This window comes from Hyla sarda, chromosome 2 (assembly GCF_029499605.1).
Source record: "Hyla sarda isolate aHylSar1 chromosome 2, aHylSar1.hap1, whole genome shotgun sequence".
Lineage (NCBI taxonomy): Eukaryota > Metazoa > Chordata > Amphibia > Anura > Hylidae > Hyla > Hyla sarda.
The window spans coordinates 180,282,492-180,426,670 of record NC_079190.1 but is presented as its reverse complement, the minus strand read 5'-3'; the positions used below and the strand labels follow the sequence as shown (position 1 = coordinate 180,426,670).

At 41.8% G+C, this 144,179-nt stretch overlaps 1 long non-coding RNA gene across 1 annotated transcript; it reads right to left on the bottom strand.

Moving 5' to 3' along the window:
- Positions 1–38,488: 38,488 nt before the first annotated feature.
- On the bottom strand, positions 38,489–84,703 carry LOC130357765 (uncharacterized). The gene is made up of 3 exons (XR_008889252.1): positions 84,653–84,703; positions 61,137–61,207; positions 38,489–38,541 (listed from the first exon to the last, which is right to left on the bottom strand). It is a non-coding gene; the product is annotated as an uncharacterized LOC130357765 (long non-coding RNA).
- Positions 84,704–144,179: the final 59,476 nt, after the last annotated feature.

Here is a 144,179-nt window from a genome sequence, read left to right as displayed (position 1 = left end):
TGTATACATTTTTCATCAAATTTAGGATTTTTTTTTACCAAGAAATGATGCAAGTATAGCCGAAAATTTACCACTAACATAAAGTAGAATATGTCATGAAAAAATGATCTCGGAATCAGAATGAAAAGTAAAAGCATCCCAGAGTCCGCTGCAGAACTTCCGCAGGTAATATACCCATGTGATTGAGCCCTAAAGATCCCCCCAAATGAATTAAAAAAGAGTCACATTTTTTATGGTCTAAAAAAAAAAAAAACGCTAAGGAAAAAAGTGTACACTTGAAGAAAGTCTTAGGCCTTCCACTTTTCTCATCAGTTTTCAAATTGAATGATGAATGACAATTTAATTATTTTTTTTCTGAAATTTTAAGCACTTCATGGCTTTTTAAATTTAATTTAAGTACAAAACTAGTGTTGGACTCCATGGTTAGCTGCACAGTTACAATTGATTCATGTTCTTCAGCTAAATGCAATAGTCTTTAATATACAGTACATCTAGTTAGAATATAATAAAATGTATCAGATGGAGCATTTGGTTTTGTAAGTGGTTTGTTACGTATATAGGCCACTTTTTCAGTCTAGTGCTTCAATTTGTGGTTGAGCTATGAGCAGATATTATGCAGTTTACTGGTGCTGTGTTATTATAACTTGTATAACATGCTCATATTTTTCAATTAAGTTAACATTAGACTCTAAAACATCTTTCCTGACAATTCCACCACAGGAAAAAAAAAAAAAAATCACACGACACAAAGCCATTTATATTTTAATCATACATTCCTTCTAAGGTAAAGTAGTGAATGAATATAGAGTACACAATCTTCTGGAATGGAATAAATGAGATCAAAAGTGGTTTCTCATTTAGAGTCTGTGTGGATTGCAATGACCTTCACTAAAGCATATCTGGGGAAATTGTAATGTGAATTAAACATAAAACTTTAAAGCATCGCTCTGATTTGCAGGATTAAAGGGGTATTCCGGCCATAGACAACTTATCCCCTATCCTTTGAATAGGGGATAAGATGTCTATGGCCGGAATACCCCTTTAAACCACCATACTCTTTTGTTAATCCATTTTATTTTTTGAGGGATTTGTTTTTAAAGGGATGTTCCATGACTTTGATATTGATGGCCTATCCAAAGGTGAACCTGTAAGATGGTAGGCAATAGCTCAGGCAGAGGAAGAGGAATGTTTCAAAATAGACACAGTCCACTGTGAGGCAAATGGCTTGGCATTTCCAATATTTATAAAACATAATGGATGTCACATAGAGGCACAGTACTTATAAATATTCTTTTAGACAATGTGTCATCAGAAAATGATCTTTTATTTAGATCAAGTTTTTATGTTAAGGTTTTTGATAATTTTTCTTCTAATTTCCCATTTTTACGATCTATATTGTAAAGTAGTTCTGAAATCTTGCAGTTTTCATTCTGGCCAATAGGTGTAATATTAAGCCAAGACTTCCTGTTCTGTAAAGATCACTTTCCAGCAGTCTTCCCATTTTGATAACAGACAGAATTACAGTGAAATATGATATCATTAGATACATAAGAAATCATTCACTATAGCTGAAGCTCAGAGCTCAGTCCCCTTTCCCTGTAGAATGATCTCCGCACAGGTCACAGAGCATGCCCAGAAATCTCTCTAATTCATGTCAATGGGTCATCTGCAGACTAAAAAAATTACACACACACAAAAAAAAAAAAAAATAACTAAAAAAGAACATGTTTCAGTATCTGGCTGTAATCAGTAAAATAAATTTAGGTGATACATCCCCACTGGTCATGGCTTGTAACTTGTCATGTAGGGAGGCTCTCCTCTACCATTCCAATCTGTTCCTGTCCACCACAGCAGTTATGGATGTGGCCCTCCTGATGTCTGTCAGCCCTTCTCTCTATTACAGAGGCAACAATTGCTGTGTGAAAACCCATTTCTTGGGATACATGCAGCACCCTTCCTCTACCCTCTACTTCCTCACAGTAGTCAAGATATATCAGCAACACTACAGAATCTCAACAACACATCAAGTCGCCAGCAACATGGCAAGAAGCTCACATGTTTTTTTACTCTCAATAGTTTCACTCCCTCATGGTGGCATGGTTGCTTTGCTCTTTGCCTACAGTCACCTACAAGGTTTTGTAATCCTAGCCCTGCATCCATCAACATGACAAAAGGGGGGAATAAATCCCTGCCTCTATGTTGTTAACTGTTTCATGGAAACCGGCAAACTATCACTCCAAACACGTTATAGGGGTACTCCGACCCTAGACATGTTATCCCGTATCCAAAGTATCTGATACAAGGGGTCCGGATGCTGGAGCCAACCATGATCTCCGGGCCGATGCTGCGGCGTTAATGGACATGTTCATGACGTCACACCATGCCCCCTTCATAAATTCCTATGGGAGGGGGTGTGATGGCTTTCCCCTATCCACAGAAAATGATTAGTAGTTGATTGCAGGGGGCTCCTAATGCTGGCCCCCATGGTCTCGAAAACTTAGCTCACAGTCTTCTCTTACAATGGAACAGCAAGTTGAACATGCACGCCGCTGGTCCATGCATTCCCCAATTGGGAAAAATTGTGGAAAGGGGATAACTTTATAGATAGGAAAACCCTGTTAACTAGGGCCAATATCCCCAAGATACAGTAGTAATATTCAATTAGTGAAGGGGCAGATTTTATGTATACACCCCCCTACTTGATAGTTACAGACCCTTTCAAAAGTGTTAAGGCAACAAGTTGGGTCATAGATAATCCTCCCTCTGTCTTCTGCTGAGCTGCTGGGATTGTTTTTCTTTCACTTTAGAAGCTGCAATCAACTTTGATCGCAGCGTCTAAAGGGTTAATGCCAGGCATCGGCCCAATTGGTGATGTCCGGCATTAACCCCGGGTCCTGGCTGCTCATAGCAATCAGGATCCACTGGGTTTGAAGCACACTCAGCCCGTGAGTGTGCTTTAAACACCGGTATTGGGACCAGGACATACAAGTACGCCCTTGGTCCTTAATAGGTTAATGAGGAGAGGCTTCTTTCAGGCCACTCTGTGATAAAGCCCAGATTATGGAGTGCTGCAGTGATGGTTGACCTTCTGGAAGTTTCTCTTATCTTTTGAGCTCAACCAGAGTGACCATTAGTCATTCTTGGTCCCCTCTCTTATCAAGGTCCTTCGCCCTTTTAGTTTGTTGGACTGGCTACCTCTAGGAAGAGTTCTGGTTGTTCCATTTTTTTTCTATTTAAGAGTTGTAGAGGCCACTATGCTCTTGGAAACTTTCAGTGTAGCCGAAATCTTTTTGTACCCTTCTTTAGGTCTGTACTTCCACACAATCTTGTCTCTGAGCTCTACAGCCAGTTCTTTCCTCCTAATGGCTTGGTTTTTGCTTTAATATGCATTGTCAGCTGTGAGACCTTATGTAGACAGGGGCGTGTCTTTCCAAATCCTGTCCAATCAACTACATTTACCACAGGTGACTCCAATCAAGGTATAGAAACATTTCCAAGATGATCAAGAGAAATGGGAGAACCATAGAACTAAGATTGCATGGGTCTAAATACTCATGTCCTTGTGAAATTAAAGTTTTGCTAATATATTAGCAAAATTGTCAACAATTCTATTTTCACATTCTCCTTATGCTGTATTGAGTTTAGAAGAATGGGAAACAAAGATATGTTTATCTCATTTTAGCACAAGGCCACAACATAACACAATGTTAAAGTGAATAGAAACTTTCTGAATGCATTGTATATTAAAACGTAGAGCTTCTTGAGTCATATAAGCGTAGCTATTTCTGGTGAAATTTAGACAGACACCTGTGTCCAAACTTTTGTTAAAAGAAAACTTTTTACATGGCAAAGTGTTCTGTGTTGCAGAAATACAATATATATTTCTCTATTGCTTTATCATCCAGGAATCTCTTTTTACTGCCTAATAATACTGTAAGTTAATAAGACAAATTAAAGATGTAAATTAAAGCATAGTCTTGGGCTGATTTCTCATGCTACAATTTAGTTATCTGAAAATATACTGTATACTGAAAACTAAATCAATATTACTATTTATAGATGTATCAGGGGATGATGAGAAAGCAAATGGGGCATAAGAAACACACAGCTGATATTTTACCTTCATTCTTTTGCATAATGACATGTTTTCTTAGTCTTCCTGGAATAAAAGTTACAGGATTTGCAGACATTTCCACGTTACTCTTTAGGCTTATGGTTGCCACTTGTTTGGGAAAATGAAAGTTGAGTTGAAATATGCTCTTTTTCCATTTTCATCTAATTGAATTCTCCAGTGACCCCCTGATTCCCCATGGCTGTATTTCAGGTTTTGATGATGAGAAATAGAATTTTGTATTTGGATAATACAATTTTCTCACTTGCCTTAAGCGACCTTCAGCTCAATTTTCTTTCCCTTGAGACGCCATATATTATAGAATTGAATCAAATTCCCTATTCATAGAAAAAAAGTTCCAATTTAATCTGAATATTCAACATTTTACATTGGTCAAGGTGATGGATGGCATATTGAAACACTTTTGGTTCAGGTAATAAAATGGTAGAATTTAGGGATTGTATTGAAAAAAAAATAATGAAGTCTTTTCAATATTCTCAAAAGCCTCAGCAGTGCACATTCCACAACAGGGCCTGGACTGCTTCTTATTACAGAACCAATAACATCTCCATTACAAAAAATCTCTAGTCAAAAATTAAGATTTCATGTAGGTTACAAGATGAAAAATGCAGTAGAAGTCAGAGGGGGTGAGGATGTGCAAACATTTCCATTTTAATGCATTGAGGTTAAGCATTTTAGACATCTAGGAAACTTTTGTTTATTATAGTTTTTATTCTCAGGAAGATAAGATAGATAGATAGATAGATAGATACTTCCTTGGACTTGTAGCATTGCCAATGATTGATAAGGCAAAAGTATGTGGACACCCTTATATCACATCCCAACACCCTAAGATTCCAAAACTAGGAGCATTTAATGGAACTCATCCAATATTGATTCAAAATCTTTTTTGAAGAGGCTTTGCTTTACATTTTATACATATTTCTATATAGTTCCATAGTCTGTAAGGGTAAAAAAGACAAAAGCTCATCAAGTCCATCCTATAACCCTACTGTGTAAGTGCAAAGGAAGGCAAAAAAACTATTATGAGGCAGATGGCCCCAGGATCACTTTCCCACCTGACTCAGAGGTCAAGTGTGGATTAAAGGAGAGGGAAAGTGATGCTATATTTGTACATACACATTAATCATATTTTTTTCTAAGAATTTTTCTAAGGCTGTTTGGCAGGCCTCAACTGGTTTTGCTGTAAACCGTTCCTGAGTCACACTATTCCATAAATTCATAGTTCTTATGTAAAGATGGCTTATTGCCTCTGGAGGCAGAGGGAGTTTTATACTTTGAGGGGGTCTTTACCTGAAACAGTTTTTCCCCATATCTTATTTATGGGCCATTTATATACTTTGAGAAAGTGATAATATCTCCTCTTGAACATCTCTTTTCAAGTGTGGTACTACTTTAGTAAATGGTGGCTTGGGTGGTCTACTCTGCAATACTTGATAGTCCTTTCTAAGTGAACCTGAAGGATTGGTTAAAAAAAAGGTGCTTTATGGCTTGTGTGTTTCTAATTGGCCCTGGAAATCCAAATCATGAGATTTCCAACATAATTTTTTTGCCTTTAAAGATAGTTTCAAACAAAGCAGTTGCAACTTGCAATAAAACAGAAAACATTTTTAGCCGCATGCTTCAGTAGATAACAACTTTCAGAGGCTGTGTGGCTTACTACATTTCAGCCAACTAAAATAAAACTAACAATCCATATAGAAGTGAAGAGACGGTACACTCACCATTCAGCGTAGAGTTCGTTCTTTATTCATACAAAATGCTTCATAAAAACAGCAGGGCAGTGTGAGGATGCTCTGGAGGAACGGTGGTCATAGGAGTATAGACGACCGTTTCGGTCCGGGGCGGACCTTCTTCTGGCCTCCTACAGGTGCACACTGTCCTAGGAAATTTATGACCAGGTACGTGGGGAAGGGAACCTTCTCCTAGTAACAAATCACCTTTGTGCAAGTAAAAACAGGGTTAAAACCAGGTTCGGAATGATCTACAGGAACGGGCCAAATTCAGCCCGGTCATTCATTCCTGCTGATCCCAAGGCTCCTGTCCTAAGAATCCAGTGTGTTTCCATCTGCATTATTATGTTTTCCCTATCTCCTCCATCTCTGAGAGGGGGGATACGCTGGATTCCAGAGAAGTGTAGCGCCTTGGGATCGTTATTGTGTACCTCCTTCATATGATTTAATAACCTTGGAACCCCTTTGCCAGACCTTTGCGAATATAGGTGTTCCCTGTATCTTGTGAACAATTATCTCTTCATTTTACCGATATCATATCGGCCGCAATCACATATTAAACCGTAAATGACATGTGTGCTCTTACATGTAATAATTTCTTTAATTACAATTTCTCTACCTCCCAGGTTGACAATGCTCTCATTCGTATTCCGCAAACAATAAGAGCATTGCCCACACACATAGTTTCCTGGGGGTAGAGATGTAGTGAGCCAGTCACTGCGGCTTTTAGAGGTGCTGTCTGCGTTTTTTCTCATGTTTTTAACTAAATCACCTATAGTTTTTTTTTTTTTTTTTAAAGGTAATTAGTGGTTTGTTATTAGCTATTTTTCTCAAGTCCTCATCCTGCTCTAAAAGACTCCAATTTTTAAACATAGCTTTTTTTTTATCACTTTATTAAGGGGAGTGTTGGAGAAGGAAAAGACAAAACGCCTATCTTCTTCTCGTCCACTCTCCTTTTTTCTGTGTTTTTTGTTTTTAAAAAATTATTTTCTCTCTATAGTTTCTGCTTTTATGTATGCTTGCTGAATAATGTCATCTGGATAGCCCCGTCTTATCAATCTATCCTTTAGTTTGTTCGCTTGTATTTGATAATTATTGTTGTTTGTGTTTATCCTTTTTAGCCTGATAAACTGGCTATATGGTAGCCCTTTCTTCACATGTGGTCGGGTGTGAACTTTGAAAATGTAACAGAGTGTTCCTTGCGATTGTTTTACGGTATCCTGTGATAGTCAGTTGTTCTTTTTCTATTGTAAGTAATGTGTCTAAAAACTCCAGTTTTTTGTCACCAAAAGCCACAGTGAAAAGCATATTCCATGTGTTATTTGTATTAAGATGACATACAAAATCATTGAATTTTTGTTCAGTACTGTCCCATATAATGATCACATCATCCACATATCGCTTGTAAAAGAGTACATGCGGAAGGTGTGGATTATTTTTGGAAAATATATACCTGTCTTCGAACACTGCAAGGAATAGGATGGCGAAGGTACAAGATACCGGTGTACCCATCGCGATACCGGCATGTTGCCGGTACCACTGGGAACCGCATTTGAATGTATTATTAGACAGCACAAATGCTAGCGTTTCGCAGACAAAATCTATAAATTGTTTCGTTTTGTTAATTTATTGTAGAAAGTATTGGATAGCCCGTATACCCGTGTCCATCGGGATACAGGTATATAGGCTCTCTACATCGATACTCGCGAGCTTGTCATTCGGTTTTAAATCAAAGAATTGGATGGATGTAATAAGGTGGGTGGTGTCTTTGAGATATGTCCTAGTGTTTTCTAACAGGGGGCGTAAGAGCCAATCTAGATATTGGGATACGTACTCTTTCACCGACCCTATTCCTGCCACCATAGGGCGGCCAGGTGGCTGATGTAGAGTTTTGTGGATTTTGGGTATTATATACCATTTTGCTGGTCTTGGATTTTGGAGAAGTAATTTTTTTTGCTGTTTTACTTCTTAGTATACCTGCATCCATTTGTTTTTTCAAAAAAGTTTTAAGGGTACCTAGAAATTTTTGAGTGGGATCTCCTCCTAATTTTTCACAAGTCTCTCTGTTGCCAAGTTGCCTTTCTGTTTCTTTTTGATAATCTTCTGTATACATCACCACCACTGAGCCGCCCTTGTCGGCTCTAGTGATGGTGATGTCCGGCCTTGATGCCAATTTTTCCAGAGCTTTACTGTTACGCCGAGCGCTCCGGGTCCCCGCTCCTCCCCGGAGCGCTCGCTTCACTCTCCCCGCGGCAGCGCTCCGGTCACGTCCTCTGACCCGGGGCGCTGCGATTCCGCTGCCAGCCGGGATGCGATTCGCGATGCGGGTAGCGCCCGCTCGCGATGCGCACCCCGGCTCCCCTACCTGACTCGCTCTCCGTCTGTTCTGTCCCGGCGCGCGCGGCCCCGCTCCCTAGGGCGCGCGCGCGCCGGGTCTCTGCGATTTAAAGGGCCACTGCGCCGCTGATTGGCGCAGTGGTTCCAATTAGTGGTTACACCTGTGCACTTCCCTATATCACCTCACTTCCCCTTCACTCCCTCGCCGGATCTTGTTGCCTTAGTGCCAGTGAAAGCGTTCCTTGTGTGTTCCTTGCCTGTGTTTCCAGACCTTCTGCCGTTGCCCCTGACTACGATCCTTGCTGCCTGCCCCGACCTTCTGCTACGTCCGACCTTGCTTTTGGCTACTCCCTTGTACCGCGCCTATCTTCAGCAGCCAGAGAGGTGAGCCGTTGCTAGTGGATACGACCTGGTCACTACCGCCGCAGCAAGACCATCCCGCTTTGCGGCGGGCTCTGGTGAAAACCAGTAGTGGCTTAGAACCGGTCCGCTAGCACGGTCCACGCCAATCCCTCTCTGGCACAGAGGATCAACTACCTGCCAGCCGGCATCGTGACAGTAGATCCGGCCATGGATCCCGCTGAAGTTCCTCTGCCAGTTGTCGCTGATCTCACCACGGTGGTCGCCCAGCAGTCACAACAGATAGCGCAACAAGGCCAACAGCTGTCTCAACTGACCGTTATGCTACAACAGTTACTACCACAGCTTCAGCAGTCATCTCCTCCGCCAGCTCCTGCACCTCCTCCGCAGCGAGTGGCCGCTCCTGGGATACGCTTATCCTTGCCGGATAAATTTGATGGGGACTCTAAGTTTTGCCGTGGCTTTCTTTCCCAATGTTCCCTGCATCTGGAGATGATGTCGGACCTGTTTCCCACTGAAAGGTCTAAGGTGGCTTTCGTAGTCAGCCTTCTGTCCGGAAAAGCCCTGTCATGGGCCACACCGCTCTGGGACCGCAATGACCCCGTCACTGCCTCTGTACACTCCTTCTTCTCGGAAATCCGAAGTGTCTTTGAGGAACCTGCCCGAGCCTCTTCTGCTGAGACTGCCCTGTTGAACCTGGTCCAGGGTAATTCTTCCGTTGGCGAGTATGCCGTACAATTCCGTACTCTTGCTTCAGAATTGTCCTGGAATAATGAGGCCCTCTGCGCGACCTTCAAAAAAGGCCTATCCAGCAACATTAAAGATGTTCTGGCCGCACGAGAAATTCCTGCTAATCTACATGAACTTATTCACCTAGCCACTCGCATTGACATGCGTTTTTCCGAAAGGCGTCAGGAACTCCGCCAAGATATGGACTCTGTTCGCACGAGGCGTTTCTTCTCCTCGGCTCCTCTCTCCTCTGGTCCCCTGCAATCTGTTCCTGTGCCTCCCGCCGTGGAGGCTATGCAGGTCGACCGGTCTCGCCTGACACCTCAAGAGAGGACACGACGCCGTATGGAGAACCTCTGCCTGTACTGTGCTAGTACCGAACACTTCCTGAGAGATTGTCCTATCCGTCCTCCCCGCCTGGAAAGACGTACGCTGACTCCGCACAAAGGTGAGACAGTCCTTGATGTCTACTCAGCTTCTCCACGTCTTACTGTGCCTGTGCGGATGTCTGCCTCTGCCTTCTCCTTCTCTACAGTGGCCTTCTTGGACTCTGGATCTGCAGGAAATTTTATTTTGGCCTCTCTCGTCAACAGGTTCAACATCCCGGTGACCAGTCTCGCCAGACCCCTCTACATCAATTGTGTAAATAATGAAAGATTGGACTGTACCATACGTTTCCGCACGGAGCCCCTTCTTATGAGCATCGGATCTCATCATGAGAGGATTGAACTTTTGGTCCTCCCCAATTGCACCTCGGAAATTCTCCTTGGACTTCCCTGGCTTCAACTTCATTCCCCTACCCTGGATTGGTCCACTGGGGAGATCAAGAGTTGGGGGTCCTCTTGTTCCAAGAACTGTCTAAAACCGGTTCCCAGTAACCCTTGCCGTAACTCTGTGGTTCCTCCAGTAACCGGTCTCCCTAAGGCCTATATGGACTTCGCGGATGTTTTCTGCAAAAAACAAGCTGAGACTCTACCTCCTCACAGGCCTTATGATTGCCCTATCGACCTCCTCCCGGGCACTACTCCACCCCGGGGCAGAATTTATCCTCTCTCTGCCCCAGAGACTCTTGCCATGTCCGAATACGTCCAGGAGAATCTACAAAAGGGCTTTATCCGTAAATCCTCCTCTCCTGCCGGAGCCGGATTTTTCTTTGTGTCCAAAAAGGATGGCTCCCTACGTCCTTGCATTGACTACCGCGGTCTTAATAAAATCACGGTTAAGAACCGCTACCCCTTACCCCTCATCTCTGAACTCTTTGATCGCCTCCAAGGTGCCCACATCTTCACTAAATTGGACTTAAGAGGCGCCTATAACCTCATCCGCATCAGAGAGGGGGACGAGTGGAAAACGGCATTTAACACCAGAGATGGACACTTTGAGTATCTGGTCATGCCCTTTGGACTGTGCAACGCCCCTGCCGTCTTCCAAGACTTTGTCAATTAAATTTTTCGTGATCTGTTATACTCCTGTGTTGTTGTATATCTGGACGATATCCTAATTTTTTCTGCCAATCTAGAAGAACACCGCCAGCATGTCCGCATGGTTCTTCAGAGACTTCGTGACAACCAACTCTATGCCAAAATTGAGAAATGTCTGTTTGAATGCCAATCTCTTCCTTTTCTAGGATATTTGGTCTCTGGCCAGGGACTACAGATGGATCCAGACAAACTCTCTGCCGTCTTAGATTGGCCACGCCCCTCCGGACTCCGTGCTATCCAACGCTTTTTGGGGTTCGCCAATTATTACAGGCAATTTATTCCACATTTTTCTACCATTGTGGCTCCTATCGTGGCTTTAACCAAAAAAAATGCTGATCCCAAGTCCTGGCCTCCTCAAGCAGAAGACGCCTTTAAACGACTCAAGTCTGCCTTTTCTTCGGCTCCCGTCCTCTCCAGACCTGACCCTTCCAAACCCTTCCTATTGGAGGTTGATGCCTCCTCAGTGGGAGCTGGAGCTGTTCTTCTACAAAAAAATTCTTCCGGGCATGCTGTCACTTGTGGTTTTTTCTCTAGGACCTTCTCTCCAGCGGAGAGGAACTACTCCATCGGGGATCGAGAGCTTCTAGCCATTAAATTAGCACTTGAGGAATGGAGGCATCTGCTGGAGGGATCAAGTTCTCCTGTTATTATCTACACCGACCACAAGAACCTCTCCTACCTCCAGTCTGCCCAACGGCTGAATCCTCGCCAGGCCCGGTGGTCTCTGTTCTTTGCCCGATTTAATTTTGAGATTCACTTTCGTCCTGCCGATAAGAACATTAGGGCCGATGCTCTCTCTCGTTCCTCGGATGCCTCAGAAGTTGAACTCTCTCCGCAACACATCATTCCACCTGACTGCCTGATCTCCACTTCTCCTGCCTCCATCAGGCAGACTCCTCCAGGAAAGACCTTTGTTTCTCCTCGCCAACGCCTCGGAATCCTCAAATGGGGTCACTCCTCCCATCTCGCAGGTCATGCGGGTATCAAGAAATCTGTGCAACTCATCTCCCGCTTCTATTGGTGGCCGACTCTGGAGACGGATGTTGTGGACTTTGTGCGAGCCTGCACTATCTGTGCCCGGGATAAGACTCCTCGCCAGAAGCCCGCTGGTTTTCTTCATCCTCTGCCTGTCCCCGAACAGCCTTGGTCTCTGATTGGTATGGATTTTATTACTGATTTACCCCCTTCCCGTGGCAACACTGTTATTTGGGTGGTCGTTGATCGATTCTCCAAAATGGCACATTTCATCCCTCTTCCTGGTCTTCCTTCTGCGCCTCAGTTGGCTAAACAATTTTTTGTACACATTTTTCGTCTTCACGGATTGCCTACGCAGATTGTCTCGGATAGAGGCGTCCAATTCGTGTCTAAATTCTGGAGGGCTCTCTGTAAACAACTCAAGATTAAATTAAATTTTTCTTCTGCATATCATCCCCAGTCCAATGGACAAGTAGAAAGGATTAACCAGATCTTGGGTGATTATTTGCGACATTTTGTTTCCTCCCGCCAGGATGACTGGGCAGATCTCCTCCCATGGGCCGAATTCTCGTATAACTTCAGGGTCTCTGAGTCTTCCTCCAAATCCCCATTTTTCGTGGTGTACGGCCGTCACCCTCTTCCCCCCCTCCCTACTCCCTTGCCCTCTGGTCTGCCCGCTGTGGATGAAATTTCTCGTGACCTTTCCATCATATGGAGAGAGACCCAAAATTCTCTCTTACAGGCTTCATCACGCATGAAGAAGTTCGCGGATAAGAAAAGAAGAGCTCCCCCCGTTTTTTCCCCTGGAGACAAGGTATGGCTCTCCGCTAAATATGTCCGCTTCCGTGTCCCTAGCTACAAGTTGGGACCACGCTATCTTGGTCCTTTCAAAATTTTGTGTCAAATTAATCCTGTCTCTTATAAACTTCTTCTTCCTCCCTCTCTTCGTATCCCTAATGCCTTTCACGTCTCTCTTCTCAAACCACTCATCCTCAACCGTTTTTCTCCCAAGTCTGTTCCTCCCACTCCTGTTTCCGGCTCCTCGGACATCTTCTCGGTCAAAGAAATTTTAGCTGCCAAAAAGGTCAGAGGGAGAAATTTTTTTTTAGTGGACTGGGAGGGTTGTGGTCCTGAAGAGAGATCCTGGGAACCTGAGGACAACATCCTAGACAAAAGTCTGCTCCTCAGGTTCTCAGGCTCTAAGAAGAGGGGGAGACCCAAGGGGGGGGGTACTGTTACGCCGAGCGCTCCGGGTCCCCGCTCCTCCCCGGAGCGCTCGCTTCACTCTCCCCGCGGCAGCGCTCCGGTCACGTCCTCTGACCCGGGGCGCTGCGATTCCGCTGCCAGCCGGGATGCGATTCGCGATGCGGGTAGCGCCCGCTCGCGATGCGCACCCCGGCTCCCCTACCTGACTCGCTCTCCGTCTGTTCTGTCCCGGCGCGCGCGGCCCCGCTCCCTAGGGCGCGCGCGCGCCGGGTCTCTGCGATTTAAAGGGCCACTGCGCCGCTGATTGGCGCAGTGGTTCCAATTAGTGGTTACACCTGTGCACTTCCCTATATCACCTCACTTCCCCTTCACTCCCTCGCCGGATCTTGTTGCCTTAGTGCCAGTGAAAGCGTTCCTTGTGTGTTCCTTGCCTGTGTTTCCAGACCTTCTGCCGTTGCCCCTGACTACGATCCTTGCTGCCTGCCCCGACCTTCTGCTACGTCCGACCTTGCTTTTGCCTACTCCCTTGTACTGCGCCTATCTTCAGCAGCCAGAGAGGTGAGCCGTTGCTAGTGGATACGACCTGGTCACTACCGCCGCAGCAAGACCATCCCGCTTTGCGGCGGGCTCTGGTGAAAACCAGTAGTGGCTTAGAACCGGTCCGCTAGCACGGTCCACGCCAATCCCTCTCTGGCACAGAGGATCCACTACCTGCCAGCCGGCATCGTGACATTTACGCTCTTTGTCTGGAATATTTTTGATGGCTTCAGGATAAATAAGGCTCTTAACATCTTGCAAAACTGCCTTTCTGAATAATTCTAGGGGGCTCCCTGGACTAATAGGTGGGTTAAAGTTGGATGAATTTCCTCCTAAAAATAGGTCGTCCTCATAATCTAAGTATGACGGACCTTCAGATGTTAACCCTGCTAAAAGTTGAATGTTATTAATGTCCCCCGTGGTGCATTGGGGGCTGGGAGTAAATCCCAGGGGACCCAAATAACATTGATCTTCTCACTCTTTTTTCCTTTCTACATCTTTTTCTATGTTTTTATTTGCTAAAAATTTGAAAAGGTTGATTTTCCCAATCCCTTTCTGGATATCTATCTCAAAGTCTTCCTCACGGAAATTTTCTGTAATTCCAAAATTTAGTCCTCTAGACAACACTTGTATCGTCTCTATGTCCAAGTTTTCCTTTGTTAAATTGACTACGTTATTTTCGTTCAGGTCTTGCGCCAGGTCACACTCTTGCGTTTTACTGCTGCAATGGTTTCTTTTCCTCCTTCTCCTTTTTGCTCGTCTCTGACTTTTCCTAAAGGGACAGTTGAATCTCTATTACTTGTTCTTCCACTTTCAGGATTCATACTTGCGGCTTGACCGTCCGAAGCTGAATAAGACTCGGATGTCCAAAAATCCGATCTTTTTTTTGTTTATACACGTTTTAGATTTTTGTTTTTTCATGTGATTTATATGCGGCTTCACAGTTTTCCAGGTGAAAATTTTATTGTTCTGCAAATCATCTTTGTCGCGTAAAAATTTGTCCCTTTTGCGTGTTTTGATATCAGCTTGTAAAGCTTGTATTATTCTATTTAGAGTTTTGAAAAAATAGTTTTGCTGTTCTTTTGTAGTTCTTGAGTGATATTCAGATTTAGCTTCTTCCAGTGCTGTTTTCACAGACTGATACTCCCGGTGGTTTTGTTCCAGGATTAATTGGATTAATCTCAATGAGTGTTGCACGTGGGCTTGCTCCCATGCTTGTGCGAACTCCTTGTTGTTTTGGAACTGGGATGGACTTTTATAGATGCGTAGACCTCTTTGTGATCGGCCGCTATCAATATATGCCTGTAGGGAATTTAGAGTCCAAAAAATTCTGGTTTCTCTGTCCGCGAAGGAACTGATTTTGAATCCGTCCCATTTCTATATCTGGCTCTAATTCCGGGTTAATTTCCATCTCCATGGTTATGCTTGTAGATTTCTTATAGGGATAACTCCGGTGTGCTCACAATGTGCTAATAGAGTTCAGCATACAAAATATACAATAAGTAGAAACGCACCAGGCACTACCTTCCAATTTATTAAACACAGTCTTCATATGCCAGATTACCAGATGTAACTGCACTATAGCTGCTAACTTCGCTGTGAGACGTAGAGACTCCCACAGCGAAGTTAGCAGCTATAGTGCAGTTACATCTGGTAATCCGGCAAATGAAGACTGTGTTTACTAAAAGGGAAGGTAGTGCCTGGTGCGTTTCTACTCATTGTATATTTTGTATGCTGAACTCTATTAGCACATTGTGAGCACACCGGAGTTATCCCTATAAGAAGTCAACAAGCATAACCATGGAGATGGAAATTAACCCAGAATCAGAGCCAGATATAGAAATGGGACGGAGGAACGCTGGGGCATTTTTCACGTCCTGTAACGTGCAGAATGATCCACAATTAATGAGTACCAAATCCTTGGAATTCAAAATCAGTTCCTTGGTGGACAGAGAAACCAGAATTTTTTGGACTCTAAATACCCTACAGGCATATATTGATAGCGGACGATCACCAAGAGGTCTACGTATCTATAAAAGTCCATCCCAGTTCCAAGAAAACAAGGAGTTCGCACAAGCATGGGAGCAAGCCCACATGCAAAACTCATTGAGATTAACCCAATTAATCCTGGAACAAAACCACCGGGAGTATCAGTCTGTGAAGTCTGTGATATCACTCAAGAACTACAAAAGAACAGCAAAACAGTTTTTTCAAAACTCTAAATAGAAAAATACAAGCTTTACAAGCTGATATCAAAACACGCAAAAGGAACAAATTTTTAGGTGACAAAGATGATTTGCAGAACAATAAAATTTTCACCTGGAAAACTGTGAAGCCGCACATAAATCACATGAAAAAACAAAAATATAAAACGGGTATAAACAAAAAAAGATCGGATTTCTGGACATCCGAGTCTGATTCAGCTTCGGACGATCAAGCTGCAAGTATGAATCCTGAAAGTGGAAGAACAAGTAATAGAGATTCAACTGTCCCTTTAGGAAAAGTCAGAGATGAGCAAAAAGGAGAAGGAGGAAAAGAAACCATCGCAGCAGTAAAACGCAAGAGTGTGACCTGGCGCAAGACCTGAACGAAAATAACGTCGTCAATTTAACAAAGGAAAACTTGGACATAGAGACGATACAAGTGTTGTCTAGAGGACTACATTTTGGAATTACAGAAAATGTCCGTGAGGAAGACTTCGAGATAGATATCCAGAAAGGGATTAGGAAAATCAAGTTGTTCAAATTTTTTGCAAATAAAAACATAAAAAAAAGATGTAGAAAGGAAAAAAGAGGGAGAAGTTCAATGTTATTTGGGTCCCCTGGGATTTACTCCCAGCCCCCAATGCACCACGGGGGACATTAATAACATTCAACTTTTAGCAGGGTTAACATCTGAAGGTCCTTCATACTTAGATTAGGAGGACGACCTATTTTTAGGAGGGAATTCATCCAAATTTAACCCACCTATTAGTCCAGGGAGCCCCCTAGAATTAATCAGAAAGGCAGTTTTGCAAGATGTTAAGAGCCTTATTTATCCTGAAGCCATCAAAAATATTCCAGACAAAGAGCGTAAAGCTCTGGAAAAATTGGCATCAAGGCAGGACATCACCATCATTAGAGCTGACAAGGGCGGCTCAGTGGTGGTGATGTATACAGAAGATTATCAAAAAGAAACAGAAAGGCAACTTGGCAACAGAGAGACTTATGAAAAATTAGGAGGAGATCCCACTCAAAAAATTCTAGGTACCCTTAAAACTTTTTTGAAAAAACAAATGGATGCAGGTATACTAAGTAGTAAAACAGCAGAAAAATTACTTCCCCAAAATCCAAGACCAGCAAAATGGTATATAATACTCCAAATCCAGAAAACTCTACATCAGCCACCTGGCTGCCCTATGGTGGCAGGAATAGGGTCGGTGACAGAGTACATATCCCAATATCTAGATTGGCTCTTACGCCCCCTGTTAGAGAACACTAGGACATATCTCAAAGACACCACCCACCTTATTAAATCCATCCAAGGTATATTGTACCTTCGCCATCCTATTCCTTGCAGCGTTCGAAGACAGGTATACATTTTCCGAAAATAATCCACACCTTCCGCATGTGCGCTTTTACAAGCGATATGTGGATGATGTGATCATTATATGGGACAGTACTGAACAAAACTTCAACGATTTTGTATGTCATCTTAATACAAATAACACATGGAATATGCTTTTCACTGCGGCTTTTGGTGACAAAAAATTGGAGTTTTTAGACACATTACTTACAATAGAAAAAAAACAACTGACTATCACAGGACACCGTAAAACAATCGCAAGGAACACTCTGTTACATTTTCAAAGTTCACACCCGACCACATGTGAAGAAAGGGCTACCATATAGCCAGTTTATCAGGTTAAAAAGGATAAACACAAACAACAATAATTATCAAACACAAGCGAACGAACTAAAAGATAGATTGAAAAGACGGGGCTATCCAGATGACATTATTCAGCAAGCATACATAAAAGCAGAAACTATGGAGAGAAAAGAATTGTTAAAAAACAGAAAACACAGAAAAAAGGAGAGTGGACGAGAAGAAGATAGGCGTTTTGTCTTTTTCTTCTCCAACACTCCCCTTAATGAAGTGATAAAAAAAAAGCTATGTTTAAAAATTGGAGTCTTTTAGAGCAGGATGAGGACTTGAGAAAAATAGCTAATAACAAACCACTAATTACCTTAAAAAAGAAAAAACTATAGGTGATTTAGTTAAAAACATGAGAAAAAACGCAGACAGCACCTCTAAAAGCCGCAGTGACTGGCTCACTACATCTCTACCCCCAGGAAACTATGTGTGTGGGCAATGCTCTTATTGTTCGCAGAATACAAAAGAGAGCATTGTCAACCTGGGAGGTAGAGAAATTGTAAATAAAGAAGTTATTACATGTAAGAGCACACATGTCATTTATGGTTTAATATGTGATTGCGGCCGATATGATATCGGTAAAACGAAGAGACAATTGTTCACAAGATACAGGGAACACCTATATTCGCTAAGGTCTGGCAAAGGGGTTCCAAGGTTATTAAATCATATGAAGGAGGTACACAATAACGATCCCAAGTCCCTACACTTCTTTGGAATCCAGCGTATCCCCCCTCTCAGAGATGGAGGAGATAGAGAAAACATAATAATGCAGATGGAAACACGCTGGATTCTTAGGGCAGGAGCCTTGGGATCTGCAGGAATGAATGACCGGGCTGAATTCGGCCCGTTCCTGTAGATCATTCCGAACCTGTTTTTAACCCTGTTTTTACTTGCACAAAGGTGATTTGTTACAGTGTGCAGTGTGGACAGTGTGCACCTGTAGGAGGCCAGAAGAAGGTCCGCCCCGGACTGAAACGGTCGTCTATACTCCTATGACAGCGTTCCTCCAGAGCGTCCCCACACTGCCCAGCTGTTTTTATGAAGCATTTTGTATGAATAAAGAACGAACTCAACGCTGAATGGTGAGTGTACAGTCTCTTCACTTCTATATGGATTGCTATCTATGAACTCTGTCATTTGTGGAGACTCCAACAGCGAAGTTAGCAGCTATAGTGCAGTTACATCTGGTAATCCGGCATATGAAGACTGTGTTTACTAAAAGGGAAGGTAGTGCCTGGTGTGTTTCTACTTATTGTATAAAATAAAACTAATATTGCATAAATTAAATGCATTGACTTTAAAGTGACACCAAATTGCCAGTGAGCTCTTCATTGCTACACACATCGGTAATAATATGTATCTTCAGAGATTGCATGGCTTTATTTGATACCTTTGTTGCCAATTAAAGGGGTTATCAAGGGAAAAACTTTTTTTTTATATATATATATTAACTGGCTCCAGAAAGTTAAACAGATTTGTAAATTACTTCTATTAAAAAATCTTAATCCTTTCAGTACTTATGAGCTTCTAAATTTAAGGTAGTTATTTTCTGTCTAAGTGCTCTCTGATGACATGTGTCTCAGGAACCACCTAGTTTAGAAGCAAATCCCCATAGCATACCTCTTCTAAACTGGGCTGTTCCCGAGACACATGTCATCAGAGAGCACTTAAACAGAAAAGAACAACCTTAACTTCAGAAGCTCATAAGTACTGAAAGGATTAAGAATTTTTAATAGAAGTAATTTACAAATTTGCTTAACTTTCTGGAGCCAGTTGTTATATAATTTTTTTTTTCCTGGATAACCCCTTTAATGTTGCTAATGTGTTCAAACCCCTGTTACGTAGTATATACTAAACATGACCATGAAATATGGAATAGTTCAGGCACTGAAGTTTCAAAGAAGCTAAAATGTTTGCAGCATCTAATTGTATTACTATAGTGTTGTGTTTTTCTATATTGTTAAAAATATATACCTGCCGTCAGATGTTTTCTCGGCATGCTGGGATGTGTAGTGCTGTTGACAATGTGCTCTATTTAGAATACCAAATTCCAAAAAAGTGAATCATTTTTAGCAGCCAGTAAGCTGATGTAGTTATTTGAAGTAAATTGTTCTGACAATGGAATTTAAGATTTGATGTTATTGTACAGTAACTCTACCATATTTGTTATTATTATTTTAATATTGTAGTTTTATGATGTCCTCTACTGTGAATATTAGTTTGTAATAAAACCATGCATATGTAGGACAACACATCATTTTTTACAGATATACATAGTTTATCATCTTTGTGAACTACTATAATTGCGAGCAGTAAATTGTATGACAACACTAAATGTGAGCTGTGCTTACAAGTACAACACTCAGAATTAATATCCATATGATAAGTATTCACATAAGCGATTACTTGATCTTTACTTGACTGGTTTTGCAATTCATTTTAGAATAGATGTCTTGATGGGAAACAATTGCATTTACAATTCAAATCAAATCAAACACATTCTGCTGAGTCTTCCAGTGTTGTCCTGTCAACCTGCCTCCTCCCTATGGGGACTTTTCTGTTCTTTTCTAGATCATTGTGGGTGCCAGAGCTTTCAAAGTGAGCTAAACACCTCTGATCTACAGCTAACATGTCTACCTCCATCACTGTGTTATCTCTGAAGTAAAACCGCAAAGACGATTACAAATAAATGAGACTCCTTCCTGACATCTTCTGTGCACACCATGCAAAATACAGTGGAATTACTATCGACGTTCACAAAACATGCTAAATTTCCTAAATATAATAAACCATTAGCCTTAACATCAACAAAGTAGGCCACTCTACCAATTGCTATTCCAAGAATAGTTAAAAAGACTCGTAAATGCATTTATTTTCCCTAAGCTCTTTTATGCAGTACATTTAAATTGTGTGTATATATGTATATATATATATATATATATATATATATATATAGTTATGCACCAGTCAACATTATAATTAATTCCATGTCCTCGTGAGGTCAGAGGTTTCAATGGCTCATATATGGCTCATCATTTGGGTCTTTAAACACTTGTGTTTTTCAGTGTTTGTCAGGAGTGTATATTTTGGGATAGGCACAAAGGTTCCAATTGTAAAAAAAAATGTATACCATGTAGTATACATTCCTTTACTGGATTGTTCTGAATGGAAAAGGGAAATATGGTAGTGTATTCTATGTAGTGAATTAGAAGCAAAAGGGCCACTCAATCGGCCTATGAATACATTTGACATATGCGCTGAAGGTGGACACTGAAAAATGCTTTGTGAAAGTATTGCTATGTGGTAGCTTGGGGGTGTAGGGTATATGGGGTGTAGCTGTGTGGTACTTTAATGGAGTCTGTTTAACCCTTTCTACTCGTGATGCCAGGGTGAGGGTTCCTCTGTAATGCTTGCCCTATCGCCACCCTTCCCAAGAGTGATAGGGAGGTATGAAATAATGCAATGTCCACAACCGGAGAGTTTGCTGAAAACAATTGGAACTTTATCTGGAGATTGTATGCAAGCTTTATAACCGGAACAGTCTCTGTACAAGCAAAGTCTCTTAGATATTGACAGTGGTTGGGACCTTGAGCGTTTTAGAGTCCGTAGACTGATATGCACTGTTCCGCTGGATTTAGGGGATTTAGTTGAGGTCCAGCAGTCATGCTAGCTTTAGTGGGGATTCAGTTTAACCCCTTAAGGACCCGGGGTTTTTCCATTTTTGTTTTTACCTCCTTAAAATCATAACTCTTTAAATTTTTCACCTAAAAATCCATATGATGGCTTATTTTTTGTGCCACCAATTCTACTTTGAAATGACATTAGTCATTTTACCCAAAAATCTACAGGGAAATGGAAAAAAAATCATTGTGAGACAACATAAAAAAAAATTTAACTTTTGGGGGCTTCCATTTCTACACAGTACATTTTTAGGTAAAAATGACACCTTATCTTTATTCTGTAGATCCATACGGTTAAAATGATACCCTACTTATGTAGGTTTGGAAAAAATCTAAACTACATGCAGGAAAATGTATACGTTTAAAATTGTCATCTTCTGACTCCTATAACTTTTTTATTTTTCCGCATATGGGGCCGTATGAGGGCTCATTCTTTGCGCTGTGATCTGAAGTTTTTAGCGGTACCATATTTTCATTGATAGGACTTATAAAAAGTAACCAAAAATGCACTATTTTGGACTTTTGAATTTTTTTGCGCGTACGCCATTGACCGTGTGGTTTAATTAACAATATATTTTTATAATTCGGACATTTCTGCACTCGGCGATACCACATATGTTTATTTTTATTTTTATTTACACAGTTTTTTTATGGGAAAAGTGGAGCGATTCACTTTTTTCACTTTTTTTTTGCAATGTTATAGCTTCCATAGGGACCTATAACACTGTACACACTGATCTTTTACATTGATCAGTGGTTTCTAATAAGAAACCACTGATCGATGATTCTGCTGCTTGACTGCTCATGCCTGGATCTCAGGCACTGAGCAGTCATTCGGCGATCGGACAGCGAGGAGGCAGGTAGGGATCCTCCAGCTGTCGTATAAGCTGTTCGGGATGCCGCGGCGATCCCAAACAGCTCCCTGAGCTAACCGGCATGGTTTCACTTTCATTTTAGACGTGGCGTTCAACTTTGAACGTCGCGTCTAAAGGGTTAATAGTGTGCGGCACCGCGATCAATGCCGTGCTCTATTAGCCATGGGTCCCGGCCATTGCTATGACGCGGTGCCACGCCGTGGCCCCCCATTATAGAACGGGAGCGGACTCAGGACTTACAGGTACACCCTGGGTCCTTAACAAGTTAATACTCACGTTTTGAGTTCACGATGAGGCCAGCAGGCTTCAGGCCTAGCGTTGTCTTTGCAAGTTGCAGGGATCTGTCCTCTCTGATAGTCCGGAACTCAAGAGAGGGATTATTGGCTGCAGCTCCCTTATATGGGCAGGGGCTGGCCTTAAGCTGATTGGTCCAATACTTCTGTCAATTATCTGTACAAAGAGTTATGGGTAATCATTTGACCCAAGGACCTCCAAAGGTCCTCGAACATACTATAGAGGAATTAACAAAGTCACATGACCGAAGGTCCTGCGACGCTACCAACGTAAGCATACTAATATACATTATATTAAATATATACATTTAAACATTACAAAATTAGAAAAGAAGGAGGTGACTAGGGGCTGTCCCACCTGGGGGACCCTACCTGAACGTAGTAACTCTGACTTTGGGGACCACCACACAAGGCACGGTATGCAATACGGTACCGGGACACCACACTTACATATATTTCTGGAGAGCTGGTCATGGTGAAGATAAGCATAAGTTCTTTACATGCAAGAATGTAATAAAAAATGTATTACTTGGTCTGATCCTAAACCAGTGGCTCAGGGGCCACATGTAGTTCTTGATCCCTCTACATGTGGCTAAGGGATATACTGAGTTGTCATTGACTCCTTCCAAATTACAAAAGCCATAATTACTTGATATAATAATAATAATAAAATACATTCTTGACATCCTTATTACTTGCACTTCTTTTTTCTTCTATGCAGACCCTGCTCATTTTAAAACATGTTATTAGGGGGTATTTGCCTCCTAGTCTTGATCTCTTGAGGACTACTATAATATTACCGCATTTTTCGCCGTATAAGACGCACTTTTTCTTCCCCAAAACTGGGGGGAAAAAGTCGGTGCGTCTTATACGGCGAATACACCCCTATCGCGGCGGTCCCTGCGGCCATCAACGGCCGAGACCCGTGGCTAATACAGGACATCACTGATCGCGGTGATGCCCTGTATTAACCCTTCAGACTCGGCGATCAAAGCTTACCGCCGCGTCTGAAGGGAAAGTGACACTAACCCGGCTGTTCAGTACGGCTGTTCGGGACCGCCGCGATTTCACCGCGGTGGTCCCGAACAGCCCGACTGAATAGCCGGGTTAGTGCTTACAGGACACCGGGGGGGACCTTACCTGCCTCCTCGGTGTCTTCTCCGTTCAGGGATCCCTTGTATGGCCGGCGCTCTCCTTCCTAGTCATCACGTCCCGGTCGGCAAGGATACAAGGATACCCGGCCGGCAGCAGAGATGTTCCCGGAGCGACGGGGACACGGCAACAGCGATGGAGCAACATCCAGGGCAGCGGTGACGGGTCCGGAGCGGCGGACACACGTGATCTTTACCTCCTATGCAGTGGTCTTCAATCTGCGGACCTCCAGATGTTGCAAAACTACAACTGCCAGCATGCCCGGACAGCCAACGGCTGTCCGGGCATGCTGGAAGTTGTAGTTTTGCAACATCTGGAGCTCCGCAGGTTGAAGACCACTATTGGGTTCAAAATCTTAATTTTTTTTAGATTTTGCACCTATAAATTGGGTGCCTCTTGGACAGGTTTTGATAAATCTCAACCTTTAGACCCCTACCGATCCAAATGTTTTATATGTCTCTGCAGCAATAATATTTTTAATGACAGTGTCCATTCAGCCATGCCATATATAGATACACATTTTGTATCTGTGGTTGGTAGTGAATTTTACGCTCTCACTGGTTCTGGGCTAAATGGGGGCTATTAAATAGGTGTGGGATTTAATACTCTGTGTGGTTCCAAACTCTGCTTAGTTTTATGTCTTAGAAATATCAGTAAAGATAAACAGTAAGTATTTTTTTCGGGGACATGTACCCTGTCAAATATATGATTACTGACTATTAGATGTCTGGAGTAGGATTGTTGGACTTCTGACTATGCATCTATTTTGGGCACACACATTACTTTTTAATTTATAAGTGCTCTTGGAAAATGTAATTTTTTTCATGAGCAAATATATGTTGCCTAAATTTCCATTTTTTTCCTGCTGGGATTTGATGTCATACAAGACATTAAAAAAATCAATACATGATAATGTAAACAGCCTATGTGAAAAACAACACAGTTATGATGCAGCATTTGATAAGAGAAAAAGCTTGCATTGAAAAAATAAGCAAATTAAAACTTTTGTATGTCCATTATTCCTGTAAAAAAAATATACAATTTGTGTTATGTGGTACATTTGTCAGAAGTAGCTAAGGCATTATATGAAAGGTTCTTTAACTGCCATAAAAGTAGGTGAAATATAACCTATTATAGCTTTTTAGCCAAAAGCAAGAATTATTTAAGCAGATGAAATGGCTGCTTATAAATAACTAGGCATTAAACTGAAACTTCAAAGCACGGAACAACAGAAAGAATAAAGTGCATAGAATGCAAAATTCCTATGTGTTTCATTTGAATATAACTTTAAATCTTACAATGCATTTGCATTTATGGCAGAAAAAGGTTTTATTGTCAGCTATTGCATTAACTGGTTCAAATGATATATGGCCACATAATATATGCAGCGCAGACGCTTATTCAACAATGCTTATAAGTAGGAATTTGTGCAAACGGACTGAGTAGAAAAATTGTATGTCTCCTCTAAATAAAATTTAAGTTATAATATGCTGAAATATTATTATTATTATTATTTTTTATAACTTGTTACAACATTTTCCTAACATTCCTAAACTGGGGCCTAAACACCATAAACTGCCCTGCTTGGGGACGAGGCACTTTCAAAAGTTTGCTCCAGGACTTAATCTTGGCATAAATCTTTGCTTCCTGTGCCTTACCTTTTATCAGTGCTGAACCTCAATTTCTACTTCTCAGCCCAAGCCTCTAACTTACTAAGACCCCCTTGTTACAATATACAGGTACTGTTTTGTGCTAACCACTTTATACAGCTTAGTATTATCTTCAGGAACTGATATTTTACTGTGCAATACCTTTTCAAGGTCATTGCTTACTGCACAAAAAATCCTAAATCTTGCCAGTCACTGATTACCTTTATTGATCATCATAATATCTAGAGGGTTAAATGACCGACAGTGGAACGATTTCAATGCCAGTCAGAGGTGGTGAGTGTTGGCTGCTGATAGAAGCTAGCACCGCTGTGTATGGAGTGGGCTCAGTTCCATACACCTGGAGCAAAGCAGGTGTTGTCAAGGGGGCTGTGAAACTGTCTATTTTGATATTTCAAAATAATGCACTAAAGAAGTCTTCTGAGAACTGAATTTTCTTCTCAACCATGCTAACTAATCCAAAATTGGAACAGATCATTTTGTACTGTGGATCACATGATTGTAGTGGTGGTATTTTTTCATGATTTGATTATAAGGCATATATTTATCACATGGGTTCAGTTTAGGTATAGGCTACTCCAGTATATGGAATGTCATCAATAAGGGAGCTGGATCAACAGCCAGCACTTATTAGGAATCACACTGAGCTGATCTTAGTCAATAAACCCTTTAAATGCCACCATCAATAGTGATTATGGCATTTAAAAGGCTAAATGACAGGTGTTACACAGGTCTGATTAAGTAGTTGCCCCAAAAGGTAGGTATTTTCCCCCATTAGGTAGATAATTCCTTCCTATTAGGTAGAAGCCCATGGTATTCCATAAAGATGAAAACATATTCTGAATTTTAAAGCCTCTTTATTAGATAGTAGTGCAGAACGAGGAATAGAATGTGTTGCTTTAGTAAGCCAATCGCCACTAAATTCCTGATGTCTTTTCTGTGTCCTAAAGGTCTAAAAAAAGAGTAAAACAGGTAATCTTTGCATGTAACTTTAGGGTGGGTGCCGATAGTTCTGGTGGGCTCTAGACATCTCAGTCCAATAATGATAAGGGTTGTTAAGATTATATAATCCGGTGCCTGAAAAGACTAAACAAATAATCTTCATCACAGGTTAACTAAAAAAAAAGCAGCTTGAAGATATACTTTTAGGGGGACATTTATCAATATTTGCTTATGTATTTCTTTTTTTTAGTTCTTTTTTTCTTACTATGTTTTTGCTTATGTGCGACTTATTTATCAACTGGTTTGAGCCTGTGGATAAATTTCTTTCATGTAAGACATTTTTTTTTGCTCCATGTCCGAGTTGGAGTAAATTTAGTAGGTTTTCTCATGCGATGCAACTTTTTTGCGACTTTCGCACTTGATAAATCTCTGACCACTGCAAGTCAAAAATCACTTTTTGCTTTGGCAGGCAAGTTTTTTTTTTGCTTAGTCGCACATGCAACTTTTTTGCGACAATTTTAAGCAAAAAAAAAAAAAACCTACTAAATGCTTTGATAAATGTCCCCCTTAGTAAAAATATTTGACATATATCCTGCTACAAGGAATCAATGGCTGAAGGTAACGGTTTTCACATTTTGACTTTGTTAAATTTTCTATAAGAAACATTAGGTCTAAAGGAGCTATATTTCCCATTAACAAAAAATATTGTTGTACTTCACCTGCTGCTGATGAGGATTGATAAATATTCATATCCACATTGGTAAAGGTATCAGTGGCCAGTTCTGTCAATGAGCCTCTATGTGCAGATTTACTCTAAAGGGTTAAGCAAAGTTTGCGCTTAACATACACTTTGTGCTGCTATTGATTCACCTGCCTACCATATGACAATATTGTGAAATTATGTGAAAAAAACTGCTGTATTTTTATAAAAGCTGTGTTTTTCTGTGTAGATCAAAATATAATTGGTAAAAATGGGAAAACAACTTCATTTGAGCAATCAAACTTAGGAGGCATAAGTGACCGTATTATTGATTGGTATCTCACTGTATAAGGCAGAACGGTGATTCTTCTGTGTTTCTATCTGTTACGATTAGGTAATTTAATATTCCTGCCTCTTACTTTGTATTGTTTTCACTTTATTACTCTATATTGCATTTTGCTCTTCAGAAATCAAATCATGTAATTGCTGTTGTTGAAATGAAATGTACTATGTCCTTTAATAGACAATAAGATCTGAAATAAACTGTTCTGTGGTTATTAAAACATTTTCTTTCTTCAAAAAATGAGTTTTTAAACTTTCCTTTTTTTTTTTTTTAGGACACATATGATAATTTTAACATTTTTTATATCAGTAGCTTAACCTATAGTGAGTATACTGCACATTATGTACAGGATAGGAATTGTCTGTTGACCTAGGAAATGATGCAAAGAAATCAACTACTCTTTTCAATGCAAATACTGTATAAATAGAACAAAAAACTTTTGGCTTTTTTTCTTTCTCCAAACTCGTCTCTAGGATTTCAGCTTGTTTTGTAAAAACGAAAATGTTATTTTTCAATGTGTGCCAAAGCTATTAGGCACAATCATATAGGTTACAATAGTGCTCAATTCTTACATAACCTTTGTCCATATCTGTCATATACTGGCTTCTTCTCTCAGATTTATACCTATACCCTTTAAGTGTGAGTTGTATTTACTTAAAGGGGCACTCCGCCCCTAGACATCTTATCCCCTGTCCAAAGGATAGGGGATAAGATGTCAGATCGCCGGGGTCCCACTGCTGGGGACCCCCAGGATCGCTGATGCGGCACCGCACTATCATTACTGCACAGAGCGAGTTTGCTATGTGCGTAATGACGGGCGACACAGGGGATGGAGCAGTTTGATGTCATGGCTCCGCCCCTCGTGACATCACAGCCTGCCCCCTTAATGCAAGTCTATGGCAGGGGCGTGACGATCGCCACACCCCCTCCCATAGACTTGTATTGAGGGGGCGGGGCGTGACGTCACGAGGGGCGGTAATGTGCGGTGCCGCATCGGCGATCCTGGGGGTCCCCAGCAGTGGGACCCCGGCGATCTGACATCTTATCCCCTATCCTTTGGATAGGGGATAAGATGTCTAGGGGCAGAGTGCCCCTTTAAGTAAATACAACTCACACTTAAAGGGTATAGGTATAAATCTGAGAGAAGAAGCCAGTATATGGCAGATATGGACAAAGGTTATGTAAGAATTGAGCACTATTGTGCAATCCCAGGGGTCCCCAGCAGCGGGACCCCGGCGATCTGACATCTTATCCCCTATCCTTTGGATAGGGGGATAAGATGTCTAGGGGCAGAGTACCCCTTTAAGGTTCATCTGTATCTATATATAACTGTCTTATAGGTTCAGTGCTATCCTCATACGTATAAAGGGGCTCCATGATTAACATTGCAGGCTAATGTCCATCTTGTGCAATGTATGCAGTTCTTGAATAACTGTTTGAGGGGACAAATTGGCAACTTGCAACATTTAGATCCATTGTGAATATGGAAGGGAATCTGCTGCTCACAGAGCAAGCACTTTCTGGGGTAGAGGAGGGGATGGTAGTATAGAAGTGCAGAACAGTAAGGCAGCTAGCTGGACAACAGAAGGTGTGGTAGGCTGAAAAGTGCCAAGGATCTGGCACACCCAACAAGTTTGCCAAGTTGGCAGATGAGGGGGATATAAATAAACTCAGGGGTAGCACTACTAGTACTATGTTCCAATTTTCACCAACTAAAGGGGAGATTTATTAAAACCTGTGCAAAGGAAAAGTTGCCAAGTTGCCCATAGCAACCAATCAGATTGCTTCTTTCATTTTGTAGAGGCCTTGTTAAAAATGAAAGAAGCGAACTGATTGCTTGCTATGGGCAACTTTTCCTCTGCACAGGTTTTGATAAATCTCCCCCTAAGAGGGCTTCTCAGTGACATAGATTGGGAGTGGACTTTTACCTGAGAAGCAAAGGTACACAAGCTAAATGGGACATTTCTAAGAGAATCCTAAATAGATCTTGTGAACGACATATTCCCTATGGGAATAAATGGTTAAGTAATTAGGAGAAAACCAATGGTTAAAGGGGTTATCCAGAAATAGAAAAACAGAGCTAATTTCTTTCAAAAACAGTTTCACGTCTGTCCTCAGGTTGTGTGTGGTATTACAACTTGGCTCCATTCACTTCAAGAGAAATGAGCTGCAGAACCACACTCAAACTGGAGACAGGGAGCAGTTTTAACCCCTTAAAGACGCCACCTGTTTTTACCTTAGAGGAAAACTGTCAGCCAGTTCACCCACACAAAACCCAATAAACTGGGTTATAGTGTGGGTGAACAGGAGTTCCAACAGGAGTCACTTACTTGTCTGCCTCCACTGGCCGCTGTTGGGGACCATGCTCCGGCCGTACAAGCTGGCCACGAGCGCTTTGTCCCTGCTGTCAGTGGGGTTGGGATACGCATCGCGGGACGTGCCCGCATACGAGTCCCAGCCCGTCATTTACCTGACTCCTCTGCTGCCTCTGTGTCTCAGCTCTGGCACGCGCATCCCCGTTCCCTAGGCGCACACACGCCGTAGCTCGGAAATTTAAAGGGTCCATAATTAGTGTTTGCACCGGACACCACGTTATAAGTCCCTGCACCTCCCACACTTCCCTGCTGGATATTCAGTGCCCCTAGCCTGAGATTAAGCAACCCTTATAGCCTGTTAGCCTACCCGTGTATCCAGACCTTCCGCTACGTTATTAGACTCCCCACCTTTGCCGCCTGCCTTGACCTTCTGCTACTTTTGACTATGCTACTGCCTTATCCTTCGGTACCTTGCCTTGCCCAGCTACCTTTGTGGTCGAGCCGTGTCAGGGGTAGTAACCTGTGTGTCGCCTGCCACAGCAAGCCCATCCTGCCGGCAGGCTCTGGTAAAGACCAGTGGCACCTTAGACTCTGCCCCCCAATAGTGGTCCAGCTTTTCCTACCCTCCAAAGAGATCATCTCCGTTTTTGCCTTTTTGGACTCTAGCTCAGGGGGAAATTTTATTGATGCTTCCCTAGTACATAGGCATCGTCTGCTGGTGTCCCGCCGGTTAAAGCCTCTGTACATCTCTACGGTCAATGGTGAAAGACTGGACTGTACTGTGCTATATCGCACAGAACCGTTGTCTGTGCAGGTTGGAGTCTCGCATAAGGAGAACTTGTCCTTCTATGTCTACCTAACGACTGTAGTTGCAACTCCATGCTCCGCAGCTGGATTGGAAAACTGGAGAAGTTCTTTGCTGGGGTCCGCATTGTAACAATCACTGTATCCACATACGTATCTCAAAATTGGAAAAAATCATCTCGTCCTATGCTGGCTTGCCTTCCTTTTTTCAGGACTATTCTGATGTCTTCAGTATAAAGCAAGCCGAAGTGTTACCACCTCATCATCCCTACGATTGTCCAATTGACTTGCTACCGGGCAATCACACCTCCCAGGGGCAGAATCTACCCTTTGTTGGTTGATGAAACTCTGGCCATTTCTACTTACATTCAGGAGAACCTTCAGAAGGGATTTATCAGAAAGTCCTCTTCCCCTGCCGGAGCCGGCTTCTTCTTCATGGAAAAAAAAGACAGGTCTTTGCGACCATGCATTGACTACCGAGGTTTGAATAAAATTACAGTAAAGAACCGCTACCCACTTCCTTTAATCTCTGAGTTATTTCATCATCTGCGAGGTGCCAAAATCTTCTCTAAACTAGACCTTCATGGGGGCCTATAATCTGATTTGTATACGTGAAGGGGATGAATGGAAGACTGCATTTAATACTTGAGATGGACATTTCGAATATCTAGTGATGCTATTCAGACTCTGTAATGCTCCAGCAGTCTTCCAGGAGTTCGTCAATGATATTTTCCGTTACTTCCTGTACTCGTGTCGTTGTTTATTTAGATGACATACTCATTTACTCGCCCAATGTCCAGTCTCATCGCTCTTACCTCTGCCAAGTGTTACAGCGTCTCCGTGAAAATCATCTCTACGCTAAATTGAAGAAATTTACTTGAAAAGACCTGCCTTCATTTTCTGGGCTTTATTGTTACCAGTCAAGGTTTTCAAATGGATCCCAACAAGTTATACGCAGTTCTGGACTGGCCACAACCTACTGGTCTTAAAGTGATTCAGCGCTTCCTCGGCTTTGCCAATTACTATCGGCAATTCATCCCTCACTACCCCACTCTGGTAGCTCCCATCGCTGCGCTCACCAAGAAGACTGCTAATCCAAAAGTCTGGACTCCTGAGGCTGAAGAAGCATTCAAACAGTTAAAGTCCGCCTTCTCATCTGCTCCTGTTCTATCTAGACCCAATCCTAGCAAACCATTAAAGGAGTAGTCCAGTGGTGACTCAGTGGTGAACAACTTATCCCCTATCTTAAGGATAGGGGATAAGTTTGAGATCGCGGGGGGGTCCGACTGCTGGGGCCCCCTGCGATCTCCTGTACGGAGCCCCGACAGCCCGCGGGAAGGGGGCATGTCGACCTCCACACACACCCTCAATACAACTCTATGGCAGAGCCGAAGCGCTGCCTTCGGCAATCTCCAGCTCTGCCATTGAGATGTATTGAGTGGGCATGTCGTCCGCCACTTCGTGCGGGGTCGACCCCCGCTATCAGGCCGGAGAGCCGGGGCCCTGTACAGAGAGATCGCAGGGGGCCCCAGCGGTCGGACCCCCCGCGATCTCAAACTTATTCCCTATCCTTAGGAAAGGGGATAAGTTTTTCACCACTGGACTACCCCTTTAATCTTGGAAGTGGATGCTTCTTCAGTTGGAGCAGGTGCAGTGTTAACACAAAAGTCTACTAAGGGGAAAACTTTAACATGCGGATTTTTCTCTAAAACCTTCTCCCCTGTGGAAAAAAACTATACCATCGGAGATCGTGTGCTCTTGGCCAATGAGTTGGCGTTAGAAGATTGGCGTCACCTCTTAGAAGGCTCTGTGCATCCTGTTACTATTTATTCAGACCACAAAAACTTGCTCAATCTTCAGACAGCCCATTGACTCAACCCACAGCAGGCCCGGTGGTCTCTATTTTTCTTCAGATTCGACTTCTACATCCACTTCCATCCTGCGGGAAAGAATTTACGAGCAGATGCTCTTTCCAGGTCTTGTGATGTGCATGACCATGAATCTCTTCCGCAGCATATTATTTCTCCTGAATGTCTCATCTCTGCAGCACCTGCAAGTCTTCAGCATCTGCCACCTGGAGAGACTTAGGTATCTCCCTGTATGAAGCTCTGAGTCTTGAAATGGGGACATTCCTCTCTTCTGGCCGGCCATCCCGGTATTCGTAAATCCCTACAGCTCATCTCCAGACAATACTGGTGGCCTACCTTAAAACAGGATGTCGTTGACTTTGTCCAGTGCTGCTCACTCTGTGCTTAGGACAAGACCCCTTGTTCCAAACCAACGGGACTTCTTCAGCCCTGGCCGGTTCCAGAGCTTCCCTGGACCAATATTGCCATGGACTTCATTAACGACCTTCCATCTTCCCGTGGCAATACAGTCATCTGGGTGGTAGTAGATCGGTTTTCTAAGATGGCTCATTTTGTACCATTACCCGGACTTCCTTCAGCACCACAGCTTGCTAAGCTTTTTCTTCAGCATATCTTTGGTTTAGGCTGGGTCCACACTACGTTTTGTCCCATACAGGAGCGCATACGGCAGGAGGGAGCTAAAAGCTTGCGCTCCCGTATGTAACCGTATGCGCTCCCGTATGTCATTCATTTCAATGAGCCGACCGGAGTGAAACGTTCGGTCCGGTCGGCTCATTTTTGCGCCGTATGCGCTTTTACAACCGGACCTAAAACCGTGGTTGACCACGGTTTTAGGTCCGGTTGTAAAAGCGCATACGGCGCAAAAATGAGCCGACCGGACCGAACGTTTCACTCCGGTCGGCTCATTGAAATGAATGACATACGGGAGCGCATACGGTTACATACGGGAGCGCGAGCTTTTAGCTCCCTCCTGCCGTATGCGCTCCCGTATGGGACAAAACGTAGTGTGGACCCAGCCTTACACGGACTCCCTTCCCATATAGTATCTGACCGTGGAGTCCAATTCGTCTCTAAGTTCTGGCAGGCCCTCTGCTCATGCCTTCAAGTTAAGCTGGATTTTCCCTCGGCTTACCACCCTCAATCTAATAGACAGGTTGAGAGGGTGAATCAGATCTTAGGAGACTATCTACGCCATTTCGTTTCTGCGCGTCAAGACGACTGGGTTGATCTGCTTCCCTGGGCAGAGTTTTCCTACAATCATAAAGATTCCGATTCCACTGGTAGTTCACCCTTCTATGTGGTCTATGGACTTCTCCCTCATCCTCCTCACCCCTTACCTTCTGCCTCTGGAGTTCCTGCTGTTGATGAACAAGTGCAGAATTTTTCTTCCATATGGCAGAAGACACGTCGCTCTCTTCTACATGCTATTTCTCGCATGAAATTCCAAGCAGACAAGAAAAGACGTCCTCCTCCTGAATTTTCTCCTGGTGAGAAAGTCTGGTTATCAACTAAATATATCTGTCTCAAGATACCCAGTTATAAATTAGGTCCTCACTATTTGGGTCCCTATAAAGTCAAGAAGAAACTTAATCCTGTGGCCTATTCCCTCCATCTGCCCTCCTCCCTCCAGATCCTGAATTCCTTCCATGTTTCCCTCTTGAAACCAGTCTTCTACAACCGTTTTTTTCAAAATCACATCTCTCCTTCTCCCATCTCTGGCACCTCAGATTTTTTTGTTGTTAAGGAGATCTTGGACTCCAAATTTGTCAGAGGAAAGCACTTTTTCCTTGTGGATTGGGAAGGATTCAGTCCGGAGGAGAGATCTTGGGAGCCGCAGGACAACATTCTGGACCAGGATCTTCTCAGGAAATTCCTGAACTGCAAGAGGAAGGGGAGACCAAAAGGGGGGGGGGGACTGTTAGGGACCACACTCTGCACATGCCGGCCATGAGCGCTTTGTCCCTGCTGCCGGCAGGGCTGGGATTCGCTGTCCTCCGCTGCCTCTGTGTCTCACCTCCGGCTCGGGCGCGTCCCCATCTCCTGGGGCGAGCGTACGCCGGAGCTCTGAAATTTAAAGGGCCAGTGCTCCCATAATTAGTGTTTGCACCTGACACCACATTATAAATCCCTGCACCTCCCACACTTCCCTGCCGGATATTCAGTGCCCCTAGCCTGAGATTAAGCGACCCTTATAGCCTGTTAGCCTACCAGTGTATCTAGACGTTCCGCTATGTTATTAGACTCTGCATCTTTGCCGCCTGCCTTGACCTTCTGCTACGTTTGACTATGCTACTGCATTATTCTTCAGTACCTCGCCTTGCCCAGCTACCTGTGGGGTCAAGCCGTGTCAGGGGTAGCGACCTGGGTGTCGCCTGCCGCAGCAAGCCCATCCTGCCTTGCGGCGGGCTCTGGTGAAGACCAGCGGCACCTTAGACTCCGCTCCCTGATACGGTCTGAGTCATCAGCCACACAGGTAAGAGGATCCACATCCAGCTCTGTTACAGCCGCTGAGTTATGCCCCGGTAATATTACACTGTTTGTCCCCAGGATCGCGCTTTCAAGGCGGGGCCCCCGCCAGCTGGGTGCCTCTGCCATGTCCTAAGCCCTGCCCCTTACTTAGCATAATCATTATCTTCAACACCACATCCTAGTGACATGGCTCACACACCCCTGAGCACAGCGCTCTGTCTGCAGAGCGCATGGGCTGAATTTTTTACCCTGCTCTCATGTCTTGATGACGTGAGAGCAGTGTGTCTGGAGAGCCTCTGTGCGCAGTGTAACTGCGCATGCGCCGGTTCCTCACTACACTCGACTTCCGGTGTAGCAGAGGACCATCTGGGTAAGAAATTCAGTGCATGCGCTCTGCAGACAGAGCATTGTGCTCAGGTGGCATGTGACTCCACGTCACTAGGACATGGAGTTGAAGATAATGATTATGCTAAGTAAGGGAGCGGGCTTAGGACACAGCAGAGGCACTGGCCGTCGGAGACCACGCCTTGAAAGCACGTTGCTGGTGGAGAAACAGCGGAACTTTACTGGGGCATAACTCAGCGGCCAGTGGAGGCAGACAAGTGACCCCTGCATGGACTCCTGTTCACCCACACTATAACCCAATGTATTGGGTTTAGTGTGGGTAAATTGGCTGACAGTTTTCCTTTAATGACCAAGCCCAATTTTTCTAATCTGTCCTTTGTCTCTTTAATTGGTAATACCTCTGACATGCTTTTACTTAGCGACACAATTCTCAAATAGTTTTTTCATGACATATTTCACTTTATATTAGTGGCAACTCTTTGTTGATTCATGCTGCATCTTTTGGGAAAAACTCAAAAATATTGTGAAAAATTTGAAGATTTCTGGCATTTTTTAAATTATGTTTTTTTATGGATATCACTGTATGGTAAAAATTATATTATTTTTATTCTGTAGGTCGGTACAATTATGGCAATACCCAATTTATATAGCTTTTTTATGTTCTTTTTCCCTTTTCTCAACAAAATCCTTTTTTCCCCTTTTTTGTGTTGTTATGTTCTGCCATAACTTTTTTTATTTTTCATCCAACTCCATTGTATGAGGGCTTATTTTTTGCGCGACAAGCTGTACTTTTTATTGGTACCAGTTTTGTGATTCAAGGTACCTTTTCATCTTTTTTGTACCACGTTTTGGACCAAAATTTGCATTTTTTTTTGCACGTTTTCTTTTACAACGTTCACCATGCAGGATAAATAAAATTATCAAATTATTGTACGAGTCATTACAGATTTGGCAATACCTATTATGTATAAGTTTGGAAGGTTTTTTTTTTTCTGGGTGACAATATAGGGTTTTATTGGGAAAGGGGTATTTATTATTATTTTTTTTTTACACTTTATAATTTATTTAAAACCTTTTTCATTTTTTTACTTTTCACTTTTTACCTGTTAAACTATGCTGCAGTACAGTGTACACTGACATTCGGCCTGTGTGATCCAGCCTATAGCTGGACCTCACAGGCTGCCGTACTAGGCAGACAGGAGGTCATCAGCTTGCCTTCTGCTGCCATGGCAACCAACGGGATCCCGCAATCGCATTGCAGGATTGCCATTGGTGGACAGGGGGAGCCCCCTCCCCCTTTTAACCCCATAGATTCCTGGACTGATCATGGCATCTATGGGGTTAATGCTGCTGAGACCAGCATGATCCCTGTCTCGGCATCTGTGGCTGGACCCCGGCTGTGGATAACCCCTTTAACTATATAAAAAATATATATAATAATTTTAAATAAAGAAAAAAACATTCAGGCTACTGAGACAAGAAAATGACAATGAGGTATTAAAAATTTTAAAGGAGAAGAATAAATTCTGTAAAAAAAAGACAACAACACAAAAACAAATAAAAATAGCAAAAACTGCAACAGAGAGAATGATTGTCCCAGAAATTAAGAAGAACCCAGAAATATTCTTCACCAATATAAAAAACTTAAAACTTAAAATGTTGCCTCCCGCTAAGAAAGAATCTGGGCATAATGATGAAGGAAGGTGAGGGAAAAGGCCAATCTACAAAATGCCTTCTTCCCTACTGTATTTACACAGGAAAAACAATGTCCCATGAGTAGGGATAATGTTAGTTATTTTGCAAATCTCATCTGCTGCCCAGATAGCATCTATCCCTTAGTTCTGCACAAACCATGTACTGTGCTATACAGACCATTATTCCTTATATGTTAAGATTCTATGAGGACAGGGATTGTTCCACAAGACTGGTGTGTCACAAATGTGTGTTAATATTCAAAAAGGGGTCAAAAAGGATCCTGGAAACTATAGGCCATGAAATTTAACGTTTTGGGGACACTATTTTAACGTTCTCTGAGAGATGATAATCTGGAGTATTTTTTAATAACAATAACTTTACAACACAACATTGGCTTGGGTTTATAATAGATCAACCCTGTAAAACCAATCTATCCAGCTTCTGTTAGAAGGTCAGTTATAGTTGTGGATATGGTGTACCTGAATTTTTCTAAGGCATTTAATACTGTACCACATACAGTGTTAGTACATAAACTTAGGATTCTGGGACAAGGAAAGAATATATGTAACGGTGAACAACTGACTCTGTGATAGGAAACAGAGTATGGTTATCAATGAAACATACTCCTACTGGGGGAAAGTTACAAGTAGAGTACCACAAAGGTCAGTATTGGGTCCACTTCTTTTCAATATGTTTATAACCCCTCTACAACAGGGGTACTCAACTATTTTTAGAGAGGGTCCGCTTATTCAGGTTGGACATCTGGTAAAGATCTGAGCTGAACGCTAAGGCCTGGTTCACACCTAACAGCCTCAGTGCCATGAAGGAAAGAGCAAATGAGCGACTGAAGTGTGGAGGATGTATGACCTGAATACTGCCACACACTGTACCTGTAACTGCTAGAGGTGGAGAAGTGGTTCCGCTGGGCCTATGTGGTTGATGGCGTGGGCCATAACGGGTAGCAGAGTCTAAGGTGCCGCTAGTATTCACCACAGTCCGCCGCAAAGCGGGATGGACTTGCTGCAGCAGGCTGCATCCAGGCCACTACCCTTGATAAGACTCGTCCACACAGGCTGCCGAGGTGTAACATGGCGCAGGAAGGATGAGACAACATGTAGTCAGGACAGGCAGGAGGTAAGGGCAGGGGCACTATAGCAAGGTCAGGTCACGTAGCAAGAGGTCAGAAGACAGGCAGCAAAGGAACAAGGTCAGGATACGTAGCAAAGGTCAGATACACGGCAAGGCAACACACAAATGAACGCTTTCTCTAAGGCAATGAAGGCACAAAGATCCGGCAAGGCAATAGAGGAAGTGCTGAACCAATTAAGAGCATACTGGCCCTTTAAATTTCTGAGAGCCGGCACGTGTGCACCCTAGGAAGTGGCCACGCGCACGACAGCAGACAGAGGGAGCAGGAGCAAGGCAAGGTAAGTTACAGGCCAGCGGACGCCTGTGATCACATCCCAACATGCGGAAAGCGGCGCCGCTGGCTCGGGGGGAAAGAGCAGGGGTGCGCTCAAGGCCAGCATGTCTGGTGGCAGCGTAACATCTAACAGTACCCCTGAATATAATACTGCCACACACTGTACCCCTGAATATAATACTGCCCCACAATGTACCCTCTGAATATAATAATGCTGCCACACACTGGGCCCCTGGTATATTACTGCAACACAATGTACCCCCTGAATATAATGCTGTCACACACTGGGCCCCTGAATATAATGCTGCCACACACTATACCATCTGAATATAATACTTCCACACTGGGCCCTAAATATAATCCTGTCACACACTGTATCCCTGAATATAATACTGCCGCAGGCAAATGCGTAGAACAAAAATAGCAGACTGCACTCACCATGCATGTGGTGGCTTTATTGGGGCAGATAAAGCACAACCATTTTCAGCAGGCAGATAGAGGACAGGGGCGCAGGACAGATCCGTTTCACGCGACTGGGCGCACTTGCTCGTGATGTCAGCAGACAGCTCTGTTTCAAACGGAAAAGAATTTCCACTGTAGTATTCAGCAGCTAATAAGTATAGGAAGGATTAAGATTTTTTAATATAAGTAATTTACAAATCTGTTTACATTTCTGGCACCAGTTGATTTAAAAAAAAATAATAATTCACCGCAGGGTTTTTCGTTTTTTGCACTTTTGTTTTTTCCTCCTCACCATTTAAAAATCGAAACCCTTTCAATTTTGCACCAAAAAATCCATATGATGGCTTATTTTTTGCGCACCCAATTCTACTTGCCTTGTTCTGGGGTGGATGTTTTTTAAGGGTGGGATGTTTTTAGGGGTGGGGTCCTCGTTTTTGTAGTTAATAACCAATATAGTTGTACAATTTTGGTACGTTATTGTTGCTGTCAGTTTTTGTAGGATATATATTGTAGAGTTGGCTGACTACTGAGTTGTAGGTTATAGTATTTTTATAGCGTTATATCGCGGGAGCCGGCCAAGGACGTAAATATACGTCCTTGGTCGTTAAGGGGTTAATGATGCTGCTGTGCTTCCAGAATTAATTATGCCACTGTCCCCCAGAATATATGATGCCGCTGTGCCCTCAGAATTAGTTATGCCACTATGCCCCCATAATTAATGATGCTGCTGTGCTTCCAGAATTAATTATGCCGCTGTGCCCCCAGAATTAAGGATTCCGCTGTGCCCCCATAATTAAGGATGCCACTGTGCCCCCATAATTAATGATGCTGCTGTGCCCCCAGAGTTAATTATACCACTGTGCCCCCAGAGTTAATTATACCACTGTGCCCCCAGAATTAAGGATGTCCCTGTGCCCCCACATGAACTTTGCCACTGTGACTCTCCAGCTGTTGCAAACTTATGCACAGACAGGAGATCATGAAGGGAGTTGCAGTTCTAAAACAACTGAAGAGTCACACGTGGGGGAACACAAATTGTTACCTGAGCTTTGGCTCCCTGTCTCAGATCCCACACTGCTCCGCTGCTAATCGGCAGCTAATCGGGCCACACAGGAGAATCGCCGGGCGGACGGGCAGGAAGAAGAGTGTTCACTAGCTCTGGGCTCTGGCTATTCATTTGTGTCTGTGTCTTAAGAGACACCGATACAAATGAATGAGGGGAGATCTGGCCGGCGGTCCGGATGACTGGCGGCTGCAGTCTGGATCTGGACCGCGGTCCGCCAGTTGTATACCCCTGCTCTACAAAGTCAATAATAGAGTAGAATTTCAATATTGGAAAAGATGACACTAAACTGGGTAAAATAATCACCACAGAGAATGATAAGATGATATTACAGAATGATCTGGGAAAACTTGATGCTTAGCAGAGAAAATGCTAATGAAATGTAATGGGGATAAATGTAAGATTTTATTACAATGTAGACATATATAAATAAAAGATCACTTTGGCTGATGTCTGTCTCAATTAACAAGTTCAAGGAGGACCTTGATGCTTTCTTAAAAATTATATTACAATTTATAGATACTAGATTTCCTTAAACAGGGCATTGATCCAGGGATTTATTTTGACTGCCATATTTAAAGTTGGGAAGGATTTGTTCACCCCTGGTATGTGGCAATTGGCATCTGCCTCATAAGGTTTTTTGCCTTTCTTTGGATCAACTCAGACTTTTGAATTTTTCAACCTTAAACTATGTAACTATGTAATAGGTTTTATCCAATAACTAAAGAATAGTTGTGTATTCATTTTTGTTTAACCCAACAGTGCAGATAGTGGGGTTCAATATAGTAATGTATTAATTGTAATTAGCAATATTTTGCAAATATATAAACATAAAATAAAGACTTTGGAATGAATGACTTAAAAGGGGTTATTCACCATGAGGTGATTTCAGTACTTTCCTGCCAGAAATTAATGGATATGTTGTGAGATTACCATAACGCTGTGGCTATCTTTTTGTGAAATGGTTATTTCCTGTTAGATTTAATTCTCAAACTACACATCCCATAGTTCCATGCTTGTAAGTGTGATGTCACTTTCCTTCTTCCCACACATCAGCCACCCCTCCCATTGAAACACAAATGAGTTGCATTCCATTCAAAAGGCCATTGTTTTCTAACCAGGGTGCCTACAGCTGTTGCAAAATGATCTCTGTCCCACTCAGCGGTCGCTCCAACCTGCTCCACATTACTAGTGATGTCATGTCTTGATGCACTGAACCCTGGGAAAACTGAGTAATTTTGTATGCTGTTAAAAATAAATATTGGGGTGAAAATCACAGAAGAATTGTGAGAAAACCGTCACACACAGGTACAGACACTATATTATGAACTACACTCACTTTACAGCCTTTGTAGCATAGTCAAATAAAAAGAATCCTGGACTACCCCTTTAATTGTTCAATAGCTAGCATTTGCCATAAAGAACCTCCTTACAAAATAACCTAGTAGCAAATAGGGCAGGGTAAAATACTAAATAATTTGGAATTCTAAATGAAATCACTATAAAATAAATGATCAGTAAAGAGTAAAAGACAAGTTCTCAAAATTTTAAAGTGATCCCGAAGCAGATTGGGGTACAGAAATAAAAGTAATACATTTAACCAATATATAAAAATAAAAGTACTTCTAATTAAAGAAATACAGTATAATAAGTAAAGGTTGAACTTATCACATTCACAATCTATTCAGAGTGCTCATATTTTAGACAATCCAAGTACAGCTTTGAGGTGGAAAATTGATATCACTGTAGTGCAGACAAAAGTACATGCTTGCATCCTAGAGTTGGCACTCCATGAAAAACAAAGAAATTAGGGCCCATTCTTGAGATTGCTGGGGATCCCAGAGGTTGGGCCCCCTGTAATCTTACACTTTGTGGCGCACACAACAGTGTAGTCAGTACGTACCACTATACAGCAGTGCAGTCAGTAAGGCTAAGTTTTTACTTGTTTTTTTGTCCTGTGTTTTTTGGGTTGAAAAAAATGCCTGAAAAAACGCCAGTGCAATTTCCTGCGTCTGGCGTTTTTTCTGGCGTTTTTTTTTTTATTTGTGTGGAAATTGCACCTTGGCAGTTTTTTTTGGTACCCAAAATTTGTTGGGTACCAGAAAAAAAAAAAAAGGATGCAGTAGTGATGGAAAAAAATTAATTTAATGAAATGTATATATTTTATAACAACATTTTTATGAAGTGTGTGTGTTTCACTTTTTTCTCTTTTTTTTTTTTTAGGTAGTACTACTACTCCCAGCATGGAACAAACTGTTCCATGATGGGAGTAGTAGTACCTGTGCTAATAGACATATCGCCCGGGGTGTCAGTCGTGACACCCGATGCGATTGTCCATAATATAGCAGAGATGTGAAGCGGCTCCATACAGTGCTCACATCTCTGCACTATACTCCGGCCAGTGATGTGAATAGAACATCACTCATTCATATTTTCCGCCCAGAGTGTTGATTGGCTGGATGGTTTCAGCCAATCACAGCTCTCAGGGGGAAATATGAATGAGTGATGTTCTATTCACATCACTGGCCAGAGTACAGAGCAGAGATGCAGAGCGCAGGAGAAAGCCGCTCCATCTCTGCTATAGACAGTACGATCGCATCGGGTGTCAGTAGTGATACCCACTGTGATCTGTTCTTACCTGCAGGTACTACTACTCCCAACATGGAGCACTCTCTGCTCCATGCTGGGAGCTGTAGTACCTGCATTAATAGACAGATAGCAGCAAGTGTAACTTCTGACACCCGCTGCGTTCTGTCTATTAGTAAAAGTCGACAACCTGTTTCGAGAGATCCAGCTCTCTTTCCCAAGTCGGGATACGACTTTAGAAAGAGAGCAGGAGCTCTCGAAACATTTTGTCGACTTTTATTAATAAAACAACTTTCTATTTTATTTTCAATACTGTGTCTGTTGTAAATCCTATACAATTGCGGTGTGTGTGCACCCAGTAACAAACCTGATATTTCTCTTCCCGTTGCATCCCCTCCAGCAATTGTAATGCATCTATTAAACCTTCCCCGTGCGGTCGGATGCAGGTCTGGACAGCCGCACAACTAATCTCTAATCCATCTATGCGCATAAAGGTGCTGAGCTCTTAGCCCAACACCATCAGGTACGTGGGCATTATTCTGAACCTACATACCTGTGTTACCTAAGGTAACGGCATAAGGTAGCACCACTATTGTCCGTTTTTTCTTTTCTGCATGGCCCAAGAAGTATAGCCTATTTACATTTTTGCTCCCACCTAGTGCCAAGTTGTGCAGGCTTGCTCTATCCTGTGGATAGGGGATAAGTTCTTTTAACTCAGAATACCCTTTAAGGATATGTACACACTTACAGGATCTGCTGCATATTTTTGCTGCATATTTTGTGCAGCTGATTTTGCTACCCATTAACTTAAATGGGTAGCAACTTCAATGGGTGGAAAAATCAGCTGCAGAAAAATAAGCAAAATTAGCTGCAGAAATGCAGCAAAAATATGCACAGATCCTGAACGTGTGAACACACCCTAAGGATGCGTTCACAGGTGCGTATTTGTGCTGCAGAATTTGCTTCCCATTGACTTCAATGGGATGTAAAATCTGTTAAAAGCACATCTGCGGCAGATCTGCAGCAGAAAATACGCACGTGTGAACACACCCTAAATACACACAGATCCTGGAAGTAAGAACGCACCCTAAGGATGCATTCACACGTGCATATTTTTGCTGCAGATTTGCTGTTGCAGATTTTGCTGCCTATTGACTTCACTGGGTAGCAAAATCTGCACAGACAAATCTGCAGCAGAAAATATGCATGTGCGAATGTATCCTGCACAGATTTGATGCGCACTACAGATTAGAAGCTGTGCTCAATCATTTAGTTTACATTGAAATCTGCAGCAGAAAATCATGTGCATCAAATCTGCGCAGTATACTGTACGTGTGAACACAGACATGTGTGTATTTTCTGTGTATTCACACTTACAGTATCCTGTACATATTTGATGCGCGGAATTTGAAGCTGCTAATTTGATGCTATGTTCAATAAATTAGTTTACATTGAAATCTGCAGCCTAAAATCTGCAGGTTTAAATCCTGAACAGGACACTATACATGTGAATACACCCTTACAATGAAAAGGATGAACAAAAAAGTTAATTGAAGGCGATCAATGTAACAAACAAAGAAATATTTATAGGTTTTATTTCCTACTACCTTCCCCAGAGGGAAATATTTGTCTAATTGATGGGTATATGGGACACTTAAGTACAAATAAAAACATTTCCAAGACACAGAAAAGCCCCTTCAGGCTGGAATTCCACTGAGGATTTTTTTTTTTGCAAAAATGCCGTAAAAAAACACCAATTGCCAGATCCACTTAGCGTTTTTCCGTTTGGAATTTTTTTTTATCCTTTTGGCGTTTTTCAGCAATTTTGGGCTCAGAGACTGGTTTTTCAAAACGTCCAACAAAACCTAGTTTGGCGTTTTTTTGCACAGAAATCATGGGGTTTTCCCCCCAAGAAAAACGTCATGTTGGTTTTAACTTTGGCGTTTTTGTCGGTGTTTTATATTCTTTTTTGGACTTTAGTGATTCAAAAAAGTGATGGAGATACCTTTTTTTTTTTATAAACATTTCGTAGGGTACCATTAAAAAAAATTATAAAAAAGATACAGTAGTGATGGAAAAAAATGTATGTAACAAAATGTATCTTTTTATATTTTGTTTTATATTTTTTAATTTTTATAAATTTTTACAGGGATCAATTTATGTGTGCGGGCAATAAACATGTAGCCGACAATAATAAAAATATAGTGTGTTTGTTTTTTGCCTTTTTTTTTATTTTTTATTTTTTAGGTGGTACTACTACTCCCAGCATGGAACACACTGTTCCATGATGGGAGTAGTAGTACCTGTACTAATTCACAGATCGCCTGTTGCGATCCTCCTGTATAATGTATGATGCGGCCGGCCGCTCTTCTATGGTCCCCTGCACTGCTGTATATATACACCTATTCATATTTCCCACAGAGAGCTGTGATTGGACAGATGGTTCCAGCCAATCACAGCTTTCTGCGGGAAATACGAATAGGTGTATATATAAGTCAGTGCAGGGGACCATACAAGAGCGGCTGGCCGCATCTATACATTATCGAGGAGGATCGGAGCGGGTGTAAGGAGTGACATTCGCTGCGATCTGTCTATTAATGCAGGTACTACAACTCCAAGCATGGAACAGAGTGTGCTCCATGTTGGGAGTAGTAGTACCTGCAGTTAAAGGACAGATCACAGTGGGTATCATTCCTGATGCCCGCTGTGATCATCCTTTCTATTGCAGAGATGTGGAGCGGCTTTCTCCTGCGCTCGCATCTCTGCACTATACTCTGGCCGGTGTGAGATGGAAATTTGTGCCCCGTGCAGACTTGCCTCCGCTCCTCCCCTCAGCTCTCCGAAACTCTGCCTTTAGAGGACGCAGGTCTGCACGGGTGAAAGAAGACAGAGCAGTGGAAAGAGGATGTACACGGCTCCTCATCTCCCCTCCCCCTGCACTGCCTGTGTTCTCTGAACGGAACAGGAGGATGACAAAGTGCACGGACTGGGGATTTATAGACGGCATTTTTCTCAGTGATTTTAATAGAACATCACTCAATCATATTTCCCGCTGAGAGTGGTGGTTGGCTGCAACCATCCGGCCAATCACCACTCTAGGAGGAAAATATGAATGAGTGATGTTCTCTTCACATCACTGGCCGGAGTACAGTGTAGAGATGTGAGTGATGTATAGAGCTATATTATGGACGATCGCAGCGAGTGTCAGGAGTAACACCAGGGGCGATCTGTCTAATAGTACAGATACTACTACTCCCATGATGGAACAGTCTGTTCCATGCTGGGAGTAGTAGTACTACCTAAAAAAATCTAAAAAATAGAGAAAAAAAGTTAAACACACACACACTTTATGAAAAGTTAATTAAAATTATGTTATAAAAATACAAATTATGTTAAATAAATTTATTCAATCCCTACTGCATCTTTTTTTTTTTTTTGGTACCCAACAAATTTGGAAAAAAAACGCCAAAAGGGCCAAAAAAGGCAAATTCCACACAAAGGTAAAAACGCTTGTCTGGCGTTTTTAAGCCTAAAAAAATGCAGGAGAAAAACCTCAGTGTAATTGTAGCCTCAGGGGGCTGTCCAAGATTAGAAAAGAGGGTTTGTTTTTTCTTATTACTCATTCAAGGGAAAGAAAGTAAGGACCAAGCAACATAGCCTGCTTACTTTATGCTTTTTAGTTATTTTAATTAAAAAGTAATGTTGCTAGATAATACATAATAACCATCCTAAAGATATTCTGAAGCACTTTGCAATACAGAATGTATATGTGCAGATGAAATTTGACACAACAAAGTAACAAACTAGTTAACAATTAAAAAATAAAACTGTGTGGTGTCCCAGTATGGGATGATGTGGCCCCATACTGTCCTCCTGCCCTGTCAGGCAGAGTCCCTGCATGTCCCCTGGATCCCCATTACAGTTCACCATGTTGTACATAATTTTTGTATATATAATGTACTGTTGCTTTAACTCCTTAAGGACCAAGGACGTACCGGTAAATCCTAAGTCCTCTCCCTTACTATAATGCAGGGAGTGGCCCCGTCATAGCGGGTCGGGCCTGGCACCTAGTAACGGCCGGGACCCGTGGCTAATAGCGCATGGCTCTGATCACGGTGCCGCGCACTATTAACCCTTTAGATGCAGCATTCAAAGTTGATCACCGCATCTAAAGTGAAACTAAACTGCTGCCGGTTAGCTCAGGAGGCTGCATAGGATCACAGGGTCCCCTTACCTGCCTCCTGGTGTCTGATCGCTGAATGACTGCTCAGTGCCTGAGATCCAGGCATGAGCAGTCAAGCGGCAGAATCATTGATGTTATCCTATGGGATAATAAAGATCAATGTAAAAGATCAGTGTGTGCAGTGTTATAGCCCCCTATGGGAGGTATAACACTGCAAAAAAAAGTGGAAAAAAAAAGTTAATAAAAATCATTTAACCCCTTCCCTAATAAAAGTTTGAATCACCCCCCTTTTCCCATTTAAAAAATACTGTGTAAATAAAAATATAAATAAACATATGTGATATCGCCATGTGCAGAAATGTCCGAATTATAAAAATATATCCTTAATTAAACCGCACGGTCATTGGCAAAAAAAATTCCAAAGTCCAAAATAGCGAATTTTGGGTCACTTTTTATATCATAAAAAAAATGAATAAAAATCGATCAAAAAGTCTGATCAATACAAAAACTACAGATCATGGTGCAAAAAATGAGCCCTCATAGTGCCCCGTACACGGAAAAATAATAACGTTATAGGGGTCTGCAAATGACAATTTTAAACGTATAAATTTTCCTGCATGTAGTTATGATTTTCTCCAGAAGTACGACAAAAAATAAGCCATCATATGGATTTTTAGGTGCAAAATTGAAAGGGTTATGATTTTTAAAAGGTAGGGAGGAAAAAAACGAAAGTGCAAAAACGGAAAAATGCTCGGTCCTTAAGGGTCCTTAAGGGGTTAATGTTTGGAGCACATGATTGTTACCCCAGAGGCTCCAGGTAACCCCGCAAGTGACCTATGGGCTCCTTGAACAGCCCACCTATATAACAAGGGGAGGGGCAGCAATCTCTCTCTTCTGCTGTATGCTGAGGTCCAGTGCAGTCATCTCAGTGTTTGTGTCCAGAGCATTGGAGGCCTCAAGCCTAAAGTCCTGCAGCCACAAATCTGTCATCAGTAAGTCAAGTCATCTTATTGTCAGTCACCATCCCTGTCAAGTCAAGTCCATCTGTAGTCACCGTGGCCTGCACTAAAGTCAGTCTAACTACTGCAAGTCTCAGCAAGCCTGCTAGGTCCCCCTGTGTCACTGGTCACCTCCCTGGGATATTTAGCTGTACGGCAAAGACTATATCACCTGTCTTGCCTCAGTAAAGCTGCCATTATCCTTAATCTGGCATTGGTGTCTTCATTGCCTCTGCCTAACACAGGATAGTGGTGATAAAAAAAAAGGTGCTAATGAATGTAAAGGTTTGAAATGTATCTTATTGTCTAGAGTTATGTGTTCCAGAGATATGGTGCAGTATGAGAAAAGTATTGAAGATGGTAGTGGTATGTCTGTATTATTAAGAAAGTTAGTCTTCCTTAACCCCTTAACGATGGAGGACGTACATTTACGTCCTGGTGAGGTGGTATTTAACGCACCAGGACGTACATTTACATCCTATACATAACCGCGAGCATCGGAGTGATGTTCGGGTCATGTGCGGCTGGTCCCAGCTGCTGATAGCAGCAAGGGACCCGCCGGTAATGGCCAAAATCCGCGATCGCGCGGATGTCCACCATTAACCCCTCAGATGCCATGATCAATACAGATCACGGCATCTGCATGGCTGCGGTCACTAAAATGGATGAACGGATTGCCCGCAGCACTGCCGCAGAGATCTGATCATCCAGAACGGCAGACGGAGGTCCGCTCACCTGCCTCCCCTGCCTTCCACGGGTCTTCTGCTCTGGGCTGAGATCGAACAGACCAGAGCAGAAGATAACCGATAACACTGATCAGTGCCATGTCCTATGCATAGCACTGAACAGTATAAGCAATCCCCTATGGGGACTATTAAAAAGTAAAAATAAAAGTAAAAATAAAATAAAAATGTAAAAAAATCCCCTCTCCCAATAAAAATGTAAATTGTCCCATTCCCTATTTCACCCCCTAAATGTGTAAAAAAAAAATAAAAAAAATTGTATAAACATATTTGGTATCGCCACGTACGTAAAATGATAAAAAATGTATTAAAAGTTTTATTTATGAAAATATGGTATCAATAAAAAGTACAGATCACGGTGCAAAAAATGAGCCCTCATATTGCCGCTTATATTGAAAAAGGGAAAAGTTATAGGTCTTCAAAATATGGGGATTTTAAATGTACTAATTTGGTAAAAAAGTTTGCGCAACAGTAATAGAAAAGTATGTAATCATGGGTATCATTTTAATCATATTGACCCAAAAGAATAAAGAACACATGTGATTTTTACTGCAAATTGTACGGTGTGAAAACAAAACCTTACAAAATTAGCTAAATTGCGGTTTTCTTTTTAATTTTCCCACACAAATAGTATTTTTTTGGTTGCGACCTACATTTTATGGTAAAGTGAGTGATGGCATTACAACGGACAACTGGTTGCGCAAAAAACAAGCCCTCATACTAGTCTGTGGATGAAAATATAACATTTTCCACCAGAGTACCCTTTTAAGGGAGAAGATGTAGAGAGATGCATCACTATGAAGAGCTTAGAGGGTGAGAGTAATATGTTCAAATTGTATTTTAAAGGAAATGGGCAACCAGTGCAGTGACTGAGGTTAGAATCTGGTAGCGGTTCGACAGAAAGATGAGCCTGGCTACTGCATTCAAGTTAGATTGAAGAGATGAGAGTCTGGAGGGAGGAGACTTTAGTAATGACATACAATAATTAAACCAAGAGTCAGAGCAATTATTAGAATTTATGCTGTTTCCACAGTAAAAAAAAATGGTAGGTTCTGGAGATATTTTGGGGGTACAGATAGCATGTGTGGGCAGCTGACAATGTAGGGAGTGAAGGACAGAAGTGAATTGAGCATAAACCCAGGACTGCAGGTGTGCTGCCAAGGAGTACCACAAAATGGAAATATCACATTATTAATAGTGCAGCTAGTAATATGCTCCACTTAAAGGGATTATCCAAAATCATTACTTATCATCCTTTGACAGGATAGGTAATAAACATTTGATTAGTGGGGGCCCACCTTTTAGGACCTCCCCAATTATGAGGACAGAGGTTCCTTGACCGCCAAGTGAATTGAGCCGCAGGGTTAATGCTTGACCACTGCTCCATGAACTTACTTTAGGACTGCTAAAGATAGCTAAATGCAGCAATATCATCTAAGCACTTCTAGTTGGGCAGTACTGGAGCAGTGGTGAATTTAAGGATGAGTACAGTTTTTTTTTCAACCCCAGTCCCGGCTCCTTTACATTTTACTTAAACTACTGAAAAACCTCTTTAAATGGGGTTTCCCATCTTGTTAAGTTATTCCCTATCCTGTAGATAATGATTTTTATCACAGGGTCAATTCTAAGATGTTGGTTCCCAATCTCAAGATCATAGGGGTCAGACTTCCTGCAATGAGATAGTTATCTCCTATCCACAGGACTTTACAAGATGAAAACAACTCTTTGAACTTGTCTTAAACAATGTGATATATCATGGCAACTCTGTTTTTAGTGACAAGAAAAAAAAAAGAATATAAAGCCACGACAAAAGAAAACACCCAGGTCCATAAATAAGAGATGGCATGGACTGTTATGTGCACATTAGGACCATCTAAACAAGAATGCAAGGGAATTTAAAGGCCAAATAGGAGTCCACACCAGTAAAAGACTTGTCTGCTGGCCCGTGGCATATAAAAATTTTAATAACTTTACATATAAAACCTCAACATACTAAGGCACCAAAACCGGAAGAAGATTTGGCTCCGGGCTGGCATCACCCCAGGGTCTCCTTCATTTGAATTATCTATGGGTAGGCATGTCATTTGTGTATGTAACATTTTATATTAGTTAACACTCTGCATTCAGTGACATCCTTACCTTATCAACTAAAAACAAACGGGAGAGCGCTCCTAGTGTGACAACGTAACATGTACGATATGAAATTGCAAAGCAGTTATGCTCACCGAGGAAAGTTGTACTCTGACCAAGTACAACAATGGTGTGAACATAGAATATACCCTCAACGGGCGAAGCTCGGCAGCCGCTCCTGGCAACACAGTTGAAGCACTCAGAGGGATCACTCCAAGGAACAGCACAGGATAGAGCCGGCGCACAAACTCCAAAGGTAAAAACAATTTTATTTTACCCGGCATCCAACACATTTCGCTGGATGAAGCTGGTTGTACAGCGAAACGCGTTGCATGCCAGGTAAAATAAAATTGTTTTTACCTTTGGAGTTTGTGCGCCGGCTCTATCCTGTGCTGTTCCTTGGAGCGATCCGTCTGAGAGCCTTACTTTATGGTATCCAGTCTGCACTTTACATTAGTATATGTATATCTGTTTATGTAAATATATGAATTTATTAGGGGCACTGTGCAATATTAGGCAGTACTTTACTATTGTGGCACTCTGCTTTTGTTTACATTTGATATCTTGAGATACAACAAGTAAATCTTTATAAATGCTACTATTTTGTGTGCTTTTTTTTTTTTTTTCATGCCCTGCCTGTATTTTTGGGTATCAACAATACAAATTTTCATATTGTGATTAATTATTTTTAAGTAGCTGATTTTTTCATTGTTAAATTTTTTTGCATTCATAATACACTAAGAGATTTAATATAATGTAGGAAAATATCTTTGCAATATATTTTCTGGAAAATAACAGAATTAAAGTTTAAACTAATCCAAACATTAGGCATCTACCGGATCCACCACCAAATATTTTAAGTCTATTGGAATCTGTAAATAATCATAATCAAAAGTTCTGATCATTATTCGAAAATGTCTAAAAAAATGTGAAGTTTGTCTTGCTAGCTTTTTATTTTATATCAGAAACCAATGGACCCCAGATTATTCATTACAGTGGGATATTTACTAACATTACTTTTAAATTGCTTACTTACTTTTGTTTGCCATCAGTTAAAAAATCTTATGAAATAAAAAGCAGTTACTTAGTAATATATTTGATGTATAATAAAAGTGAAGTTATTATGTTTTAAAATTCAAAGAATAAAAATATCAATCATATATTTTTTGTAAGCTACATGTACTGGATTTTGCACACTGCAGATCTTATTGGCAGTGGCAAATCTGCATTAAAATCTTTGTGTGTTGGGTTTTGGGTTCTGCTGGGGATTCATCACAGATTTGAAACCTGTTAAACTAATAGCGGTGAAATCCATGTTGAAAATCTGTGACAAGTCCCCAACAAAATGCGCATTCTGTAAATGTAAAAATCCACAGCATGCTCCTGTTTCTGTGCATACAATGTCTGTGGCGTGTGTGCCCACTACTACAATCTGCTGCAGACTGACACTGTACAAATCTGCAGCATTTCCACCATGTCTGAATTTAGCTTTGTGTCCTTTCCATGTAGAGAAAAAAAATAAAATAAAACACGTGAACCTGTATTTATTACTTTTACCACCAGGTGGCAGTGTAAACTACAAAATTTTATAGAGAAAATAAACAGTATGGCTAAAAATAGTCTGAATATTGTCTTGTTTTCCTAAAAGGGAAATGATTTTGTTGCTAGACAGAGGTATTTTCTAGTTTAAATGAATTGTCTGAAACAATAATAATCGTAGTTAAAATCTCATAAACAGGGATTACATATTTATAATAAACAAAGAAAGTGTATGCCATTAATAATATCGGGCATGTGAAATATACTGATGAAATACATTTTTTTCAGATTTTTATTTTGCATATAATCATATAGTCAATAATATCTAGTGTATGACTATTAATTGGTCTTAAGATTCACAGGTCATAAGCCTAAGCCTATTTTGCATATCTCTTTTGACTCCTGCCAAACTATTTGTGCTTGTAGTTAAGCATGATTAGCAGATTCCTAGCAAATCTAGGAAGAAATTAAATACTATTAAAGGATAAAATAAATAATCGTAGTAAAAAAAACTGCCCATTGCCAAAGGAGTTTTAGCCGCTGACAAATATTCAGTTGTTTTGAAATAACATTAAAATTATTAAATTGCTGAAAAATAGAATAAAATTGATACATTAGCTAAAAAACTCAACAGTAATTGGGATATCATTTAAAATTTAGGAAAAAATATAAATGCATTCATATTTCTCTGCTCGATAAACTGTAGTTATTATGAATAATTAATGGAGTTTTACAGGCAAATACTTTTGATGGCCCATCCACTAAATAGGCCATCAATAGTTGATTGGTGGGGTGCCAGCACTCCTCAGCACCCGCCAGCACTCCATTGAATCAGCTGATCACCCTCCCCCCGCACTCCTAAGAGATTTAGGTCTAAAGCAGTTGGCTCCATACTCCTTATAGCGGTGGCACTGTGTTACTGCAGCCTGAGTTATGGAGTACAGACAAAAATGGCTTGTCAGTGCGGAAATCCCCACACCATTGTTACTAACAGGAGAGATGTTTCTCCAGATCCAATTTTTTTAGTGGATTTAATGTGCAACCAACATATAGCCCTATTGTGTTGATCCAGAGGCAGCCAAAAGATTTTAAGGCCATGTTCACGCTTTTTTTAATGCCTTTTTTTTTTTTTTTTACGTAAAGCTGGAGTTTTACGAATACACACCTGAAATTTTAATTGGCTGTGCTTCAGACAATTTTTAAAAATAAAAAGAGGCCTACACAACAATGTGTAACTGGCGTACAGAGTTTTGTAAATCCCCCCTGTGTTCATAAGCCTCAAAATAGTGGACATAGTACCATAGTTGGCAAGGTTGACAAAAGACAAGAGTCCATCAAGTCCATCAAGTCCAACCTATGGCCTAGATTCATCAATCTGTCAGTCAGAGACAAAAATTGTGTTTGATTTCTGTCCCAGAAAGAAAACAACCAATCAGAGCTTATTTTGGGAAACAAAGGCTTAGTTGTGATTGTTTGATAGCTGTCTGAGACACAAACCAGAGAGATTGATAAACCTGGGCCATATAACCCTACTGTAACAAAGACTGATAACAGCCTCCACCCTCCGAAAACCACCCATGCAGTAACTAGTCAGCAATGTCTCCAGACTAAAGAAACAGGCAGAAAAATTAACTTGTCAAGCACCAGGTAGATGGGGAAAAATGTACTTGCTTTATTTATTAAAATGCATAAAAAATGCACTATAGAGTACTATGAAAACATAAAAGCATAGTAATGATGTGCAACATATGCAAAAAAAAGCTTAAAATACTATTTCCTCTGATCATATGATCATGACATGAAGGGAGGAAAATAGATTGTTAAAAGGAGCAGGCACTGGAATCTGATGCATTATATTGATCTCAGTCAAATATATTCTTTATGTGTATAATATTAATTCGTACATAGTGCACATCATGTTTCTCTGGCATAATCAGCAAAAAGCCCCAATCTGGAAACCAAAAGCCTGTTTAGAGAAAAACAAATGCTTAATTATTTCTATTGGAACATTCACCATCATGTCAGAGAAATGTTCACACAAAGACAAATTGTAGAACAAATGCATGAGAAATTCAATATGTTAGGATTAAATCTTGCCTTAGGTTCATACCGAGGGGCTGTTGTGTGCTCAACATGAAAATCAACTTTCCTTGTTCAGGGAACGAAATCTCAAGTCCTCTCCTCTCTCGCGATTTTTGACTCCCATTCAATCCCCATTACTGAAAAAGGAGAAACATCCCAACCATGTACCGCTAAATGTGAAATACAAAAATGGCGTGTCAGGGCTGAAATCCCACACATGTTTCTCTAGATCCTATTTTTTTTTTGTCGATTTAATGTCCAACCAACATATAGCCATAATGTTTTGATCCAGAGGCAGTTAAAAATGTTAAGGCCATGTTCACACTTTTTTGTCTGTATTTTAGGTAAAGCTGGAAATACTGACCGAAAAAAAGAGTATATTCTTTTCAAACATCGCTATTTTTTGGTTGTAAAGATTACTGCCCTGAAATGAATGTATGAACAAATGGCTATTTTAATGTTAAATTCAATAGTGTCCTGACTTAACCTGGTTCTGGCAGAAGGGTTACGTTTTCTGGTGTTTGGCTGAAGCATCATGTGTTGCTATGATGACACCTGGACAATCACATCTAGTCTCAGCCTCCACACCCTTCTCCAGTGGATATATATTTACAGTCAGCCTGTCATTTCTTGCTTGTGTCTGCACTAGCATTTACACTGCTCCTAGCTTGTTTTAGTCTGTGTATTCCGACCTCGGCTTGTTGCACATTTATTGTCTGCTTAGTGACTTGATACCTTTGCTGCTATTTCAGTTTGGACCTGACTTGTTAAACTACTCTCTAACTGTTTGAGTGTTTATGCCCTGGTTTTTGCATTTTGGTCTGTGCTTGTTAACCCTTTGTGTCCTTACCTGCTTTCCTGACTTCTATACAATGTTTTTTATTGTTTTGGACTTCTACGCCCCTGCTCTTACTGAGTATAGGGACTGCTGTCCAGTTATGGATCTGATGTTTAGGGAGGATACTCAAGTAGTCAGGGAAAGTGGCTGGGGGTGCTCGGGGATGCACATATCCCTGCCCTACAAGACAAAAGGAATGTAATTGTTAAAAAAGGCAGTTTTTTTTGTGAGCCTCAAAATGGCTTTTTAAAGGCATTTCACAGACCAAAAATTAACAAAAAAAATATTTACAGCCTCATAGCCCAATCCTTGGAGAAAACAAATCTAAATAAATGTATGGCAATCAGAATAAATTCCTGAATTAATGTCCTATCTCTTTGACATGTTCAAGACTTCATCCATCACAATATAGTGTGGCAGAGAGTTTCATAGTATCACTGCTCTTACAGTAAAGGATAACTACCTATGATGAGGGAGAATTTAAGAGTATGCCCCCTTAATTCAAGTTACATACAATGTCACAGGACAGTGAGCAAAGCAATTCTTAAAGCGGTATCACATATATGCCATGAGCAGCATTTATCTTGACATTACTATGATAACAGTTTATCCTGCGGAGGATGCACATTTTATGGACTATAACTGTCTATCGACATTTAAATGAAATGTTATGGCAAGAGACCCAGGAGGACCCCACTGCTTACACAGAGACATAAAAAAGCAAGACTACATTTTGCCAATAAGAGAGACCTGGAACAGTTTGCAAGGAAGAGTGGTCCAACATTCCGGCTGAGAGGTGTAAGACGCCTATTGATGGTTATAGCAAGTGACTGATTTCAGTTATTTTTTCCAAAGGGTGTGCAACCAAATATTAGGTTAAGGGTGCCAATACTTTTGTCCAGACCATTTTTGGAGTTTTGTGTGACATTATGTCCAATTAGCTTTTTTTCCTCCCTTTTTTGGTTTAGTTCCAATACGCACAAAGGGAATAAACATGTGTATAGCAAAACACGTGTTACTGCAATCCTTTTCTGTGAGAACTACTTCATTTTCTAGAAAAATTTCAGGCGTGCTAACATTTACGGCCATGACTGTATATAAAAGGCACCATGTGTCTCCTTTAAAATCCATAACTATTTTATATTTCCATCCACTGACCCATATAAGGGCTTGTTTTTTTGCAAAACCATTTGTACTTTGTAATGACACCTCTCATTTTACCATAAAATGTACGGCAACCCAAAAAATTATAATTTGGAAATTTAAATGAAAACCACAATTGTGCAAATTTTAGAGGGTTTCCTTTTCACGCTGTACACTTTATAGAAAAAATGACATGCTTTCCTTATTCTGTGGGTCAATACGATTAAAATAATACCCCTAATTATATACTTTTCTATTATTGTGCCTCTTTTATAAAATCTCAAACTTGTATGTTTAAAATCGCCCTATTTTGACCACCTATAACTTTTTCATTTTTCAGTATACGTGGATGTATGAGAGCTCAATTTTTGCATTATGATCTGTTTTTTTTAGTACCACTTTTGTGTATATGTGACTATTTGATGACTTAAAAAAGGGAGAGATATGGCCTCAAACGCCTCCTGTATGAGGTACACGTGGAACAGCAGAATGACACAAAGAAACTAGAAGCGCTGTATATCCGCATGTTGGACTACCCACAAGAGGGCAAAGCACCCTTAGAGCGCCGACGCACCACGGTGGTCAAGATTGACAAGGCCATAGGCTTCGGGACCCTCCTGGACTGCCGACATGGTGGGACTATCTAAGTCAACAGAAGGGCCGTGCAACGGGACTATCTGCCCAAAAGTTATCACTCCCTGGAGCGAGGGGAGATTGTTGAATACACCCCAGTCAAAAGTCTGCGGGGTAAATAGGCTGCAGCTGTGACAAGACCAAAAAACCAGACACAAATTCCCTTCACGTACTTCCCTTCGGACGACTGGGATGCAGATCCCCATGGAATCTGGTGAATGAGGCTACCTAAAACAGCCTGTGAAGAGGAGGAGTACAGAGCACCCATCATGGACCTCAAGTATATGCCAAGGTTCTATTTTTCTGCAGAAGCTCTAGCAGAGGATGTGCCCAGGCCTACTCCCTCTGAGGAGGTGAGGCCTAAGCAGCAGGCACCAACAGATGTGCCTAGGCCTACTCCATGCCCGGAGGTGTTGCCTGACCAGCAGACACCAACGGAAGTGCCGCAACCTACTACACCTAACGAGGTGAGGCCTGACCAACCGGCACCAACGGTAGTACCAGTGACCTCAGCGGCTGCTATCAATTTTGTGGTGAGCGTTAACCCCTCAGTGTCGCAGTCTCAACTCACCAATGTCTCAGGACACTGCTATTAACCCTATGAGAGAGTCCCAACCTAGTGCTTCTCACTACATATTTCAGGGCCGGAAGCACGCTGATAGGTGAGGTTGGGAGTCAAAAGAGTTCTCATTCTAAGTCATTGTTCTGCTTGTCATTAACTGTTGGTACTCAGGTACCTTTATTTTCTACAGACTTTTCATGTGGTAACCTGTTCAAGAGGAAGTGGCTGGCAGGACTATGCCAAGAAGTTCACCTGTTCAGCAATGTAACCACTTTCCTAAGCTTGTGCCCGGCCCCAGGCCGAGAGACTCCTTGCCTGAGGAGATCCTTGTAAGTTTGTGCCCTGCTCCGGCAACAACAGTGATGTTTTTTTTTACTCATAACGTAGGTGGGCTGCTGATCCTTATGTGTCTGTTATTGTAAATATCCTCCTAGTAATATATTTTTGTACGTAAATGTTGCACCCTACAGCAGGCTACCTGAATGCATCAAATGTTGTGCTGTTATCAAGTAGCCCTTGTATTCTAATAAATAAAATGTCTGTTGACATAAAATGTCAAACACATGTACCATAGTTTTTGCCATATAGGACGCACTTTTACTTCCACCAAAACTGGGGGGGAAAAGTTGGTGCGTCTTATACGGCGAATACCTGCGGCCATCAATGGCCGGGACCCGCCGCTAATACAGGACATCACCGATCGAGGTGATGCCCTGTATTAACCCTTCAGACGCAGCGGTAAAAGCTTACCGCCGCGTCTGAAGCGAACATAACACTAACCCGGCTGCTCAGTCATGCTGTTCGGTACCGCCACGGTGAAAACGCGGTGTCCCGAACAGCTTACATGACACAGGGAGGGACCTTACCTGCCTCCTCGGTGTCTTCTCCGTGCCTAGCCAGTGTCCAGATCTCAACCCCATAGAAAACCTTTGGAGGGAGTTGCAAGTCCATGTTGCCCAGTGACAGCCCCAAAACATCACTGCTCAAGAGTGGCTTTGCATGGAATAATGGACCAAAATACCAGCAACAGTGTGTGGAAACCTTGTGAAGACTTACAGAAAACTTTTGACCTCTGTCATTGCCAATAAAGGGTACATAACAAAGTATTGAGATGAACTTTTGTTATAGACCAAATACTTTTGTTCCACCATAATTTGCAAATAAATTCTTTAAAAATCAGACAGTGTGATTTTATGGATTACTTTTTCTCATTATGTCTCTCATAGTTGAGGTATACCTATGATGGAAATTACAGGCGCCTCTCATCTTTTTAAGTGGAAGAACTTGCACAATTTGTGGCTGACTAAAAACTTTTTTGCCCCACTGAAAATGAAGTGACTAAATATTTGTAATCCTGGTATTTTTTTTTTTTTACATTTACGCCATTGACCGTGTGTTTTAAAAAAAAAATGTTTTAATAGTTTGGACATATATGCACACTGCAACACCACATATGTTTGTTTATTTTTGTTTAAATAATTTTATTTAAAAGATGGGGGTAAAGGGGGTGATTTTAACTTTAATTATGGAAGGGGCTTACTCACATTTGTTCTTTATTCTTTTTACATTTTTTGTTCCCATAGAGCAGTGTTTTCTAAACAGTGTGCCTCCAGTTGTTGCAATACTACAACTCTCAGTATGCTTAGACAGCAAAAGGCTGTTTGTGTGTGTGTGGTTTTGCAACAGCTGGAGACACCCTTTTGGGAAACACTGGTGTGTGTGTGTATATATATATATATATATATATATATATATATATATATTTATATATATATATATATATATATATATATACACACACACATATAAACTCACAACCCCCTTTCCTTAAATGCACAGACATGATATGGCACTTACAGGGAGATGACAGTCTTCACTTCCCCACACAACCGCAGTCAGGAAACCGATAGCAGGATAGCAGACGTCCCCAGCGAGCGCAGCTTCTGCTGAGGAGGAACTTTTTTTTTCCTTAAAGGGCCATCCATAGAAGAAGCAGCAGTGTTTAACTCTATCCGTGTCCTAAGGGACAGAGAGCGTTAGACTCTGCTGCTCCTTTTGGTCTTAGTTTTTGTCTGTGCCCCTAACTGCAGCCTCATCTCGGGCTGACATTACAACAGGCAAAAATAATAATATCTATCTGCCTTGTCTATGTTCTGCTGATATGTTTTCTATTATGGACCTGTATTTTTGTATATCAGCCAATGGAATGGTAGAATTTTGATGTATGTTTTTACTAAATGTGGCAAACAGGGCTCCATGTACAACTATGAACTAACCTGTCAACAAAACAGTGACAAGTCAATTTTTTTTTTTTAACGATATGCTCATCACAAGCTATGACTGGGAATGGGTACTTGTGATATATAATACAATTACATATTAATATTGTACCATATTTTCTTGCATCAGCCCCTTGTTAATACATGCTATGGAGGATTAATGTAGAGTATCATTCATTTAAATGGGCACTCTCATTAAAATTTATTTTTGCTATTGCACTCCTGAAGGTAAATAAAATAAAAATTCTAATATACTTTGTTTAAAAAAATTACGATTTCTTTGTTTTATTTGTGCTTCAAAAAGCTCAAGAGCACATTTTCCTCCATCTCATTCACAGACTTTGGAACGAAGCCCAAACACAGGAAGTGCAGCCTGGAGTGCTGAGAGGGGGGGGGGTGTCCAACCAACAGCATATTTCAGTTAAAGAGGCACTGTCATTGTTAAAAACCTTTCATATATTGCAGGACTCATTATAATATGACATTTCACAATATACATTTCACAAAATTTACATTTTCACCTGAAATTAAAGCTCAAAATAGCCACCACTAGGGGTCGCCTGTCTTTTAGCCAGACAGACTCGTCTAGATTTTACAGCATACTGGATACTGGTCGTAAAGCATACCGGTATCCAGGATAGGAGATTTCTATTGTATATGCAAAACTACAGATAAAGGATGTGTGGACATGCTGGGAGCTGTAGTTTTAAAACAGCTGGAGGCAACACTGCTCTAACACAGTTATTTACAAACATTGCAGCTTCAGTTGTTACTTAACTACAACTCCCAGCATGCTGAAATAGTTAAAGCTTTCTCAGACTCCTGAATGACAAAGAAGTTGATCAGACATTCAGGAGTCTGTGAAAGATGAATGACACACATAGTGACAGCTATGCTGATTAGCATCCAGCTTTACTAGGAGAAGATAAAACAGATAGAACATGTATTCATAAAAATGCTGTACTTTTATCTAAAAAAACCTTGCACTAATTTTATAAACATCTATTCTTATATTTATAAATGTTATCCTGTTATGAATTCACCATAATGTCTTCTGATTACTGAAGGCAAGCTCCAAGTATCTTCCTCTGTTTAACATGTACAGCATAAAACCAGAGAGGAAAGGGTTACAGAGTAGAGAGTACTGATTGGTTGACTGCACAGGCTTGCTCCTGTGAGGGAGACAGACTGACACGCCCCCTCCAGCCTGCACAATGAAAAAGTAACTCACCAGCAGATAAATGCTTATATCTCTGGATATATAGGTCAGAGAAACATAAAAATATTATATGCACATGATCAGGATTGGGTCCCGAGTAACATATCACTTTTTTCTTTTTTTTTTGCACTATGACAGGTATGCTTTAAGTGTGAGAGGAGCTGTGATTGGATGAGGCTTGACACCCCCCCTCTGCACTCCAGGCTGCACTTTCTGTGTTTGGACTTCGGTCCAAAGTTTGTGTATAGGACGGGGGGAAATGTTCTCTTGAGCTTTTTTTAAGCACAAATAAAACATAGAAAACTTAATTTTTTTTTAAACAAAGTATATTAGAAATATTTTTTATTTACCATAAGGAGTGCAATAGCAAACATGTGTTTTAATGAGAGTTACCTTTTAATAAGGAATGCTTAAAGATGATGCAATGTCAAGCTACATGTTGTAGGTTCTGTTGAAGGTTTTGTGGTTTCCTCGCTGTTCAGTTAAGCATTTAAACATTTTCCAATTCTGAAATCTGACTCAGCCTTGAAATGCCTAATTAAACTGTTACATTTGAAAATATCTGTCTTAACAGAAAATGAATAGCCTACAGTTTGTGGCTTTGTACAATGTTGCCAGAAACTGAATCTTCAGAAAGCATGAAGCAGAGCCAGTATAATGGTGTGAACCAGCTTGGCTTATGTACAGTAATGTGAGGAAATACCTTCTGAATGCAGCTATATCTCAACTCCTATAAAATACATCCAGCATAGACTCTATTCATTTCTTTTATTTCTGAAAAAAAAAATCACACTTCATTATATTTGAATTAGCTAAAATTACACTGGAAAGTAGACATCCAGCATGAGCCACAATCAAGTATCCAATAGCCTTTGTCATGTTTTAAAGATTATTACTTACTGGTTGGGGTCCTCATTATATAAATGTATGAAGAAGGGAAAAGTTCACATCAATCATTACATCAGCTATTACCTCCATGTAATGTGTCACTATTGTATCACCACTGTGAAATCACCATAGCAAATCACTATATGAGAATAAATTTTTTTTTCTCTTTTATATGTGTAAATAATACCCCAGACAAAAAAAGCCATCAGCCATACATTAAAACTAACAAGGCCTTCTTAGGCTATTTCTGGCCTACAGAGAGCCTCATTAGGGGTGTAGAACACTTTGCCTTGCTGTAACACGCATAGGGTGTGTGCTGGGTTAGTGAAATAATACTGTTGTTCAGTATGACATGCAGATAAGAGGCATCACTATTAGAATCACTGTCGCAGAGCGGCACAATGACAGAGCCTGGAGGTGGCATCAGTATGAGGAGACCATATAGTGGCTGAATGACACAGCGTGGATGTGGCAGAAGCATGAGGAGACCATATAGCCCCAATAGAAGTGTAGAACACTTTGCCTTGTCCTAATACGTATAGGGAGTGGGCTGTGTTAGTGAAATAATACTTTTATTCAGTATGACATGCAGATTACAGGAATCACTATTAGAATCACTGCCACAGAGCCTCTGGATGTGGCAGCAGGGAGACAATACGGCGTCACAATTGAAGAGAATAAAGATAATTTTTTATGTAATTTTTATTTTATTTTATTTGAATTTATTTAAGTTTTTTGAGTACCCATTCTGGTGAGCTTCGAGCTGGGGGTCCTCTGCTAGGCAAAATACCACCTGTTCCAGCCCCTGCCTCTCAGCCCCCCCTGACTATGAAAGTGCGAATGTTTCATTTAATCCGTTATGGTTCATTGTTATCGCTCAATTGATTTTTTAAAATTTGAGTTTAAGATTTAATAATAAAATGTGTGGTTACAAAAGACAAAATCCAACAAGGAGTCACATGGCAGCACAATGACAGTGCCTAGAGGTGGCAGTAGCATGGGGAGACCATAATCTGGCAGAATGACACAGCTTGGAATTGGCGGCAGCAAGAGGAGACCATACAGTGGTTAAATGACACAGCCTGTTTAGGTATTTTCCCTGCAGCATGAGACCATATAGTGGCTTAATGACACAGCCTGGAGTTGGCAGCAGCATGAGAAGACCATAGGGCCTCACAATCCCTAAGATAAAAAGATTAATTTTTAAATTGAAGATTTATGGTAGCTAGTGCTACCATGAAAATGTTTAGGTAATGTCCCAGCAGCATGAGGAGACCATATAGTGGCTGAATGACACAGCCTGCAGCTGGCGGCAGCATGAGCAGAACATATAGTGGCTGAATGACACAGGCTGGAGCTGGTGGCAGTATGAGGAGACCATATAGTGGCTGAATGACACAGCCTGGAGCTGGTGGCAGTATGAGGAGACCGTATAGTGGCTGAATGACACGGCATGGAGTTGGCGGCAGCACGAGGAGGAGACCATAGGGCTTTACAATCCGTAAAATTAAAAGATGAATTTTCTAATTTAAATTGAAGATTTATGGTATCTAGTGCTACTATAAAAATGCTTAGGTAATGTCAGAGAAGCATGAGAAGACCATATAGTGGCCGAATGACACAGCCTGGAGTTGGCGGCAGCATGAGGAGATCATAGGGCCTCACAATCCCTAAGATAAAAAGATTAATTTTTACATTTAAATTGAAGATTTATGGTAGCAAGTGCTACCATAAAAATGTTTAGACATTGTCCCAGCAGCATAAGGAGACCATGTAGTGGCTGAATGACACAGCCTGGAATTGTCAGCAGCATGAGGAGACCATAGGGCCTCACAATCCCTAAGATGAAAAGATGAATTTTCAAATTTAAATTGAAGATTTATGGTAGCTAGTGCTACCATAAAACATTTTAGGTAATGTCCCAGCAGCATGAGGAGACCATAAAGAGGCTGAATGGCACAGCCTGGAGCTGGTGGCAGCATGAGGAGACCATATAGTGGATGAATAACACAGCCTGGAGCTACCATAAAAATGTTTAGGTAATGTCAGAGCAGCATGAGAAGACCATGTAGTGGCTGAATGACACAGCCTGGAGTTCACGGCAGCATAAAGAGACCATAGGGCCTCACAATCCCTAAGATAAAAAGATGAATTTAAAATGTTAAATTTAAGATTTATAAACATCGATTGGATAGGCATCCGGAAAATAGGACTCTGCCAGGCGCTTCTCCTCAAGGAAGAATGACAGTCCAGACCATGCAGAATGGATACAGGAACAGTCACTTTATTGGTGCAACAACAAGTTTCGAGTCCGAGCAGGACTCTTCGTCAGGCATAGTGATGTCAAACAAAAGCATTGCTTATATGACCATAGGGTAATCACTACTGGGTCAAAAGGTCAGCACATTACATAACACATAAAAACAGTACAGTGAAGCATAATTAAAATAAACCATTGAGACTTGTATTTATGTTACATACAATGATACTTCCACACTAAATAGTTAAAATATAATGTAATGACAGCACAGTAGCTATAGTGTCTTAATCCGAGCTGCATGTAAACAAAGCTGAGCTTTGTGAATGAAGGTCAAAGTGAGGCTAGTTGTAAGCATCACACTGTTTACACTGTGCGCTGCTGACAGCAGGACTGTGATCATGCCCGCTTGTCAGATGCGCACCCACCGCAGTAAAAATGAAGATCAGAGCGAGGCCAATTGAAACCATAATTCTATTTGTAGTGTGCGATGCTGACAGCACCCGCTTGTCAGATGCGCACATGACACAGGGCACGGCTATCGCTCGCATAGGACAGAAGGGAGTGCTGATGCGATCGGTGCATCCAAAGTAAGTGCTGTCGTCAGCGTTTAACTACTGTGCGCAATGTGTAACAGAGGGGCTGAACTGAACACAGTGCACACAGATCATGCGCAGATGACTCGGGACGGAGCTGGAAGAGCATGGATCATGCGCACGATCTGTGCGGGGCTGGAAAGGTGAAGTGCTTAAGTGGGCATCATAATGTGTGCCTCCAGCGCTGCAAAAGGGGAGACACATCTGTTACGCCGAGCGCTCCGGGTCCCCGCTCCTCCCCGGAGCGCTCGCTACACTCTCCTCACTGCAGCGCTCCGGTCAGTTCCACTGACCCGGGGCGCTGCGATACCGCCTCCAGCCGGGATGCGATTCGCGATGCGGGTAGCGCCCGCTCGCGATGCGCACCCCGGCTCCCGTACCTGACTCGCTCTCCGTCAGTCCTGTCCCGGCGCGCGCGGCCCCGCTCCCTAGGGCGCGCGCGCGCCGGGTCTTTGCGATTTAAAGGGCCACTGCGCCGCTGATTGGCGCAGTGGTTCCAATTAGTGTTATCACCTGTGCACTTCCCTATATCACCTCACTTCCCCTTCACTCCCTCGCCGGATCTTGTTGCCATCGTGCCAGTGAAAGCGTTTCCTTGTGTGTTCCTAGCCTGTGTTCCAGACCTCCTGCCGTTGCCCCTGACTACGATCCTTGCTGCCTGCCCCGACCTTCTGCTACGTCCGACCTTGCTTCTGTCTACTCCCTTGTACCGCGCCTATCTTCAGCAGCCAGAGAGGTTGAGCCGTTGCTAGTGGATACGACCTGGTCACTACCGCCGCAGCAAGACCATCCCGCTTTGCGGCGGGCTCTGGTGAAAACCAGTAGTGACTTAGAACCGATCCACTAGCACGGTCCACGCCAATCCCTCTCTGGCACAGAGGATCCACTACCTGCCAGCCGGCATCGTGACAGTAGATCCGGCCATGGATCCCGCTGAAGTTCCTCTGCCAGTTGTCGCTGACCTCACCACGGTGGTCGCCCAGCAGTCACAACAGATAGCGCAACAAGGCCAACAGCTGTCTCAACTGACTGTTATGCTACAACAGTTACTACCACAGCTCCAGCAATCATCTCCTCCGCCAGCTCCTGCACCTCCTCCGCAGCGAGTGGCCGCTTCTGGACTACGACTATCCTTGCCGGATAAATTTGATGGGGACTCTAAGTTTTGCCGTGGCTTTCTTTCCCAATGTTCATTGCACTTGGAGATGATGTCGGACCAGTTCCCCACTGAAAGGTCTAAGGTGGCTTTCGTAGTCAGCCTTCTGTCTGGAAAAGCCCTGTCTTGGGCCACACCGCTCTGGGACCGCAATGACCCCGTCACTGCCTCTGTACACTCCTTCTTCTCGGAAATTCGAAGTGTCTTTGAGGAACCTGCCCGAGCCTCTTCTGCTGAGACTGCCCTGTTGAACCTGGTCCAGGGTAATTCTTCCGTTGGCGAGTATGCCGTACAATTCCGTACTCTTGCTTCAGAATTATCCTGGAATAATGAGGCACTCTGCGCGACCTTTAAAAAAGGCCTATCCAGCAACATTAAAGATGTTCTGGCCGCACGAGAAATCCCTGCTAATCTACATGAACTCATTCACCTAGCCACTCGCATTGACATGCGTTTTTCCGAAAGGCGTCAGGAGCTCCGCCAGGATATGGACTCTGTTCGCACGAGGCGTTTCTTCTCCCCGGCTCCTCTCTCCTCTGGTCCCCTGCAATCTGTTCCTGTGCCTCCCGCCGTGGAGGCTATGCAGGTCGACCGGTCTCGCCTGACACCTCAAGAGAGGACACGACGCCGCATGGAGAATCTCTGCCTGTACTGTGCTAGTACCGAACACTTCCTGAAGGATTGTCCTATCCGTCCTCTCCGCCTGGAAAGACGTACGCTGACTCCGCACAAAGGTGAGACAGTCCTTGATGTCTACTCTGCTTCTCCACGTCTTACTGTGCCTGTGCGGATGTCTGCCTCTGCCTTCTCCTTCTCTGCTGTGGCCTTCTTGGACTCCGGATCTGCAGGAAATTTTATTTTGGCCTCCCTCGTCAACAGGTTCAACATCCCGGTGACCAGTCTCGCCAGACCCCTCTACATCAATTGTGTAAACAATGAAAGATTGGACTGTACCATACGTTTCCGCACGGAGCCCCTTCTAATGTGCATCGGATCTCATCACGAGAGGATTGAACTTTTGGTCCTCCCCAATTGCACTTCTGAAATTCTCCTTGGACTTCCCTGGCTTCAACTTCATTCCCCTACCCTGGATTGGTCCACTGGGGAGATCAGGAGTTGGGGGCCCTCTTGTTCCAAGGACTGCCTAAAACCGGTTCCCAGTAACCCTTGCCGTGACTCTGTGGTTCCTCCTGTAACCGGTCTCCCTAAGGCCTATATGGACTTTGCGGACGTTTTTTGCAAAAAACAAGCTGAAACTCTACCTCCTCACAGGCCTTATGATTGTCCTATTGACCTCCTCCCGGGCACTACTCCACCCCGGGGCAGAATCTATCCTCTGTCCGTCCCAGAGACTCTTGCCATGTCTGAATACGTCCAGGAAAATTTAAAAAAGGGCTTTATCCGTAAATCCTCCTCTCCTGCCGGAGCCGGATTTTTCTTTGTGTCCAAAAAAGATGGCTCTCTACGTCCTTGCATTGACTACCGCGGTCTTAATAAAATCACGGTTAAGAACCGCTACCCCCTACCCCTCATCTCTGAACTCTTTGATCGCCTCCAAGGTGCCCACATTTTTACCAAACTGGACTTAAGAGGTGCTTATAATCTCATCCGCATCAGAGAGGGGGATGAATGGAAAACGGCATTTAACACCAGAGATGGACACTTTGAGTATCTGGTCATGCCCTTTGGCCTGTGCAACGCCCCTGCCGTCTTCCAAGACTTTGTTAATGAAATTTTTCGTGATCTCCTATACTCCTGCGTTGTTGTATATCTGGACGATATCCTGATTTTTTCTGCCAATCTAGAAGAACACCGCCAGCATGTCCGTAAGGTTCTTCAGAGACTTCGTGACAATCAACTCTATGCCAAAATAGAGAAATGTCTGTTTGAATGCCAATCTCTTCCTTTCCTAGGATACTTGGTCTCTGGCCAGGGACTACAAATGGATCCAGACAAACTCTCTGCCGTCTTAGATTGGCCACGCCCCTCCGGACTCCGTGCCATCCAACGTTTTTTGGGGTTCGCCAATTATTACAGGCAATTTATTCCACATTTTTCTACCATTGTGGCTCCTATTGTGGCTTTAACCAAAAAAAATGCCGATCCCAAGTCTTGGCCTCCTCAAGCGGAAGACGCCTTTAAACGGCTCAAGTCTGCCTTTTCTTCGGCTCCCGTGCTCTCCAGACCTGACCCATCTAAACCCTTCCTATTGGAGGTTGATGCCTCCTCAGTGGGAGCTGGAGCTGTCCTTCTACAAAAAAACTCTTCCGGGCATGCTGTTACTTGTGGTTTTTTTTCTAGGACCTTCTCTCCGGCGGAGAGGAACTACTCCATCGGGGATCGAGAGCTTCTAGCCATTAAATTAGCACTTGAGGAATGGAGGCATCTGCTGGAGGGATCAAGATTTCCAGTTATTATTTACACCGATCACAAAAACCTCTCCTACCTCCAGTCTGCCCAACGGCTGAATCCTCGTCAGGCCAGGTGGTCTCTGTTCTTTGCCCGATTTAATTTTGAAATTCACTTTCGGCCTGCCGATAAGAACATTAGGGCCGATGCTCTCTCTCGTTCCTCAGATGCTTCTGAAGTTGAACTCTCTCCTCAACACATCATTCCTCCTGACTGCCTGATTTCCACTTCTCCAGCCTCCATCAGGCAAACTCCTCCAGGAAAGACCTTTGTTTCTCCACGCCAACGCCTCGGAATCCTCAAATGGGGTCACTCCTCCCATCTCGCAGGTCATGCGGGCATCAAGAAATCTGTGCAACTCATCTCTCGCTTCTATTGGTGGCCGACTCTAGAGACTGATGTGGTGGACTTTGTGCGAGCCTGCACTATCTGTGCCCGGGATAAGACTCCTCGCCTGAAGCCCGCTGGTTTTCTTCATCCTCTGCCTGTCCCCGAACAGCCTTGGTCTCTGATTGGTATGGATTTTATTACTGACTTACCCCCATCCCATGGCAACACTGTTATTTGGGTGGTCGTTGATCGATTCTCCAAAATGGCACATTTCATCCCTCTTCCTGGTCTTCCTTCAGCGCCTCAGTTGGCTAAACAATTTTTTGTACACATTTTTCGTCTTCACGGGTTGCCTACGCAGATCGTCTCGGATAGAGGCGTCCAATTCGTGTCTAAATTCTGGAGGGCTCTCTGTAAACAACTCAAGATTAAATTAAATTTTTCTTCTGCATATCATCCTCAATCCAATGGACAAGTAGAAAGAATTAACCAGGTCTTGGGTGATTATTTACGACATTTTGTTTCCTCCCGCCAGGATGACTGGGCAGATCTTCTACCTTGGGCCGAATTCTCGTATAATTTCAGAGTCTCTGAATCTTCCTCCAAATCCCCATTTTTCGTGGTGTACGGCCGTCACCCTCTTCCTCCCCTCCCTACCCCCTTGCCCTCTGGTCTGCCCGCTGTGGATGAAATTTCTCGTGATCTTTCCATCATATGGAGAGAGACCCAAAATTCTCTCTTACAGGCTTCTTCACGCATGAAGAAATTCGCGGATAAGAAAAGAAGAGCTCCTCCCATTTTTTCCCCTGGAGACAAGGTATGGCTCTCCGCTAAATATGTCCGCTTCCGTGTCCCTAGCTATAAGTTGGGACCACGCTATCTTGGTCCTTTCAAAATTTTGCGCCAGATTAATCCTGTCTCTTACAAACTTCTTCTTCCTCCTTCTCTTCGTATTCCTAATGCCTTTCACGTTTCTCTTCTTAAACCACTTATCATTAACCGTTTCTCTCCCAAATCTGTTCCTCCCACTCCTGTCTCCGGCTCCTCGGACATCTTCTCCGTCAAAGAGATTTTAGCATCAAAAAAGGTCAGAGGGAAAACCTTCTTTTTAGTGGATTGGGAGGGTTGTGGTCCAGAAGAGAGGTCCTGGGAACCTGAGGACAATATCCTGGACAAAAGTCTGGTCCTCAGGTTCTCAGGCCCCAAGAAGAGGGGGAGACCCAAGGGGGGGGGTACTGTTACGCCGAGCGCTCCGGGTCCCCGCTCCTCCCCGGAGCGCTCGCTACACTCTCCTCACTGCAGCGCTCCGGTCAGTTCCACTGACCCGGGGCGCTGCGATACCGCCTCCAGCCGGGATGCGATTCGCGATGCGGGTAGCGCCCGCTCGCGATGCGCACCCCGGCTCCCGTACCTGACTCGCTCTCCGTCAGTCCTGTCCCGGCGCGCGCGGCCCCGCTCCCTAGGGCGCGCGCGCGCCGGGTCTTTGCGATTTAAAGGGCCACTGCGCCGCTGATTGGCGCAGTGGTTCCAATTAGTGTTATCACCTGTGCACTTCCCTATATCACCTCACTTCCCCTTCACTCCCTCGCCGGATCTTGTTGCCATCGTGCCAGTGAAAGCGTTTCCTTGTGTGTTCCTAGCCTGTGTTCCAGACCTCCTGCCGTTGCCCCTGACTACGATCCTTGCTGCCTGCCCCGACCTTCTGCTACGTCCGACCTTGCTTCTGTCTACTCCCTTGTACCGCGCCTATCTTCAGCAGCCAGAGAGGTTGAGCCGTTGCTAGTGGATACGACCTGGTCACTACCGCCGCAGCAAGACCATCCCGCTTTGCGGCGGGCTCTGGTGAAAACCAGTAGTGACTTAGAACCGATCCACTAGCACGGTCCACGCCAATCCCTCTCTGGCACAGAGGATCCACTACCTGCCAGCCGGCATCGTGACAACATCAACTAGGATGGCCATAATGGAGGGTAGATTAGATGGATATGCAGGTTAACAATTATAGATACTGGGGCATATAGATGTTAGATAAGTGGTAGTATTATATGACTAAACAAAAACTAGTACAGCCAGAGTAAAAAGCGCATATGGCAAATATGCCAAAACCACAGTGAGGTGAGGATACAATCGTGACATAAAATGCATAGGACTGTATAAAAATCGCTCGGTTCAGGACCGACTGATGTACAGGAAATATATATACAACATATAAATAAAAACAAGCATATTACATAATCCTAAAATATACACATATAGATATGCACTTATACACACACACACACATATATATATATATATATATATATATATATACATATACACATGTACACATGTTGCTAATAGAACATACAGGGGTTGATAACCTAACAAAATACAAAGACCTGATATATATGTATGTAAAAAATATATTAAAATATATAAATGTAAAAAGGATGTACAATACCAGGATATAAGAATTATAGAAGTGATGTTATGTTATTATCTATGGTGATCCCTATAGGACAGTTTCAACCATCTCATTAAGGCCTTTAGGTGAAACTGTAGAGAGCTTAAACATCCAGAAGATTTCTTTTTTCTTTAGAGATTCAAACCTGTTCGGTACATCCTCAGGGATATGATCAATGGGGGTAACAGTAATGAGATTTTTACCTTCCGGGTGGCTGTTAGTACAATGCCTCGAAACACCGTGTAAGAGAAATTTGTTTCTTATGTTTTGTCGGTGTTTATTTAAGTGATTTCGCAGTGGCTGTATCGTGCATCCAATATATTGGAGTCCGCAGATGCACTCCAAAAGATAAATAACGTAAGATGACTGACAGGTAAGTCTAAATTTCATCTGGAAACTCTCACCGGTGCAATTAGAGTGAAATTCCTTCACATCATTTTTTATTTCGTTACAACATAGGCATCGGGTATTTTTACATTTATATGAACCAGTCGGTAGGCCACAATTTTTATTTTGGGTTTTATGTTTCTTTATGATACTAGTGGCCAAGATGTTTTTTAGAGAAGGGGCCCGGCGATAGGTGACTTTTAGTAGAGTTGGTAAATTTAAGATTTATGGTAGCTAGTGCTACCTTAAAAAATCTACAAGCAGCATGAGGAGACCATATAGTGGCTGAATGACACAGCCTTGAGTTTGCGGCAGCATGAAGAGAACATAATGTGGCTGAATGACACAGCCTGGAGGGGACAGCATCAGGAGTCTTGAAAGTGACCCGGTGACAGAGTGGTGCGGTGGGTGGCAATACCAGTACCAGGTGACGAAGTTGGGTGAAAAAAGGTCTGATGCGGAGTAATGTTTGTAACTGGGGAGAAGTGCCTTAAATCTGTTTTGCACTATTCATATTTGTGAAGTGTTGGTGTGGCACTATGGTCAATTTACTCTGAGGCATCAGGCATTGGTGGGTGGAAATCCTGGCTGATCCATGCCTGATTCATCTTCACAAAGGTCAGTCTCTCCATATTTTTCATAGACAGACGAGTTCACCTTGGGGTGACTATGGTCCCCGCCACACTAAACACCCGCTCTGATGGCACACTACTGACCAGGCAGGGCAGCTTTTCCAGGGCAAACTCTGCTAGTTGTGGCCAAAAATCAAGTTTGGCTGCCCAGAAGTCCAGCAGATCTTCAAGGTGTGTTGGCATGGGCATGTCAAGGTATGCCACCACCTGCTGGTTCAGGTCCTGCTCCAGGTCTACCTGCTGCTGATGAGTTGCTTCACTATGCGGGTGAAAAAAGGTACTCATCAGTGACTGTAGACTCAGGCTACTGCTGATGGAGCTGGTACTGCTCCGGCCACCCCACCCCTCCCCAGCAACCATGGCAGTGGAAGGTGAGCGCAGAAGGCCCCCCGAGTCAGACCTGCGAGAGGATGGAAGATGGCGCCGATAGGCATCGGCCAACTGACTACGTAGGATGTCTCTGTAGTAGGTTAGTTTGTCCTCCCAAGTGGGTGTAGAAAAAGGTACCCATTTTGTGCCGGAAGTTAGGATCCAATAAGGTGGAGAGCAAGAAGTCATCCTGCTGCCGAATGGTGACAATTCGTCTGTCACTATGTAAGTAACTGAGCATGCATTATTCCATTTGTGCAAGTGACTTGGAGGGACTCCTTGCCTCCATGTCCACTGCATACCGCCATGGTGTGTCTGGGTTCTTTGTCTCGTCTTCCTCATAACCCTCTATCTCCTCTGGCTGCTCCTGCTCCTCCTCTCCTGTAAGATGACTAGAAAAACCGCCCATTTGACAAAACCTAAGCTGTGCTCCACTGTGCCCCTTCCCCTCCTCCTCCTCCAGTTCAGCCCCCACAGGGCTCATGTGGCCATGAGATGTAGGCGCAACGTCTCCAATGCCCTAACCAGCCATTGTTTCCAACACGTGTTGTAGGAAACAAAGTAGTGGAATGACATCGTTCATCCCGTAATCCTGGCGACTAACTAATAATGTGTGTTCCTCAAAGGGCCTGAGTAAACGGCAGGTGTCACATATGAACTGCCACTGGTTGACATTGAAATCAGTGATGGCTTTTCTCTGTTCATATAGTCGGTCCAACATATGGAGGGTGGAATTCCAACGTGTGGCAACATCGCAAATCAGACTATGTTGTGGGATACCGTTCTGACGCTGAAGCTTAAGGATGTAGTGCTTTGCAGTGTATGAGTGGCTGAAGGGCATGCAAAAGTTTCCTTCCCATTGTTAGGATGTCTTGCAAATGGGGGGGAATATTTCAGGAACCGCTTGACAACCAGATTGAACATGTGTGCCATGCTGGGCGCATGGCTCAGCTTTCTTTGTCACAGAGCAGACAAAATGTTCTTCCATCTCGGCTTGGCAGAAGCCATCAGTTCTCTGAAAGGTGCAGAGTTTACCACTTGAAAAGGGAAGGACTGCAGCACCAGCAACTTGGACAGGAGCACATTCAGCTTTTGCGCTGTTGGATGAGTCAGCGTATACTGTTGTCTCTTGGACATGGCTTCGCCAATGGATTGCTGGCGGAATGACTGACTCAAAGTAGGAGGAGCAGGAGCATCTTGATCAACAGAAGGAGGGTATGACACACAGCTCCCTTCAGCTGATGTGGGGGAGCCTTGGCGGGCTGAAACAGGGACTGGCGTGTCACTGGGTGATGCAGCAAGCTGGACCAACACATCGGAGCCACGGTTCTCCTAGGCCGTTTTATGGTGGCGAAGCATATGTTGACGCAGGTCCGTGGTGCCAACATTGGGACGCTGGCCACGCTTCGCCTTCTGCCAGCATATCTTGCATGTGGCTATATTAACCTCCTCCGGATGCTTGATGAAAAACTGCCACACCGCCGAGTAGCTGATTTTCCCACCCACAGTCCGCACTAAGTGACTGCTACTGCCGCCATCTCCAGGAACCCCTGTTCCACTACCTCCTGGGAAGGTAGGCTGCCGCAAAGCAGGTGGTCTCCCCCGAGCAAGTTTGGCTCCATAATTTCCACTTCCGCCACCATACTGACTGCCAACCATGCTACCACCTTGCTGGCTCAGCTGCTGCCTCACGGGCAACCTGTAATCCTCTTCTCCTGATGATGATGAAGCCCCTTTTGCACCTGGCTCCCAATTGCGAATGGCTTTATCATCATCAACAAGTGTCTGCACGTCACTGATGTCCTCCTCAGGTTACGCAACAGTGTCTGCTTCAGGACCGTGAACGCTGGCAACACTACCTCCAACATCATTCTCCTCATCAATACTGGCCTACCTAGCGGAGGAAGCGACGGATGTCTCCTCCACTTCTTGGCTGGGCAGTAGCTGCCGACTGTTCTCTATTAGATCCTCCTCACTGAATAGTGGAGTTGAACCCACAGCATAAGATACTTCTGTAAGGGAGGGAATAGCATAGGACAGAGGCAATGGGAGGACAGGGACTGCTCCCGGGCCATGCCAACTGATGGTTGTGTCTGAGAAACACACCAACTGTTGACTGGGGATGTCAGATGTCACTTGTGATAAAGTGGATGACCGTGGATGACGACAGATGGGTTGCTGGTCGAGATACAACCGCTAGCTGATACTGTGAGATCAAGCATCTTGCTGCGACTCCTGCCGCCACTCGCTCCTAGTCTGTTGCAACCTCTGCCTGCATTTGATGAATTTAGGCCTCTGCCACTCCTCTGTGCACATCTTGGCACTTCTCTGCCTGACATACTTAGTGCATACCTAGGTGTATATTTTTGGGTGGCCCTTAAGACTTTTACAGTAACATGGCCCTCAAAGGGGTATTCCAGGCAAAAACTTTTTTTTATATATCAACTGGCTCCGGAAAGTTAAACAGATTTGTAAATTAGGCAAAGTAGAAGAGTAGTCGGCCACCGCACGGCAATAAGATCCTCCAAGGATACGAAGAAAGCAGGTAGATGCCAGCGATTAAGATACTTCACCTTTATTAGAACCACGTAAAATCATCAACATGGAGAGACTTCAATAAGACAAACATTTAAAATTCCAGGAATCAGCGCCAAGCATGACGTGTTTCAGGTCATGTGACCTTTCATCAGATGCATGGTGGGAAGCAGAGGGGTGGGGGAATATATCCCAACCTTCTAATGGAACAGGTGAGTAAAACATCTATCCTATGACAAGGGATTAACCCTGTCCATTCCAAAAGTTGAGGCACCCTTCTGCTAAACATAACAGGTATAAAGTCATAAATTATTAAGCACCTATAACATAGTTATAAACTGAGTGCAAACTATATATATGAAACCTGTATATTATTTTTAAGGAGACACAAAATGGGTTGCAAAAAACACCAATAAACAGTGAAACAATAATATGTATGAAATATCAAATGGCAACCTAAAACTAGTAATGAAGGATGACGTCTGATTTTTAATTCAATCTATATGGTTGAAATGTACGTAAGGAGTAAATCCAAAAGATTTCCCTATTACGTAGTGATTTGATGCGGTCTCCACCTCTGTCATGTGAACGAATTATTTCGATACCCGAGAATGAAAAATGAGCTACATTGCCATCATGGACATTTTTGAAGTGTTTGGAAACATTCGATGCGTTAGTGTAAGAACTGCTGCCAATGGCTCTAAGATGTTCTTGGATGCGTTTTTTCAAGGTTCTTTTAGTGCTGCCGATATAAGAAACATTACAGCTATTACAATCTATTTTGTAAATTACGTGAGTGGATTCGCAATTAATAAATTGTTTAATCGGTACAGAATCCGCATCAGGAATTGAAATCGTAGAAGTCTCGGCAGCATGTACACACACAACGCATCTAGGTAAACCGCATTTGAAAAACCCATTTGTTTTAATCCATGACCGAGAACTAACAGCAGAGGCAAGTGGCAAAGCACTCGGAGATAAAAGATTACCTAAATTAGGGGCCCGTCTGCTCGAAAAATGTATGTCATTTTTTAAATATTTATTAAGGATGGTATCCTGACATAAAATAGGTAAAAATGTATTAATAATAGATTTAATACTGTTAAATTCTAGACTGTAAGTAGTTGAAAAGGTGGGCTTCGATACCGTATTCGAAAATGTTTGATAAGGTTTTGGTGTGAGAAGACTATCTCTAGATAGACTATCTCTAGATCGTTTGGGTCAGAGAGGTTACCAGCCCTGGTGTCTGAACAGAGCCAAACGTAAAGTTTTACAAAAATCTAGAGATAGTCTGCACTCAGTTTATAACTATGCTTAATAATTTATGACTTTATACCTGTTATGTTTAGCAGAAGGGTGCCTCAACTTTTGGAATGGACAGGGTTAATCCCTTGTCATAGGATAGATGTTTTACTCACCTGTTCCATTAGAAGGTTGGGATATATTCCCCCACCCCTCTGCTTCCCACCATGCATCTGATGAAAGGTCACATGACCTGAAACGCGTCATGCTTGACGCTGATTCCTGGAATTTTAAATGTTTGTCTTATTGAAGTCTCTCCATGTCGATGATTTTACGTGGTTCTAATAAAGGTGAAGTTTCTTAATCGCTGGCATCTACCTGCTTTCTTCGTAGATTTGTAAATTACTTCTATTAAAAAATTAATCCTTCCAATAGTTATTAGTTTCTGAAGTTGAGTTGTTGTTTTCTGTCTAACTGCTCAATGATGACTCATCCCGGGACGTGACATCATCATAGAGCAGTTAGACAGAAAACTTCAGAAGCTAATAACTATTGGAAGGATTAAGATTTTTTAATAGAAGTAATTTACAAATCTGTTTAACTTTCTGGAGCCAGTTAATATATATAAAAAAGTTTTTGCCTGGAATACCTCTTTAAGACCTCATCAGGAACAAAATGGTACAACACTTAGATGGAGGTATGTGGTATGCACTTATGAGGACAGTAGAATGCGATCCACTATGCTTAACAGTATTTGTCTACAACACCAGCCAGTGAGTACTTTTTGCCTGGCCTTTCACAGTATCTAGGCCTTTGAGACTTTAACAGGAACAAAATAGTACACCAATTAGGTGTATGTATGTGCAATGCACTTATGAGGGCAGAAAAATGCACTATATTACACTTAAAAAAGTATTTGTGCACAACACCAGCAGTACACACCAGTGCTGCAGCACACAGTAGCTGTGTACTACACCCAAAATTGCACTTTCTCTCACAATCTCACTCCCTTCCCTATCAGTGCTTCTAGGCAGGATTTGTGCTTGAGCTGAATTGCTGCTGTTCTTATGTGCAACACACTGCTCTCTGTAATAGAACACTGTAGACAGTGACTGAGAGGTGAATCGCTGCAAAAAGAATGCTTTTTCGCTGCTGGAAAAAGCTTTTCTGTGCAACACATAGTGCTGTCTGTCCCTATCTATCTCTCTGAAGTGAAAGGCTGAAGTGACAGGCCGCAAGATAGCTGCTGATTATATAGGGCTGTGACATCACAGCGGTGACTGGCTGCTGATAGGCTGCATCCTGCATGTGCTTCAGGGTCATCCCACCTACCCTTGTTCCTGCCTTCCCAGGATTTCTTGCCCCATGTCTTCACATGTGGATCTGCCAATTTAGATGCCCTGGAGCCTGGACAGCACTAAATGGAGTTTAATGAAGCGATTCACGTGATAGTGTCGCGGTGATATTTGCATTCATTGCAAATCAAATTTTTTCTGTAATTTGTAACGAATTCTGATTGGTCAGATTTGATTCGCTCATCCCTAGTAACAATGGCACCTGTCATGGGATGGGATGTGTTAATCAGCAAGTGAGAAGTCAGTTTTTGATAGTAATGTGTTGGTAACAGGAAAAAAAGGGAATCATAAGATTCTGAGTGACTCTGAGAAGGGTTAAATTGTGAGGGCTAGGCTACTAATCATTTACATAATAACAAGTCTTCTGGGGTGTAGTTGATATGCTGATGATATGTCCATGGCTGTCCAAGCTCACTGATGTACGTGGGGAGTAAAGACTAGCTGATCTGGTCTGATCACAAAGATCTACTGTAGGTCAAATTGCTAAATACGTTAATGCTTGCTATGATAAAAAGAGGTGGCACAGCACACAATGCATAACAGCTTGCTGCATAGCGACAGACCAAATTAGTAACATAGTTCATAAGGTTGAAAAAGGACCAGAGTCCATCAAGTTCAACCTATACCCCTAATAAGTCCCTACTGAGTTGAGTTGATCCAGAGGAAGGCAAAAAACCCTCATACTAGAGGTAAAAATTCCTTCCTGACTCCAAATATGGCAGTCAGAATAAATCCCTGGATCAACTTTCTGTCCCTATAAATCTAGTACACATAACCGGTGATGTTATTATTCTCCCAAAATGCATCCAGCCCTTTTTTGAACTCTTTTACAGAGTTCACCATGACCACCTCCTCTGGCAGAGAATCCCATAGTCTCACTGCTCTTACAGTAAAGAATCCCTGTCTGTGCTGGTGTAGAAACCTTCTTTCCTCAAGATGTAGAGGATGCCCCCTTGTTATAGATACAGATCTGGGTATAAATAGATCATGGGAGAGATCTTTGTATGGTCCCCTGATATATTTATACATAGTTATTAGGTCTCCCCTAAGCCTTCTTTTTTCTAAACTAAATAACCGTAATTCTGATAATGTTTCTGGGTACTGTAGTCCTCCCATTCCCTGTATTACCCTGGTTGCCCATCTTTGAACCCTCTCCAGCTCCACTATATCTTTCTTGTACACTGGTGCCCAGTAATTGAACATGCCAACCATCTCCTTTCCTAAAACAACTACAATGAACACATCTTTTAGTTTACGGGACCCAACACTAATCTATGTTTTAGTGCAGGGATGAACCAGAAAGCCAACCATCACTCTTTAACTTTTGAAAGGTAAGAGCGCATAAGATGTGGTCCATGTCAGAGAGTGAGGCATGGGTGTAATCTATGAGAGGTATGGGTGCACAAGGAGCAGAAAGATATAGAGGAAGTCTGTGTTAGATGAAAGAATTAGGAAAATCCTAGTGCAATGAAGTGCAGTGGAAAGCAGTTCGTCTGAAAGATGGGGCAAGGGAAAGAGTCTTTGTGGAGGTTTAAACAATCTGTGTAATAGAGAGGGCATGGGAGCAGTCTGTGTAGAGAAGTAGTTTGTGAAAGGGGCACAGGGAACAGTCTGTGTGTAATAGAATACAGTGGGAAGCAGTCTCTGTGAGAGATGGGGGCAAGGGGAAAAGTATTTCTGGAGGTTGGAGCAGTCTGTGTAATAGGGGACATGGGAGCAGTTTGTGTTGAGAGGTAGCATGAGAGAAGTATTGCATAGTTGTGACACCTATGTTTAGGAAGTACAGTATTTGGTAATTGCGCAACACAGCAGGTACATTAATAGGGGCACATTGAACGGTATCAGACACATAACTAGTGGTATCTGCAAGATGAAGGGTGTTTGTAAGTTAGCTAAAGAGAGGGTGCTGTTGATTCCACTCTTCACATACACCAAAAAGCTAAGCTAAGTCTGGGCTGGTATAGTTTAGAGACTTTTTTGTGTTTTGTGCCTTTTTTGTGCCTTTTTTAAAAAGTCTCAGTTGATAAATTCATTTTCACTGCATAAGACTAACCATAACAGCTGGGATGCAACGCTGAGCCAAATGTGAGACACATTTACACACAAAAACAGCTCTAAAGACAATGATAAATGCCCCCCATCCTTCTGTGTGGAGTAGGATTAGGACTATGAGTAGCTCCTTGTTTGGACCCTATAATTATTCATACCTCTATGCTAATACAGGCTCTAGACCAGGAATAGGCAACTTTTGGCACTGCAGATGTTTTGGACTACATCTCTCATGATGCTCTTACAGCCAAAATGCTGCAAAAGCATCATGAGAGATGTAGTCCAAAAAACATCTGCAGTGACAAAGGTTGCCCATGCCTGCTCTAGACATCAAGAATAAATCAGACCTTAGAACAGATGTGTGAATAAATCCAAACTTTGAACTGAAATCCCAAAGCTAAAACAGAACCAATTCCAGAATTAATTCACATCACAAACCAGACTGTCAAACCACATACAAAACTACAGACCGGACCCCTACACAAGAATCTATCTCTAAATGAAGGAAAAGCTGAGGAGCAGGGCTGACTAATAAAGACATAAACACTAAAAATCTCTCCCCTTTGGAGTTTTCATTTTTAGTAGCCAGAATTCCTCAACACAGTCAGGATGATCTGCAATGCGTTTCTAGTACTGTATCTAGTATAGCCAAGACAGTGGTCACCAAATACAAGATCGCATGAACTGTTGAATACAAATTATAATCCCCTTGCTTATAATGTGTTCTCATGATTCAACAATATAGAGTCATGCGTAGTTTATGGGTATTATGCTTTATGGAATCATTTTTGTTGTCATTGTTTGTTTCATCTCAATACAAATAATTTGCTTGATGAGCTGATTTATTATTAGATATCAAATATTCTGTAACTATTAGTTTAGACTAGGAAGAGATGAAAACACAGACATTTTCAGCTATTTATTTATTAATTTTGTATTTCATTCACATTTCATATTAAATAACAGGTTAAGTAATTTCTTAGGTTATTACAGTTGTGTGGATTCCTAACTAGATATAGATTTGTTTTTATGCGCGAGAAAATTTATTTTATATTAAATAATCTCATTTTTTAGACTAAATAATCGAGCTTTAAATAATCGCATTAAAGGATTACTATTTTACATCTTTATTTTATACTTGTAATGTATTAGCGTGCTTCTGTATGCTAATACTTGGGGTAGATTTATGATACTGTCTAAAAGAAAAAACTTAATTGTTGCCTTTAGCAAAAATAAATATAATAGGTTGTTTATCTTAGAATTGACCACAAGTGGCTGATATGTCACTATGATAAATGTGTGCCACAATTTTAGACTTGACCACTGGAGGCTGCTATTTTGCTCTTAAACTGACACCTTACCAAGGTGGACAATTATGTTTTGAATGGAAGACATCTTACTTCCTGCTTGGACCGAATTCAAACAGTGCTTGCCCATTGTGATTTCCTCCAGGCTTGGGTAATCATGAACTGTGTTTGCCAGATTTTTGCTGTGTTCTGCTCCTATTTTTCAGCATATTGAATTCCAGCAGTGTTTTACCACTATTGTAACAGATTTTAATTGCCCGACACAGTTATAATACCAATCTTTATGCCCCCTACTCATAAATAATGCCCACTGCTCTGCCCCCCTACTAAGAAATAATGCACCTTTGTGCCCCCTGTATTAATGCAGCCCTAATAGTCACAATTCCCCCTTTTTTCACCAACAGTGGTAATGATCCCCCTTATGCATTCCACGCAGCAAAGTTGTCCACCTATGTGTCCCTACAAAGTAACAATGTAATCTGCTTTGCTACCTAGAAAATAATAATTCCCCTTTTTGTCTACTCTAAAATAGAGCTGCCTTGTGGCCTATTCATCTTTGCTAAATTCAATTGTATGTGCTCTGAGGACACAGTTAAAGGGGTACTCTGGGGCTTAGATATCTTATCCCCTATCCAAAGGATAGGGGATAAGATGCCTGATCACAGGGGTCCCGCCGTTGAGGACCCCCATGATCTTGCACGCAGCACCCTAGTTAAAATCAGTCCCCTGAGCATGTTCGCTCTGGGTCTGATTTCCGGCGACCTTGGGGCAGGCGGAGTGTGACGTTACGCCTCCGCCCCCGTGTGATGTCACGTTCCACCCCTCAATGCAAGCCTATGGGAGGGGGCGTGAGAGCTGTCGCGCCCCCTCCCATAGGCTTGCATTGGGGGACATCCCCCAGGGATCAGAGCACCTGGCGAAAAGTCCAGGGCACATACCACAGATGCCACATGCTCAGCCTAATGCAAGAAGGCCCATTGGGCATGAGGCCCTGGAAAGTTGAAAACTTTGCCCCAGTTCAATAAAAAATAGAACTATATGATATATAAGCCTTATTTCTTTCCTTACAGGGGTTGTTCTGTTAGGACAACCCTTAACCCTTGTCAATATGTCCTATTAGAGTAGGAGAAATATGCTGTTTCAGGAGCAATCTGCCCTCAGTTTTGATTGAAGAGTTTTGATTGAAGATGTCATTAGCAGCCTTGGGATCTTCAGTCAGAGTATAAATTCTCCAGACGAGACCAACCACCCCTGTTATTTATGGATAAGTAATGACTGATTTACTTAGTTACATTGGAGGTACTGTACACAAAGAAATGTGCATGGTAGAGAGTACAAATTATTCTCTAAAAAGTCCAGTCTATCTGGTTTGGTATTGGGCCTTTTGAGGAGGTTTTGCAAACTACTAATATAAATAAAAATTTTCACTTTATTAGTTTATATTCAAAAAAAACAAAATAAAAAAAATATATATGTAAATAATATATGGTAGCCAAACAGAATCCAAAACATTTTCAGGACCAAAGTATAATTCATTGAGCACAATGACAATATACAGGTGTATATACAGGTATGAGTTATGTGCAGCTCACCATTACATAAATGCAACCATAGAATGGATCATATGCTATCCTAATCTACTCAAAATGGGCAGATTGGCACTAGTGTGCTTGCATATATTGCATAACCCAAAATCCTATAGCATATGTACCTTAAATAGATGATACCACCAACCATATCGTAGTGAAAGTAACGTGCCGAAACTTCAAACACAAGTTTTTGTGTCTTCCTCATGGGGTTTTCACTTCTTAGGAGGTTGTGATATACCACTGGAGTGGAGAATGTGGAGAAGTACACAGAGAGATGGCTCCCAGTTCACCTTCTCCACCCGGTCTGGAGCTGATTACACTCAGCGAGAAACCACCAGGGGGGGCTCTATAAGAGAGTTAAGAGCTTCACAGGTAATGGCTCTCTGCATTAGAGAACACAGATATGCCAAGCTTGTAGGATCCAAGAGACTCAAATTTGGTAAAAATGTTGTGATGCAACATTGAGCACTAGGCTTAAAAGAATACCTGTTACACAGTCCAGTTAGATCTTAGACAAGCAGGATTTTATTTAAGTTTTATGTGACTATTTACTATGTGGTAAGTAAATGAAGCTTTTGCAGCCAACTCAAATCCAGGAGATAGGGATCCCTGAATGTGAGTGACCTCCATGATTATTACAGTGGACATTGTGTATAGATATATATATATATATATATATATATATATACTAGCTGAGTACCCGGCGCAGCCTGGTTTTTCCTACCTTATCCTTGTGGGGGAGGGAAAGCAACAAAGGAGGAAGCTTTTGTCCTCATATCCCGTCCCTAAATCCCTTCCTCATATTCCGACCTCATATTTTGTTCTCATATCTCGACCCCATATCCTGTCCTCATATCCCATCCTCATATCCTGTCCTCATATGCCATCCTCATATCCTGTCCCTATATCCTGACCCACTATCCCGACCCCATATCCCATTTCCATATCCCGTCCCCATATCTCGTCCTTATATCCCATCCTCATATCCCGTCCTCATATCCCGGCCTCATATCCTGACCTCATATCCCGTCCTCATATCCCGACCTCATATCTCGACCTAATATCCCCTCCTCATATCCCGTCCCCATATCCCCTCACCATAGCTAATCCTCATTTCTAATCCTCATATACCATCCTCAGGTGGGTCTGTGTTGTGGTAAAGATATTGTAAGCTGAAAATAAAAGGGGTGTAACTTAAAAGGTGGGCGTGTCTTTGTGAGATGGGACATGGCATTCAGGGAGAGTGTGGCTTACCAGCTGGACTGACGCATTCACCAGGAGAAGCAGAGCGGAGCTTGTGGAGTAAGGTTACCAGAAGTCCTATATACTTGCATAGGACTTGAAACAAAAACACCATCCTTCACATATGGGGGCAGGTTAGGGGTAAATTTAACTATTATATATTTTTATTTGACATATAAGTAACATGTGACCAAGTATTATTAAAATATCTCCAGCTGTTTGGAAGTTATGCGGTATCATATATTTCCCAGACTTGTATGGGACTTTAAATAAAAACCCAGACCCTGGCAAATGGGGGTGGGTAAGGGTTAAATTACCTATCCTATATTTGTTGTTGACATATAAGTAACATGTGTGCCAAGTTTCATGTTAATATCTTTAGCCGTGTGGAAGTGATGCTGGAACATACACACACACATACATACATACACACACACACACACACACACATATTGAGTTATATATATATATATATATATATAGATTTATTTTTATTTTTTATATTAATCTTTTAATATACTCCGTTATGCCTTAAATTTATTGTGGAAGAAATATCAAGACCAAATTTGTTGGAATGCTTGAATCTATAGGTCAGAGATCCCTGCTGGAAGACAAATCCTATCCTCATGAAAGAAGCATTGTGTGGGAGTTCAGGATACAATTGTGGAAGTCAAGTAATTGGCCTCTCTGTCCTGGCGGTTCCAGGTCACATTCTTTAACTGACCCTTTTTTAAATCGCTTTGTATCACAGTGAAATTATGTTCTGGAGGACATTTAAAGCATCATCTTTGAGATAATACATAATGTAAACCATGACTGCTATCAGATAAATAATTTGCTCAGATGGGTAATTTATGTTTTATGAAGAAATTGTTAGTTTTTCCATTTATTTCTTTTTTCTTCTTCTGGAAAAACAATTACTGTAATATTATTTCATATGTATGTTTTCTCATAGGCTGAATCTGCTTAACTGAGAATATCATGAGGGAATTTTTGTGTAAATAACTATTGAAGTCTGTATAAAAAATAGTAAATATATTTATTGTCAGCAAAGGCACAATTAGAATATGTTATTTCTCCAGACTTCTTGCTCTCTAGCAATGACTCAGAAAACATAACTAACGGGGCATTGTTAGGACAGTACATTTGGGAATGTTTCCTGCCCCAATCTTGATGCCGGGTGTAACTGGTACATGACCAAAGGAACAGAGCTCTTTGAAAACATAAGACGTGTCACATACTGCTACATTGGAATAGCTGTATCTTGATTTTATAGTAACCTGTTCTACAGAAATCTGTTTAGAGTTTTTTTTTTTTATATTACAGGCTTTGCTTCTTTTTAATTCATTATCTTATGTTGTATAATAAGTAATGCAAAATGGCTGGGTGAGCCTTTGAAATGTGCAGGCTTGTATGCAAATGAGACATACCTATGGTTCTCGGACTTGAGCATTTTTCTTTGATGTACATTTCTGACATTCTGAGATTATAAAGAAGAAAAGAACTTTAATTTTATTAAGAAATCTTAATTGAAGTTAACATAAAAGAAGTTGCATGGTGTTAATTGGTCTGTTTCAGGCATAATTTGGGCCTTAGAGACCCATGTCCCTTACCCCCTGCCAAAGTGTCAAAACTCACATCTTTAATTCAACAATCTTTGTAATAATTACCTCAGGATAAGGTAAGCTTTGATTAGGAGTCCTTTTTAGTAAAAGTACAGTACACGGCTCCTTAAGAAAAATAAAGTAGGGCTGACTAGAAAGACAAACTCATATGACAGTGATTACAGGGGAACGTGGAGAGGCAATCCATCACATGAAAGGCAGCCTTGTCATCCGTGGGTGAATTGCGTCCTTTTATTTCTCTCTCTTTGCAGTGTTTGTAACCGAAAAAGTTTATTAACGTTTGATAATGAAGTTGATGAAAAAGGCTTAAGGCATCTGCACTTGGATAACCAAAAGAAATACCTATTGACATAGCCGCCTTTCCTCTCTGCCTTTAATACATCTATGCAAGTGCCCTGGTGTGTGCCCAGTGGGGTTAATCATACTGTGTGCTTCAACAAGGATCTTCTGCCCAGTGATATGTATGTATCACAACTTTCTGCAAGGACATTTTCTTATTTCTATCTGTACCTTCAGGGAAGGCGTGAAAAAAGCCCTTTTACCTCAATACACAGACTTAAATCTAAATACTCTGACAATTAGTACTTATTCGGCTGCCAAATAAAACAGAATTTTGAAAATACGTATAATACAGCAAAAAATAAAAAAAATAAAAAAAATGAAATACAATTTAAATACTCACACTATTTTTTAAAACTTTTACGTGGTATTTGGTATCTAGAGATAAAAACAACCTTATGGATCTATGCACATCACAATTCTGTATTCTTAAAGGGGTATTCCAGGCAAAACCTTTTTTTATATATATCAACTGGCTCCGGAAAGTTAAACAGATTTGTAAATTACTTCTATTAAAAAATCTTAATCCTTCCAATAGTTATTAGCTTCTGAAGTTTTCAGTCTAAATGCTCAATGATGATGTCACGTCCCGGGAGCTGTGCATGATGGGAGAATATCCCCATAGGAACTGCACAGCTCCCGGCGACGTGAGTCATCAGAGAGCAGTTAGACAGAAAACAACAACTCAACTTCAGAAGCTGATAACTATTGGAAGGATTAAGATTTTTTAATAGAAGTAATTTACAAATCTACTAATTTACAAGAGAGAATTGGGGCTCAGGGTAAAGGATGTGTGGACACAACTGGCTTGTTATGTTAAATATTAATATTTATTAATTTATTATAGTAATCAATTTACTTCAATTATGAGACGTGGTAAGTACCGTGACCCACAGGGCCCTTGTAAAGCCACGGCACTCCCTACAAATAATTATATAATATGAATTAAAATAAATATAAAAAAATAATAATATAATACTATACATAAATATAAAATGTTAATAAAACATGATAATCCTACTGAGACCAATCAAGAGTTTAAAAATTAAACAGATAGTCCTCTTTAGGGTTTGGACCTCTTTAAGTATTGGTAACTAATAGCACCCAATGGAGCTATTATGTATAGCAGTATGTCCACAATCTGATAAGTCTTTTGGTGAATAGCTTAAATAGGTCAGTATCCAGTTCATTAAAGCATATCAATGTCCTGCAGCGCTGCTATAAATATATATCACTTGGTAACAGAGTTGCAATAGTTGCCGGCAATTGTAACAGTTAGAAGAATTAGTGTAAGTAGTTTAGCAGTTACAGATATGAGCGGTAGAATGATACAGTTATGCTCACCGCCCCGGAACCAATGCTTGTCAGGATGCTGTTGCTCTTTGGGGATGCTGCGATCCCTCCTGCGGTCCTCCTGCGGCTCTTGGGGATAGTTGGGGATACTGCGATCCCTCCTGCACTTTCTCCTGTATACCTGGCTGGAACAAACACCGTTGAATCTCTCACTGTGGGAGAGGACACTGCTGGGAGACTCTGCCGTCTCATATGATAGAAGTGCCGTGGCTGGCGGTGGGCTCCGGATATTGTAGCTCCAGCGCTTCTGCTCAGAGAAGCGACCGCGTCCTCGTGGCTTAAAGGAGCGCGTACGTGACTGGAAACTGACTGGGTAGGACACCGATTGTTGTGGGGCTCACAGAGGGCTTGTGTGAATGGTCTCAATGGTCATATTGGGGGGCTGGACGCATTTCAAGACTATACTCAGTCTTTTCCTCAGCAGCAGTATAAATTATATATGGTTCCCGTCTCAGACTTAGACTTATATATAATAAACTCCTCCTCTACCTAATTCGTCACTTCCAGTGTAAATAAATACATAGTAGTAATGAATGGGAATCTAGTAACTATATTGGCAGTCATAATACAACCTGTAAAAATGATAAAATTTTGCTTAAAATACAACAAGGTGCATATATAAAATATAAAATATATGACCTATGTACACTGGAAGTTGAACAAATTGCAATTGATATTATCCTATTTTTAGTAATAAATATATATGAATATGATAGAGACAATAGATCTAAATATATATAAATATATAAAAAAAATAAAAAAATATAAAACTAGAAAAATATATGAGAAAATATGAAAAAAACACATGGAAACATAAGAAATGTAAAATGGGACACATTCTAATAATATATGAAATAGTAATGAAATTAAGAATAATACAATAAATATTATACGGTATCAAATAAAATTAGATATATATGTTCTAAACTATGATGAGAGGTATATAAATAATAGAACTGTCTTGTGTGGTTGAGGGCTTGTATGTGTATATAATAGAAGTGTGTATGGATTGTGTTGAAAGTGTTATGGTAAATATTATGTGGAAACAGTGCAAACGGAGGAACATATGAAGAAATCAGCATATAGGACTCAATAAACATATGGGGCTCAATATAAAATATAAATAAATATTAATTGACTAAATATAAGTTATGTATAAAATATAGAAATATAAACTATAAAAATATTAATTAAACATGGACTAAAATAGGACAAAAAAATGAGACTAAAAAATGAGACTAAAAAATGATGAAACGTGGGGAGGGCCCAATGAAAGGTCCGTCGTGGTGCTGATAACACAGCCAGACACACGACGGACCGTCAAAAGGGACCCCCCATCTTGTGTGCTATTCTAAAAAGGCAAACAGTTCAATATCGTTATTCAGGCCCGTTCGTTATTACCGTGCTCTGAAAACACGCATTCTTGAACATAGATACAATATTAAAAAACAAAATGATAAACATCCCTTGTCGGCCCATTTTAAACTCTTCCATCAAGGCAACCCCAACAACCTAAAATGTGGTAAATAAAAGTGGTAATTTTATCAGCAAGATGTCCAGGGCGGAGTCCTGCAAAATTTTTGAATTTGGATTAATGGCCCCTAAAGGCCTGAATAATATTTTTGGCTTTTTAGCATAGCACACAAGATAAAGGGGGGGGGGGGGGGTCCCTTTTGACTGTCCGTCGTGTGTCTGGCTGTGTTATCAGCACCACGACGGACCCTTCATTGGGCCCTCCCCACGTTTCATCATTTTTTAGTCTCATTTTTTAGTCTCATTTTTTAGTCCTATTTTAGTCCATGTTTAATTAATATTTTTATAGTTTATATTTCTATATTTTATATTTTATACATAACTTATATTTATTCAATTAATATTTATTTATATTTTATATTGAACCCCATATGTTTATTGAGTCCCATATGCTGATTTCTTCATATGTCCCTCCGTTTGCACTGTTTCCACATAATATTTACCATAACACTTTCAACACAATCCATACACACTTCTATTATATACATTATATACACATACAAGCTCTCAACCACACAAGACAGTTCTATTATTTATATACATCTCATCATAGTTTACAACATATATATCTAATTTTATTTGATTCTATATAATATTTATTGTATTATTCTTAATTTAATTACTATTTCATATATTATTATAATGTGTCCCATTTTACATTTATTATGTTTCCATGTGTTCTTTCATATTTTCTCATATATTTTTCTAGTTTATATTTTTAATTTTTTTTATATATTGATATATATCTAGATCTATTGTCTCTTTCATATTCATATATATTTATTAATAAAAGTAGGATAATATCAATTGCAATTTGTTCAACTTCCAGTGTATATAGGTCATATATTTTATATTTTATATATACACCTTGTTGTATTTTAAGCAAAATGTAATCATTTTTACAGGTTGTATTATCACTGCCAATATAGTTACTACGATTCCCATTCATTACCACTATGTATTTATTTACACTGGAAGTGACAAATTAGGTAAAGGAGGAGTTTATTATATATAAGTCTAAGTCTGAGACGGGAACCATATATAATTTATACTGCTGCTGAGGAAAAGACTGAGTATAGTCTTGAAACGCGTCCAGCCCCCCAATATGACCATTGAGACCATTCACGCAAGCCCTCTGTGAGCCCCACAGCAATCGGTGTCCTACCCGGTCAGTTGCCAGTCACGTATGCGCTCCTTTAAGCCACGAGGACGCGGTCGCTACTCTGAGCAGAAGCGCTGGAGCTACAATATCCGGAGCCCACCGCCAGCCACGGCACTTCTATCATAGGAGACGGCAGAGTCTCCCAGCAGTGTCCTCTCCCGCAGTGAGAGATTCAACGGTGTTTGTTCCAGCCAAGTATACAGGAGAAAGTGCAGGAGGGATCGCAGTATCCCCAACTATCCCCAAGAGCCGCAGGAGGGACCGCAGGAGGGATCGCAGCATCCCCAAAGAGCAACAGCATCCTGACAAGCATCGGTCCCGGGGCGGTGAGCATAACTGTATCATTCTACCGCTCATAACTGTAACTGCTAAACTACTTACACTAATTCTACTAACTGTTACAATTGCCGGCAACTATTGCAACTCTGTTACCAAGTGATATATATTTATAACAGCGCTGCAGGACATTGATATGCTTTAATGAACTGGATACTGACCTTTTAAGCTATTCACCAAAAGACTTATCAGATTGTGGACATACTGCTATACATAATAGCTACATTGGGTGCTATTAGTTACCAATACTTAAGGAGGTCCAAACCCTAAAGAGGACTATCTGTTTAATTTTTAAACTCTTGATTGGTCTCAGTAGGATTATCATGTTTTAACATTTTATATTTATGTATAGTATTATATTATTATTTTTTTATATTTATTTTAATTCACATTATATAATTATTTGTAGGGAGTGCCGTGGCTTTACAATGGCCCTGTGGGTCACGGTACTTACCACATCTCATAATTGAAGTAAATTGATTACTAAAATAAATTAATAAATATTAATATTTAACATAACAAGCCAGTTGTGTCCACACATCCTTTACCCTGAGCCCCAATTTTCTCTTGTAAATTAGTAATATTTTTATTCACCTTGGGTATAGGTGATATTGTTGGGTAGCCCGAGGCTATCGGTTACGGTCTGAACAAAGAGCCACTCCAAATTCCTCCTTTTAATTTACAAATCGGTTTAACTTTCCAGAGCCAGTTGATATATAAAAAAAAGTTTTGGCCTGGAATACCCCTTTAAAGCATCACTGTCATTTGTTAAACCTTTTGATATATTGCCCAGAAATAGGTATCAGTCCTGACACCTGCTTCGATCATGAGTTGCAGCTGACTGAAGTGAGGCACATGTCTCACTCTCCAATTATCACTCATACCGGATTTATTCACCACTCTAATGTAGTACATGAGACAGATTTGGTGGCCGCCAAAGCCTAAATTACACCAGGTCTCAGAACTGAGACTTGGTGCAATCTTAATGTTTGACATAATTGAAGGATGTCAAAAGTTTTTACAACTGACAGTGACACTTTAAAACTGACCCATCAGCAATAAAACTTGGGGTGGGGACTTCTTATGATTGCGAGCATACCTTTTTTTTTATTTCTACAGCCCTGATATAATCTTTAAAAACCAAGGTAAAGTTCCCCAGCACAGTAAAGCCTAGGCAAGTCCAGCCCGTACCTTCTTTATCACCACCCTACTTGCAACAATCTACCCCATCTAAATGACAGGCACTAGAGAATGAAGACATGGGTTAGACTGACTTGGGCTCTTCTTGTGCTGGGAACAGCCCCCTAGGCACTGGAGCACAATTTGCATAATAACTAAAAGGCTTATATCTTGCCACTGAAAAAGACTATGAACATAAAAAAAAGGTATGACTGTAACCATGATAAGCAGCCCTATCTAACTGTGCACTTATTTACCCTTACTGTTTCCTGCTGACAGGTCTGCTTTAAGGGGTACTGTATGATTCAAACAACAACAAAGATGTGGTCTCAAATGGTAGGAGGTGCTCAACCCCAAATGCAGTTGTGCATTTATACAGGGGGAGCAGATCCTGCCCTTGTGGTCCATTGCTAAGGGAAATCCCCAGCATAAAATGCATACAATGGGGGATGCCTGCAGTAGACTACAAGTGCCGAAATGGCATCCTACACCAGATAAACGGTGTGGATGTGTAACAATTAGAATAATACAATACAAGAATTTAGGTGCACTACAGTGGTAGATGTAAACAATGACATTGGCTATCCCTCAACACTGATGTTAAAATTGAGACATTAGCCAGTATATCCTTATATGAAGGACATACCTGAGCCCGCACACCAACGCCAAACAGGGGCCTGTGAGCAATTACAGTAGCAATAGGTCCAACTCACAGCCTGCTCCCAGGTAATGCTGCTGTAATTGCCCACTGGCCCCTGGTTTTGCTTATCATGCACAGGTAGATTAGTGTTAGGTCCCGTGCCACTTGTATGTATTGTATTGTATTGTGTGATTCCAAAGATTTCTATATTGGTATTCCCTTTTCTGACATTAACGGCATGTCCGCAGGACATGTCATAAATGTCTGATAGATGCAGGTGCCACACCTATGTCAGAAACAAAACTCATGTCTTTAGCTACAACTCTAAAACAGCATGGCAACTTCCAATTTTAAAACAGCTTACTTGGCTGTATTAACCCTTTAAGGACCAGGCCATTTTACACCTTAGGACCAGAGCGTTTTTTGCACATCTGACCACTGTAACTTTAAACATTAATAACTCTGGAATGCTTTTAGTTATCATTCTGATTCCGAGATTGTTTTTTTAGTGGTAAAATTTTGTGGTAACTTGCATCCTTTCTTGGTGAAAAATCCCAAAATTTGATGAAAAATTAGAAAATGTTGCATTTTTCTAAATTTTAAGCTCTCTGCTTGTAAGGAAAATGGATATTCCCCCCCAAAAAATTTTTTATTCACAAATACAATATGTCTACTTTATGTTCGAATCATAAAATTGACGTGTTTTTACTTTTGGAAGACACCAGAGGGCTTCAAAGTTCAGCAGCAATTTTCCAATTTTTCTCAAAATTTTCAAACTCACTATTTTTCATGGAACAGTTCAGGTTTGAAGTGGATTTGAAGGGTCTTCATATTAGAAATATCCCAAAAATGACCCCATTATAAAAACTGCACCCCCCTCAAAGTATTCAAAATGACATTCAGTCAGCATTTTAACCCTTTAGGTGTTTCACAGGAATAGCAGCAAAGTGGAGAAAATTCACAATCTTCATTTTTTACACTCGCATGTTCTTGTAAACCCAATTTTTGAATTTTTACAAGGGGTAAAAGGAGAAAATGTGTACTTATATTTGTAGCCCAATTTCTCTCGAGTAAGCACATACCTCATGTGTCTATGTAAAGTGTTCGGCGGGCGCAGTAGAGGGCTCAGAAGCGAAGGAGCGACAAGGGGATTTTGGAGAGTAAGTTTTTCAGAAATGGTTTTTGTGGGGCATGTTGCATTTAGGAAGCCCCTATGGTGCCAGAAGAGCAAAACAACCCCACATGGCATACCATTTTGGAAACTAGACCCCCTGAGGAACGTAACAAGGGATTAAGTGAGCCTTAATACCCCACAGGTGTTTCACGACTTTTGCATATGTAAAAAAAAAAAATAATAATTTCCCTAAAATGTGTGTTTCCCCGCCAAATTTAAAATTTTTGCAAGGGTTAATAGCAGAAAATACCCCCCAAAATTTGGAACCCCATCTCTTCTGAGTATGGAGGTACCCCATAAGTTGGCCTGAAGTGCTCTACGGGCGAACTACAATGCTCAGAAGAGGAGGAGCACCATTGAGCTTTTGGAAAGAGAATTCGTTTGGAATAGTAGTCAGGGGCCATGTGCATTTACAAAGCCCCCCGTGGTGCCAGAACAGTGGACCCCCCACATGTGACCCTATTTTGGAAACTACACCCCTCACAGAATTTAATAAGCATTGAGCATTTACAACCCACTGGCGTTTGACAGATCTTTGTAACAGTGGGCTGTGCAAATGGAAAATTACATTTTTCATTTTTACGGATCACTGTTCCAAAAATCTGTCAAACACCTGTGAGGAGTTAAGGCTCACTATACCCCTTGTTACATTCCGTGAGGGTTGTAGTTTCCAAAATGGGGTCACATGTGGGTATTTTTTTTTTGCGTTTATGTCAGAACCGCTGTAAAATCAGCCACCCCTGTGCAAATCACCTATTTAGACCTAAAATGTACAAAGTACACTCTCACTCCTGAGCCTTGCTGTGCGTCTGTAGAACACTTTGCGCCCACATCTGGGGTATTTACGTACTCAGGAGAAATTGCGTTACAAATTTGGAGGTCTTTTTTTGCTTTTACCGCTTGTGAAAATAAAAAGTATGGGGCAACACCAGCATGTTAGTGTAAAAAAAAATTAAAAAAATCATACCAACAGACTGGTATAGACCCCAAACTTTCCTTTTCAACGGGGTAAAAGGATAAAAAGCCCCCAAGTTTGAAGTGCAATTTCTCCCGAGTACTGAAATACCCCATATGTGGTACTAAACTGTTTCCTTGAAATACGACAGGTCTCTGCAGGGAGATAGCGCCATGCGCATTTGAGGACTTCATAGGGATTGCATAGGGGTGGAAATAGGGGGATTTTACGCCAGTGATTCCCAAACAGGGTGCCTCCAGCTGTTGCTAAACTCCTGCCTGGACAGTCAGTGGCTCTCCGGAAATGCTGGGAGTTGTTGTTTTGCAACAGCTGGAGGCACCGTTTTGGAAACACTGCCGTACGATACGTTTTTCATTTTTATTGGGGGGGGGGGGGCAGTGTAAGGGGTGTATATGTAGGGTTTTACTCTTGATCATGTGTTAGTGTAGTGTGGTGTAGTGTTTTTAGGATACATTCACACTGGCGGGCGTTTACAGTGAGCTTACCGCTAGGAGTTTGTGCTGCGGCGACAAATTTGCCGCAGCCCAAACTTGAAGCAGAAAACTAACTGTAAAACTGCCTGTGTGAATGTTCCCTGTACATTCACATGGGAGGGGGGGTGACCTCCAGCTGTTTCTAAACTACAATTCCCAGCATGTACTGACAGACCGTGCATGCTGGGAGTTGTACTTTTGTAACAGCTGGAGGCACACTGGTTGGAAAACCTTCAGTTACCTAACTCAGTGTTTTCCAACCAGTGTGCCTCCAGCTGTTGCATAACTTCAAATCCCAGCATGCCTGGACAGCAAACTGCTGTGTGGGCATGCTATCAGTTGTAGTTTTGCAAGATCTGGAGGTGCACAGTATAGAGATCACTGTGCAGTGGTCTCAAACTGTAGACCTCCAGCTGTTGCAAAACTGCAAATCCCAGCATGCCTTAAAACCTCTCTGGGCATGCTGGGAGTTGTAGTTTTGCAACATCTGGAGGGTTACAGTTTAGAGACCACTATTGTGGTCTCAGACTGTAGCCCTCCAGATGTTGCTAAGTAACTCACCGGCTTCCGTAGGATCCAGGGAGCTGCATCGCCGTCCTCTTCTTCCGCCGATCGTCGCCCGCTGCCGCCGCCGATCGCCGCCCGCTGCCGTCGCCGGTGGGTGAGTGGACTTCGGCGCCCGGTTTCTCCGTCGTGCCCTGCCTATTGTGGGTGGGCAGAACGGGGAAACCGGTAGTAAAGCCCCCGGCCCCCGATCTGCTATTGGTGGTCGCGTCTAGACCACCAATAGCAGGGATAGGAGGGGTGGCACCCCTGCCACCTCCCTCCTATCTCTACAGGGGGATCCTGGGTGTCATGGACAACCGCGATCCCCCTTCTTTTCCGGGTCACCGGGTCACCATAGACCTGTATGGCCCGGAATCGGCACAAATCGAAAATGTAAATTCACTCGCGATTTGCGCTGATCACCGACATGGGGGGGTCTGATGACCCCCCTCGGCATTTGCACGGCATGCCTGCTGAAGGATTTCAGCAGGAATGCCGTTCCGATCTCTGCCCGGCGGGTGGCAGAGACCGAGGAAACACCAGGACATCCGGGGACGTCCTTGGTCCTTAAGGCACAGGGTGCCAGGACATCCCCAGACGTCCTTGGTCCTTAAGAGGTTAAAAATCCCAGCCCCTGCATCCAGGCCAGATGGGGACAGAAAGGTAGGACCTGCATCTATCTGACATTTATCACATATCATGTGGCTATGTAATAAATGTTTGAGATAGGAATACACCTTTAACCCCTTAAGGACCAGGCCCATTTTGGCCTTAAGGACAAGACCAATTTTATTTTTGCATTTTCGTTTTTTTCTTTTCACCTTCTAAAAATCATAACTCTTTTATATATCCATCCACTGACCCATATGAGGGCTTATTTTTGCATCATCTATTGTACTTTGTAATTACATCACTTATTTTACCATAAAATGTACGGCACAACCAAACATATTATTTATGTGGAAAAATTTAAAAGAAAAACGAAATTTTAGCAAATTTTGAAAGGTTTTGTTTTCACTCTGTACACTTTACGGTAAAAATGACATGTTTTCTTTATTCTGTGGGTTAATACGATTAAAATGATACCCATGTTATATGCTTTTCTATAATTGTAACGCTTAAAAAAAATCTCAAACCATTTTAACAAAATTAGTATGTTTGAAATTGCCCTATTTTGACCACCTATAACTTTCACATTTTCCGCATATGGGGCGGTGTAAGGACTCATTTTTTGCGCCATGATGTTTACTTTTTATCAGTACCACTTCTGCTTAGGTTTTAATATTTATAAACTTTTTATAAATTTTTTTAATAAAATGTGACAAAAAAGCAGCAATTTTGGACTTTTTGTTATTTTTTTACGTTTACGCCATTCACCAAATGGGATAATTAACAATATATTTTAATAGTTCAGACTTTTACGTATGCAGCAATACCAAATATGTGTATAAATTTTTTTTTTACGCTTTTTTGGGTGTAAAATGGGAAAAACGGATGTTTTACTTTTTTATTGGGGAGGGTATTTTTCAAATTTTTTTACTTTTTTATTTTAAATTTTTTTACTTTTTTTTTTTTTACAATTTAATAGTCCCCATAGGGGACTATTCAAAGCAATCATTCGATTGCTAATACTGTTCAGTGCTATGCATAGAGCATAGCACTGATCAGTGTTATCGGTGATCTTCTGCTCTGGTCTGCTTGATCTCAGACCAGAGCAGAAGACCCCGGGAGACAGCCAGAGCCAAGTGAGGAGACCTCCGGCTGCCATGCTGGATGATCGGATCCCTGCTGCAGCAATGCGGGCGATCCGATCATCCATTCAAAGTACCGCACTGCCGCAGATGCCGTGATCAGTATTGATCACGGCATCTGAGGGGTTAATGGCGGACATCCACGCGATAACGGATGTCCGCCATTACCAGCTGGTACCTGGTTGCTGATAGCAGCCAGGACCTGCTGCGCATGACATGAGCAGCGGTCCAGTGTTCACGGTCATGGCGGCGCGTAAATATACGTCATGGTACGTTAAGTGCCATGGCACCATGACGTACATTTACGTCCATTGTCATTAAGGGGTTATTCCCTTAAGGACACAGCGGGTTTAAGCCTTAAAGAAACAGCCAAGTTTAAAATGCTTCCTCCTTTCCTCCTCCTTTTAAAAGACATAACTCTTATTTTTTGTAATGACAGCTTTCATTTTGCCATAAAATGTACAGGAAAACAAAAAAAATATATATTATTTATGGGGAGGGGGAAGTCAGAGTTGCAACTTTTGGGGGTTTCATTTTTCTGCAGTGCACTTAACAGTAAAAATTGACACTGTAAAAGGTAAAAGTTATACTTTACATACATATGGCTATTAATTTCACTGTATTGACCGACTAAATAGTCTTTCTACTATTGTACTACTTTTAAAATGAGTCAAACTTTTTTTTAACAAGATATGTATGCTTAAAATTGCCCTATTCTTCTCCCCCATTTTTATTTCTCTGTATATGGAATGTATAAAAGCTCATTTTTGATCTGTCGTTTTTATCGGTAAAATTTTTTTTCTTATCAATCACTTTTTAGTCATTTTTTTAATGAAATATGGAGTGACCAAAAATCAGCAATTTTGGCGTTTATAATATTTTTAAGTTTACACTGTTTTCTGTGTGGGATCAAAGGAATAGTTTTGAAAACATTTTTAATAATTAATTTTAAACTTTTTATTATATTGACTATAATATGCAATCATTGTATTGCATTTGTTGTACAATGTTATGCAATAGCATTGCATTGTACAGTAAGATTGGCACTATACTGATACAGTCTGCCTCCAAATGTATCAAGGGAGCGATGATTGGGTGGCATAGAGGTGCCATTATTTTAGCGCAGGGGTACGATGAGCATCTCCTACAGCTACCAGAGTATATATGTCCGCCATTCACCCTTTAAATGTAGTGATCAATGAAAATAATGGAATCAAATGGAGGAAAATTAGGGCACTGGTGGGTACCAGGGCCTTAATTTTCCTCCATTAGATGCCATTATTTGCATTGATCATGGCATTTAAAGGGTGAATGGCGGACATGTACACTCTTGTAGGTATAGGACATGGCAGCCAGGGCTGACGTGTGTCATCTAGGGGTTAACTGATGAAGTGATGACAGTCTCTATACAGTGCTGTAGAATATTTTTGTGTAATAGACATGAACGAAATAACAACAATAGTTGTAATAATGAAGTAAATATTTATAAGATTTCCTAACCAACAAAAAATAATTTATTTTTGTTTCAGTGGTTTTACCCATTTGAACCACACTGCCAAGAATCATATCATATCAAAACATCAGCAATTTGTAGTAAAAACTGTTTTAATGCATTTTAACCTGACCTTCAAAAGATACATTAAAAGGCAAAAAGAAAAAAAAATGCGGTGTGAACCTTACCTAAGGACTATTTACAATGGGAATTTTAAATTAGTCAATTAATATTTTAATATTTACATTAACCTAATCATTTACTATTTAATACAAATTATTAATTGATAGTCATTATGAGTAAATGAATTAAAACTAATAAGGGTTTTACCTTCAACAACATTTCACTAAATATTTCAGCCAAAAATCTGGAAAATGATGTCATTCTGACACAAGAGACCGGATTAGCTATACTAATTTCTCCATGTATAAATGTCCGCATTACTTATCCACCTGTGAACCTCCTTAATGTCTTTGTGCCGTAATTGCTCATATGTTTTCTTTTAATTCTTCACCTGACTTTAAATTACTTAATTTTCAATTTAGTTTACTCATCTTGTTCACTTTTTTGTTTTTGTTAGTTATTTTACAACTTATACAATATAGAAATACGTAAATTTGTTGATTTGTACTAGGCGTAAATGCACATACGGCACTGTCTGAAAAGAGTAAAACTAGTTTACGTTATATGTAGTGATGGATCAACATAACAAATGTCTGTTGTACTTGCACTTTTCATGATTGGTTTACGCTGTCCAAAGATGTAGCTATCCAACGCACGGAGTGCAACCCGTGGTATTATGTTTCCAGCAAAGGCAGCTGATTAAAGAGATGAGGGAATTTCCCTCTTGAATTAGCCATCGTGGGGTCCGTGACCTTCTGTAATTGATTTGATTGCTTAATTGGCTTTTCAAAACAGACAGAAAAAAATGCTTGAAGTGCAGTTCAAAAAAAGTGTAGAGAACACCTGTTTCTGTAAACTCTTGTAAAATGTCAATTGCTACCGCTACCATTACTAAGCCATTACACCATTTGTACATCTGATTTCGACTTTCAGCTTCTATATGGTAATGCACATAATTGACTAAATTGAGTTTAAGTGCATTATTATTTAACCACTTTGAAGTAGGATAAATGGAAATTTATTCTTCAATATACATTAAAGGATATATTAAATTGCTTGTTGCTTGATAATAATTGCTAGAACAAGAACCATCATAGAAATATAACTTTTGCGAGTTGCATCAAATAAAATATCCTTAATTTGTGCAATTTATTTTAGAATTGGACTTTGGATGTATTGTGTTCACTATTTGACTAGGACTACTAGGACTTTTATTGTTCAGTCCCAAAAAATTGCCCAGAAATCGCTCTCCATGGCATAGTGTTTTGTAGCTTGAAAACTGTCAAAAAAAATTAATAAATACTCTTGTCAAGCAGGACATTTATTTTATTTTATTATTTTATTAATATATATTTTTTTGTCAAATCTTCCTTTTGCCTCCATAGACAAATATGAAGATCTTTGTACAAAAGTAAGTGTGGCATGCTTCATTAGATTCCATGTGTATGATAACAGACCATACATATGGCACCTATCAGAGCATTGTACAACGGCACATGTAGTTCCTGCTGGACATCTTGCATGTGTTGAGATCTAAAGCTGCACAGATGTAGCATTTGCGGTTACTCTATAATATGGTACAAAAGACATAATATATTAAAGGGGTATTCCAGGATTTTTTTTTATTTGACTATGCTACAGGGACTGTAAAGTTAGTGTAGTTCATAATATACTGTATGTACCTGTGTGTGACGGTTTTCTCACAATTCTTCTGTGATTTTCACCCCAGTATTTATTTTTAACAGCATACAAAACGACTGTTGTCTCTGATTTTTCCCAGCTTGCAATGCGGCCGAGACCTGACTCACTAGTCAGCTGATGACAGGGAGCCTATCTGCTTCAATGGGTGGAGTGATCCCTTGGTGGGAGAGAGATCAATCTGTAACTAATGCAACAGCTGTAGGCACCCTGATTGAAAACCACAGGTCTTTTGTTTCAATGGGTGGGGTGGCTGATGTGTGAGAGGGAGGAAAATGGAATTGTGGGATTTGTAGTCAAAAAAGAAAAGTCAAACAGGAAATACAAGTTCACAAAAAGCTAGCCACAGTGTTATGGTAATTTCACAACATAGCCATTTAGCCCCAAGACAAGCGCAGATCCTTCCTAAGCATGTCCATTACTGTCTGCCAGGTACGTACTAAAATCCCCTTATGGTGGATAACCCCTTTAATTTATTATATCAGGGTGATACATAGAATTGACATTAAACTGGGTTGTACTATTTTAACCTGTAAAAGACTAAAGACAAACTTAGTCATTCTCTCATAAAGTGATCGGATACATAAAGGCCCCACTTTGCAACTTACAGGGCTTAAAGAACTGCTGTTACTATCTTGGTGCCAGATACCGCAGGACACTTTCAGAGGTCTTGTTGAGCCAATGCCTCTGCGGGCAAGCACTGTTTTAGCACCATGAAAGGGACAATGTTAGGCAGGTTTTAGAGTAGTAACTGTTATACGTCTGCCATACATATGAAGCCAGCACCAACTGTCTCATTGGTAACTACTATCAGTGTAAAATTCTCTGCATGAAGCAGTGGCATTGGTCTATGCCAGATGTCCCTTATGTTCTTTCCATGATGCCCTATGCTATTAGCATAGGGTGCCATGGAAAGAGGAGTAGAGACACCAGTAGTCCCTGCTCCACTTACAAAACAGTAAGCCAGGGATATTTTTATACTTACTGTTTTTAAGTGAACTTATGGAGTTTCCATGGCATTCCAGTAGTGGTAGTGTGGGATACTACAGAAACTACTATGATCAGAGAGGTTTATACAACTCTATGCAAACTGTTTAATGTTAATGATGTTGCTTTGGCTTCATCTGTATATCAGATCTTATCCATACATAGTAGAACCAATATAGAAGAACAGAACATTCCCAGAGGTGTATCCAGGGCTGCCATCAGAAATTTTGGGGCCCCTTACACAGCTTTAGGCCTGGGCCCCCTTCCCTCTCCCCCCCTCCCTTGATGCCCTACTCTCAGTTCCCCCAATAATGCTCCCCTTGGTGTCCTAGGGAGTAGGTTAGTGTGTTGGGGGAAAGGGTAGGGGGATTGGGTGGTGATGGGTAGGTAATTTTCCTTCCACTATTAGTTAATGCTCCCATTAGGTAGGTAGTAGGTTATGCCCCTGATAGGTGGTAGGTAATGCCCCCAGTAGGTAGTGCCTCTTGTAGGTAGATAGTAGGTAATGCCCCCTAGTAGGTAAGTAGCAGGTAATGCCTTCAGTTGGTAGTGTCCCCCAGCTGAGAAGTGCCCCCAGTAGAAAGTGGCCCCAGTAGGTATTGGTCCCTGGTAGGTTGTGCCCTCAGGTAGGTAATGCCCCCAGTATATAGTGACCCCAGTAGACAGTTCCCCCATGTAGGTCATGCCCCAGGTAGGTAGTGTCCCCCAGGGGGGTAATGCCCCTAGTAGAGTAAAAATGCCCCCAGTTACTGTAGGTAATAATGTCCCCAGTTAGGTAATAATGCCCCTAGTTAGGTAATAATGCCCCCACATAGGCAATGCCCTCAGTTAGATAATAATGCCCCCAGTTAAGTAACAATGCCCCAACATAGGTAATTACCTCAGTTAGGTAACAATGCCTCCAGTTAGGTAATAATGCCCCCACATTGGTAATGCCCCCAGTTAGGTAACAATGCCCCCAGTTAGGTAATAATGCCCCTAGTTAGGTTAGAATGCCCCCACATAGGTAATACCCCCAGTTAGGTAATCATGCCCTCAAATAGGAAATGCTCCAGTTAGGTAAAAATGCCCCAGGGCTCGGGCCCTCTGGGAGCCCGGGCCCTTACTGGTGTACTGGTTGTACCCCTCTGATGGCGGCCCTGGGTGTAGTTATAGGGAGTCAGTGGTAGCAGATAGCCCCTCAGCCACTAGAAGATACCTGCAATGGAAATAATACTTGATGGATTAACACCCCTTTTACGGATTTTGCACTGGGTCCAGGAATTTTTTTTATTTGACTGTGCTACAGGGGCTGTACAGTTAGTATAGTTCATAATATAGTGTCTGTACCTGTGTGTGATGGTTTTCTCACGATTCTTCTGTGATTTTCACCCCGATTTTTATTTTTACCAGCATACAAAATGACTGTTGTCTCAGATTTTTCCCAGATTGCAATGCGGCCAAGACCTGACTCACTAGTCAGCTGATGACAGGGAGCCTGTCTGCTTCAATGGGTGGAGGGATCAATCTGCAACTAATGCAACAGCTGTAGGCATCCTGATTGAAAACCACACTGATTTGAATGGATGCAGCTCATTTATGCTTCGATGGGTGGGGTGACTGATGTGTGGGAGGGAGGAAGATGGAATTGTGGGATTTGTAGTCAAAAAAAGAAAAGTCAAACAGGAAATACTAGTTCACAAACAGCTAGCCACAGTGTTATGATAATCTCACAACATAGCTATTTAGCCCCAAGACAAGCACAGATCCTTCCTAAGCATATCCATTACTGCCTGCCAGGTATGTGCTAAAATCACCTTATGGTGGATAACCCCTTTAAAATTACATCTTGCCATTGGTGAACCCTCCCCCTGTCAACACCATAGATTAGGTGATTAGGATTGATCACAACATCTATGGGGTTAATGCTGCTGGGACCGGCACGATCGCGGGTCCCGGAAGCTGCGGCGGGACCCCAGCTGTGATCTCCTGAGCTGCGCACAGCAGAGCAGGAGATTGTCAGGACATATGCATACGTTCCAGCACACTAATGTAACGGGTGCTGGGACGTATGCATATGTCCAATAGCAGGAAGGGGTTAATATTTATTTATTAATTCATTTTTTTTAAATGAAAAACTTTTTTGTGCCACTCTGTGGTAAGCACCATAACATTTAAATTTTTCCATCAAGGAACTGCATGGGTTATTTCTTGCAAGATGAGTTGCAGTTGTTAGGGCTCATTCACACTACGGAATCTCCGTCAGGAGATATTCTGGGTGGAGAGTCTTTCTGGACCACTTAGAAATGCGTCATCTCAGTAGATGGCAATGCATTTCAGAGCTGATTTTGCCAAAAGAATGAACGTTTATATTTTTGGCTGATTCTGGGGTCCAGAATTCCCATAGTGTAAATGGTGCAGCAGAATTCCATTGAGAACAATGGGAGGCTGTTGCACCATATATCCAAGCAGAATCCCACTTGGAAAATCCATAGTATGAATGTGTGAATTGGCCCTTGTTGGTGCAACATGTTCACTTTATTGATTACGTTGTTACATGTGCAGAAATACCATATATGTGCATTTTTTCCAGTTTTACAAAGTAAAATACATTTTATGAATAAATGGTTTTATTTTTTGTACCTATATTATTTATTTTATTATTTTCTATATATTAATTTATGACTCCCCCCCCCCCCCAGATAGAATGCTTTGGTATACTTGGCATAGGGATCACTACTATAGGGATCACTACGTGCTGATGGCGATGACGGAAAGAGGTCCCTGCATGTAAAGGGTTAAATTGCTGAGAATGGACTTGTTTCCTTTACTAGCAGTTGCATCAGGGTCCCAGCTGAATATTACAGCAGGGCTCATTTTAATTGACTGCTGGGGCCCAAAACAGCAAAACCTCCACCAAAACAACATTGGCCTGTGTCAGAACTCATTTGAAACTTTCAGGGGGGTTAAACTAAGTACAATGGAAGATATTCTTTATATTCAGCTTTGTTTATTTCAAAGTAACTCCTCTGCGACTAATTCTGAATACCCAAACACAATTATTATATAATACTTTCAAATATAGTGATAGTAGTAATAATATAGTATTAGTAGTAATAATACTAATTTTGTAATAGTAGTAATAATATAGTATTAGTAATAATAATAATAATAATAAGTTTGTAATAGTAGTAATAATACTATAGTAATAGTGGCTAAAACTACAGGTGTAAATGAACATCCCAAGGTTAAATGCCAACCCTACATTTTATGCTTTGCTCTAGGACTGATCTTCTATTTACAGTAGTACTGACAAGTATAATCTAGTAGATACATGAAACACAGAAAATTGGTGATGAATAGTTCTATGATTAATATTCCAGTCTCTGACAGATATGATATAGAGAATCCCTGTGCTTAGTTTGAACCTGGCATGTGTCAGTCTTGAAAATTGCTGGATACAGTGAATAATCCAAGTGACAATAATTATTAATAATTATTGAGCGCTATCTTCAGTAGGAGATGGGCTGCTATCCATAACGTGTGCCCTTTTAATTGCCCTCTGAATGCAAGTGGAGATCTCAGTGGATCTAGGACGTCATTAAATAAGTAACACAAAGAAGCCTAAGCTCTCCCACTAACCACAGGTTTCTATTACTGCACACAGACATACTTGCCTTTGCAATATAGCTTCACTTAATCTCTGTAGCATTTATTAAAAGAATTAAATGTAAACCCAAGGGATACAGAACACATGTCTGTAATATTATACTGAAGAAAAGGAATTGGTTTGCGTATGAGGAAAGTGCATTAGATGTTTTCAAACATTGAGCTGTTCAGAACATCCTACAGAGAATGCTTTTAACATCACCAAGCTAGTCACTTGTATCAAGCAAATGTAACGTTAAAATATTATTTAAAAGGAATCAATGAAATGAAATGATTCTTTCATGCCTAAATGCAGGGACGGGAATAGGATATGAATGCATTAAATGAGCAGCTGCATTTGGCAAGTACGCCATACAACTCTACCTATTGGCCATTTGGTACTATACATTAATAAGATAATTAATGTATGCTGCAAAAATTAATTAATAATAAAAACAGTCAATGTATTCAGCCTAGGAATATACAGATGTAGCTATAGGTTTTTAAAGGGGCACTCTTGTGCTAAGACATCTTATCTTAGGGGATAAGATGCCTGATCGCGGGGGTCCCACCGTTGGGGACCCCCGTGATCCTTGACGCAGTACCCAGTTACCATCAGCCCCCGGAGCATGTTCGCTCCAGGTCTGATGACTGCCGATCACTTTGGATAGGGGATAAGATGTCTTAGCGCCGAAGTACCCCTTTAACCCAATATAGTAATGTGTTGGAACAAAGCAATGTGTTTTGAAATATCTTAATGCATATCAGGATAAGGCCAACAATTAAAGAGCAATGTTCAAATTAGATTTGTATAACATCTTAGGATGACTAAACTTGACTTGAAGTACAATATCCTAATGCACTAGGGATCAAGGTGAAGCTGGTTACATCTTTAATAGTTTGATTTTGCTATGTAAAATGGCAACAGTGTTTTCTGGCAGAGATATACCCCAAAGATTGGTCCATGGGTCAGTAGTAACTAGAAACGTTCCCCTGTACTAAGATGGCCGAGTTCTAAGCTTTAGATATTGAGCATTGTTTTCCAATTGTATAATTTCAGTCAACAATATAAACAATGAAATAATTCATAGTGGTTGGCATTCACTGGAACATATATTCATCAGACCTCACTGCAGTAAATATCAATGTCACTATGCCTAATGACTCCTACAGTACAGCTGCAATAATTTCCTTATTATACAATACACATTGTTTGAAAATCAGAACGATTGAAAAACCTATTCACGTCAGCCATTCAAGAGAGCAATGCTGGTCTCCACTAATGTATTCTCACCATTTAGATATGTCAATTACATATGTCACTCATAGATATCTGATCGGTGGGGTCTGACTACTGAGAACTCAATGAATCCTAAGAACATGAGGTGAGGAGATATACTATGAATATCAATGGTGAAAATAATAATAATATAATAATAATATTTAATTATATAGCGCCAACAGATTCCACAAGACTTTTATTTTTTTAAGCTAAAAATAAGTGGTTAAGTGCTACCCGAAATTTAGCAATTCTGCTAATTTACTTTAGTTTTCTCTGTTGGAAGTTTGGGGTCATTTAATTCTCTAAGGTTATGTTAAGATGTATTGTATATGCTGCAGATTTGATTCTGCAGATTTACTGTGTAAATCATTTTTGATAAATAGTTGAACACAGCATGAAAGCCGCAACATAAAATCCTCAGCGTATACAGTAAGTGTGACCATACCCATATACAATGTTTGATGTTGTAATGTTTAATGAGTAAAAATATAGAATATATTGTGTGAGATAACATATACTGGAGTGCTATTTTTATTATGCAGCTCTTTCACTAATTGTATGTACAAGTGTACTACTTGGGTGTTCAGATCTCTAGGTACCATGCAAATGTGTAGCAGCTGCCCAGCCAGATGTCCAAAACCCACTATACTGGGAGGCAGCCTCTAGCATTTGACTGCCTTGGGCTTCCCTATCTTAGAGTAATGGAATGTATCATTATTAGTTTGTTATTAATACTTGTGCTGGATTAATTACTTTTAACAAATATTTAGGAAACAAGGCAGCAGTTGGCGGTTTTAGAAAAATTTTAGTTAATTATCTCCCTGTACTGTGCATAATGTAGCGTTTCAGAGAGCTGAGTTCAATGTGTCTAAGTGTGGGCTACATGAAGTCTGAGTCTTGCTGTGTAAAGCCTATTAGCATATGTCTCTGCAGTGGGTTTTCAATGGCAGAGCTCCAGTAATTACTGTTCATTAGTATTCATTAGTAACCAGGCTTGCCTGGTATAGAGTTCATGTTGAATCATTTCTGCTGTAACATGTTTGATATGGGCTGGATGCAGAGGTCAGTGAGCAGACATTAATTAGGCCTGATAGTCAAGAACTTTTCCATTTTTTCACATGCCGATTTGAAAATAAGGTTTGTTTTCCATTTTTCCATAATTTATCTTCAATAACAAAAATAAGGACAGTAAATAGACTGATACATATAATAATATTAAAATTGATTCCATCTCGGAGTTCTTGGCAATGCTATTATACTTGAAATAGAGTTGAGAAATGATTTTTTGTTTCTGTTATATTTGTTGTTGTCTTAGTGGAGTTAGCATTACATACAGTATAATATCCATAGTTTTCTGCTTCCTATTGTTAGATATTAAATTTATTATGTGTCTGGTTTTGTATGTCAACTGATCTATATAAAAATATATACCGTATTTATCAACGTATAACAAGCACTGGCTTATAACACGCACCCTTAATTTAAGAAGGAAATTTCAGTAAAAAAACATAATTTAACATAAATGACTTGGAAGCTCTGAACTCAACCTCCTCCTTTATCAGGCTATGTGCCACATCATCCCCCCCCCCCTCTGATCACCCCCCTGACCTCCCCCCACACACAACTTTCCCCTTACTGATCCACCCCACACATCTTTCCCCTCACTGATCCCCTGCACATCTTACTCTTCGCACATCTTCCCCCCAGCTGATTGTACCGATTCATTTGTACCACTCTGATCCCCTTCTTGTATTTTGGTTTGTCCCCTACCTGGCCTGCATGCTCCAGTCATTGCAGCCTACGATGTTTTAAAGTGGCTGTGGCCAGACTGCAGATCCTGAAAAAACAGCCGGCGCCATGGCCACTCTAAATCACTGATTAGCGACGGCTGCCAGGACATCTACCCCCCCTGCTGATCCCCCACTTGTATTTAGGTTTTTTACCCCTTACCTGGCCTGCATGCTCCGGCAGGCTCAGGTTACGGCGGCGTCTGGGGCTGACTGCTCTGCGCCGTGTCAGTGCGCTGTCAGCCCCAGATGCCGGCGGAAACCTCAGCCTGCCGGAGTGTGCAGGCCAGGTAAGTGGTAAAGAACCTAAATACAAACGGGGGATCAGTGGGGGGATAGATGTCCTGGCAGCCGTCGCCGGTCAGTGATTTAGAGTGGTTGCGGCGCCGGCTGTTTGTTTAGGATCTGCAGTCCGGCCACTTTAACCCCTTTACGACCATGGATGTATATTTACGTCCACGGCCTGCTCCCATAATGTGAAGCACGCTCAGAAGCTGAGCGTGCTTCCTATCTGCTGGGTCCTTTTTGCTATCGGCAACCAGGGCCCGCGGCTAATTCCAGACATCGGCAATCGGGCTGATGTCCAGTATTAACCCTTTAGACGCCGCAATCAAAATTGGTCACTGTATCTAAATCGGGAGAAATCACTGCCGGTTAGTGCAGCGGAGTTGTTTGGGACCGCCGCGGTGAAATCGTGGCATCTTGGACCGCTGAGAGGACAGCAGGAGGTGCCTTACCGTGCTCCATGCTGTCCGATTGGCGTTTGATTACTCCAAGCCTCTTGGTATAGCATTGTTCAGTGTATGCAATCAAAGTATTGCAAGTAATAGTCCCCTATAAGGACTTAAAAAAAGTGAATAAATGTGATTTAACCCCTTCCTAATTAAAAGTTTTACCATTTAAAAAAAATTGTAAACAAAAATAAAAATAAACATATGTGGTATTGCTGCATGTGTAAATGTCTGAACTATAAAAATATAATGTTAATTAAGCTGCACGGGCAATGGCGTACACGTAAAAAAAAAATACAAAGTCCAAAATTGCGTTTTTTGGTCACTTTGTACACTCTAAAAATTTTTTGTTTAAAGTGATCAAAAAGTCAGATCAAAAATTTACCGATAAAAACTTCAAAAAAATTCACAACAATAGAGCCCTGATACTACCCCGTGTACAGAAAAATAAAAAGGTATAGGGGTCAGAAGAGGACAATTTTAAACATACTAAATATTTTTTTTCTGGGTTTGCTGTAAATTTTGTGGTGAAATGATGGATGTCATTACAAAGTACAATTGGTGGCACAAAAAATAAGCCCTCATATGAGTCAGTAGGTGCAAAATTGATTTTTTTTTTAGAAGGTGATGAGGAAAAAATGAAAGTGCAAAAATGGAAAAATCTGTGGTCCTTAAGGGGTTAAAACAGTGACCAGCGGTGACTGCATTGACCGGAGTAGGATTTATCAGTGTATAACACGCAGATAGGGTTTTAGCTTAATATTTTAGTTTAAAAAGTGCATGTTATATGCCGATAAATTTTGCCTAGTCAACAGGTCTCTCTCCAGCTAAGCCAGAACACACTGCTCTGTACTGACGAGGGGCCAGCACCCAGAAACAACGTTGTCGGCAGATGGGTCCTCTTCCCTTCTGGGGAGAATTCTGGCCTGGCATTAAATCCTGATCAGTTCCTGAGACTCTGTAATTGGAGCTAAAAGCTGATTTCAGGGAATGTTACCTGTTAGAGTGGTGTGAGAAGCTGCTTTGCATATTCCTTATCCCAGAAAGCCTGTGGAGTGCTAATGGCCTTTTGAGTCTCCATACACCAAAAGTTGTGCCCTCCCTAAGGAGGATACTTATCCCTTTTGCCTAGTCAACGGGCCTCTCACCAGCCAAGCCAGAACACCCTGCTCTGTACTGACAAGAGGCAAGCACCCTGAAACAGTGCTGTATGCAGATGGGTCCTCTTTCCTTCTGGGCGAAATTCGGGCTTGGCATTAAATCCTTATCAGTTCCTCAGACACTGTAATTGAAACTCAATGCTGATTTTAGGGAATGTTACCTGTGAAGGGGATGGGATGAGCGGCTTTGCATATTATACTTCTGTATATGCATTAATGCTATTTTTTTCTGTATGTATCTAACCCTATTTTGAAGCTCTCAACTATTCCTGCAGTGTCCAGTTACTGAGGTAGACTGTCCCATAGATTCACAGTTCTTATGGTAAAGAAGGCGCACCGCCCCATGAGACTAAACCTTTTTTCTCCAGACAAAGGTAGTGCCCCCTTGTTTTATGAGTTTTTTTTAACCCCTTAAGGACTCAGCGTTTTTCCGTTTTTGCATTTTCATTTTTTCCTCATCACCTTCTAAAAATCATAACGCTTTCAATTTTGCACCTAAAAATCAATATGATGGCTTATTCTTTCTTTGCGCCACCAATTCTACTTTGCAGTGACATTAGTCATTTTACCAAAAAATCCACAGCGAAACGGAAAAAAAAATTGTTGTGCGACAAAATTGAAGAAAGAAATTTCATTTTGTAATGTTTGTTCCGTTTCTACACAGTGCATTTTTTGGTCAAAATTACACCTTATCTTTATTCTGTAGGTCCATATGGTTAAAATGGTACCCTACTGTCACGATGCCGGCTGGCAGGAGGTGGATCCTCTGTGCCAGAGAGGGATTGGCGTGGACCGTGCTAGTGGACCGGTTCTAAGTCACTACTGGTTTTCACCAGAGCCCGCCGCAAAGCGGGATGGTCTTGCTGCGGCGGTAATGACCAGGTCGTATCCACTAGCAACGGCTCAACCTCTCTGACTGCTGAAGATAGGCGCGGTACAAGGGAGTAGACAGAAGCAAGGTCGGACGTAGCAGAAGGTCGGGGCAGGCAGCAAGGATCGTAGTCAGGGGCAACGGCAGGAGGTCTGGAACACAGGCTAGGAACACACAAGGAAACGCTTTCACTGGCACAATGGCAACAAGATCCGGCGAGGGAGTGCAGGGGAAGTGAGGTATAAATAGGGAGTGCACAGGTGAACACACTAATTAGAACCACTGCGCCAATCAGCGGCGCAGTGGCCCTTTAAATCGCAGAGACCCGGCGCGCGCGCGCCCTAGGGAGCGGGGCCGCGCGCGCCGGGACAGGACCGACGGAGAGCGAGTCAGGTACGGGAGCCGGGGTGCGCATCGCGAGTGGGCGCCACCCGCATCGCGAATCGCATCCCGGCTGGAGGTGGTATCGCAGCGCACCGGGTCAGTGGATCTGACCGGAGCGCTGCAGTAGCGAGAGTGTAGCGAGCGGTCCGGGGAGGAGCGGGGACCCGGAGCGCTCGGCGTAACACCTACTTATATAGGTTTGATTTTGTCGCACTTCTGAAAAAAATCATAACTACATGCAGAAAATTTTATACGTTTAAAATTGTCATCTTCTGACCCCTGTATCTTTTTATTTTTCTGCGTACAGGCCGGTATGAGGGCTCATTGTTTGCACCATGTTTTGAAGTTTTTATTGGTATAATTTTTGTGTTGATCGAACTTTTTGATCGCTTTTTATAATTTTTTTTATGATATAAAAAGTGACCAAAAATACGCTATTTTGGACTTTGATTTTTTTTTGCGTGTACGCCATTGACCGTGCAGTTAAATTAATTATATAATTTTATAGTTTGGACATTTACGCACGCGGTGATACCACATATGTTCATTTTTATTTTTATTTACACAGTTTTTTTTATGGGAAAAGGGGGTGATTCAAACTTTTATTAGGGAAGTGGTTAAATGACCTTCTTTAACTTTTTTGTTATCACGATGTCCCGTTCAGCCCGACTGAGCTGCCGGGAAGCATTTACTTTAGTTTTCAGACGGTCGGTCAACTTTGATCTCTGCGTCTGAAGGGTTAACAGCGCGTAGCACAACGATCGGTGCCGCATGCTGTTAGCCCAGGGTCCCGGCTATCGTTAGAAGCCGGGACCGACCGGGCTCAGGGTGTACAGGTATACCCTGAGTCCTTAAGAGGTTAAACTGGAACAGTTTTTCTCCCTATTTTTTTGTATAGGCCATTAAAATACTCAAATAAGTTGATCATATCCCCACTTAAACATCTCTTCTCAAAAGTAGACAAAAAAAATGTAATTCTTTTAATCTTTTCTCAAAGCTAAGATGTTCCATGTTGAATTTTATATGTGTAAAATAACAATCACTCAGTAGACCTAATTCCATAATCAGGATAATTAACAACATGAAAGAAAGCAATTCAAAAATATATTATCAGTTTGGAAAACGGTGCTAAACCGAAACTGAATATAAATAGCATTGTATAGAGCACTTACAAGAAACTATATCCTAACCTACTCTTAATTTAATTTGTGGGACAATTAGTAACATTTAACATGGTTAAAGGAAATGCAACAGAACAAACACTGTTTATGTTTCTTATTATAAACAGTTATAAAAATCAGATTTCACTCTTGTACACTTGGCCCAACCACGTATTACATGCTTGTCTCCTCTTTTATAGATATGCCTTTATAATACTTAAATTCTGTTACAACATCTAAATGAGTGGCCCTATGGTTCTCCCCAAGCGATTACAGCTGAGTGCTAAAAGATAGAAAAACCAGGCCCAAATCAGCTAATCCCATCATGGCAATTGTTGGCTATTTTGTTTTCTTTGATATTTCATCTCAGGTTTTTCTCTATTCTTTAAAATTTGACATGGTATAAGGGTTAAAATGAAAATGTATATGTGTTTATAATAATTGACTATAAATAGAAATACAACCTAATAATCTAAGATTTATGCAATTTCTTTGAAAGAAAAAATAGTTTTCACTTTCAAATATTATGCAAATATATATATATATATATATATATATATATATATATATATCTTTTAATTCTGTATTGTTTATATCTTACAGTGATGACAGCCTGTAGCAGGTATTAACTTTGATATGTATGTTATTAATAGATATTAAAATGACATAATAGAAGGACAATATAGAAGAAAATTGTAAGGTAACACAGAGAGATGCCTTTACTCAAGCTGTCAACAGTTACTATAACAGTAAACAGATGTCTGACATACAGCTGACAGACATATATAGTGCATCAATTTGTTGTGCGTATGTCAATAAACTATCCAATAAAAACACTAAGTACTAGGAACTACTCACAATTCCAGTATACCATTGCCATTGTTCAAACTTTACTTTTACCACTTACCAGCTTATCAAGAAGCTCTTTACCTAATGCCAAACAACATTGAAATTTTTTTGGGACATCAGCTATCTAGATGTATTAGACAGTCCAAGCATTGCAGTCCTCTAGGGAAGAAAGACTTACATTAAAATATGAGTTTCTTGAATCATTTTTTCAGTGATGCCAATTTTCTTTTTGTTTTTGGGAACACTGCTCTATTTTTTACTTTAAAATATTGACAAAGAACATAATAAGTGCTACTTTAACAGAAATCTCCCATTACCTTTGTTGGCTTTGAACTTATAACTATAAGGAACCATGGTTGTATTTGCTAAATTTACATTTTAATAAAAAAAATAGTGCTAAAATGTTTTCCTTATGTAATGGTGAAATTAAGTTACAAAAAATATTCAATGCACTAGTTTAAGGCCATGTTCACACAATATAAAATTGGCTATTTTTTCAGATGTAAATGGGTAAAAGACTGATTGTGTTTTTTTTTGCTTTACGTCTCATTTTTCAGTCATAAAAGGCCTATGGTGAGAGCACTACAACTACAAAAAACCTCTACAAACACTGATCAACAAAACAATGAAAACCACATGTTAGGTGTAGAACATTGATGATTTTGTGACAATAACACCTGTCAATGAATAGTATCTATTAGGCAGCAAGTGAACATTCAGTTCTTGGAAGCAGGAAAAATAGGCAAACTAAGAATCTGAGCAACCTTGATGATGAGCAACCTTGAAGAGAACTAGATAAAAGCATTTCCAAAATGGCAGTGCTCCAGGTACCCAGTGGTTAGTACATACCAAAAGTGGCTTAAGAGGGGACAACCAGTGAACTGGCAACAGAGTCATGAGAGTCATGATGGAAAAGTTTTACTCACCTGGTCAAGACCAGTATATGGAAGGTTTACTCCAATTAATATACCTATAAATTCCCCTTTTGGGCAATGCAAAAATACTCTTTCTTCCCATATACCCTTTAAAATCTTCCCATTAACTTTATTGATTATTTACTACACACTTAATAGTTAGTACAATAGCCCTTTGGTAATTCGTCAACACTGTGTATCTGTGTTACGCCGAGCGCTCCGGGTCCCCGCTCCTCCCCGGAGCGCTCGCTACACTCTCGCTACTGCAGCGCTCCGGTCAGATCCACTGACCCGGTGCGCTGCGATACCGCCTCCAGCCGGGATGCGATTCGTGATGCGGGTGGCGCCCGCTCGCGATGCGCACCCCGGCTCCCGTACCTGACTCGCTCTCCGTCGGTCCTGTCCCGGCGCGCGCGGCCCCGCTCCCTAGGGCGCGCGCGCGCCGGGTCTCTGCGATTTAAAGGGCCACTGCGCCGCTGATTGGCGCAGTGGTTCTAATTAGTGTGTTCACCTGTGCACTCCCTATTTATACCTCACTTCCCCTGCACTCCCTCGCCGGATCTTGTTGCCATTGTGCCAGTGAAAGCGTTTCCTTGTGTGTTCCTAGCCTGTGTTCCAGACCTCCTGCCGTTGCCCCTGACTACGATCCTTGCTGCCTGCCCCGACCTTCTGCTACGTCCGACCTTGCTTCTGTCTACTCCCTTGTACCGCGCCTATCTTCAGCAGTCAGAGAGGTTGAGCCATTGCTAGTGGATACGACCTGGTCACTACCGCCGCAGCAAGACCATCCCGCTTTGCGGCGGGCTCTGGTGAAAACCAGTAGTGACTTAGAACCGGTCCACTAGCACGGTCCACGCCAATCCCTCTCTGGCACAGAGGATCCACCTCCTGCCAGCCGGCATCGTGACAGTAGATCCGGCCATGGATCCCGCTGAAGTTCCTCTGCCAGTTGTCGCCGACCTCACCACGGTGGTCGCCCAGCAGTCACAACAGATAGCGCAACAAGGCCACCAGCTGTCTCAACTGACCGTGATGCTACAGCAGCTACTACCACAGCTTCAGCAATCATCTCCTCCGCCAGCTCCTGCACCTCCTCCGCAGCGAGTGGCCGCTTCAGGCCTACGACTATCCTTGCCGGATAAATTTGATGGGGACTCAAAATTTTGCCGTGGCTTTCTTTCCCAATGTTCCCTGCACTTGGAGATGATGTCGGACCAGTTTCCTACTGAAAGGTCTAAGGTGGCTTTCGTAGTCAGCCTTCTGTCTGGAAAAGCTCTGTCATGGGCCACACCGCTCTGGGACCGCAATGACCCCGTCACTGCCTCTGTACACTCCTTCTTCTCGGAAATTCGAAGTGTCTTTGAGGAACCTGCCCGAGCCTCTTCTGCTGAGACTGCCCTGTTGAACCTGGTCCAGGGTAATTCTTCCGTTGGCGAGTACGCCGTACAATTCCGTACTCTTGCTTCAGAACTATCCTGGAATAATGAGGCCCTCTGCGCGACCTTTAAAAAAGGCCTATCCAGCAACATTAAAGATGTTCTGGCCGCACGAGAAATCCCTGCTAACCTACATGAACTCATTCATCTAGCCACTCGCATTGACATGCGTTTTTCCGAAAGGCGTCAGGAGCTCCGCCAGGATATGGACTTTGTTCGCACGAGGCGTTTTTTCTCCCCGGCTCCTCTCTCCTCTGGTCCCCTGCAATCCGTTCCTGTGCCTCCCGCCGTGGAGGCTATGCAGGTCGACCGGTCTCGCCTGACACCTCAAGAGAGGACACGACGCCGCATGGAGAATCTCTGCCTGTACTGTGCCGGTACCGAACACTTCCTGAAGGATTGTCCTATCCGTCCTCCCCGCCTGGAAAGACGTACGCTGACTCCGCACAAAGGTGAGACAGTCCTTGATGTCAACTCTGCTTCTCCACGTCTTACTGTGCCTGTGCGGATATCTGCCTCTACCTTCTCCTTCTCTACTATGGCCTTCTTGGATTCCGGATCTGCAGGAAATTTTATTTTGGCCTCTCTCGTCAACAGGTTCAACATCCCGGTGACCAGTCTCACCAGACCCCTCTACATCAATTGTGTTAACAATGAAAGATTGGACTGTACCATACGTTTCCGCACGGAGCCCCTCCTAATGTGCATCGGACCTCATCACGAGAAAATTGAGTTTTTGGTCCTCCCCAATTGCACTTCCGAAATTCTCCTTGGACTACCCTGGCTTCAACACCATTCCCCAACCCTGGATTGGTCCACTGGGGAGATCAAGAGTTGGGGCCCCTCTTGTTTCAAGGACTGCCTTAAACCGGTTCCCAGTACTCCTTGCCGTGACTCTGTGGTTCCCCCTGTAACCGGTCTCCCTAAGGCCTATATGGACTTTGCGGATGTTTTTTGCAAAAAACAAGCTGAGACTCTACCTCCTCACAGGCCTTATGACTGTCCTATTGACCTCCTCCCGGGCACTACTCCACCCCGGGGCAGAATTTATCCTCTCTCTGCCCCAGAGACTCTTGCTATGTCTGAGTACATCCAGGAAAATTTAAAAAAGGGCTTTATCCGCAAATCCTCCTCTCCTGCCGGAGCCGGATTTTTCTTTGTGTCCAAAAAAGATGGCTCCCTACGTCCTTGCATTGACTACCGCGGTCTTAATAAAATCACCGTAAAGAACCGCTACCCCCTACCTCTCATCTCTGAACTCTTTGATCGCCTCCAAGGTGCCCACATCTTTACCAAACTGGACTTAAGAGGTGCTTATAATCTCATCCGCATCAGAGAGGGGGATGAATGGAAAACGGCATTTAACACTAGAGATGGACACTTTGAGTATCTGGTCATGCCCTTTGGCCTGTGCAACGCCCCTGCCGTCTTCCAAGACTTTGTTAATGAAATTTTTCGTGATCTCTTATACTCCTGTGTTGTTGTATATCTGGACGATATCCTGATTTTTTCTGCCAATCTAGAAGAACACCGCCAGCATGTCCGTATGGTTCTTCAGAGACTTCGTGACAATCAACTTTATGCCAAAATGGAGAAATGTCTGTTTGAATGCCAATCTCTTCCTTTCCTAGGATACTTGGTCTCTGGCCAGGGACTACAAATGGATCCAGACAAACTCTCTGCCGTCTTAGATTGGCCACGCCCCTCCGGACTCCGTGCTATCCAACGTTTTTTGGGGTTCGCCAATTATTACAGACAATTTATTCCACATTTTTCCACCATTGTGGCTCCTATCGTGGCTTTAACCAAAAAGAATGCCAATCCTAAGTCATGGCCTCCTCAAGCGGAAGACGCCTTTAAACAGCTCAAGTCTGCCTTTTCTTCGGCTCCCGTGCTCTCCAGACCTGACCCATCTAAACCCTTCCTATTGGAGGTTGATGCCTCCTCAGTAGGAGCTGGAGCGGTCCTTCTACAAAAAAATTCTTCCGGGCATGCTGTTACTTGTGGTTTTTTTTCTAGGACCTTCTCTCCGGCGGAGAGGAACTACTCCATCGGGGATCGAGAGCTTCTAGCCATTAAATTAGCACTTGAGGAATGGAGGCATCTGCTGGAGGGATCAAGATTTCCAGTTATTATTTACACCGATCACAAGAACCTCTCCTATCTCCAGTCTGCCCAACGGCTGAATCCTCGCCAGGCCAGGTGGTCTCTGTTCTTTGCCCGATTTAATTTTGAAATTCACTTTCGGCCTGCCGATAAGAACATTAGGGCCGATGCTCTCTCTCGTTCCTCGGATGCCTCGGAAGTAGAGCTCTCTCCGCAACACATCATTCCTCCTGACTGCCTGATCTCCACTTCTCCAGCCTCCATCAGGCAAACTCCTCCAGGGAAGACCTTCGTCTCTCCACGCCAACGCCTCGGAATCCTCAAATGGGGTCACTCCTCCCATCTCGCAGGTCATGCGGGCATCAAGAAATCCGTGCAACTCATCTCTCGTTTCTATTGGTGGCCGACTCTGGAGACGGATGTCGTGGATTTTGTGCGAGCCTGCACTGTCTGTGCCCGGGATAAGACTCCTCGCCAGAAGCCCGCTGGTCTTCTTCATCCTCTGCCTGTCCCCGAACAGCCTTGGTCTCTGATTGGTATGGACTTTATTACAGACTTACCCCCATCCCGTGGCAACACTGTTGTTTGGGTGGTCGTTGATCGATTCTCCAAAATGGCACATTTCATCCCTCTTCCTGGTCTTCCTTCAGCGCCTCAGTTGGCAAAACAATTTTTTGTACACATTTTTCGTCTTCACGGGTTGCCCACGCAGATCGTCTCGGATAGAGGCGTCCAATTCGTGTCAAAATTCTGGAGGGCTCTCTGTAAACAACTCAAGATTAAATTAAACTTTTCTTCTGCATATCATCCTCAATCCAATGGGCAAGTAGAAAGAATTAACCAGGTCTTGGGTGATTATTTACGGCATTTTGTTTCCTCCCGCCAGGATGACTGGGCAGATCTTCTACCATGGGCCGAATTCTCGTATAACTTCAGAGTCTCTGAATCTTCCTCCAAATCCCCATTTTTCGTGGTGTACGGCCGTCACCCTCTTCCCCCCCCCTCCCTACTCCCTTGCCCTCTGGTTTGCCCGCTGTGGATGAAATATCTTGTGATCTTTCCACCATATGGAAAGAGACCCAAAATTCTCTCTTACAGGCTTCATCACGCATGAAGAAGTTTGCTGATAAAAAAAGAAGAGCTCCCCCCATTTTTTCTCCTGGAGACAAGGTATGGCTCTCCGCTAAATATGTCCGCTTCCGTGTCCCTAGCTACAAATTGGGACCACGCTATCTTGGTCCTTTCAAAATTTTGTGCCAGATTAATCCTGTCTCTTACAAACTTCTTCCTCCTTCTCTTCGTATTCCTAATGCCTTTCACGTTTCTCTTCTTAAACCACTCATCATCAACCGTTTCTCTCCCAAACTTGTTTCTCCCACTCCTGTTTCCGGCTCCTCGGACATCTTCTCCGTGAAGGAGATACTGGCCTCCAAGAAGGTCAGAGGGAAAACTTTTTTTTTAGTCGATTGGGAGGGTTGTGGTCCTGAAGAGAGATCCTGGGAACCTGAGGACAATATCCTAGACAAAAGTCTGCTCCTCAGGTTCTCAGGCTCTAAGAAGAGGGGGAGACCCAAGGGGGGGGGTACTGTTACGCCGAGCGCTCCGGGTCCCCGCTCCTCCCCGGAGCGCTCGCTACACTCTCGCTACTGCAGCGCTCCGGTCAGATCCACTGACCCGGTGCGCTGCGATACCGCCTCCAGCCGGGATGCGATTCGCGATGCGGGTGGCGCCCGCTCGCGATGCGCACCCCGGCTCCCGTACCTGACTCGCTCTCCGTCGGTCCTGTCCCGGCGCGCGCGGCCCCGCTCCCTAGGGCGCGCGCGCGCCGGGTCTCTGCGATTTAAAGGGCCACTGCGCCGCTGATTGGCGCAGTGGTTCTAATTAGTGTGTTCACCTGTGCACTCCCTATTTATACCTCACTTCCCCTGCACTCCCTCGCCGGATCTTGTTGCCATTGTGCCAGTGAAAGCGTTTCCTTGTGTGTTCCTAGCCTGTGTTCCAGACCTCCTGCCGTTGCCCCTGACTACGATCCTTGCTGCCTGCCCCGACCTTCTGCTACGTCCGACCTTGCTTCTGTCTACTCCCTTGTACCGCGCCTATCTTCAGCAGTCAGATAGGTTGAGCCGTTGCTAGTGGATACGACCTGGTCACTACCGCCGCAGCAAGACCATCCCGCTTTGCGGCGGGCTCTGGTGAAAACCAGTAGTGACTTAGAACCGGTCCACTAGCACGGTCCACGCCAATCCCTCTCTGGCACAGAGGATCCACCTCCTGCCAGCCGGCATCGTGACAATCTGGAGGATTCACTTAATCCTCAGTGCGTGATCTGTACTTATAAATGGCCGAGTGTACCTGCAGCACACACTCAGCATGGGCTAAGGGTTAGGCACTATGTTAAAACATCCTACTCTGCCCCCTCGACATGTTTCGCTACTATGCAGCTTTATCAAGAGGTAGCGGGCTACCTCTTGATAAAGCTACATAGTAGCACTGTTTCAATATAGTGCCTAGCCCTTAGCTTGTGCTGAGTGTGTGCTGTAGGCACACTTGGCCATTTATAAGTACAGATCACGCACTGAGGATTAAATGAATCCTCCAGATACACAGTGTTGATGAATTACCAAAGGGCTATTGCACTAACTGTTTTTAAAGTGTGTAGTAAATAAACAGTAAAGCTCATGGGAAGTTTTTAAAGGGTATATGGGAAGAAAGGATATTTTTGGATTGCCCAAAAGGGGAATCTATAGGTTTATTATGATGGAAAAGTGTCACAGAAAACATATACGTAACTGCTTGCTATGTTTGGGGCTTCATAGCTCCAGACTGTCCATGCTGACCTCTGCTAATGCCAAAAGAGCCTGCAATAAGCATAAGGGCATCAAAACAGTCTTACTGGGAGCGCAGGGTAAGTGAGCTTCAACACCTTGTTCACACTGGTGTGGTGCTGTGCGGCGTCTGTTGCTGCCGTAGCACTGTGTCTGTGGGGAGGTGCGACCCATGGACTGGTTTGAACGGCATTGGGGCCGCTCTGCCAGTAGGTTGTTCCCCCTGTGGGCACTGGTGTCGCGGCGGTGGTAGTCGTCGCCCAGTGCTACGCCATTTAGGGGACCCACTCAAATTAGGTGGCCTTGACGTGGCGAGTGGGCTTGTACCTTTTGATCAAAATTTATACTAACAACCTGTTAGTTTTTGAATTTATGCTGAGAAGCAATTAGATCAAAATGCAATATGTAGATGTGTGAATATGCCTGTTTCTTCTACCTGAATTCACATTGTGTTTACATTCTAATGTCAGATAATATATTTTTTTTCTAAATTAATTCTACTATTGTTATATGTATATATGTTTTTTCCATGTTACTGTACCTTTAAATGAGAGCAGTGAACCCCATGTGACCCTGCCTGCCAATGGGAACCCCTAAAGTCTCCCATATGTAGTGTAGTGGGGGGGGGGGGAGTCTTTCAGTTTAGTTTAGCTCCGGCAAGCCTAGCTACAGTGTGGTTCAGGTGGGTGTGCTGTGTGCTCTGAGGAGAGGCCTAGCTCAAATCCAATCTCAACTGGTCATCCTGCAAGGATTACTCGCAAAGAGGAAGTTCATGTCCCAGCAAAGAAGGCTTCAGTACCTTGAGAGGACCCTAGCTACCAGGATTCATTCTTCCGTCTCACAAGTCAGTATTAATCTGTTTGTTGTAAGCACCACAAGTCTCAGCAAGGCAACAGGGCTCCCAAGAGGATATGCTGCACTCTCTCACCTAAAGCCAGCTGTATGTGTATTACCATCTGCACCCAGCTCAGTAAAGACAGTTATCCATAACCTGATGTTGGTGTGTTCATTTACTCCCCATGTCTGGCCCAGGAGAAGCTGTCTCCAACCTCGGACCGTGTATAGGATAACAGTGCCCCAGTGTCACAAAGTAATCAGGTATTTCTATTAACACCACCCCATGTCAACACAAATACATGGCACCAGAATATAAAATAAGAAAAAAGGCATGCTAGTGGACTTAAAGAGATGCCCTTGGTAATGTTGTGCGGGGAAACCATGTATATTGACATTTGTGTGGATGTAACTTTGACATGTACCACCTACTCAAACATTGTTGTATAACAAGTATGTTATATAACAAATATGACAATATAAATAATGTAGCCCCCAATCAGATGATACAGAGCAAATAAACACAGAATAAAAAAACAGGCAAATGGTATACAGTATGAGCCAATCCCCAATCCCACCAGATAGTAAAAAATACTGAAGTAATGACATATATAAATATTTATGGCCGCCTCCAATCAAGCTGTAGCTCCCATCATGCGGCCAAGCAGTGTGGTCCGGCTACACCAGCGAGGGTGCTGGGACCACGCTGTCCTTGTTGTTCAGTGTATTTAAAGCAACACAAACCCATTTTATGTATTTCTTTGCTTTATTTCTTTATAAGAAGGCAATGTAGAAGGCAAAATCATTTAGGATATAACAATATTGATTTTATGTGAGTAAATTAAGGTAAAAATAAGAGAAAGAAAGAAACAAACAAAAAAATATTAAACCTATTACAAATCTATTTCTCTGCATTAGATAATTTTATTAACAGTCTTACACTTCATTCTGTCACAATGCCTTAGTACTGTATCTACAGAGCAGTAGACAGGCACTTATAAACCATACCACCATTTGCCTGCTGATGTTGTGAACTTTATTAGTTGTTAAAAGAGTTATATTTTTTTATGCTTAACACTTTCTCGACTTGTCTAATATCGAGTTTTGTAGTTATGTTTTTTCCCACCTTGTCTTCTAGATCCACAATGTTGTTAGTTTTCCATCTGCAGAGCTGTGTAATGGCTTATTATGTACAGGACAAGTTGTACTTTTTATTGGCACTCTTTATCTTATCATATAATGTTTTGTGAAACTAGAGAAAAAATATTTGCGGGGTTAAATGGAGTTCATCATATGTGAAAACTGACATTCTATCTATGTACTACGGGTTAGTATGATTATGATTAAAAATATGAACACTTTTTGTTGTACTACCTGTAAATAAATAAAAAATACATTTCTTTCAAAGATATGTGGTTACTATGACAGCTGAGCGTTAACCTGTTTTCTTATATACTTAGCCTCCAAGGTTATCACTGCATCCCAGCCAAGGCTCAGTTGTAGTCAAGACTCAGAACCAGTTGTAGTGCTGACGTGATCGTGCTTAGTGTACTTTTTTTAGTTCTAGATCATTTTTAAAGTATGCCATGGAGTATTGTAGTATATTTCTCAATGAGTATAAAAGGATTTTTTTTTCATTTTGTCCTCAATTAGATAATTGATTGTTAAATGTGTGTTAGAATTAGAGAAGAGCGAGCCAAGCCAGGTGAACCAGGTCTCTCTAAGAACTTTTGGGTGACCCTTTGGTGTGAACTTTCGAACATTGCCAGGCTTGGCTTGGGCGAGCCTGACCATGAAGGTAATGATAGCATAAAGGATGAAGAACACATAGGGGGACAGTTATCAAGGTAATAAGAGCCTTTTTTGGGGTAAGCAAAAAGCTGCAAATAGCCTTACATTCAGTTTTCACTTTGCAGTGGTCACAAATTTATGATGTGCAAATATCGCACGAGTGAAAAAAGTCACAAACCCCTTAAAAAAAGCTTCAAATGTATCAACCCCCTGTGTTAGTAGATAAATATGAAGCACATAATCAAAACTAAAGCAAAAAAATATTACTTCAGAACTTGCTTACCAAAGCAACAATGATAAATGCCCCTCATAGTGTTTAGGCACCTAAATGAAAGAAGAAGGTAATTGGAATAGAGTATGACATCAGGGAGCCCAGCATAACTTGCCACTATTAGCAAAATCACATGACCCCAGGTTATCCAATCATTGCTTTGCATTAAATGCAGTACAGCTTCCAGGCCAATGAAGACACAGCACAGGGGTGTATTTTCTTGGTTTAATTAGACATATAGTATTTATACCTATCAAAACCATTTTTCTAATCTGTTCCTGATCTGCCCCTTTCCTCTCTCCACCACCTATGAATGTCTTACATGAGAATACCTTACCCACGACAACTATGCAAGATTTTATCTGAAATGGCGACCATGTGCTTTATTACCACCCTTAGCGGCCCGGATATGCATATGTATTGGTTCCTGTACACTACTTTGCTGATGTTTTGTTATTTGCTTTTTTGGAACTCTTCAATGTAATGAAAAATCTCTGTTCCTACCCGGAGACATCATTTGGCTACCCTTCGCTCCTAATGTCATGATTATACAATGTTTTTTTCTTAAATGTCTTTCTTTTTCATGTACTTGCCTTTCTATGTTACTGTTATTTGAAAAATGTATAAATGAAAACAGTTATATAAAAAAAAAGCGTTGAGAGTGAACGGAGAATAGCCACCTAGGGCTACGTTACATGTATTTTCTGGATTTAATCGAACCTATAGTATTTATACCTGAATTTAAAATAACCATGCATTTAAAAGCCTTGAAAATAAATGATGCATAGCCATCTAAGGACAAGTTGCATCTATTTTCTGGGTTTAATAAAAACACATAGCGTTTGGAGCTGGGTTTAAAATAAAAATGCATTTCTAGCACTGAAAGTGAAAGTTAGGTGAGTGACAAATCCCCCCAAAAAAGATAAAAATAACCTCCAAATATTTTACAATAAAATAAACTCTTAATCTGTTCCATCATCTCTGTCTATGCTTCTACCTACCCCCTAGTGCTTAAAGGGGTACTCCAATAGAAAACAGTTTATATAAAAATCAACTGGTGCCAGAAAGTTAAACAGATTTGTAAATTGTTTCTATTAAAAAATCTTAACCCTTCCAGTACTTATCAACTGCTGTATGTTCTACAGGAAGTTCTTTTATTTTTTAATTTCTTTTCTGTCTAACGACAGTGCTCTCTGTTGACACCTTTGTCCATGTCAGGAACTGTCCAGAGCAGAAGAGGTTTGCTATGGGGATTTGCTCCTGCTCTGGACAGTTCCTCACTTGGATAGAGGTGTCAGCAGAGAGCACTGTCGTCAAACAGAAAAGAAATTCAAAAAGAAAAGAACTTCATGTGGAACATACAGCAGCTGATAATTACTGGAAGGATTAAGATTTTAAGTAATTTACAAATCTGTTTTACTTTCTTTAAACAGTAAGTATTATCCATGAGGAGGAGTTGTTTCACAGTCAGTCTTTGTAGTGTATTTCTGAGGTGGAGGCAGTGACCGAGTATAGCATTAGTGGGACTGGTGGTGGTAGGCATGGTAGGTGCAATGTCCGTTTATCTGTATTTTGTATTTTCTGCTTTTGGTCCTGTTCAGACATTGTTTGCCCTATAGTGCAAGGAAGAGACAAGCTCCTAGTTGTCGATCCATTGCTTAGGACGGATGGGAAAGTATACAGGGAGAGTAGTTTATTGGGACAGCTTTAGGGCTCACTTTCTCCTTGCCCTCCCTGGTCATGACAGTAGGCTTCATAGTGGATATGCTGAGGGTGAGCAAGGAGCCCATGATCAGACAACCAAAATTTATACTGAGAGGAGTTGTTGGGACAATTGGGAGGAGTTTGATGATGATGTCAGCAGGTCTGTTAGTCTGAGCATCTCTGGAGCAGGTGATGGTGACGCTGCTGTATCTGCAAGCTTGAGAAAAAAGCCTTTTAGAGGAGGGGCACAGTCAAGTGGTGTGTACCTATCTCTATACAGTATTCTGCTGTAAATTCTTTACTATCTTAGCAGATGCAGCAAACCAGGCACAGTGCTGACTTTGCAAAAAGAAAGTAAGGCCGGGTTCACACTGCAGAATTTCTGGGGGAATTTCCGCAGGAGATTCCATGGGAGGCGATTGGACCGAGCAGATTGCATTGCTGGCCCCATAGATGGCAATGCATTTCTGGGTGGATCTTTTGGGAAATTGGCTCAGAAATAGCCATAGATGGCAATGCAGTCCGCGTGGTACTAGTGCTGCTGGCTCGATCTCCGGCAACTTCCGGAGATTCCGCAGTGTGAACCCAACCTAAGGGTCTAGTCACATGGAATTGTGGAATTTTGCCTCAAATTAAAGCCCATAGACTTCTATGGGATTCCGCACTCCCATTCACACTGCTGAATTTCCACTTGTGGAATTCTGCTAGCAGAATACTGCAAGCGGAAATTCAGAAGTGTGAATGGGAGTGCGGAATCCCTAAAGTCTATGGGCTTTAATTTCAGGCTGAAAAGTCTGCTTTGTTATTAGACCCTTAGACATAGTCAGGGTCAGAGTTTATAAGTTACAGCTTTACTAAGTACATGGAGCGGCATCACAAGGCCTAGCTACAAGTATCATTAGTTCACCAATGCCTGCTGTCTGCTGGCTTCAGCTAACATTAGTTTACCAATGCCTATTGTCCACGGGCTACAGCTACCTCTAGTACACCAATGCCTGTTGTCATCTGGTTACAGTTACCCCTAGTCCCCCAATGCCTTCTGTCTGCTGGCTATATCTACCACTAGTCAACACATACCTACTGTCCACTGACTACAGCTACCACTAGTCCACAATGCCTGCTGTCCACTGGCTACAACTACCACTATTAAGTCCACCAATACCTGCTGACATTGACAGGCATATTTTGCGCACAACGTTGAGTGATGGGTACTGACTATGAGCCACACTCTAAGACACTTGTTTAAAAAACAGAATTGGGATTATTTTTTGACCTTCCAAGAAGGAGGCTAAATTAGATTGTTATAGGGACAAGCTTCGTAGCCAGCTTGCCACAGCTTTCCACTCTCAACCCCCTGCTGATTCAACATTCTCCTGCTTCTGCCAGTGCTACCCCTGTAAGAGACAGGAGTAGTAGCAGCATTTTCACACTGGAGTACATGATGATAAAGTTTTTAAATCCGGTATTCCTACTTGACATGAATCGTCACCAAAGGGATGTATTGCAACTACTTGCAGGCCTACACAACCCATCATGACCCCCAAAAAGGAAGAATTTTTTATAATTTTACAAACTTCCAAAATTTACAAAAGCTGTTTTTTCAATGTCAACAGGTTCTTCAATATCCTCTTGCAAATCCCAAAAAAGGGAGAATTTTGTATCTTTTTTTAAAGTTTTCAAAATTTACAAAAGCCATTGTGTCTTCCAATATATTTGTGTGCATTTTAACACCGGCAGGCATCTGCCAACAACCAAAGATACTTTATGCATCTTTGTTTTAGTGTTAAAAAGCATACAAAATCCACTTGTGCAATGTGTTTTTAAACAAATTATCAGCTACAATGGGTTATGGCATGTTGCTATAACTTTGAGATTAACTAAGCCTTAAAACAACTTTAAAAGTACTTGAATACATTCCTAGGTGACCCTAGCAGTGTTATACATGGCTCTAGACATTTTAGGCAGTGTTATACATGTGTTTTGAAGCTTTTCCGAAAGTTTGGCAAGCCAGGTGAACCAAACTTTGCTCATCTCTACTTATCATCATATGCTAGTTTGCCCATTTGATAGTTTACTATCAATGGAATTAGGCTTCTGCATAAAAATAAATAATTTATTATCTGTTTGCCAAGTGTTTATTCTATGATTTATGTTCACTTATTCATTATCAGATGGAGTAGGCCATGGATACCACAACAGCCTTTCGGTCTGCAGGCAACTTTCAACGGTGTGTGGTTACTATGACAGCTGAACTGAGGCTCATATGTAAAAGTTTTTTTGCCTATGGTCTTGTTATTTTGGCATCTCAGCAAGGTTTACCGATAGAACTATCTGCAGTGCTGTCTTACTACTGCTTAGTGTGCATTTTTTTTGTATATAAGGTTTCTTTAGTTTTAAGAATTTTTAATGTATGCCATACATTATTGTATTATACACTGCTCAAAAAAAATAAAGGGAACACTTAAACAACACATTGTAACTCCAAGTCAACCACACTTCTGTGAAATCACACTGTCCACTCAGGAAGCAACACTGATTGACAATCAATTTCACATGCTGTTGTGCAAATGGAACAGACAACAGGTGGAAATTATAGGCAATTAGCAAGACACCCCCATTAAAGGAGTGGTTCTGCAGGTGGTGACCACGGACCACTTCTCAGTTCCTATGCTTCCTGGATGATGTTTTGGTCACTTTTGAATGCTGGCGGTGCTTTCACTCTAGTGGTAACATGAGACGGAGTCTACAACCCCCACAAGTGGCAGGTAGTGGTAGAGGTAGTGCAGCTCATCCAGGATGGCACATCAATGTGAGCTGTGGCAAGAAGGTTTGCTGTGTCTGTCAGCGTAGTGTCAAGAGCATGGAGGCGCTACTAGGAGACAGGCCAGTAAATCAGGAGACATGGAGGAGACAGTAGGAGGGCAGCAGGACTGCTACCTTTGCCTTTGTGCAAGGAGGAGCACTGCCAGAGCCCTGCAAAATGACCTCCAGCAGGCGTGTCAACTCAAACAGTCAGAAACAGACTCCATGACGGTGGTATGAGGGCCCGATGTCCACAGGTGGGGGTTGTGCTTACAGCCCAACACCGTGCAGGACTTTTGGCATTTACCAAAGAAAACCAAGATTGTGACAGACGTGGCAGAGTCTGGAGGCGCCATGGAGAATGTTCTGCTGCCTGCAACATCCTCCAGCATGACCGGTTTGACAGTGGGTCAGTAACGGTGTGGGGAGGCATTTCTTTGGGGGGCTGCACAGCCCTCCATGTGCTTGCCAGAGGTAGCCAGACTGCCACTAGGTACCGAGATGAGATCCTCAGACCCCTTGTGAGACCATATGCTGGTGCGGTTGGCCCTGGGTTCCTCCTAATGTAAGACAATGCTAGACTTCATGTGGCTGGAGTGTGTCAGCAGTTCCTGCAAGAGGAAGGCATTGGTGCTATGGACTGGCCCGCCCGTTCCCCAGACCTGAATCCGAGCACATCTGGGACATCATGTCTCGCTCCATCCACCAACGCCTCGTTGCACCACAGACTGTCCAGGAGTTGGTGGATGCTTTAGTCCAGGTCTGGGAGGACATCCCTCAGGAGACCATCCACCTCCTCATCAGGAGCATGCCCAGGCATTGTAGGGAGGTCATACGGGCACATGGAGGCAACACACACTACTGAGCCTCATTTTGACTTGTTTTAAGGACATTACATCAAAGTTGGATCAGCCTGTAGTGTGGTTTTCCACTTTGATTTTGAGTGTGACTCCCTATCCAGACCTCCATGGGTTGATAAATTTGATTTCCATTGATCATTTTTGCATGATTTTGTCAGCACATTCAACTATGTAAAGACAAAAGTATTTCATACGATTAGTTCATTCATTCAGACCTAGGATGTGTTATCTTAGTGTTCCCTTTATTTTTTTGAGCAGTGTATTTCTCAATGAACTGTCCAGAGCAGGAATAAATCCCCATAGCAGACCTCTCCTGCTCTGAACAGTTCCTGATGTGGACAGAGGTGTCAGCAGAGAGCACTGTGGTCAGACAGAAAAGAACTATAGAAGTTTTTCTCTAATATACAGCAGCTGATAAGTACTGGAAGGATTAAGATTTTTTAATAGAAGTAATTTACAAATCTAAAGACAAAATGTAACCCGGACCTTTTAGGTGAGTATATAAAAATAAATGATCATGGATCGTGCTTGATGATCCATGATCATATATTTTTATATACTCACCTAGAAAGTCCGGGCTACATTTTGTCTTTTTGTTTTCCTTTTTAGCAATTAAAGTATAGTTGCTTGCCCAGTTTGACCTCGGTGTATATCAATTGTGAGCTGCACGCACTTATATATTTTCTCTTTTTTAATTTACAAATCTGTTTAACTTTCTGGTACCAGTTGATTAGTAAACAAATAGTTATTCACTGGAGTACCCCTTTAACTATGTGTTATGATCTTACAATGTCACTGTTATGGAGCACTGAAACAATAAAACAGTGATTCACAGCTGAAATGCCTCTATACTAGAAGGAGTACTTTTTCTAAAGGATCCTCTGAAGTATATACAGTATATACTTTTGCAGCACAAATGGATCAAAGAGTAATACTCCAGTCTAGGCTATCCAGCTCTCTGGAAGAGAAGTCCTGTCTAAATAATACATGTTTCATTAGGTTGTTCCTGTGCACGAGTACAGCTCTGAAAGACTAATGTGTGTCTTGTGTACATGTAAATTTTATAGTAATTACCCTAGCGAGCACCCCTCTGTTTTGTTTGTTCTTATGCAATATGCTATAATGATAATATTGTGTAAAAGGCAGTGTAAAGAGGGGGAAGACAATGAAGAAAAAAATAAGTCTGGAGGAAAAACATCATTGCATGCTCCATTACTTTTTTATTTCATTTAGATTCAATTGTTCCCCAACTTTACTGTTTAATTTTCATAGTATGTTAGTATTATATTGACTGACATACTATACTGAGAGCATACCTGTATTCCATAACTGTAGGTTCACTGAAGGTAAACCTTTATATTTTTAGTTCAAGAATGTGCTTAGTGCAGCTATTTTATTGTCAGGTATTCTATATCCGTTTCATTTACAGTATATCTTTGCAGAGCTAGAAGCTGCACCATGCTGTCTGAATGCCAGATTTTTTTTATTATTATTATTTTTTTTTAACTCTGTTGATATTGCATTGTTTTCTTTCTTAAAATCGTTGTTTTGTTGCCAACATTTACATAGAGCATCGGGGACAAACAATACAAAGCTCATATATAAAATTCATAATCCCCCAAATACCTTTTAGAATAGGAAAACACAAAGCAACACATTATCACTCTTAAAACGATCCAAAAAAAAAAAATACCTAGGCATATGAAGGTAATACATATTTATACTTTATTGTCCCAGTACCACAAATGAGAAATAGAAAAATGCCTATTATGATGTCCAACCCATATGTTCACATACTGAATATTGAATTCATTACTAATATTAAATAAATATGGCTCACTCTGGGCTTTTATTGACTTTTTCAAATCTAATTATTGTTTAACTGACATTGATTTTATTCATGAGTTCCAAAGTGTGCATTAATAAGGCCATTTGTAAACATAAACTACATCTTACTCCTTTTTTGCTTTCAGTGGTTATTGCCGATCTCTGACCTGACAAGGTCGCAGAGTAGAGTGTGTTTGTAATCCATTAACCAAATATTTCAGCACTAATAGCAGTATTTACCGCCATTTCTTGATAGAAAACATTGCTAATGTTTCCATTTTGCTTTAACAGTACTTGGTATGGGTATTATACAATATGGGTAATATTTCCCTAACTGTATTTAATCTTTTGTCCTTGTATAATGGACACATCTATGCTTCAAGAAATTATTTGTTTGGGTTTGCATTAGCATAAAGACACTGCAATGTTACAAGAGAAAAAGGAAAACTCATGTTTAAACAACTTCCATTCCTAACATATTGGGGGAAATTTACTATGGTTTTTTGCTTGTTTTAATGCATTTTACCTTATTATTATTATTTTTTTTTTTTACAGTTTTTGGACTTTTGGCTTTTTAAAGATATTTATTATATTCAGTAATAAAATGTCACATAAGCACAACTCCAATCAATTTAAGGCATAAAATCTCCAAAACATAATAACAATTTTAAAAAAACTTAATCATACAGTACATCCTAAATGTGACGGACTGACTCCGCCAAAAGTGACTTCTCCTTCCGGATGACAAGCCCCAGCATATCACAGGCAATATCCCCAGGCAGAACTAGAGATTATTGCATCCTTGTACCCAAAGAACCAGGCAACACCAGTATTCAGGTATAAAATCAGAATGCTTTATTGTGGAACAAGTGTCTTCTTTTATAGGAAGGACATCACAGGAGGAATGGTCAGTAAAGACAATACAGGTGACAGTGAGTCTGGGAGATAATCCAATGCCTTGAGTGCAAAAGGTGGAGGTGTGCAGAAGTTGTACTGTGTGCAAAAATGAGAAGCATGTGTAGAATTAGTGCATTGTACAAAAGGTGAACCGTGTGCAAAAAGTGGACCGTGTGCAAAAAGTGGACCGTGTGCAAAATGTGAACCATGTGCAAAAGGTGTATTGTGTAAAGGAGGTGGACAGTGTGCAAAAGTGTATGAAAACAGTAAATAAAAGTAACTCTGAGCTTTATGTCACTGGACAACATCAACTGAGGGGTACAAATAGTGATGTCCTAAAGTCCATCCAAGTAGGTAGGGTGACTCTAGGATCCGTCACACTAAAGGATAAAGTGCAAGCTGGAAAAGTGGGGTAAAACTGTAAAAAAATTATACATTTTATATTTTGCACTACTATTAGCTTAGTAAACTATACTACATTAGCCTAATAAATGATGCAATTATAAAAGAAATTTTTGGTAATAAAGAGAATTTTTCTTGAAAAGAACATGCTAGACCAGCCTAACAAGAAATTAAATATTTCCTTAGGATTTTCTAATTTTCCCAAGGTACTTTTTATAAGTATACCGATTTACATGTGTAACAAATTGCATGTAGTCATTGTACTTGCCTTGTTTTATAAAATTAAACTAAATGTGATGTTAACCCCTTCCTGCGAATGGTTGTACATTTACTTCCACTGCGGACTCCCACTGTATAATGCTATCAGCAACCAGGACCCACAGCTAATGATGATCAGGCTGATGTCCGGCATTTACCCTTTAGACGCCCTTTAAAAGTGGTAAACCCCTTTCCTGGCTAGCTCAGTGGGCTGATCGGGAATTCCGTGGGAAAACTGTGGTATCCTGATCAGCTGAAAGGGCGTGGGAGGTCTCTAACCTTCTTCCCTGCTGTTCAATCAGTGGTCTAAAGCTCCTGTCAGCTTTGGCAGGCTGGAACAATAGAGCACTGATAACTGTGGAGAAGCATTGATCAGTTTATGCAATCTAAAGATTGCATGTGTTAGTACCCTATAGAAGTGTAAAACAAAAAATAAAAAAGGGATAAATATGCATTAACCCCTTACCTAATAAAAGTTTAAATCACCCCCTCTTCCCGTTTTTCGAACAAAAATCTGTAAAAAAATAAAACTTAAACAGGTGTGGTATCGCCACGTGCGTAAATTTCCAAACTTTTAAAATATGCTAATTAAACCACATGGTCAAAGGCGCAAGCAAAAAAAAAACAAATTACAAAGTCCAGAAATTTGTATTTTTGGTCACTTCATATGCTATAAAAAATGAATAAAATGCGATCAAAAGGTGCCATTAAAAGAAAAATGGTCCCTAATGGGAATTTGAACTTAATATCACCATACCTTTAACTACATGGGAAAAAACCTTTATTTGGGCCAAGAAATCCTCTATGTGTATTAACCACTGGGAACAATATATGAAAATTCTAACCAACTGGTATTATACACCAGCTAAATTAGCAAAATTTTATCACTCCATGTCTAATAAATGTTGGAGAAATTGTAATGAGACAGGAATCTTGAAACATCTTCTATGGAATTGCCCTATTATTGCACCATTTTGGTTGGAGGTTGAAAAACTTATCAATGACCTAACCGGAAAATATTCCACTCTTACACAAGAATTCGCTCTTTTATTGTTGGGCATTCATGAAATTCCAGAAAAATTTTGTATTCCCATTTGTCACATAATTTTTACCGCCCAACGTTTACTTACAAGAAGATGGAAATCTTCCGATGTCCCAACAATCCAGGAACTTATAGCAAATGTAACTACCAACTGCAAATATGAGATCACATTGGCGCACCAAAATGGTTTTGGTATAAAAAAAAGAAACAATTGGAATGCATGGTTACATAAATTTCCTAATGTCACATGATTCCTTCTAGATACATTATCAGAATTACTTTTAGATCTTTTATTTATTTATTTATTTATTTATTTATTTTTAGTGTCTAGTTTACTCTTATTGTAAGGGGAGGGGTGTGAAGGCAATCCGACCATTAAAACAATAACTACTATACCTTTAATTTAATCATATCTGATATCCTTCGCTGCAAATGTTATGACTTGTTATAGTTAATTTGTTATTATTTATATATATATATATGCTGTTGTATTTTATCAGAATGGAAATTTACTTATTTTATTCTATTGTATAACATATTATACTTCATAGTTTCCTTGAGCTTGATATATTATTCACCTTTTACTTTAATGTTTAATCTAAAAATGTATTGTTTATTGTATAGTGTAATGTTTGTTGTAAAATTTAATAAAAATATATATAAAAAAAAAAATAAAAAAATAAATAAAAATGGTCCCAATAAACACTAAAGATCATGGCACAAAAAATGAGTCCTCATAAATCCCTATATGCATAAAAATAAAAAAAGATATAAGGGTCAGAAGTGGACAATTTTAAAGGGGTACTCCGGTGGAAAACTTTTTTTTAATCAACTGGTGCCAGAAAGGTAAACAGATTTGTAAATTACTTCTATTAAAAAAATCTTAATCCTTCCAGTACTTATTAGCTGCTGAATACTACAGAGGAATTTCTTTTATTTTTGGAACACAGTGCTCTCTGCTGACATCACAAGCACAGTGCTCTCTGCTGACATCTCTGTCCATTTTAGGAACTGTCCAGAGCAGCATATGTTTGCTATGGGAATTATCTCCTACTCTGGACAGTTCTTAAAATGGACAGATATGTCAGCAGAGAGCACTGTGCTTGTGATTCAGCAGAGAGCTCTGTGTTCCAAAAAGAAAAGAATTTCCTCTGTAGTATTCAGCAGCTAATAAGTACTGGAAGGATTAAGATTTTTTAATAGAAGTAATTTACAAATCTGTTTAACTTTCTGGCACCAGTTGATTTAAGAAAAAGTTTTCCACAGGAGCACCCCTTTAAGCATACTAATTTTCGTACAAAAAGTTAGAATTTTTTGAAAGTAGAAAAATAAAACAAAACCTATATAAATTGGGTATCATTTTAATTGTATGGACCTACAGAATAAAGTGTCATTTTTTACCGAAAGGTGCAGTGGGTAGAAATGGTAGCCCCCAAAATGTCATTACAAAGAACAATTGGTGACGCAAAAAACAAGTCCTGGTCTTTAGATGGAAAATAAAATAGTTATGTTGAGTATGAAAAAAAAAAATCCCGGTCCTGAAAGGGTTAAAAGGAGATGTCCGGCACGGACTATTTCTATTCCTCATGCCCGGGCTGCAAAAAAAAAAAAAAGAGAAAATAAACTTTCACTTACTTTCCTACATTCCCCCGGAGCTCCGCAACAGCTGATCGGTTTGCCGGGCTGTCTACTTACGTCTTCCCTTAGCCCGGGACGTCAGCCGCTTCAGCCTATCACCGTGTGCAGTGATGTCCTGCCTCGGCCGGTGATAGGCTGAAGCGCCGTGTGATGTCCCGGTTTAAGGGAAGTAGGAAGTAGACAGCCCAGCCAACCGATCAGCTGTTCCAGAGCTCCGGGGGAAGGTAGGAAGGTAAGTGAAAGTTTAAAGGAGATGTCCGATACGGACTAATCCTATTCCATCATGCCCGGGCTGCAAAAAAAAGAGAAAACAAACTTTCACTTACCTTCCTACATTCCCCTGGAGCTCCGCAACAGCTGATCGGTCAGCTGGGCTGTCTACTTTCGTCTTCCCTTAGCCCGGGACATCACACAGCGCTTCAGCCTATCACCGGCTGCAGCGATGTCCCACCTCGGCCGGTGATAGGCTGAAGTGCCGTGTGACGTCCCGGACTAAGGGAAGTAGACAGCCCGGCCGACTGATCAGTTGCGGAACTCCGGGTGAACGTAGGAAAGTAAGTGAAAGTTTGTTTTCTCTTCTTTTGCAGCCCGGGCAGGATAGAATAGGAATAGTCTGTACAGGACATCTCCTTTAATATCACCAGTATATATCAGAACCTTAGGATCTATAGAGGTGTTACTTCTGAGACCTTTCCCGTTTAACGTGATTTTTATTGTTTTTTTTTACCTTTCCGAATCCCAAGAATGAGGCCATGTTCACACAGTTTGGTTCCATATTTTTACCCACACAAAAGACGGCAGTCTTTTTCTCAAATAAGGATCATAAAATAATACAATGTGAGCTTTATCAGACCTTTTTCCGTTGAATTCCATTAAACTCTTTTGAGTTGTAAAAAAACTAAATAACAGCTGTTTATTTGATATAAAAATGACCGAAAAAACTATGTGTGAAAATAGCCTGGTGGTGAAAAAAAACCTTCTGATCTTTTCAAAGTGTTTTGTACAGGGAAAGGGGCTTCAGCCTTTGATAGGATTCCCTGCTCGTATATACAGTATACTTTGGATGGGCAATCACAGGGCAAATAGGACACTACTGAAATCTATTTGGGATCCAAATCTAAAACAAACCTGATATACCAGATTTACCAAACAGGACTCAAACAAATCTTTGGAGATTTGCTCATCTCTACTTACATTTTTTTCATGCTGAGAATCGTGTAGTTCTGTTAGTCAGGAGCCTACCCACAGCCTAGTGATGTCCTATCCACATCTTTTAACTTAATTACTGGACTGTAAAATTATCTTACTAATATCTTACTAGTTTTTAATAAGTATACTCATTAACTGGATTAACTGCTTTAAAGACTTAATCCCCTAAAGTTTGGGCCTCTTGAAAAAGGGTGTACCGAAACATATGTAGGGGTTGGAGAAGCATGGTCAGCTAGTCCACTATGAGTAAGACCATCTAAGCTACTTGTTTTGTCTGGCTACTGGAATCAGTGATCCAGCATTCCCTATATTGCTACATTATGTTAATTTCCCCATTTGTGCAGAGTCTCCTGGTGCCAATTTTTGAGCTTTAGGATATGTTCAGACGAGCGGATCCACAGCACATTTTACGCTGTGGATCCGCCACTGAAGGACTGCTACAACATGCCTTTAGATGTGCCTGCTAGGAGCGTCAATACGCTACAAGCAGAATTACTGCTTTGACGTGCGATTTGCCGCGCATGCGTGATGTATTCGCACACATCAAGGCCGCTCCCCCTGCTCCCTGAGCTAGGCCGAGAGCAGTTGCGATGTGCGAGTATACTACGAGTATACTGCGCATGCGTGCGGCAACTGGCACACTGCAGTGTATTTGCTTGTGCGTCTGCTTGTAGTGGCGTATTGCCCCTCCGTGCAGGCACATCTAAAGGCACCCTGTAGCGGTCCTTCAGCGGCGGATCTGCAGCGTAAAATATGCTGTGGGTCCGCTCGTCTGAATGTACCCTTACTCAATGTGATGTTTACTGAGCTTGGGAATGACATTCTGGTTGAATCCAGTCTGAACTTGTGTTTTACACACGCACGCACGCACGCGCACACACACACACATATATATATATATATATATATATAGAGAGAGAGAGAGATATTTTGATAGATCAGTCACTGCATTTGGACAATACTTGTAATTTTAAATTTTTAAAAAATAAATATAGTTTAGAGAAAAGGTAGTTTTGAACTCTTCTTGTATAAAACACTGAGAATCGTGTAATCCTGGTAGTCAGGAACCTACCCGCAGTCAAGTGATGTCTTATCCACATCTTATAACTAAATTACCTGACTTTAAAATTACAATTATCTTTCTAGTTTTTGGGTTTTTAAATCCTTAACGACGCAGGACGTCATATTGGGTCAGTCCCGGCGGCCATCAACGGCAGTGATGCCCGGTATTAACCCTTCAGACACGGCAATCAAAGTTGACCGCCACGTCTGAAGTGAAACCACTCAGTCGGGCTGTTCGGGACCGCCACAGTAAAATCGTGGTGTACCGAAAAGCTTGCAGGACACCGGGAGGATCCCTACCTGCTTCATGTGTGTCTGATTGCCGAATGACTGCTCCATGCCTGAGATCCAGGCAGGAGCGGTCGAGCAGCGATAATACTGATCAATGCCATGTTAATGCACGGCAGTGAACAGTGTAAGAGATCAGTGTGTGCAATGTTATAGTTCCCTATGGGGCTATATCATTGCAAAAAAAAAATGTTAATAAATGTGATTTAACCCCTTCCCTAATAAAAGTAAGAATCACACCCCTTTTCTCATAAAAAAAAAAGTATGTACCATATTTTTGGGGTATCCCACACACCGGCCTATAACACGCACCCTCATTTTTCCAAGGATATTTGGGTAAAAAAAGTTTTTTACCCAAATATCCTTGGTAAAATGAGGGTGCATGTGTGTGCATGTGTATACCCTGATAGACTGATTCTGACCCCGCAGAAGCGCAGCTTTTGCGGGGTCAGAGACCGCCGTCGCTGCCCGCTTCTCTCCACCTTCCTTTCCTGGGGTCTAGAGTTCTGCTGCCGCTGCTTCTCCCCCCCCTGGCTATCCAGAGACTGCCGCCGCCGCTGCCCCATTACCGCCTCCATCCCTGGTTTTATAATTACCTGTTCCCGGGGTCCACGCTGCTTCTGGCTCTGGAGGCGTCCTTAGCTGTCACTGTGTGCCGGGCCACTGACGGTGACGTCGCGTTGAAGACGTCCCTCGTCATTGCGCAGCGCATAGCAACAATGCAGGAGACCGCAGGAGACAGAAGCAGCGAGGACCCTGGGAACAGGTAATTATAAAACTGGGGATGGGGGAGGCAATGGGGCAGGGGCGGCGGTCTCTGGACCCCAGGATAGGCAGAGGCAGAGAAGCGGGCAGCTACGGCAGGTCTCTGGACCTGCAAAAGCAGCTGCAGTTCATTGATTTAAAGCGCCCGCTTTAAATCATTGAACTGCAGAGGCTTATCGGCATATAACACGCAGATATACTTTAGGCAAAAAAATTTAGCCTTAAACATATGTGTTATACGGCAATAAATACGGTGAACAAAAATAAATATAAACATATGTGGTATCACCACATGCGTAAATGTCCAAACTATAAAAATATATCATTAAGTAAACTGCACGATCAAAGGTGTACACGTATAAAAATTCCAAAGTCCAATATGGCGTATTTTTGGTCACTTTTCATACCATTAAAAAATGTATAAAAAGCGATCAAAAAGTCCAATCAAAACAAAAATGGTACCGATAAAAACTTCAGATCATGGTGCAAAAAATTAGCTGCCATACATCCCCATATGCGGAAAAATAAAAAAATTATAGGGGTCAGAAGAGGACATTTTTAACCCCTTAAGGACTCAGTCCTTTTTCACCTTAAGGACTGAGCCCTTTTCGCAAATTCTGACCACCATCACTTTATGCATTAATAACTCTAAAACGCTTTTACCGAATATTCTGATTCCTAGATAGTTTTTTCGTGACATATTCTACTTTATTTTGGTGGTAAATCCCCAAATTTTGGAAAATTTTGCATTTTTCTAACTTTAAAGCTCTCTGCTTGTAAGGAAAATGGATATTCCAAATAAATTTTATTTTTATTCACAAATACAATATGTCCACTTTATGTTGGCATCAGAAAATGGACATATTTTTACTTTTTGAAAAAACTAGAGGGCTTCAAAGTAGAGCATTCAATTTTCAAACATTTCATGAAAATTGCAAAATCTGAAGGGACAGTTGTTACAGAACTACAACTCCCAGCATGCCTGGGCAGTATAGGCATGCTGACAGTTGTAGTTTGGCAACATCTGGAGTGCTACCGTTCAGGCACCACTCTAACAGTGGTCTCCAAACTATGACCCTCCAGATGTTGCAAAACTACAACTCCCAGCATGTCCAGACAGCCTTTGGAGTTGCAGTTCTGCCTTCCTAGTGGTTGTCACAGTAAAGATCACTTTACTTTCACTCCCCCCCCACCGTCATTTCCCTACCTGAGCCAGGATCTCTGCAGTCTCCAGTGACGATCTGCGGTCCCCAGGCATCTTCTCCCCCCGTTCTGCCCGACATCCAGGGGTGGGCAGAACGGGGCGTTGCCATGGCAACCCACTGTCCTGCTCTGCCATTGGTCAGAATCAGTTCTGACCAATGGCAGGGCATAGGAGGAGATCGCAGCACTGAGACCTTGCTCCTATCCCTCAGGATGATCGGGGCTGTCACTGACATCATCCCTATTTTCCAGGTGATCGGGTCACCAGAGACCGGATCAGCCCGGAATAGTAGAAAATCGCATGTCTGAATTGACATGCGATTTTCTGCGATCGCCGACATGGGGGGTCTCAGGACCCCCCTCGGCGATGTGCCGGGATGCCAGCTGAGTGATTCCAGCAGGCATCAAGGTCCGGTCCCCAAACGGCTAGCGGCGGGGACCGGAATTCCCACGGGTGTATGCATACGCCCCATGTCCTTAAGGACTCGGGATGCAGGGTGTATGCATACACCTGGCGTCCTGAAGAGGTTAAACGTATACATTTTCCTGCATGTAGTTATGATTTTTTCCAGAAGTATGACAAAATAAAATCTATATAAGCAGGGTATCATTTTAACTATATGGACCTACAGAATAAAGATAAAATGTCATTTTTACCGAAAAATGCACTGCATAGAAATGGAGCCCCCAAAATTTACAAAATGGTGTTTTTTCTTACATTTTGTCGCACAATGATTATTTTTTTTCCATTTTGCTGTGGATTTTTGGTCAAAAGGACTAATGCCACTGCAAAGTAGAATTGGTGGCACAAAAATAAGCCATAATATAGATTTTTAGGTGGAAAATTGGAAGGGTTATGATTTTTAAAAGGTAAGGAGGAAAAAGCAAAAATGCAAAAACTGAAAAATGCCTTAAGGGTCCTTAAGGGGTTAAAGCAAATCAATTAATCCAAATTAATACTAATTTATTGAACTAATTGCTTTGCTTTAAAAACCTAACTCCCTGAAGTAGATATATTGCTTCTGAGGTGATAGACCTACTTAAGCGAGTAGAGTGGGATTATTTTATCAGCTATCTGCCATTTTAATAATGGGTTCTCTTGAGTTGCATTTCAGGATAATTCATTGCACACTATAGCTATGTTCACACTATAGCTATGTCGTATTTGATTCAGGCATGCATTTCTGGTCGTAATGTGCAAAAAATGTGGATGCCATAATGCGGATTATTGCTATAAATGAAAATTGCTATACAAAAATGCTATACAAAAATGCTATAAATGAAAATTTTAAATAAAATACCCCACACAATTTTACACTGTGAAGGAATAGCCTTAATAATTAATTTTGGAGACAAACTGTCTCACCTTGTGGAATTTATTTCTATCAGATGATAGATTGCTGCTAATTTCGTTATCTGCTTCATTAGTTACCTATCTGCATTAACTCTTTGCTAAACTGTTTGCATTAGATTTTTTTTTCTGCCATGCCAGATTAACTACTGTCAGTTAAAAAGGTATTCCAGCTATCCTACCTATCGAAGAGGTAGATATTTTTATATATGTGATCTAGAAGGAAATTGTACTCCTTTGGCTGTTGTACATATGTCAACCATTTTCTGCAGAGGTGCTGTTAAACCTGTATCAACTAACTGTAAGATATAAGTGGGTTCCAATATATATTATGGGTAATTTAAAATACATAATAAAGAAGAAATTATATGGAGAGGTTTACAAACTCATTAATAAGGGTCTCTGACTCTTCTGACAAGGGTGGGTTGGATGAGTGGATGCTTGACATCGGCTAAATCCAGAGGGACAGGGGTACGCATGCTTTTGTGTACCCGCTTAAGGTCTTTATTAGGATTGACATGGTGTTGACAAATAATATAGGGATGTGGAGAATAAGATAAATAGTTCATGAAAATAGGAGTTTGTCTGATATCCCTATTGGATTGGAACCTAAACAGGTAAATTGTTGAAAGAAGTGAAAATTCAAGTGTAACCTGTATTGGTTGAATTTGATAGATACACATAAGAATATTAAGGCAGAGATGTTTTTTTCAAACTATCCTGGGGACCTACCGGTACCTGAAATGTTTCATATTTATAAACAGAGGAAATTTTTTTTAAAGAGCAGGAGAATAGATGACAGAAAGTAATTTATAGGGAGGATGAATACATGGTGAATAACTCTTGGATCTAATCTTGGATATCAGGAACACCAGTGAAGTTGTATTTAGGCATATGGTGGTGAAATTAGGGGTATTTAAAAGTAAACATGCAGATTTGTGAAGATCAAGGGTGGAATTTAAAGCTGAATGCTTAGAGCCAGGGCTCAAGTCCTGCAGGAATGTGTGGGGACTGAGTTCCTGCACTTTTTTTTACAGCAAGATCACCATTCCCATTAGCAGGAGTCCTGCAGGACCAGCCCTTTAGTGGAAGAGTTCCCACATTTTTTTCCCCCAGGACCTGACCCCTGCTTAGAGCCATATTTTGATAGAGGTAAAATATTTGCTTTGGCTCCTCCCTATGCAGAGGGAATGGTTAGATCGACCCATTAGTAGGGAGGAATTAAATAAAGTCTTCAGAGGCATGGTGTCTGAGAAAATACCCAGACCTGATGGTCTTCCGGTTGAAGTTTAGAGAGTTGCTTTGAAAATATTGTAACTGGGGAGTCATTCCAAAATGGCTGCATGTATCAAGTTAAAAAAAATCTAATAAAATAGGGGCTGGAGTAACTAAGAAGAAGGTACTTGAAGTCCTTGACCCTGTCCCCTGATTTTTCGCATTGACCTGAAATACTTAGGGTAGTAGAGGGGGAATATTATGAACAGTATGCAGTGAATTTAGAATAGGGGGTAAACACCAAGGGGGAGATTTATCAAAACCCGTCCAGAGGAAAAATTACCTGGTTGCCCATAGCAACCAATCAGCTCGCTTCTTTCATTTTTAACAAGGCCTCTGCAAAATGAAAGAAGTGAGCTGATTGGTTGCTATGGGCAACTAGGTAACTTTTCCTCTGGACAGGTTTTGATAAATCTCCCCCCAAGTATTTATGTTATTTTAGTTTTTGGTCCTGATGTCAATTCAGACTGGTGATTGGTGGCGATTCCTTGTCAATCGGGTCTACGGTGACCTGGTGACCTGGAAAAAAAGGGAGATAGGTGGCGTCCGAGACCCTTTACCAGCAGGAGTGAGGTGGCACCGGTGCCACCTCACGATCGATCAATCACCCGTCCTGCTGGGCAACATTGGCAGGGCATTGGCGGTGGAGGGAGGGGGTGATCGGCAGGGGTGTGTGTGGGGAAGCTTACCCGGGGTCAGGTGTGGCAGCGGTCCCGAATGCTGGTGGTCCTCAGCAGTGGCGGTCCCGGCGGTCTACAGCAGAGGGATCTAACAGCAGGAGGTAAGCACTGTTTGCCTCCTGCTGTTGCCTAGCAACAACTCCCAGCATGCACAGCTAAAGGACATGCTGGGAGTTGTAGTTTTGCAACAGCTGGAGGCACAACTGCAACTCCAGTTGTTGCAACTGCCTCCAGATGTTGCAAAACTACAACGCTCAGCATGCCCTACAAAGCTCAGCATGCCCCTGAAGGCACACTGGTTGTTAAACACAGAGTTTGTTACCTAACTCAGTGTTTCACAATCAGTGTGCCTCCAGATGTTACAAAACTACGACTCCCAGCATGCATTGACAAACTGTACATGCTGGGAGTTGTAGTTTTGCAACAGCTAAAGGCACACTCGTATCGAAACACTGAGTTAAGTAACAAACTCTTAGTGTATTGCAACCAGTGTGCCTCCAGATGTTGCATAACTACAACTCCCTGCGTGTACGGACAGCCAAAGGGCATGCTGGAAGTTGTAGTAGTATGTCTCCAGCTGTTGCATAACTACAAGTCCCGGCATGCCCTTTGGCTGTAACATCTATTTGTGCATTAATATGTCTTTATGTCCTGTTTAGCAGTGTGGTGTTCCATGGTTGACTGGTAGTCTTCTTTGTCATTTGCTGTTCATCCACACTGCCATAGGCATATATATATTTTTTGCTTTGTCAGACTTTGTATCCACCTAGTTCTCTGCTATATTCTGGTGACTGACTGCCTGTCTTTTTCTGTTACTATTTCCTAAGATATATGTTTTTATTTTTCATGTTGTTCTCTTAAATATAATTCAATAAAATGTATACTTTTTGTACTTTACTATGGTCCTGTGCAGTAATCTCCTTTGATTCGGTGGTGCAAGTTTGAGATGCAGCAAATTTTCCGCTGCAGCTCATACTCCCAGTGGGAAACTCACTGTAAACCCCCGCCTATGTGAATGTACCCTAAAAACACTACACTACACTAACGCATAATAAAAAGTAGAAAACACTACATATACACATACCCCTACAAAGTCCCCTACCCCCCCCAATAAAAATGAAAACGTCTGGTACAGCAGTGTTTCCAAAATGGAGCCTCCAGCTGTTGCAAAACAACAACTCCCAGTATTGCCGGACAGCCATTGACTGTCCAGGCATGATGGGAGTTTTGCAACAGCTGGAGGCACCCTGTTAGGGAATCACCCCTATGCAAATCCCTAATTAAGGCCTCACTTCAGAGCCCCGTCGTATTTCAGGGCCACATATGGGGTATTTCATATTCGGGAGAAATTGCCTAACAAATTTTAGAAGGTTTTTGTTACGCCGAGCGCTCCGGGTCCCCGCTCCTCCCCGGAGCGCTCGCTACACTCTCCCCACTGCAGCGCTCCGGTCAGATCCACTGACCCGGGGCGCTGCGATTCCGCTTCCAGCCGGGATGCGATCCGCGATGCGGGTAGCGCCCGCTCGCGATGCGCACCCCGGCTCCCGTACCTGACTCGCTCTCCCTCGGTCCTGTCCCGGCGCGCGCGGCCCCGCTCCCTAGGGCGCGCGCGCGCCGGGTCTTTGCGATTTAAAGGGCCACTGCGCCGCTGATTGGCGCAGTGATTCCAATTAGTGTGTTCACCTGTGCACTTCCCTATATCACCTCACTTCCCCTGCACTCCCTTGCCGGATCTTGTTGCCATCGTGCCAGTGAAAGCGTTTCCTTGTGTGTTCCTAGCCTGTGTTCCAGACCTCCTGCCGTTGCCCCTGACTACGATCCTTGCTGCCTGCCCCGACCTTCTGCTACGTCCGACCTTGCTTCTGTCTACTCCCTTGTACCGCGCCTATCTTCAGCAGTCAGAGAGGTTGAGCCGTTGCTAGTGGATACGACCTGGTCACTACCGCCGCAGCAAGTCCATCCCGCTTTGCGGCGGGCTCTGGTGAAAACCAGTAGTGACTTAGAACCGATCCACTAGCACGGTCCACGCCAATCCCTCTCTGGCACAGAGGATCCACTACCTGCCAGCCGGCATCGTGACAGTAGATCCGGCCATGGATCCCGCTGAAGTTCCTCTGCCAGTTGTCGCTGACCTCACCACGGTGGTCGCCCAGCAGTCACAACAGATAGCGCAACAAGGCCAACAGCTGTCTCAACTGACCGATATGCTACAGCAGTTACTACCACAGCTTCAGCAATCATCTCCTCCGCCAGCTCCTGCACCTCCTCCGCAGCGAGTG